This window comes from Oryza brachyantha, chromosome 12 (genome assembly GCF_000231095.2).
Source record: "Oryza brachyantha chromosome 12, ObraRS2, whole genome shotgun sequence".
NCBI lineage: Eukaryota > Viridiplantae > Streptophyta > Magnoliopsida > Poales > Poaceae > Oryza > Oryza brachyantha.
Window position 1 is genome coordinate 15,917,110 of NC_023174.2, and position 141,864 is coordinate 16,058,973.

Below are 141,864 nucleotides of genomic sequence, written 5' to 3' on the forward strand. Positions count from 1 at the left end.
TGCAAACTTTTGTTCAAAATAATACTATCTTCTATTAGATGTTTAGAACATTAAACTTTTGAAATTTTGTTCATCAATAATTTTTCAAAAATTTATTAATTTAAAATGAAAAAATAATTTGCATATAATTGCCTTCGAAAGCTACTATGTTTCACATGCTTGAAAGCAATCGGAGAACATGTGTTATAACTTTCACCATTGCTTGGACGTTGGCTATATCTATATATCAGGCAGGGCTAAATCTAAATTATAAAATCTAATCTTAAAGTTGATTTTGCTTTTGTTCATCCTGATCTGTTTTTCCTGTTTTTAAATCACTAATAATAGATATATGAAAATTGTAACCATAAATTATATTTGGTTGTCATGTTCATTGTTACTACATTCGTTCCATATCGTAAAATTTTCTAGTCTTGCCTAAATTCATTAATTGATGAATTTATATAATTTATATATATGTCAAGGCTAGAAAGTATTATATTATGAAACGGAGGAAGTATATTTCTTATCAGCGTTGCTTATATGTTGGTGTACATATTGCAAATCGGCAGGTTAGTTTTTAAAAGATCTCATGCATGTTTGTTGTTTCATAGATGAAACGAACTAATTTCATGTGCTAGCTTTGAATGTGAGGAGGTCAGAATTGTTAATTTGGATCAGCTGCGACGAGAACAACTGCTAGAGAATGTGTTAGGTGTTCGGCAAGAATGCAACTGTTTAGTCTTCAGTATAGTAAAAAAAAAGGTGACCGGACTGGCGGTTGAACTGGAAAAAAAACTGGAATTAAGGTGGTGTTTAGTTGCCAAAATTTTTTGACAAAAACATCACATCAAACGTTTAATCGGATATCGGAAAGGGTTTTCGGACATGAATGAAAAAACGAATTTCACGGCTAGCCTAGAAACCGCGAGACGAATCTTTTAAGCATAATTAATCCGTCATTAGCACATATTGGTTAATGTAGCACTTATGGCTAATCATGGACAAAGATTCGTCTCAAGATTTTTTCTATAACTGTGCAATTAGTTTTTTGGTTCATCTATATTTAATGTTTTATTTAGGTATCTAAAAATTTCATGTGATGTTTTTGAAAAAAAAAATTTGGGAACTTGTAACATCCTCAACGGACAACGGCTCGGTTCCACACCGTCTAAACCAGTAAAAAATGGTGAAACGGCTGCTTTGATGGTACTGCTGGTTTTTCGGTAAACCAGTCAAATTTTTGAAGAATCGAACAGATAGTCCTATGATAGTAATGCATTATAAATTTATTATATTATCATACTACAATTACTGTTTATATTGTGGCTATGTAATACTCCACCGTTTTATAATGTAAGATGTTTGATTTTTTTTGACCATTTGTCTTATTCAAGAAATTATAGAAATATCATTTATTTTGCTTGTGACTTACTTTTTGATAACTTTAAACACAACTTGTCATTTTTATATTTGTACTAAATTTTTAAATAAGACGAATGATTAAAATTTGTAACCAAAAAAGTTAAACATCTTGTATTATGAACGGAGGCAGTAGTAGATATGTTGGGTTATTTATACATATTTTATCAATTTGTAATGGTTGTATATTAAAAATAATGCAAACCAAATATAATATTAATAAATATAAAACCAGTGGTTCGGCCTATGACCTAGCGGTTCGACCTTATAAACAATTCAATTAGTGTGGTTTCAATACAAATGGTGTGCGATTCATTGGTAGCCTTCGAAACAATTAGTCTATGAACCTTAAAGAATCTCAGCTAACCAGAGTGTGGTTTCAGTTCTTCCTGGCTATTATATATACTCACAAGTTTGGAGCTGAAGCTTTCTTTGTTGTCTCCTTAACGAAGAACATGTATACCAAAGACAAGTTATAAATACTAAAAAAAAATAATGCAGAACTGTAGAGAATTCACAATTAATTCATACATCATAGGATTGTGTTAGAGCTATGCATGGAATAATTGATGGACAACACAACATAGCAAAAGGAAACAATTGATCGACAGTCACCACAGCACAATGCCACACGCGTTGTCTAAAGCCTACCAAATTCAGGTCAAGCCTATATCAGTTCAGTCAAGAGTTGACTTCAACTACATACAAGAAAAGATAACCTTAACATCACCTTTGAAATATCACTCAAGTAAACGTCACCTTTCTTGCTGGCTAAGGTACCAAATGTCTGATTGACTAAGGGGTGTTTTGGATCCCTCATGTTTTTTTTAAGTCCCTGTCACATCGAATGTTTGGACACTAATTAGAAATATTAAATATAGACTATTAATAAAATTCACCTCATACTCTGGACTATTTCGCAAGACGAATCTATTGAGCCTAATTAGTCTATGATTAGTGAATGTGATGCTACAGTAAATATTTGCTAATTGTGGATTAATTAGGCTTAAAAATGTGTCTAATAAAATAGCATTTATTAGTTTTGCTATCAGTCTATATTTAATGCTCATAATTAACGTTGATGTGACAAGAGACTACAAAAAAGTCTCTGGATCCAAACAGCCCACGTTCGGTGGTGGGGTGCGGAGGGTTAGTTATCCGGCACGGAAAACATAGTAATAGATTAGTATATGATTAATTAATTATTAAAAAATATAAAATAGATTAATATGTTTTTTAAAACAACTTTTATATAGAAAATTTTGCAAAAAGTATACCGTTTAGCTTCAGAATGCATGCACGTGGAAAAAGAAGAGGTTTAGATAACTTAGCCGGCCTAACGCGGCCTAAGCGCTCCAACACGAATGGTGTAGTACTTACCAACAGCGCCAGCATATATACATCCAGGTGAACGCTCAAATTTTTCACATTTAGGGGAAATGCAGTGGGGTAACGGTTGCCTACGTAGCTTTTTAAATCCAAAAACACGTATGGAGGTAGTTAGCCTCTGGTTTCTATTGATTAAAATTCAGTTTCAGGATGTGCTTCGTAACTTTTAATGGTAAAGCAACACAGAATGCAAATCAAAAGGTCTCTTGTCAAATGCTGATCTCACCAAAGCTAGTTAAGTGACGGTTGTTGAAATCAAACTCATATGTAACAATATCCAGTTTGTCAGCACTATAAAAACTACATCTGCAATGGAATAACTGAGCTGACCTTACTTCCTTAAAACCCTATTGCCTGTCCCAATCTAGTATAAATAATCACAAAATTACAAGACATGGAAGTTGCATAAGCATGAAGTAGCATTACTTGTCCAAGTGTAGTATAGTTAATCCCATGATAAAGAGACATGGGAGTTGCAGAAGCATAAACTAGTGTTACCTGCCCCAACCTAGTACTCCAGTAATCACATTATAAATAGACATGGAAGATGCAGAAGCATGAACTAGTAGGTTCAGAAATAGTGCCATAGCAACTAGCAAGTGATCACCATACCTCTCAACTCTGCAGCCATGCAAGAAGCATCAGCATCAGTTCTCCTCATCCTCATTGTCTTCCACGCGATGGCGATGCCTACCACCACCTCTGAACCTGCAATATCATTGCCAGGATGCCCTGACAAATGCGGCGATGTATCCATCCCTTACCCTTTTGGCATCGGTGCTGGCTGTGCCCTGAGCAGCTACTTCACCATCACCTGCAACGACACCTTCCAGCCACCACGGCCCATGCTCAGAGACATGACAACAACAATGGAGGTCATCAACATCTCCCTGGAGCGTGGCGAGGTGCGCATTTACGGTCCAGTCAGCTACACATGCTTCACTTCAAACACAACCATACTGGAGAACTATACCACAGGGTTCACCCTGGAAGATACACCGTTCATCCCCTCCACCACCCGCAACCGATTCATGGCCATTGGCAGCCAGACCCTAGGTATCATTGGTGGCTACATGCACATGCACAGCAACGATCTATATGTGGCTGGCTGCTACTCCTACTGCCAGGGCATCAACAGCACGTCCAACGGTGCTCCCTGTACTGGGATGGGCTGCTGTGAGACCACCATCATTCCAGACCTAAAAGACTATGCAGCAATCTTGGTGATGAACCAGAGCGCCGTGTGGAGCTTCACCCGTGCTTCTATGCCATGCTTGTAGAGGCTGGATGGTACAGCTTCAGGCAGCAGGACCTCGTTGGACACCTCAGGTTTGTCAATGAGAGGGCCAACAGAGGTGTTCCTGTCATCCATGACTGAGCCATCAGGAATGGCTCCTGCCCGGAGGGGATGAAGGTGCCCAAAGACTATGCATGTGTCAGTTCAAACAGCAATTGTGTGCAAGCAAGTAATAACCAAGGGTACCTGTGCAAATGCTCTGAAGGATATGAAGGGAATCCTTATCTTCCAAAAGGCTGTCAAGGTAAAGTAAAGGTAAACTTAGCTAAAGATTATGGTTTGGAAATCAAATAAAAACTTCGGAAAAAAAACATAAGTCAAAACATAGTTACAGCTAGCCTGAATGTTGCAGCACAATAGTTATATAATTTTTTTTGTTATTTATTCAGCTCTTCTTCAGTTTCCAACATTCCATAACAAGTAAAAACAGTTTACGTTTTGACTGTTTTATCCAAATACGTGGTTGTATGTTTCAATTTTCTTCAGACATAGACGAGTGCAAGCTGCGTAATGAGGATCCCAAGTATAAAGAGCTATATCCTTGCAAACATGGGACGTGCCAGAACATACCAGGAGGCTATATGTGCAAATGTGGGATAGGTAAACGACTAGATGGAACAAATTATGGATGTCAACCTGTCCTTAGCCATGTTGAACAACTGGTAGCAGGTAAGGAATACTTGTGAGATCCTGAGAGTACACTTTTGGGAGAACATTATGAGTTTTTCCAGGTTTATGATAATTTGATTCATCGCAAAAAAATCATTTTGCAGGTCTCGGTGTTTCTGCAGTTGGGTTGATAGCTTTGGTGTGCTTGTTGGTCATGAAACTACAAAGAAGGAAACATAGGAAGAAAAAAGATGAGTATTTCAAACAAAATGGAGGTCTTAGACTATTTGATGAGATCAAGACAAGTTGATACCATTCTTATACTTACGGAGAAGGAGATAAAGAAAGCCACAGAGAACTACAGTGATGATCGAGTTCTAGGATGTGGTGGTCATGGAATGGTCTACAAAGGAACTTTGGATGATGGCAAAGAGGTTGCCATAAAGAAGTCCAAACTAATTGATGATGACTGCCGGGAAGAATTCGTGAATGAGATAATAATATTGTCACAAATTAATCATAGGAACATTGTGAGGTTACTTGGTTGCTGTTTGGAGGTGGATGTGCCTATGTTGGTGTATGAGTTTGTTTCCAACGGTACTCTCTCTGAGTTCCTTCATGGCAATGATCTCCGAACACCAATCCAACTGGACCTTCGACTCAACATTGCTACACAATCAGCAGAGGCACTTGCTTACATTCATTCATCAGTGTCTCGTACAATTCTTCATGGGGATGTCAAATCACTCAATATACCACTGGATGAATACAATGCAAAAGTTGCAGGCTTTGGAGCATCAGCACTGAAATCCATGGATAGAAATGATTTCATGATGTTCATCCAAGGAACTCTTGGATACCTTGATCCTGAGACTTTTGTCAGTCACCGTCTTACTGACAAAAGCGATACCTTCAGTTTTGGAGTTATTCTAGAGATAATGACCAGAAAGAGGGCTTTATACAGTGATAATTTGAATGAAAATAAGGCATTATCTCATAGTTTTCCCTTGATGTTCCACCAGAAAAGGCACTGCGATATGTTGGACTGTGAAATAGTAGACAGTAAAGTTATGATAGTACTGCAGAAACTTGCTGAACTTGCCATGCATTGCCTGAACCCAAGAGGAGATGACAGACCAACGATGAAAGAAGTCATAGAGCGCCTACAAATGTTGAGGAGACTCCACATGCAGCTAGTATCAAAATCAGGTCCTACCAGAATATGTTACTCTGACAAAGGACCATCAGTGTCTGTTCCTTCAGACACAATAAAGTATCAGAGCATGGAGACAGCCAAACTGGTACTGGACACAGATATTGCAAGATGAGAAATATATATTCAGCAACAACTGAGTTTCTTCTGGTTATAAATTTGCAAGGTCGTTCTTATGTATATTAATTCTTTCTTTCTTATGGCTAAGACATTTGTACTATCTAACATGTAACTGCACTCAGTTATAATGTACCATGCCAAGTGGAATTTTCAGTGAAAATGATGAACTGTTAAAAAGAACATTTTGATTTTCTTTTTTGCTTGCATAATATATTAGGCCGTGCAGAAAGGTGATTGCATTGCATCGGCTTACCTTGGTCCGAACTCCGGTGCATCGGTTGCCAGAAGCTCTGGAGCCACCGATTCCCCTCCGCCGCTGGCTCCGTAGATCCATCCAACCGTGCCCGGCCGTGGCCAAGCCACCGGAGACCACCGCGCTAATCCCGTCGCCATCCCTCCTAGGAAGATCCTGATACCCCGAAGAGAAATGTCGTGATTTGGAGGAGGAGAAGGAGGCAATGGAGCTAGTTCCAGCGAGTGGGAGACAATCTGCGGCGAGCGGCGGAGGAGACGGCGCCGCCGCCGCGACGGTTCCGCAAAACAAAGAGCCCCGTTATTTGGGCCGCACTTGGTCAAAATCCCTTTCAGGACGAATGGGCCGGGCCGCACATTGCGGGGCCCAATAAAAATGGGCCGCACGTAAGTCAGCAGCTGGTTTGCTTCTCCCTCCTCTACCCTGCGTCCATTCGGCTGCGTCCTTAGGGCACACCCAATGCATTACCACAATGTTAGTTACTATCCATATTTATTGCACTGTTATATAAATAAATTATTGGCAGGTCATTTATTGAAGGGAGATAAAAAATAAAGAAACTGGTTTTGATTAAGACCCGGTGTCTTCACGTAAAACAAGAGTGCACGTGAGAGAGACAAGTAGACCATTTAATAAGAAGATACAAAAGTTGCATTGCGTAAGATAGTTTTTTGACACAATATTCTAGAGTATAGAAATCAAGATAGTTTATAGCACTATGAGTGCCCTTAGGAGTGCAACATTTCTTTGCGTGGTTTTCAATAGTGCCAAATCATCAAAAGCATGTTACAAAGTATCACTTAAAATTTGTATCTAAGTGATCAATAAGAGTTGATTAAATGTTTGACGATGAAACAAATTACTCTCAGTGTAAGTTTCAATTCAGTTTTACAATCTAGGTAATTGTGTACGTCAAGTTTAATCCATGACTCTCTTATCATCAATTCTATGTCACTTCACCATGTGTTACCTACGTGACAAATGAGTTTGAAACCCACTTAGACTGACTTTATTAATCTTAGATTTTTTTTCTTGGTTTTTATGTATACGAACTCTAAATCATGAACTCTTTTAGAAAAATATATATATATCAGTTTATCATCTTAGATTTCCAGAGTAGATTCTAAACTTTATAACAATAGTTAATTTTATCGTTTATACTATTAAATATATTTCCATATTTTATTAAATATCTTTCTATATTTTGATCTTTCATCACCAAGAGAACATCATTCCAGACCTTCTCGTCACCATCCATGGACGTACGAAACTGAATTGCATTGCAGTGTACGTCGTTTCTTCAAGAAACAAATCCAGGCAGCCGTCTCCTTTCCTTTCAGAAACGAATGCTGCAGCTCTCTTCTCGTCACAAAGAAAATTCCTGCAGCCCCATTTTACTCTCGGAAGCAAACTGCGATTCTCTTACATTGTTTCCAGTTTTTATCCCCTTTTACCAGCATCGAAACGTGGAGGTATAACCCATATTCTCTTCCCGATTTTCTTCTTGCCACAATGCAGTATATTGCACAGAGTTGATAGATCAATTAGTCAAAACATATGACCATCAGCCTAGTGAAGTCTCACATTGAAGTGTCTGCTCAAGCCAAGGTTTGCTCAGGCATGCGTTCACAATATTCAAATACAGATGATTTCACCACAAGACTACAAGAGAAGCAGATACCAACAAGGTGTTCACTGTTCACGGCATTCAGATCCAGGGACAGGGAGGAAACAAGTTGTGCGCTGTGCTGCTTGGCATAGAATTTTCCTGTTTAATGCAAAACTACAGGCTGCAAAGACTTCGGAATCAGTCCCTTCTTCTATTCACAGACTGCAACGACATTTTTGGGTTAAAAAATGTCCGGCAGTAACACCCTGGTCAAAGTCTCAAGGGTAATGCTGATCTCACCTGCACTCAAGATCAACAACAGCCATTAAAATCATTTTGCAGCTGACAATATCAGCACAGATTCATCATCTGAATAGGAAGTTGGGATATCTACTTATAGCCCATGATGTAACTCAGTTCATGAGATAATCACATAATAATAATGAACAACGAGACACTGCTAGGCTGCTAGCTAAGATAGAAAGAATGTATAGCAAGCGACCACCATAACTCATGCTATGGCTCAGAAAGAATGTATAGCAAGCGACCACCATAACTCAGTCCCCAGCCATGGAAGAAGCATACTTACTGAGGCCAGATGGTTCAGAAATAGCTCATGCTCGAAAGATGGGAAGGCACCCGAAGACTAATGTATTATGCAAAGTGGAGAATGTGTGGACAGTGGGGTCCTAAGAATAAATTTCTTCCCATCAGCTCTAATTTTGCCCACTTGTTCAAAATAAAATATCTGTTTTCATGTGAGATTTACTTGCCCACATTAAAGAGCTATAACTTCTATTTTGTATTCACATCCACATGGACATGATTTCTCCCTAAAAGTCTAAAACCAATACTTCATGCATTTGAATGTGAATTCATAAGAGGACAATATTGTAGTTTTCTGGCAATGCAAATGCATGCGTACAAAGTAGTGAACTCATATAAAAGCTTCTTCTCCAGTAAGTCATTTGATTAATACTATTGGCATATGCAAATATTATCCACTAAGGTTGGGATGGATGCATATTTTAATATAAGTAAAGTACATGGCCGGTCCTTAAACTTATGCCACGGTACCACTTAGACCCATAAACTTAAAAAATACACGTTTAGGTCTATGAACTTGTTTTAATGTCTAAAATTATGAACCTGGATGGTACATTAAAACGAGTTCATGGACCTGGATGGTACATTAAAACAAGTTTATGGACCTGGCCATGTACTTTACTCTTTTAATATTTTTCACAGAGTGGTTTGCAAGGCCCTGATTAATTTAAAACAGAGTTTCAGAACAAAGCTAATTAAGCAGCAGAAAACATGCATATGCAAAACAAAAGAAAAGGCATAATGGGGAAGAGGATTTAAAGTCATGTTCAACCTTGGTATACTGTTGTTTCCAAGACATTAGCAGTAACTAGGGCCGATTAAATTTACTAAGAAGCATACTTGATCCTCCTACCTATTCCAAGAAAATGGAAATTTTCACACAGTATCTTTTACTGTCTTATACATGCATATTAAAGGTCATACATTATTGCTATAGATACGCACGTCATCAAAAACTGCCTCGATGCCAAATAGGCCTAGTACATCCAAATACGATTGTCGCATGCAGCGAGTTATGCACAGGTAAGAAACTTACTCCATGTAAAATATGTTCTTGTTAAAAAGCATACTTTTCTTTGCAGGAAGCCCTACCTTCTGGGAATTTTAGCTGCCCCTCCCTGTTCCATCTCAGCATCTCATATGCTGTTCCAGTGAGCAAATCCTCTCGTGCGGCAAAACTTATAAACAACATCAGTTGTGTTATTAGTGAATAACAGGACAGCAATCATTTGAATTGTCCAATAGCAAACCAATCTGAACAACCACGTCCTCCCCCAACATCCAATAAAAAAGGAAGAGGGTAAGAACTGCACCATGACAACTTTCTTGTTCACATGCTGAGAGCATGATCAAAATATATTGGTGAAAAGAATATTATAAAATTAAACATGGTCAGCAAATCCATTATCCCTATACATTATACAGTTGCCAACAAATTCCACCTAAGTTTCCAAAGAAATCGGCTTTACATGCACATGTTAACATCAATACAAAATGAAATAGATGCAGAACAATAAATGGGAATTCAATTCAGATATCATTTGTTTGTCTACCAATAAGAATACATCGAATGCAGAAATGCCACATGTCCATTCTAGTTATGCTACACGCGACTCAGGACTTCGGACGAGCTTAATCAAGGTATCATAATATTATTGCCTCACAAACAAGAACCACAGTAAAAGAAGTACATAACAACAGGGACAACAAAAAGTAAATACAGAACAGACAGAAAGTGCCTAATATAGAGAAGCCTAATTCAGATATTGGCTATCCTCTCTTGCAGCTCAGTTCACCTTCCTTAGATCGGCATGCCTTTGGGAACAATCTGGTCCTTTATCCACATGTAGATAGGCACCAGAACATAGTATGCAGCGCATATTGTTCCCATGAGGAAGCGGAAGAGGAAGGTGATAGGATTCACAGGTTTGCTGACATCCTCAGCCTTAGGACCAAGCTGCAGGGGAACAATTGAACTCTTCAGTATAATCAGGACACATAAACATGGCAGTGTAACTCTAAATGTCGGCTAAACAAAGACAGGTGTTCACTCTTAAGAGTTGATTTCAGTCAAGGATGGTTTCTCTTTTTTCACTTAATTCTAATAACGAGGGGAAAACGCATGGTAAGATAAAATATGAGACGCAAGAAAAAAGAAGGAAATAAAGAATATTGGTTTCTTCATTGGGGGAGTGTTTCATTTGCTTACTCCCTCACATCATCAAGCACCGTGATGCGTTGTTATAACCTATAACAGCCTTTCACATGAACAAATATTTAAATTGACTCAGACTATACAAGTCATAGTGCAATATGCAATTACGTATGTTAGAAAGTGATCCAAACAAATGTATGAACATTTTATATCCTTTACAAAGTAGCACTACAGATGAGATGAGACATGGCACATGATAGTTAGGCTGACAAGTTGTGTGGGCATAGCATTTAAGCGACTCAGGATGGTATATTGTCGACACTAAAATCTTCAGTTTTCTTTCCATGCCATCAATCAAAGAGAAAAAAAGGAATACCCAATAGATGATGAATGTTCAAGCCTAAGCACAAGTTTGTTTCAATTACTTTATGTTCTTTTCATGTAAGTCAGTAAGTGAGAAAATATTCACAAGTTCACTCTGTAACATTTCTCATACCCAGGTGTTGAGTTATCAATCCATGAGTAACAATCAATATATACAAAAGTAAGAAGTAAAAGTAACGTTCACTGATCCATCTGAACAAAGTGAGACTAGAAAGTTGTGCATTCGCAATGCATGGTCTGAATTAGGAAAAATACCTGCAAAGGTGAGTCTCCATGTTCTCTTTTCACACCCGTCACAGAGCACCCCATTATCAGGCCATGCCTTCGGACACCACGATACCATTTTGGGCCAATTCTTTTCAGTTTGACATCCTTGAACCCTGCCCTTTTGAACCATTCGATATACTCCTCTTCCTTTGGGAAGAGCATCCACATATCAGCGAAAAAGCGAGACAACCAAAAGGTTGGGTACACAGGGCCAATCAAACAAGCCACTCCCCCAATCCTCAGAACCCTGTATGCTTCCTTGATTCCTCGCTGCGGATCAGGCCAGTACTCGATGCTGGAGATTGGAGAACAAACACAACCTCGTCAATCAGAACAGCACAGCTGAATCCACAAAAACATTTCTAATGATGACATGAGTAGTGAAATGCATAGCCGTGGCATGCTGGTATCGATACAGAACCTGCCGGCGGAGACGTATCGGTCGAAGGTGTCGGTGGGGAAGGGGAGGTCCTCGGCGTCGCCCTCCATGATGGTGACGCCCTTGAGGGCGTCCTTCTGCTTGGCCTTCTCGAGCTGGTGCGGGGACTGGTCGAGCAGCGTGACGTTCTCCGGGTCGACGTGCTTGACGATCCCGAGCGTGGTGAAGCCGGTGCCGCCGCCGACGTCGACGACCCTGAGCTTGCGGCTGTAGAGGTCGGCGGGCTGGAGCGCGTCGTCGCGCATGTCCTCCGTCCAGTGGCCCGGGTTGATGACGTGGTCGTAGACGATGGAGAGGAAGCGGTAGAACCAGAAGGCCTCCTTCTTGTGCTGGATGAACCGCGGCTGCGAGATCGGCCGCGCCGCCGCGGGCGCCGACGACGACGACGAAGCCGCGAACCTCAGCCTCGCCCTCGCCCCCGCTCCTCCTCCGGCCGCCTTGGCGAACGCGAGGGGCCGCACGCCCGCTGCCGCCAGCGCCTTGGTGGTGGAGGAGAAGCCGAGCCCCGCGGGGGCCCTGACCCTCCCCGGCCGCGCGTGGGCCCCGACGCCGCCAGCCGGCGCGTAGGCGGAGGAGGCCATCGCCATTGCTTCGCTCCTCTCGTCACGCCGCCGCCGCCGCCTCCCGCCGCGTCGAGGAGGAGAGGAGGAGTGAGAGGTCTCGGATTGGGAGGCGGGGTCACGAGGGGATTAGCGGTGGGTGGTGGATGGGTTATTCGCTTCGTTTGCCTCGTGGCGTCTTGCTCCGGACACATGGCTCCCCCACGTCCACTGCGCACGTGGGGCCGGGCCCACCTGTCAGCCGCGTGTTGAGGGCTTTCGAGGGACGTGGATTCTCTGTGGCTTCAGCTTTTGTGGCTTTCATCCAACTGGGGGACGTGTGATTATTTCAGCTTCAAGAAATCGCGGAACGGTTAAAAGGCTTAAAGCTAGGAGGAATTTTAAATAGGAATAGAAAAGGTGAAGAAATTTAAATACAATGCTCACACTGATATATTGGATTTTCTTTACACACTAATACTGTATATTGGACTTTTAAAGAGGTTCAAGTCCATTGAATTTTTTTCTACATTCTCTTTCTACCACTCCTTATATGAAATACAACTTATATGAAAAGTAATGTTTTTCTATATATCGTTCCTATAAATCGAATAGATTTCATAGTAGTTGATCTTAGAAATTCAACTTTTTTCCTTCCAAACGGAATAGACCGTTAATATTGTTTCATGTAAGAGTATTTTGCAAAAAAAAACATCACCTTAATAAAATTCTTTTACTACGAAACTTCAAATAGGCTTATGCTGAAAACACATTTTATATGATCATTCGAATCAGGGCTCTTCTACAACAGGCAACACGGTCTATAGCAATTTCATTAATGATTTGTACTTCTTATGTTCCATAAAAGATGAATCTAGTACTAAATGTGACACATTCTAATAAAACCAACCTCGACAGAGGTATGTCCAGATTCGTTATATTGGGATGTGTCACATTTAGTACTAGATTCATTTTTTTTGTACGGAAGGAGTATAAATCATTAATAAAAATGCTATAGTTTAGAATACCGTGTGTTTGTTGGAAACGGTATTAACTCAACATCACACTTGCGACAGCGCCCTCCTCTCGATTACAATGCCACCTTCGTGCTGATGAGGCATCTAAATATGCGCTTGCGTAATCATAATTGTGTGCTCTTGTTGCTGCCTCCCACGTCGTGTTTGCACCTTGGATGTTCATGCTAGTGTAAGGTAAGGCTATTTTTTTTGAGAAAGAGGTACATGGTTATGTGTTTTTATTAGAACCTAAAGGTGTATAAGCATGCAGGACTCGTTGTAATATCTTCGAGAGGGTTAAGTCACTAGGAAAAGAACAATGCTCAAATTGATCATATGGTCAAAGCACATGAAAAGAAAAAGGGAAATGCTAGAATATGGTGTCCACCGCACATTTTGTTGGCGATATGACGGTTTTTTCAATACTAGCAACCGCTCAATCTGTTATTTGGGTTATATTTTCTTTAATTTTTAATTTATCTTTTTATTAGATTGAGATATTTTAAGTTATCATTTATATTTTACAAGATTATCATTGTAATAATGAGTATTGCTGATACTATCCTAGTATTAATTGTTACCAATAGGGTTCAACTAATACCAGGGGAGTATCAGTTGGTACCAAACGAGTTTTGGATCTGATACCAATGGGATATCATATTTGCTATATCGCAAGAATCATTCTATTACGGAACCGGATACCATACAATAGTAATTCCTAAACATTAAATAGCTTAAAAGACAATGAAATAGACTATAGATTATATGACTTCATTTTATCTTTTTATATGTTTGCAAGGTAGATTCGAGGTTGTATGAGATAGCCACCGTCTGGGTTGGACACAGGGGCGGCGTGGGGCAGCTTGGGCTAGAGCCCACGCCTGGCATAAAAATAGTATTAGAAAATTACTATTTTTTAGTTAAAGTTTATGCAAAAGATTTGTATTTCATTGTTAAGCCCTAGGCTTAATAAATTTTTTCCGCCCCTGGTTAGACATGCCCTTAGGCTTCTCTGCTCCAATTCAATACTAGGTTAGTAGGGTTTTTTATACGATCACTTGAGTTACTCTAAAATTTCGACGACCTTCGATCCAATCTGACTGTTTTGTTAGATTGTGCATTTTTCTATTAACATGATTTTTAAATAGCTAAATATTTATTTTTGTATATTTTTTTTCCTAATTTCTCTGTATCTCTCTTATACATAAACATCCCCGAAGTTCTTATACTCTATCTGCAGACTTCTGGCTTTAATCCTAAACCACGAAGCGAGAATATATCTCTCGGACGCATACCTAGGTAGTGTTCTTTACTGGGCTAGGTAACGGCGCGAAAAATGTCCATATAATTAAAGATTAGCATCAGACATTGCACATGGTTGTACGAAATTAAACCATTTTTCCGTCTGCCGATCGTGAGACTACCAGAGAATTGTCCATAATCTGAAAACTAATTGCAACAAACTGAAAATGAAATCCTTGCATGGCCAGACTGAGCTTCCATATCAGTCACGTTGTGGCTGTCTTCAGCTCCATTCGCAGGGAGGCACAGCGAAGCAGATCACTCGATGCCGTCGACGATGGGAACCGTGCCATCATCCACGGCGGCTTGCCGCAGTCGCTGAATCGCCTTCGCCACCTGTCAAGAGCAGCATATCACCATGAGCACTGCCACAGTGGATCAAAGAAGCTTCCATGGAAACCACAAGCAGCGAGCTGAAGAGACCACAAGCAGCGACCAGTCCTGGCTGTGATGATGATCAGAGCTACCGTCTGCACAGAGACCCCTATGATCAATCCCCACCAGATCCCCTGATTAACATAAGCAAGATGTCGTTAGTTGAATTTCATGCAGTCTCTCTGTGAAAACTGTAACAAGAGTAAAGTAGCAGTGGTAGTTACAGCTGCTCCCAGACTCGTTTTGTATCCTAGGACACATCCAATTGGCAGACCAATCAGGTAGTAGGCACCAACATTGACATAGGCAACCACCACTTGCCATCCACTGCCGACGGCGACTCCTGCATATATATTTCTCAGAGATATCAGGGCAATTCTTCAGTTACAATTACAATGATATCCTATTTGTCAGCCAATACATGCAAAAGTATGAGGGGTATCTGCAATGTGAAATGCACCTGAGAGGATTGGCTGAATTCCATTCAAGAAGATGCTGATAGCTAGCAATGGTGTCAGAGTAATGACAGCCTCGATCACGGTGGTGCTGCTCGTGTAGAGTGTGCTCAGTGGATACCTCAGAACTATGACTACAACTGTAGCCAGAATGCTGAAGGCGACGCTTGCTGTGATAACCACGATGACTGATAACCGTGCTACATTTGGATGGCCCGCTCCAAGCTCATTGCCAACACGAATACTGCATAATAAGTTCGTGCAAATGTTTGAATAATGAAGGGGGATTTAGAAGTCCTATCTTTTTCATCTGCACTCACCTGGCCGCATAGCTCAGACCAAGCATGATTTGGAAGTCCCAGTTCCAGTAATTGATGCTGACACGAGTCAAAAGACATACTGATGTGAGCTATATATGTGAATGCCACAATAATGTATAAGAACATATTTGAAACTGCAAGACGAATGAGTATATATCATGAGGCAAACTTGTTGGACTACCAGATAGAGAGAGAATCAAGTGCAGTCTCTGCGTCGGGGAGGAAGCCAGTAAGAAGGACAAATCCTTGCACATACCAAATCTCCAACCTGACCAAGAACACAATAACACAAGACATAAACTAGCAAGAAACTATGGCTCATAGCCCAACATAAGACGATCACTCACGCTAGCATGACGGCCGACGCGAAGGCGAGCTTGGCGTATCCCCAGAGCCCCCTGAACGCGAGCACAGACAGTCCAGTCCACGTCTCCTTACACGCTGGAGTCCAGACCATGAACCCCCATGTCAATGCAACGAGCACCCACCAGGAGAAGCTCAGCGTCAGCGCCGCGCCGAGGAGCCCGAACCCGAGCACGAACACGGCCACCCACGAGATGAGGACGTGGAAGATCAGCACGGCCAGCGTGATGTACGCCACGGGGTTGACGATGCTCTGGGCCTGCAAGAACCTCTGCATCGGGCAGAAGAGCGCGAACGCCAGCAGCTGCGGCACCAAGCCGCGGGCATACAGCTGCCCCTCCGCCGCCACGTCCGCGGCCTGCCCGATGAGCAGCAGGAACGGGCCGGCGTACCCAGTAGAGGAAGGCGATGACGACGGCCGTCGTGAACTGGAGCACCAGCGCCCTCTGGCACACGATGCCCATGGCCCTGTACTTCCTGGCGCCGTACGCCTGGCCGCACACCGTCTGCACCGCGCTCGCCATGCCAATCTGCAGCATTGCACGCAAGCAGCATCCGCATCATAACACGCCAAGAAGTAGGTGGAGTACTTAGCATGCCACGGGCGATGACGACGACGAAGCCGCGCACCTCAGCCTCGTCCTCGCGCCTCCTCCTCCTCCTCCGGCCGCCTTGGCGAGCGCGAGGAGCCGCACGCCCGCTGCTGCTGCCGCCGCCGCCGCCTTGGTAGTGGAGGATAGGCCGAGCCCACCGGAGCGTGGGCGTGGGCCACGACGCCGCCCGCTGGCGCGTAGGCGGAGGAGGCCATCGCCATTGCTTTGCACATCTCGTCACGCCGCCGCCGCGTCGAGCCGTCGAGGAGGAGAGGTCTTGGATGGGGGCCTTCGCGTTTGCCTCGTGGCGTCTTGCTCCGGACTCATGGCTCCCTCACGTTCGCTGCGCCCGTGGGGTCGGGCCCACATGTCAGCGGCATTTGAGGGCATCGACAGACGTGGATTCCCTGTGGCTTCAGCTTTTGTGGCTTTCATTCAAGTGACACTGGTCACTGGGGGACGTGTGATTATTTCAGCTTCGAGAAATAGCAGCACGTTTAGCTGGGAGGAATTTTAATAGTCCCTCCCAATTTTTTAAGACGTTGGTTAGTTTCAGATTATAAGATTTTTTTTTAGGTTTGACTAAATTCATATATCTATGTATATTACATATGTTTTAGATATATATCTAGATTTATTAGCATATAAATAAATCTAACAACGTCAAAAAATTTTATAATATGAAATGGAGGGAATAACATGAAAGACGAAGAAATATAAATACAATGCTCACACTAGTATGTTGGAATTTTTTAAGAGATACTACATTCGTTTTGTAAGACTTTTTAGCCTTATCTAAATTTATCAATCGATAAATGTATATAATTTATATATGTCTAGATTTATTAACATCCATATATAAATCTAGACAGTGCTAAAAAGTCTTATAGAACGGAGGAGGAAGTATTAGCGAATGAAAATTTTTGAACGTTCTCTCTACAACTTATATAAAAAAAAATCCTATATACCATTCCTATAAAGCAAATAGCTTTCATAGTAATTAATCCTTAGAAATTCCAATTCTTTGTTTTTTCCTCCAAACCGAATAGGCCATTAATATTCTTTCATGTAGAAGTATTTCGAAGAAGAAAACATCAATTGGACGAAATTCTTTTACTAAAAAACTTCAAATAGGCTTCTGCTAAAACCCATTTTACATGATCATTCGAATCAGGGCTCTTCTCCAACGGGCAACACGGCATCTATCATAGACAAGAAACTTCAACTAGTTCTCTCAAGACAACATATACAAGAACTCGGGTTCTGTGGGAATCAGGCTCTTCTCCAATGGGCAACTGCTTTAACTTTTATTATGACTATTACTATTATATATGGAACCTGGTTCGATGAATTATTCTACTGTATCTACTGGGTTTGGACTAAGAAGATCAGCACGCTATCAAAGCAGCATTTGCCTCTTTTTTTTTCCTTTCCATTTTCTCATCAGGAGCAGAATGGTAACAGCAGCTGGAAACTTGATGGAGGTTTGCTGAAGAAGCAGATGTCCTGATGTACATAAGATAGGAAAGTTTCAGAACAAACATTAGCCAATGGGAATATATAGCACATGCACATTAAGTAGGATTGAAATGAGTCTGACGATCTGGAAGCCAATAAGATACTATTTCTGATCTTATAGTCATCTAAACACCAAATAAAGCATTGGTCCGTACCTTTGTCAAATTTACAGATCAATGTAGACACGCAAGCCATCACGGGCTAACTGCACATCTATCCCCTCCCTGCACTCATAGATGACAGAGCATGAGCACGCTCCAGTAGTCAGGCGACATTGCTTATTATAATGCAGACAAAAATGTGCTGCCCATGCCAAATTATTTGGGGACACTAGCATGTGTGTACGATCATCAAGTCTTCTTTCCGGAAACCCTACCTTCTGGACCACTCTTCTAATGTTTCATTGTCCTTGTGATGGTCCATCTCATGAGTCATCCCAACGAGCAATGCCCTTTTGGGGCAGATCCTCTTAACAGCATCCAGCGTCTGCATGGTATCGTAAGTATTAGCATGTAGCACAAGAGGCAAGTAGCTTTGAGGAGACAATAAAACAAATTGCTCAAGTCATGCAAGAGAAATCCAACCTGATCCCAACAAAGATGCACATTATGAGAACCAGTCTGTTCACAGGAGAGAGAATGTCAGCCCACAGCATGTTCGTATAAACAATGATACAACCTGTTATGGCTAACTAACAATAAATTCAAGCAATCAATGATGATGTTCACATGAATTGCAACAGGTCGGTTTTATACATGTTAAAATTTAGGATGTGCCATCTCCGACCTTCTCTTGATAAAATGAAATTTGCAATCGATTGAATGAGTGTTCAGAAACAAGAATGAAACAAGTAACTGACAACTTAAGGAACTGAAGAAACCAACCCTAGAAAGGCAATCCAAGATGAGCAAATCCAGCTGACCCCCTCCAGACTTTGAAATTGCTGAAAAGTAAGCATATTTACACGATAATGAGGTCCTGATCTCCTGGATAGTGAAAACAGGATTGACAAGAAATAAAATGCAAACAATGAACAAATCTGCCAGCCTGTGCTTGCCTGTATCTCCAAGAGAGAACAGGATTAATGGATAAATACTCATAAATACTAGTCACATCTGCCATGCATTGCGTGATTGTAACAACCTGTTTGAGAACCATTGTTTGGTTGGCCACAAAATGGGTTATTGATATGAAGAGCGTGTGTAACATAGGCTTTATACAGGGTAGAAGCATGTAGAATCTCCAATAAAGCAGTAGTTTGTTCGAGCTTGCTGGACTCATGGCTTCAGCAGACCATCCATGGCAGGAGATGGGTGAGCATCTAATTGTTGTGATTATGATTGACAAATTGTTGTGGCTAAGAAATTGCTTGCTTTTACAGCATAATTTCTATGGCATAGTCAATCATCATGAGGGCTGCAGAAGTGCTAAGGACTAAAGTGTTCAATGAGGGAAGCTGGACTAATCTGCTGACTATGATATATTTTACTTTTTTATTTAGTTACATAGTCATAATTAGGCAAGATTGTTGTGCCCTTGACAGAACAGTACATGTACATATGATCTTATTAGCAGTATAAATATGGCAGTATCCTGAAGAATCTTGATACTTTGATAAACCTTTTACTTAGAGCTTTTCTTAAGATCTGACGGTGGTTATTACATTGCTTGTTGCATCTAACGGCCTATAATTTCCTAATGACATGAAAGCTTAGTTCTTGCACTACTTTACATTTATTTCCCAATCTCCATGTTTAAGAAGTAAGCACATGCCCATCGCTCAATATTGCACTAGTCTCATCTCTGCTAGAGGGGTCACCAATGTATTGAGGTCAGCACCAAGCAGTGAATTACTGAGCACTAGCACTCTAGCAGCGAGCCCGCATGTTGAAATGACGCCAAATAAATATACTATAAGATCTAGAGTTAAAAATGCATAAACTGATTGTCCTCAAATAAAAAACATATATACTACGTGGGATCAAGCATTTTGTTTACTAAATATATCATATTGCATACAACTCATGCATGTCGTCATATATCTAGTCAAAATAGATCATGATGATGACATGGGTGTAGAACACAGTCACACACAATCACCCCTAACTAGGAGTAATAAAGATAAGGAAATGAAACAGGCTGGTACTAGTACAATAAATTATAACAGAAACGTAGAACAAGTGAATGTTGCCCTATTGTCACCTGTCAGGGGACATTTTATTCCAAAAAGGCAACCACAGGTCCAGTGATAAAACATATAACTGTTAGAGTAGCATTAGGAGGCAAAAGTATACCATGTTCTGTGCTTGGAGGAAACCGTGAAACATCTGATATATAAGCAACTTTTGATTTTCTTCCAAAAAGGAAACCCAAGCAAACATAGTCCTCGCCATGGATCACCTAAGGTTTATACGAAACTAAGGCAAATGGAAGAGGCAAAATAAAACACAGTTGATAGAAAAATGCAAACCATTTATTACCGGTAGGGGAACAAATTCTAGCCCTGAGGTCACAAATGGTTTCTCAACATCACTTTCGATTACTCTCCAGTCAAGTTGAGCAACTCGCCGAACCTCCTCCCCTTCCTTTAGTTTCTTTCTGACCAGGTAAGGAAACTTTTGGGCAATGCTGTTCCAAATTAAGCACTCAAGTGTTATAGTACAAATCCTCACTTATGTTCCTACTCAACGACTGTTTAACGGTGCAAAACAATGGTGAAATACAATAAAAGCTAGGGAATTCAAATTATTTGTCATGAATACCTCCACTATCTATCCGTGGAACAGTATTTAATCAAAGTTTTCTTTGCCAGGTTAGGCTAGCTGTTATCCAAGGTTTTGTCTCCGAAGCTTTCCAAACAAGCTAATACTACTATCAAGCCTAGAAAGGGTTTCACTCTAAAAAATTATGACAAGAATCCACACAACCATAAAAACATCCAGCCACATGTTTTAGAACAATGAATACATGAGCTTATCAACTATCGATAATGATTAATGACATATTAAAAACGGTTGTATTTGGTATATTTTGCTTTGACAACAAGATACCCATAATGTTGTAAATTGACAGGTTCTGCATTCACTTATCTAATTTTATGGTTATTATTTGCATACTAAATCCATTGCCAATTAATGTAACTATTCTGATCTCACACAACACAGGAGAAATGATTCATGTGAGTGGCAATTATAGTGCAATACTTTAGTTCAAAAAATAAAACAAAAAAAGGAGTAAACAAAGCTAAAATAAGTAATATGGCACAAAACACAAAGTAATGAAATTCTAGCATGTCAAGACAAAAAAAATGCATGGCCATGGCATGTACACTTGACATTGACAAAAGCTAAATTGTAACTGAACAATATGAAAGCCTCAAAAAGATAAGTGAGAAACTCACATACCTGTCCATAGCAAATTGGGATAGATAAATTGGAGTTGGATCAATATCATTGGTAGGACTAAATGGCTGAACAATCCGAATATCATCAAGACCCAAGATTGCATCAGCATGCTCATGGGTCAGAATAATCTGTAATGAATAACTAACATGCTTCAGTGTATGCATAAACATCAAGGATTTTTTTTAAATTTTATGGTTGATTTGGTTGTCCAATAGAGACTACATCTGAGAAGTAAGAAGCTGAAGCAAAAAGAAGAAACAAGAATAAGAACTCACGGAATCAACACAAGGGATTTTGTGGTGGACAAACCACCGTAGAACTTGTTCTCGGAATGTCTTCCCAACATCAATCAGAATATATTTGTGTGCCTCATCTTGGCAATAATCAATCAGAAGAGAAGTATTGCACCTGAGGAACACAAGTATTAATTTAGTCTCAGAAAAATGACACATAAGTATAATGCAGCCACTGAATACTCCACAATACTTCACAAACAAGCATGGTGAGCAACTAAATATTAAGGCTGACAAATTAACTAGAAAATGAGGGGGGGGGGGGGGTGCTAAAAATCGCTTGGCTAGTTGGCTCCAAATGTACGTATTCCATGAATCCATGGTAGGGCCCCTTTGAATTAGAGGAATGAGAAAATGGAGGAATAAGAAAAACATATGATTCTGACAGGAATGTAAGTGGAAAACAGAGGATTACAAAACACAGGAAAAACGTAGAAATGACCATTTGATTGGACCACATGAAAAACACAGGAATTTGAGGAGAGATAAAGACTCAAAGAATTTTTCCCAAGAGGTTCTACCTCTTGCTAAATTTCCTCTAAAACTTGTATGGGAAGAGACATTCCATAGGAATTTCATAGGATTTCATAGGTTCATTCCTTTGATTCAAAGGGCTTTGTAGGAAAAATTCCTATAGGAATGAAATCCTTTAAAATTCCTATAAATTTCCTTTGAATCAAAGGGGGCCTACCAAGAAGATAAAGTTAGTTGCACCTGCCCAAGAGTATTAAATGCTTATATGAGCACAGACAAATGTCTTTTACTTTCAAATATATGTATGTATATATTTGAAAATAAGACTCGTTAATTGGTACAAGTAACATTCGCGAATATCCAGTACAAAACTCCTAATTTTTACTTTTAAGATAACACAAGACCAGAAAAATAAGGCACTTCCTCTGTTTCCAGGACATTGCATCTAGAACGTGTGTCCCTTGTTTTGGACACTGAAATATAAATATCTCACCACTGAGACTCCATCTTGCTCTAATTCCAACAAACTGTTTACTCTCACACAGGTCGACTGTGACTAATCACTAAGCACATTGATGGAATTGTCAAGTCGAAAATATTACATCAATTCCTTGAACAGCACATATCGAAGGTCCGCCCATTTCTCTAGGTATTTATGACTTCTAAAGTCTAAACAATATCTCAGGATTCACATTGCATATAAAATATTGCTATCATCTGCTGCAGCAAGCAACCAAGTAGATACCAGCGCACATGCTCAGTTCAGAATCAGTGCGTGATTCTACAACACAGGCACATATCTCACCAATATTTCTGAGCTCACAATCGTATCAATCGGCTCGCACGATCCCATTCCAAAACCCATCCACCGCAGCCAATATAGCAGCGGAGGCCATCGTTGCAGATCCAGGCGACTCATAATCAACCGAAGAAAAAAAAAGGTGGGGCACAACGCGCGCGTAGTCTACACAAATGCACCGAACCAAAATCATCCCGATCCATCCCACGCTGCTGATCTCAGAACGCACCCACGCCGCGACGCAGCAAGCAGCAACGTATCTAGATGATAAGAGTGAAGGGGAGTAGAGGATGATCATCAGATGGCGGACGACGCGACATACCTGTAGTTAGGATTTAGCTCGGGGGCCACGGAGAGGGACTGGGAGCAGACGGCGCAGGGCGGGTCGGGGGGCTGGATCAGGCACCGCGCGTTGGGCACCGCGCTGGAGCAGCCCGTCCCCAGGAACAGCAGCGACGACGAGGACGGCACCGCGGGCGTCCCTCCTCCGGCGGCGGGGTGCCCGTTGGGGACGGAGGCGGCCATTGGCGGGACCGACGAGGCCTCCCTCTCGCCGGCGACGGAGGGGGAACGTGAGGGGGAGAAGGGAGGGAAGAGAAGGGCGAGGAACGGAACGGAATCAAGAGGAGACGGTGCGGAAATGGTTTTGGAACGGGAGGCGGTTTTTTTGGGAGACTTTTTTGCGGATGGACACATGTGCTCTCGGTTATTTTCACTTATTTTATAGCCGAAGGTACGTTTGTTTCTATGGTTAAACTTTAGTCTCTAGTCACATTGAATATTTGAATATTTATTTAATAAACACTATTTATAAATAAAACCCATGCATAATTTTAGACTAATTTACGAGACGAATCTAATAAGTCTAATTAATCCACGATTAGCCTATATGATGCTACAGTGAACTTTTACTCACTATGATTAATTAAGCTTAAAAATTCATCTCGCATATTAACTCTCATTTATAAAATTAGTTTTTTGATTAGTCTATATTTAATACTTTAAATTAGTGTCCAAACATCCGATGTGACATAAGTGGTCTGTGTGTTTCATTCAAAGGTACCCATCAGACAGAATTGCAACTTGAATTTCTAGGCGACGGTTTTTGATCATTTAGCTACCTTTGACTGGCTTCTCTGATGAACAAAGGTTGTGTAGATTTATAATAATTTTTATAGTACATGTCTGGTTGTTATTTTATATTTGGATGAGACGTAGGTTTTAAATTTATTACTCTATCTATTACTTTTTGGATTTGTATACATAAATAAATAAATCTAGATAAGCCCAAATTATCTTATAGTGTGAAACAGAGGGAATAATCAAGTTTTATGCATCATTCTCTTTTAAAAAGTAAGGTTAGTGTTCTAATAAAGGCACAATATGATAATGCTTGTGGCGATTTGCTTCAATAGCATGTTGTGCGATTTGCTTCAACAGCATGTTGTGCCTTTTATTTTATTTAAGTCTTCAGTGTGACTTAGACTTTATATTATTATTAAGTAAACAAATATATATGTGCCTATACTTTTAGTTTTATGAGTTTTTTTATATTATTTGAGACTTAAAAGAATATGTCATTTTACATGTTTTTTTCTATTGTTCTTTAAAAAAGTGAATTATAAAGGCTCTCTTCAATAGGCGGTTCTTGCGAAGTTCTATTTTAACATGACCTTTTACAATGTATTTAAATAACTAAAATAATCCATACATCTCTAAGTATTACTATTTTTACTACCGAATTTAGACATGTGATGTGTCCAAATTCTTACTCCGGAAGAAAAGGCTATGTTTTTAATTGATGGATTATGGATTTAGCGGGTGTAGTTACTGTACGGTGTGGCACTCGTATGTACTCATTTTTCACTTTCAAACAGTGTGGCGTTTCGATCTACTAATATTCACAGTTGAAGTATTGACAATAAGCCCCAAGAAATAAAAATGCAAAAGCTAATAGCAAAAACTTTTTATTGTTTATCAGATGCTAACACCATATAATGTCTTATACTTAACCATGCCAAATTATAACACATTCTAACAAAAATATACTATTATCAGGATAGATGGGATGCTATTATACAATATCCTAAGGTAACAAACATGATACTCGCTGGTACTATCCGATACCAGAGCAATACCAGCTGGTACCTTATCGATAATAACTAATATTTAAAATATAAATGATGCATTAAAATATCTCAATTTTGATAAAAAGATAAATTTATAATTTATAAAAATGAAAAAATCTAACAAAGTAACAAATTGAGCGGTTGCTACTAGTGAAAAAAAGTAGTCTTGTCCCCACAACATGTGTTGTATATTATATTTTAGCATTTTTCGTTTTTCTTTTCATGTGTTGGCTTTGCAAGGTATTATGATCATATGATCAATTGAGCGTTGTTCTTTTCATAGTGCCTTAACCTTTTTAAAGACATCACATCATACACGTTTTTAAGTCTCAACTAAAACACATGACCATGACCATGTAGTACACCCTACACTAGGGTGCACATCTAAGGCAAGAAGCATATCATGGCAGGAGCAGCAAGAGCAATTGACTAGGATTATGTGTGTCATATATGGATATTTTAGCATTTTTCGTTTTTCTTTTCATGCAGGTATTATGATCATATGATCAATTAAGCGTTATTCTTTTCCCGGTGCCTTAACCTTCTTGAAGACATCACATCATACACGTCTTTTAGGTCTCAGCTAAAACACATGACCATGTAGTGCACCCTACACTAGGGTACACATCCAAGGCAACAAGCACATCATGGCAGGAGCAGCAAGAGCAATTGACTAGGATTATGTATGTTATATATGGATATCTCGTCAATATAGAGGTGATACTTGGAGCGTGTTAATATTGTTCCCAATAAATACTTGGTATCTCATTATATTTCTTGATCATTAATAAAAAGTTTACCTACCAATAAAATAACCACATATATGATTAGCACAGACTCAATATTTTTCCTTTGAAACATCTATATGTGCACAATACATATTTTATAAATTCGTATTATCTCCATGGCTTACCATAAGATAATATAATCGACTCTAAATTTATACTCCTCCTTTTTTTAATAAGCATCATTAATTTTTGATTAACTTTGGACCATTCGTTTTATTAAAAAATTATATAATTATTAATTGTTTTATAGTTTTATTTATTATTAAAGTAATCTTAATAATAATTTATAATTTTACATATTTAGTATATTTAATTTTTTATAAGACGAACGGTCGTTAAAGGCGTCAATTAAAAAAAATATAAAAAGGCTATGGGGACTGACCTGACGTCTTACCGCACCAGCTTTCGCCGGCTCGCACTGACGCTCCCCTCGCCGCCGCCGACGCCGGCGGCGGCACATTCTCCCGCCATTGCCTGTCACGCTCATAGCCACCAAACACTTGCCTGTCCGGGGAGGACCGTGCGTCATGCCTAGGCACCTAACCAAGAGCCCCTTGCTCCTGTTGCATCGCCCTCTCCTCCTGCAGCCCCGCCGCTTCTGCAGCACAGCCACGTCCTCGCCCGCCGCCGGCGAGCCTATCTCCTCCGTATCCGCTGGACGAGAGGCTTCCCGTGACGATGACCTCGCGGAGGAGTCGAGGAGCCGGCTCGTGCGCGACACCTGCAGGCTGCTCGAGCTCCGCGAGTCGTGGAGCCCGAAGCTGGAGGCCCAGCTCCGCCACCTCCTCCGCGTGATGTCGCCGCCCCAGGTCCGCGCCGTGCTCCGCGCGCAGGCGCGGGAGGACGTCCGCCGCGCGTTCGAGTTCTTCCGCTGGGCCGACCGCCAGTGGCGCTACCGCCACGCCCCGGAGGTGTTCGACGAAATGCTGAGCCTGCTCAGCCACACCAGGCTCCATGACCCCGCCCGCCGCGTCATGCGCCTCATGATACGTCGTGGTGTGCGGCGGGGACCCCAGCAGTTTGCGCAGCTCATGCTCTCGTACAGCCGTGCTGGGAAGCTCCGCTCTGCCATGCGCGTGCTCCAGCTCATGCAGAAGGATGGGTGCGCGCCTGACATATCGATATGCAACATGGCAGTGAATGTCCTTGTGGTGGCTGGGCGTGTGGACAAGGCGCTTGACTTCTCTGAACGGATGTGCCGTGTTGGGGTTGAGCCAGACGTAGTCACATACAATTGCCTTATCAAGGGTTTATGTGGCGCTCGGCGGGTTGTTGATGCACTTGAGATGATCAATGTAATGCTGCAAAATGGGTGCCCTCCTGATAAGATTACCTACTATACAGTGATGAGCTTCTTGTGCAAGGAGAAGAGGGTGGAGGAGATCCGAGGTTTGCTTCAAAGGATGAGGAATGATGCGGGTCTATTTCCTGATCAGGTCACTTATAATATGCTCATCCACGTGCTCGCAAAGCATGGCCATGCAGATGAGGCATTGGAATTCTTGAGGGAATCAGAGGGAAAAAGATTCCGAGTGGACGAGGTTGGATATAGTGCAATTGTGCACTCATTTTGCTTGAATGGGAGGATGTCGGCGGCGAAGGAGATTATAGGTGAGATGATCTCAAAGGGCTGTCGTCCTGATGTTGTGACATACAGTGCTGTTGTTGATGGATTTTGTCGCATCGGTGAACTCGATCAAGCAAGAAAGATGATGAAGCATATGTACAAGAATGATTGCAAGCCAAACACAGTCACACATACTTCTCTGTTAAATGGGCTCTGCAAAGTTGGGAAAACTTCAGAGGCCTGGGAATTGCTAAATAAAAGTGAAGAGGAGTGGTGGACTCCAAGTGATATAACATACAGCGTTGTGATGCATGGATTTAGAAGAGAAGGGAAACTAAAGGAATCATGTGATGTGGTAGTGCAGATGTTGCAGAAGGGTTTCTTCCTTACAACAGTGGAGATTAACTTATTGATCCATGCTCTATGCAAGGAAGGAAAGCCAGCAGAGGCTAAAGACTTCATGGAACAGTGCCAGAGCAAAGGCTGTACAATTAATGTTGTTAATTTCACTACTGTGATTCATGGATTTTCTCGGCAGGGTGATTTGGAATCGGCACTCTCTTTGCTGGATGACATGTATCTGAGCAACAGGCATCCTGATGTTGTAACTTACACTGTTGTTGTTGATGCTTTGGGAAAGGAAGGCAGATTAAAAGAAGCCACAGGGCTTGTAGAGAAAATGCTCAATAGAGGTTTACTCCCTACACCTGTTACATACAGGACAGTGATACATAGGTATTGTGAGAAGGGCAATGTGGAAGACTTGCTCAATCTACTGGATAAAATGTTAGCAAGACAAGAGTTGAAGAGTGCATACAATCAGGTTATTGAGAAGCTATGTGCATTTGGTAAACTTAATGAGGCTTATAGTCTCCTCCACAAGATACTGAGAACCACTTCAGTGAGAGATGCTCAGACATGCCACATTCTGATGGAGAGTTTTCTTAATAGAGGCCTCGCACTTCAGTCATACAATGTGGCTTGTCGTATGTTCCGGAGAAATTTAATTCCTGATGTTAAATTATGCCAAAAAGTTGACAATCAGCTGGCCTCAGAGAAAAACAAACCAGCTCCCAGAAAACTCATGGTTAAGTTTGCTGAAAGAGGTCTTCTGAAACCAGTAAGACAAGATAGCAATTGATTTACAACATATGTAACTAATTGTTTTTCTTGATAAGATGTTTAAGATTATAAAACAAGCAATTGTGATGGTCAGAGCCAGAGGCATCATACTAAATGCTGGAAAGCTCGTTCTTTTGCTTCTGAAATCTGAATGCAATTCAGGCTTTCAATTCACCTCTCCTGAACTGTCAGCTTCCTAGTTATCTATGTTCGGTCATGCCTCAGTACCTGAACGGTGCTCATACACAATCTCTTCAGGTGTTTTTCTATATTATAGCAGCAACTTTCTTGGTTTCCTTTGGCTTGGCATGTTTTTGTGGCTGGAGCCTTGAAATTATAGGTTTCCCTCCTTTTTGCTATTGTCGCATAAGAAGGTACAACTGGCGCAAGAGAGGATGTGGTTGCATTTTGATCTGCTAGACCCTCCACCTCTTCTCCCCCTTCTTCCTCTTCCAAGATTATTGGTCAGCATCTTTTGTTCTTGTTCAACTGATCATGCATTTGTTGCATGAGTGCTTTGGTAGTTTTGCTACAAACTAATATATCTGAATAGCCACCTGCAAGATGTTGCTTCAGCCTTGTAGCCCTACCTTTAATAACCTTTCCACAAAGATTGCATGTCACAAAGTCTCTATTTCCAATAACTGTCCAATAGCCATACTGCCAAACCGGATCCTTTGAATTTCCCGGCCTCCGTTTTGGATCTCATAATTAGCATTAGAGGCTGCAACTGAACTTGTCATCTTGGCTGTTGCGTAAAACAACCCACTGATATAAAATATACAACTGAACTAGCAATTAGTAAACAAAAATAGCAGATCAACGCAGCAAGTACTAACATTTATACCCTAGAGTATTATACTAATCTACCATCAGCACACCACACAATACACATGCGTACTTAAATATATTAATCTGTAACTAAAACACAACTACACATGCATACTTGCATTTTTTTTTTTGAAGGAATACTTGCATATTTGTAATCTGCCACTAGCAAAAGTAAACTTTGCAACAATATTAACACGCAGATCAACAACTAGATATGTATATAATCATTTAACTAGACATTAGTTTAATATTCAGAGGAGAAGAGCATTAAATACAGAGGACAGGGTCATGGAGTAAGGGAGGGGAAAGGAACAGCGGGGAAGGGTTTAGGGATGCAGACGATCAGGAGATGAAGATTGAAGAAACGAACTTTTAGAACAAAGAATCAGAGATAGATGGTCACAGTAAAGCAGAGGAGCAGATGAAGGTGGACACCCTACACAATCTGGCAAGGCGTGGCACCTGACTTCACAGCAACCAAGTCATTCACAGCAGCGAATAGACTGGTAGGTCTGGCACTTGAAGGTTTGTTAGCTGCTATTCAAAACTCAAAAGAGCTATGAATCTTTGCAGGTCTATAAATGCATTGGTCCATTGTGGAGTATATTGAGCAAAGCACTTAAGGAGAGGAGACAATGGAGGAAAGTAGCAGCGCACTGTCGCCATTGCTGGACGTTGATGAATCATCGGCCGCATCAGAGGAGCTGCTGCGCCGGGAACACCTGCCATGGAACGTTCTGTCGCGGCTGGCGGCATGGGAAGCCGGCAACCTGTGGCGCATCTCGTGGGCGTCCATCCTCATCACGCTCTTGAGCTTCACCCTCAGCCTCGTCACCCAGATGTTCGTCGGCCACCTCGGCGAGCTTCAGCTTGCTGGCGCCTCCATCACCAACATTGGCATTCAGGGCCTAGCCTATGGCATCATGGTAATCAACTACCTGAACGTTGATTTCTTGCATTCTGGCTGCTTGGCGTGTAAAAGCATTATGATGTGCATGCTGCTTGCATGCAATGCTGCAGATTGGCATGGCGAGCGCGGTGCAGACGGTGTGCGGCCAGGCGTACGGCGCCAGGAAGTACAGGGCCATGGGCATCGTGTGCCAGAGGGCGCTGGTGCTCCAGTTCGCGACGGCCGTCGTCATCGCCTTCCTCTACTGGTACGCCGGCCCTTTCCTGCTGCTCATCGGGCAGGCCGCGGACGTGGCGGCGGAGGGGCAGCTGTATGCTCGTGGTTTGGTGCCGCAGCTGCTCGCATTCGCGCTCTTCTGCCCGATGCAGAGGTTCTTGCAGGCCCAGAACATCGTCAACCCCGTGGCGTACATCACGCTGGCCGTGCTGATCTTCCACGTCCTCATCTCGTGGGTGGCCGTGTTCGTGCTCGGGTTCGGGCTCCTCGGCGCGGCGTTGACGCTGAGCTTCTCCTGGTGGGTGCTCGTGGCATTGACGTGGGGGTTCATGGTCTGGACTCCAGCATGTAAGGAGACGTGGACTGGACTGTCTGTGCTCGCGTTGAGGGGGCTATGGGGATACGCCAAGCTCGCCTTCGCGTCAGCCGTCATGCTAGCGTGAGTGATCGACTTATGTTGAGCTATGAGCCATAGTTTCTTGCTAGTTTATGCCCTGTCTTATTGTGTTCTCGGTCAGGTTGGAGATTTGGTATGTGCAAGGATTTGTCCTTCTTACTGGCTTCCTCCCCGACCCAGAGACTGCACTTGATTCTCTCTCTATCTGGTAGTCCAACCAGTTTTCCTCGTGATACTCATTCGTCTTGCAGTTTCAAATATTTGCTTATACATTATTGTGGTGTTCACATATATAGCTCACATCAGTATGTCTTTTGACTCATGTCAGCATCAATTACTGGAACTGGGACTTCCAAATCATGCTTGGTCTGAGCTATGCGGCCAGGTGAGTGCAGATGAAAGGGATAAGACTTCTAAATCCCCTTCATTATTCAAACATTTGCATGAACTTATTATGCAGTATTCGTGTTGGCAATGAGCTTGGAGCGGGCCATCCAAATGTAGCACGGTTCTCGGTCATTGTGGTTATCACAGCAAGCGTCGCCTTCAGCATTCTGGCTACAGTTGTAGTCATAGTTCTGAGGTATCCACTGAGCACACTCTACACGAGCAGCACCACCGTGATCGAGGCTGTCATTACTCTGACACCATTGCTAGCTATCAGCATCTTCTTGAATGGAATTCAGCCAATCCTGTCAGGTGCATTTCACATTGCAGATACGCCTCATACTTTTGCATGTGTTGGCTGACAAGTAGGATATCATTTTATAAGTGAAGAATTGCCCTGATATCATTTGCAGGAGTCGCCGTCGGCAGTGGATGGCAAGTGGTGGTTGCCTATGTCAATGTTGGTGCCTACTACCTGATTGGTCTGCCAATTGGATGTGTCCTAGGATACAAAACGAGTCTGGGAGCAGCTGTAACTACCACTGCTACTTTACTCTTGTTACAGTTTTCACAGAGAGACTGCATGAAATTGAACTAACGACATCTTGATTATGTTACTCAGGGGATCTGGTGGGGATTGATCATAGGGGTCTCTGTGCAGACGGTAGCTTTGATCATTATCACAGCCAGGACTAACTGGGACAATGAGGTGGGCTCTTCAGTTCACTCCTTTGTGGTTTCCATGGAAGCTTCTTTGATCCACTGTGGCAGTGCTCATGGTGATGTGCTGCTCTTGACAGGTGGCCAAGGCGATTCGGCGACTGCGGCAAACCGCCGTGGATGATGGCACGGTTCCCATCGTCGACGGCATCGAGTGATCTGCTCTGCTGTGCCTCCCTGCGAATGGAGCTGAAGACGGCCATAACGGGACTGATATGGAAGCTCGGTGTGGCCATGCAAGGATTTCCTGTGTTCTTTAGCTTTTTAATTTTCAGTTTGTTGCAATTAGTTTTCAGATTCTGGACAATTCTCTTGTAGTATCACGATCGGTAGACGGAAAAAATGGTTTAATTTCGTACAACTATAATATGTGCGACGTCATAGGTTCGTTCATTTATTAGAATAAGCGAAACAACTTCTCAGGAATAGAAATTGTGGGTAGTACAATTAGGTATGCATGTCATTACTATGATAAAAAAACCTTACAATTAATTTTAAAATTATGTTTTAAAATTTAAATTTTGTTTGTGCCTATACGCTGAAGGGTACACACGGACTGCACACTGTTATTGCTCCATAAAAATAGGTTTTCATGACTAGCATTCCCAATTCCCAAATCATGTGCGGCGACCGATAGAATTGCATTACACACTTAGATTGAGTCTGCGATCATGCAAAATGGAGCGTCTTATTAGCATATGATTAATAGAGTTTTAATTATTATAAATTTAAAAAATGGATGTAGTTAATATATACCGTTTGTTTATTGGAAAAACATGCTAATCCCTATTTTCTATAAAGTTATTGTCATTCTCTTTTATCTCTTAAAGCCATATCACCTCAATTGTTTTTAGTATTAGGATGATACATCGAGTATGTAAATTAAGTCATATCATCTTAATTATTTTTAGCCTTAGAATGATATATTAAGAGTATAAATTACATCTCTTCACATCACCTCAATTATTTTTAGCCTTTAGATGATTTATCAAAAGTGTAAATTACATCTTTTTCTCCAAAAGGCACATCATACCACCCAACCATTTATAACTTATGGATAATTAATAAAGACAGAAAATATATAAACAAATGAAAAAATCATATGATAGGTAAGAAATTTCTTTAGAATTCATATCTGTTATATTATTCCACAGTTTTTTCACAGCAACGCGTGGCGTATCCATCTAGTAGAAAAGAGGCGCAATGTAATAAAACTACTGATCGAAACGGGTGATCGAAGGTCGTCGAAATTTTAGAGAATGCTAACTTGCATTATGTGCCCGAGAAATATATTCTCACTTCGATGTTCAGGATCAAAGCCAGACATCTGTAAATTGTAGAAGTTTTTAATAAAAGACTCAATGTTTAGCTATTTAGAAAACATGCTAATATAATAAAAAGATGCACAATCTAACAAAAACAGGCAGATAAGCAAATTGGATTGAAGGCCGTGGAAATTTTAGAGTCACTGAAAGTGTTGGAACGAAGGGGTGTTTAGATTGAGAAAATTTTTGGGAGAAGTGTTACGTCAAATATTTGACCGAATGTTAGAAGTGGTATTCGGATACGAATAAAAAAACGAATTTCACTGCTAGCCTGGAAACTGCGAGACGAATTTTTTGAGCTTAATTAATCCGTCATTAGCACATATTGGTTACTGTAGCACTTATGACTAATCATTGACTAATTAGGCTCAAAAGATTCGTCTCAACATTTCTTTCGTAGCTGTGCAATTAGTTTTTTGATTCATCTATATTTAATGCTTTATTCAGGTGTCCAAAAATTCGATGTGATGTTTTTTGAAAAAAAAATTTAACTAAACAAGGCTTGAATTGGAGCCTAAGCTGGGCCCACTTGTCGGTCCATGTTCCTATAGTCAGCCCGGCCCCACATGACAGCCTCCCCCGACACACGAAAGCCCCAAACCCTTCGTCTCCGCTCCTCTTCGCTCCCCCAACCCAACCCAGCAGCCCTTACACCGGCGGCGGCGGCGGCGGCGGCGTGCTCGTTCCAATGGCGCTCGTCGCCGGCTCCTACGAGCGCTTCATCTGGGGCTTCTCCCTCAAAAGCCTAGCATCCTCCGCCTCCGCCTCCGCCTCCGCCTCCGCCTCTGCCTCCTCGTCGGAAACCCTGTCCCTCGCGCCGCTCTTCTCCTACCCGGCCCACGCGGGGCCCATCCGCTGCGTCGCGGCGGCGCCCCGGGCGGGGCTCGCGGCGTCGGGCGGGTCCGACGACACCGTCCGCCTCTACGACCTCCCCGCCGCCGCCGACCTCGGCCCGCTCCTCGACCCCTCGGCGGCCGTCTCCGCGGTCGCCTTCTACTCCCGCGGCCCCGTCCCGCGCAACCTCCTCGCCGCCTCCGACGACGGCCTGCTCCACCTCTACGACGCCGACGGCTTCGCGCTCCTCGCCTCGATCCGCGTCTTCTCGGCGCGCCACGAGCCCGCCGACGGCCTCGCCGTGCACCCCACGGGGCGGGTCGCGCTCGCCGTCGGCCGCTCGGGTGGCCTCGCGATGCTCAACCTCGTCCGTGGGCGCCGCAGCTTCTCGTGCCGCCTCGAGCGGCCGGCCACGGCGGTCGCCTACGCGGAGGATGGCGCCGGTGGTGACCGATTCGTGATGGCCGCCGAGGAGAAGGTGACCGTGCACGACTCTGAGGACGCTAGGATCATCCATGAGATTGATTGCGGCAAAAGGGTGCTCGCCTTCGCGTCCGCTAAGGTATTACACTATTACCACTCACATCCATATAAACCTACTCACATCCATATAAATTAACCCTAAATGTTTAGGGATTTATGCTAGTTTGCGGCGTAGGTGCTGAGCAATTGTTGAAATTCACTTTGCTCGCTTATATTGTTACTCTCAATGTGGTGAATTAGTTATCATGTAGAGCTTCTTGTTATGTTTTTAGCTATCTAGTTAAAATTTGCCTTAATGCATGAGGTAAAAAGAATCTGCAGATGCTTTATATGATAGTACTCAGGCTGTTGAATTTTAATGAATATGAGCGAGTATGTGATGCTGACTTCTGCATACTGAACGTTTGTTCATGATTCATTTGTTAGAAGGGAGTACTTTACACTGGAGGTGAGGAACGCGGTATTGCTGCTTGGGATCTTTCCAGCGGCAAGGTTACATCACGTATTGAGGGTGCTCATTCAACTCGTGTAAAAGGGATTGTTGTCTTTGATGACAAGAATGATGGATCTGAAGTGTGCAACCTAATTGCTTCGGCCTCATCAGATGGTATAATAAGGATCTGGGATGCTCGGATGATGGCAAACCAGAAGCCTACTCCATTAGCAGAGGCTAACACGAAAGCAAGGCTGACTTGTCTTGCTGGATCATCATTGAAGTGTAAGCTCGCGGAACTTTCATCCATCAATAACATATATTCAACTTTCATTAAATAAATAATATCTATTAGTTTCATAGGAAAGAACTATCCATGATGTTATTTCACCTGTTTTTCTTGAGTTGCTGCTTCAGTAAAATGACATTCTTTTCTGTTCATTTACCTTAATCTATTGTTTCATTGGTTCTTTCAGTAAAGAGTACATATGTTAGCCTTATATGTAGTATCTTCATTTATTGAGATAGATAAGCAACCTGGCTTTCTCTGGGATAATTTGTTATTACTATGGTTACTAAATTTTTGTTAATAACAATTTATTTGTCAAGGAACAGTTGTTTGCTAGTACGTACACTTCTCACTAATCCTGCTTAAATAGTTAAATTCATTCCTTTTCCTCAAACACTGGCATTGCGTTCTATTCTCACCTTAAAATGCTCCCTAACTGTCTATCTGATGTATTTTATCTATCTAAAATAATACCCGTGATGTATTTTGTTTAACAAATCCAGCACTTTTATCTTCTGTTCACTTGTTAAATTTGTTTTTGCTTTTCAAAATAACTCTGATCTAATATATAATTTGCTGGCACTTGATGTGTCTCTTGAAATTTGCAGGAGTTACGGATAAAGCAAAAATGAAGCAGATCTGGAGCTAAACTGTTGAAGTGAGGCCGTAGCACCAATTTTGTAATCTTTAGTTTAGTCTAGTCCCTATAACATATTTGTGTTGGAGAAACACACCGAGAAGCTGAATGTATGGGAATTATGGGAAATGCGTGATAGTCATCAGTTATAAAACATCAACATAGCTTGGCTAAACAGCTTAATGCTTAAGGCAATCACGTGGTTCTGTTGTATCACCAGTTTTCATCAATTTTTTTCTTGACCTAATCGTGAATTTCGATTCTTTTTCTTCATTCACATTGGCACATAACATATTTGTCCTCCGTTGTCTATAACACGTGGGTCCTCATGTGTCTATGGGCCCAGTGACAAATATATTAGTGTCATTTTTAAGTGACAAATATATTAGTGTCATTTTTAAGAGTGACAAAATGTTAATTATTCCGTAAACCTGAGGAAACAAACTGGTAAATAGAGATCTGACCGCCAGATCAAACACTCTCCGGCAATCAAGATCTGGCAGTCAGATCAACCAATCCAATCATCAAACTATGAACACACACAAGAAACAAACCGAAGAGTTCTCTCACAAAATACGCGAGAACTCAAGCACACCACAAAGCTATGAACACCTGAACCACTACCAATCTACAAGTCTCAGTGATCTCACATTTTGCCGAGCTGACAATGACAATGGATGCATCGTCAGAAGCTAGAGTTGCCTGAGGCTGGTCCCGTTGTTCCACCCTCTCTCCTTGTCCCTGTTGTGCTGCACTCCTCCCCGGCCGCCGCTCGCCGGCACTCTCCGCGCTCTCGTCATCCCTCCACCACCACCGCCGGTGGCACCCACGCCGGCGCCGGCCTTCCTCCCTGACTGCGCCGCCATTAGCGGCGGCCTGATGATCACTTTCTTCTGCAGGCTACGCCGCAAGATGCTGTTGATGATCCTCTTGCTCCGGCCGCCGCCTCCGCCCCTGCTGTCGTTGCGGGTGATTACCGGGGGAGAGCTCACCGGCGGTGAGGAGCACTGCTCCGTGATCATGTCGAGAGGCAGCCCCGCCACCGCCGCCGCCGCCGCCGCCGCAGCTGCAGGCTTGGCTGCCGTGGGTAGAGGCAGCATCAGCGAGTTGCGCCGCGGCAGCGGGATCAGCGAGCCCCGGCGGGGAGCAGCCGCCGGCTGCTGCTGCTGAGCTCCGCCGCACAGCGAGACCCTTCTTGCCTTGTTAGGCAACGGGTAAGCTGAAGCTCCATCACACAGGGAGATTCTTCTGGCCTGCAGCTGGCCGGCGCCGCCGTCAGGGTTGTTCTCCTTCTCCGATGACATGGACATCAGCTGGTTGATGCTGTAGGTGTCCGTGTTGCTGTCGGAAAACATCTGCCTCGCGATCCCGAGGTCTTTGTGCAACGCCGGTTTCTCTGCTGCGGAGTTGAGGTTCCTCTCTGCCATGGGGCTCCTCGTCAGGTACGGCGAGCTCTCTAGTTTCATGCTTTGCTGATGCTGGTGCAGGTGATCTTGGGCGATCTTGTTGTCGACATGCTGCCTTGCTATCTTCCTTTCAACCAGTAGCTGTGCTTCCAACTCTTTGATCTAGATATAATGAGAATAACTGTAAGCATGCTAATTCTTCATTCATGCAAGTATCAAAGCAACATGTCTTTTAGAAACCAATGGTGATTATGATTTTCATGCAGCAAAAACATGTTCAGGAAGTAAGCTGGCGCAATCAAGATGCTTGAAGTACCTTCTCTTGGAGATTCATAGTGAGTAGGTCTTTAGCCTTGTTCTTTGCTTCAAGGGATTGAATTGTTTCTTCCATGCTCTTAATCTGAGCATCTTTGTTCTTACTATCCTGTTTGGCTCTCCCAGCCTAGCAGAACCAGCAGTACAGTTTACAAAAACGGAAACTTAAATCTTACTAAAAGCATATATTGACATAGCAGTACTGTACCATCAGTTTATATCTTGACAGTTCACCAACATCAACTTGTTTCCTTGCCTGTCCAAGCTCTATTCCCCGCACTCTGCTCGCAAAGTTGAGCGAGCAAAGAGTTTCACCCACATCATTCTCATTTGGGCTGATCTGAACAAACATCAAAGTCTTGGAGTCTCCACCTGTTTTGGTTGCACACATTATTACTCAAAACTAAAGAATAGATCTAAATCCTACCATCGTGAGAAAATTGTGTACATACTTAGCGAATCCTGCAGCAAGTGTGTTAGCTTTGAGTTCCTGTTAATTCAAGACAATAAATGCTGGTGAGCACCGTGCTTTTATGACACAACTAGAGAAAAATCAATACTTAAGAGTTAAGGGGCAGTAATTTGCAACCTGAAAGGTATATGCTGGCTCTTGGTTGCAAGAGCAGATATAACATCTCCAAGCGCAGAAAGGGACTTGTTAATATTCTGAGCTTCTTTCAGCCGTTCTCCTTGGGCATCTGTCTTTGCCACCCGCTCACTCCCGGCAAGGTCAATTAACCACAATTTACTTTTGGTTTGTTCCCCATTCATCAGGTTTTCTCCTCTGACCATCACACAATGCATACTGAAATACAACATTAAAGAGGTTAGGATTTTGAAATTTACAATTTCAACTTAAACGGCAAAAATGTGTCTAGGAATTGAAGGGGCTGACCAGTGTGATCGGCTGCTATGCTCATTAGCATTCGTTGAACCAACAACTCTAGCTTTGCTTCCAGTTTGCAGGACCTCCCAGGCCTCATTCATATTATTCACGCGTGCTTCAACAAGTCCTGGTACATGATGAACTCCTTCTGCAACCTGCCTTACTTCTAGCCTGTGAAGGAAGTACCATGACATATTGATTCTTGAATGTTGATGATATGTTATAATTCACCAGTAACATACCTTTTTGTTGTTGCACCTGGCTGAGTCCCTGTCAGAAGCAAATCGTGAATCTGTTCATTGTACACTTCCAAAACGCTGACAGTAATCTCATATTGGAAAAGGCCTTGTCTTTCTTTGATAATTCGAAAGAGTTCTTCTAAAGTCCTGTAGTTAACACCTCGAGCACCTTCAATTCCTTCCATTGTAAATGTTTTACCCGTCCCTGTTTGTCCATAAGCAAATATGCAGACATTGTACCCATCCAACACTGAAGTTGCAAAAGGCGCAGTTTTCTCAAAAACCTTTTCTGTAGCAATTGGAGAATGTTACATTGTTAAAAACTTGAGCAGGAATACAAGTTTATAAACTGTAGTTATGAAGTGATTTACCTTGATCCTCTTCAGGGCTGAAGACAGAATCAAATTTGAAAACCTTTTTCGAAGATACATGCCCTCTAACAATGATCTCGCCATCTTTCACAGATTCAAAATCAACTGCCATTGAAGCTCCTTCTTCTATTTCTTCACCATTTAATGGCCGACAACGGCAAAACACTCTTATATTACCTGAGCAATACATACGCAAAAGTAAGTTTTTGTTATCACCATTTTTTGCAGTACCAATAAATCACACTAACAACAGAATAAGCAGGAAACCTTTGAGCTCTATAAGCTTGTTGTAAAGATCTTTGCGTTCCTTTGTCTCCTCAGTGAACTTATCTTTGAGGTCCTTAAACTCGCACTCCAAACTTGCATATTGGCTCACTGTTCCATTGAAGGTATTAGTGTTGTCAAGTCTAGGAAGTGGATAAACATATCAAAGCAACAACCTAATAAAGGAGTGTATAACTGGTTCAGGTGCCACATTTATACCATATTGTCGGATTGTCATAGTCATTTGCGTAGCATCTGCCACAAACTTTTTGCACTCTACCGATTCTTGTAGTAAATTCTGGTGCTCTGTCTTCAACGCCTGTAGTTTTTTATGAATAAAATAAAATAAAATAAGATGTGGTGCTTTGACTTCCCACACAATTATACTATTTGTGCATAGGAAACAAAATTTGAATAATGAACCAGTTACCTTAAATTTCTCGCTCAAATCATTCAACAACAGACACCAGCGACTCTTCTCTTTTACTTGTCCCTCCACAGCAAATGCTGCATGAAGAAAATAAAGTTGGCATTCAGCAAGCATGCTGACTTTGTTGGATGGAATATTTAAACAACTAGATAATTTTCGGTTACACAAATAGCAAATTCCTACAGAACGTTGATCTGACATTTTCTTGTTCAACTATTCATTTCTCCAATCACAGAAGAACTTAATTCGTCGCTACTAGCATAGAAATTGGCCACACAAATTCTGAGTTCTTACCCAATGAGCCGACATGCATCGACTTTCGCATCAGTTCCATTCTCAGCTCGTGCAGGGACGCCTGAGCCTCGTGGCATTCCTTGCTCTTGAGCTCGTTCTCCCTCATCAAGTCCTCCAAAACTCTCCTGCACTCTTCCTTCTCCCTCAGAAGCAGAGAGTACTCCTGCTTGAGCTGGCCACAGCAACTACACTTCCCCTGCAACAAAGACAGTATCTTGCATTACGCACCAAGAACAGCACCGACTTGTTTCTTACCAATTTATCTAAGAATTACCTCATTCTCCTCGGCGTGCAGTGTTTCGTGCACGCTTTGAGGACCCATGGCGGTGTCCAGCGCTCCACCTGCGCCTATGACGGGAGAGATGCCTTCCGGACCGACCTCCGACTCGGCCACGCCATCGTTGGAGGCATCTAAGCCGGCATCGCCATTGGCCGGAGGAGGCGGGTCCTGCGGCGACGGGGCCGAGAAGAGCTCGAGCGGCGCGATCCTGTTCCTGGCGGCGCCCCTCCTGATGTAATCGGGCGTGTCGTGCATCCCGCCGTCGCACGGGACGTCCGACGAGCCGGCGCTGTCGGCCGGCGGCAGCGCCGAAGAATCCTCTGATCACCCCCCACCCACGCACGCACAGCAACAGAATTTCAGATAAAATACTACTCCAGTTCCACGCAGAGCAGAATTCAGAGCATGGGCCGATTCGAGATCTGAAACATGGGCGACCGCACCTTCGCTGCCGCCGCCGTCGTCGTCGTCACCGTAGGGGATGAAGTCGCAGGTCTCTGACATCTTCACCGTCTTCCTAACCGACGCCGACGTCGCCGCCGCCTCCGCCCCCGGCGAGGCATCCCCCGCTGCGCGGTGGTCAGGTCAGCAACAAAACCAAACCAAACCAAATCAAAACCCAAACCCAACAAGCTCACGCGCCGACGGGGCGGCGGCGCACGCCAATCCCAGCCACATACCTATCCGGCCACCGGAGCCTTGGGCCGTGCCGGGATCCCCTCTCCCGCTCCCCTCCTCCTCCATCCACACCCTTCCCTAAACCCACCCACCCCCGCCAAATCCAACCTCCACCTCCACCTCCTCCTCCCGCGCCAAACCCCTCCGAAACCAAAGCCCAAAGGAAGGCGAATCTGCGACCCCAGAGATCTCGAATCGCCCGCCCGCGAGTCGAGGCGCGACGAGGAGAAGAACGGCGGCGACGGCGAGGGCGAGGAATCGGAGGAGGGCGATGAGACGAGGAGCCGACCGTTGCAGTTTTTTTTGGGGGGATTTTATTTCGAATTCGAAATGCGTGCGTGCGGTTATCCAAGGAGGGGGATGATTAGATTAGGGTTTACTAGATTATTATTAGACACGTTGGGTTTGGATGGACGGTCCGGATGCGCCGAGCTGGGAATAATTAAGAGGAGAAATAAAAAGTGGATTTTTGTCTCGTCTTGCTCTGTACTGTAGTGTGTAGAGAGACAGACACACAGTGTAAGAGGAGGCACAATAGCAGGCTATAAACCCGCTATAAGTATATTTTAAATAGATAAGAAGGAAGAGAAAAGAGAAATTGACTACTAATTTGTAACTAGCTGTACACGGACACCAATACGCGAGATCATGTACTAATATTTTGTAAATAACTATTGTATGAATTTGAGCTATTAATTGACTATACCATTAAACTTGCTCAAACGTAGGCGATGTATTGTCATGATTTTCATTCATCGCCCATGTCCTTTCTGTTTGAAATCAAATCACTATGGCGGCGGCTTCGGCTGCGTTAGATTCAGCCCAACGGCTCGAGCTTTTTTTTTTCTGCGCACAAAACGAGAAATGTAATTAGGATATATTTAACTTAAATATTAATTATTTAAAGCTTTAAAATAGATTTATGTAATTTGTTAAAGTAACTTACTTTTTCACGAAATAGACCATTTATCGGTCGAAAACCGTGCTAGTCAAAGGTTTCATCTCTCTTCTCCGGTAAACCTGAGTTGTGGATCAAGATTATAATGTCTCTTTGTTACCGTCTCCATCCTAAAATACTTTATTTTTATTTTCTTTTATTTGTTCTAGTCCCAAGAGACTTTGTTTTGTTTTAAAAAATATTACATTTTGAGTTTGGTAAAATAAGAGACTAACACATTGGGATTTGAAAATGCACGAGACAAATTGATTGGGTTTGAAACAAATGAAGTGTATTCTAGTTTTTATAGCCTTGTTAGATGTATGTCAGGTAGGCTAAAAATAATGTCTCGTGGAACATGTGGAATACAAAAAGTTAGTTTCAATACCAAGGCTGCGTTCATTTGAAGGGGGATGTGGGTTAATTATCCGACGCGGAAAACGTAAAACGTAGTAATAGATTATTACATAATTAATTAATTATTAAAAAATATAAAATAGATTAATATGATCTTTTAAAACAACTTTCCTATTAAAAAAATACACTGTTTAACTGTTCAGAAGCGTGCGTGTGGAAAAAAAGAGTTAAATATCTAACTCGGCCGAACACGCCCAAAAGGTCTATCTACTTGTTTCACAGATCTTGGGAATGCTATACTCCTTCCGGATTTAATTCTAGACACCCACCCAAATATCTAGATTGATTTTTGAAAGCTGTTTTTAGAAGCGTCGAGTTTATGGTGGTCATTGTTTCTGTTTTAAGAGAAAAATACGAAATGATATATTTACAAACAAAACAACAATATATAAATAATCCAAAAGCAATGACTAAAAAGTAGAACTACGATGAAAAAAAAACTAAAGTCAAGTTTAAATTTAAGGTTAAAAATTTAAAATTTGATTTATAAGTATAAGAAAAAGATAAACATGTATTTTACGATGAGACCAATCAAGTGTCATATACACACTTGGATATTTCATGAACGTGTTGCCGTGTAAATATGAGTATAAGACGTGGAGACTAAGAAGAAATTTAGTTCTTCTTTGATTTGAAGAGAAAACATAAGGATTTCATAGGATGATAATTCTAGAAGAATTTTTTACCAACTTAAATTTACATGTTTTTCCCACGGTCCAATTAAACGACCATTCGTGCTTTTTCCATGTTTTTCTCTATTTTATGCTTACATATGTATCAATATCTTGTGTTATTTTCAATATTCCGTCGTTTTCTCAGTCCTACATTTCACCATAGAATTCATCCAAACCACGTAGGCCCTAGGAGAGAATTCTACTGTCATCCTAGTTAATTGAACGTGCTCAAAAAAATTCCTTGATGCTACGTTACTAGTACAAAGCAACAACAGCTTTACATATATAGAGATTACCCCCTTCAAAAACATATACAGAGATTACACATTAATAGCAAAATTACACCCATACGGCTGGATTTTGAATTTTTGATCAATCTAATTAAGTTATACTTGCCAGCTTTCTCTAACATATAAAAAAGGAAAACAAAAATACGCATGAAGAAACAAAAAAGAAATCAAAGGCCTGGTAAATTAGTTAATTAATCAACGGTGCTATATATACCATTTATTTGGGTTATTTCTCTTGTTATTTGTTTTTGTTTTATAAATTTAATACTTTTTTTGTGTCTTCCTCTCCTAATATACTTGACAAGGACGGCGAGCGGCGGCGGCGGCGCGGCTAGGCCCAGAAGCCGGCGAGGAACGCGGCGATGCGCCGCGCCGAGCGCGCGATGAAGGCGGCGCAGAGCTCGGCGGGGTCGTCGACGCACCCCTGCCACGAGCACGCCCGCATGAGCACGCGGCCGCGCCCCCGGCCGCCGCCGCCGCCGCGGGCGCTCAGCTGGACGTAGCGCCAGAGGCGGGCGAGGCAGCCCTGGTCCCGCGGCGGCACGACGACGGCCGACTGCAGGTACGCCGACGCGGCGTGCTTCAGCAGCTGGTTCCGGATCCCGATGTTGGACGCGTCGAAGTCGTGGATGTCGTTGCACGAGTACTCGCGCCAGCTCCCTCCTCCCCAGGCGCCGCCTCCGCTGCCAAAGCCGCCGCCGAAGCCGAAGCCTCCGCCGCCGCCGCCCCCGCCGCCTTCCACCAGCACGTCGCGGAGGCTGATGTACTCAATGCTGTTGCTGCCGCTCCCGCCCCCGCCCCCGCTAGTCCCGCTGCCGATGCTGCTGCTCCGGCTCCCGGCCCTCGACCGCCGCCCCGCCCCCCCGCGCGGCGGCGGCGACGACGGCGACACCTCCGTCGACGGCGCGTCTGCCTCCATCGTCGCCAAGGCCCATGCAAGGTTGTCTCTCTCTCATGCAATAGTGATCATATTTTGTCGGGTGCAGTTTGAGTTTGAGTTTGAGATGAGGAGAGAAACAAGGTGAAAGCATTATCGTATATAGGTTCTGCTTAATTATAGGAAGGAATGACTCTGACCCATGACAAAATTGGCAACACCAAATTACAGGTGCTCATCTCTTGGCTTATGGGAGGAATAAACGAAATGATATTTTTGTAAATAAAAAGTAATTTGTAAATAAGTTTTTTTATATACGTGTTTGTAATGATCTAAAATGTAAAAAAAACACTAAATTAACTCTAAATTTAAGGTTGAAAATTTAAATTTTAGCCTACAGGTATAAACAGAAAAAATAAAAAGACCGACACACTCAGGGAAACACCTGCAGTATTATGGTCGTGTGGTGGTGAAGTCGTGAGTGCATAACTTCAAATCATGATACTCACGCTCTCTGCATGCCTCCAACTCTCCAAGTACTCCTTTTCTGCTTGGGAGATTAAAGGTTAAAGCAGAAGCAAAGATAAATATGTGGTGAAATGAAGACTTATGCATGTCTGACCAAGATAAATGGCACTTCCTCTGTTTTACTCTGTTTCAAAATGAAAGACTTTCTAAACTTCTATTAATTCATATGAATAGTAATGAATCTAGACAGCACATATAAACTATATATAAATCAATGAATGATCTAGACAAGACTAGAAATTCTTCCAATATAAAATGAAGGAAATAGGAACATAATACCACACATGAACTGAAACTTTTTAGATCAGAAAAACATATTTCAGGTTTTAACAACAGTACATAAGCAATGCAGGTTCACCATCGGGATGGAACTAAAGCAATAATACCAAGGTCAAATGGTAGTACTACATAATTTGTCAAGGACTGACTACATAGCAATTAGTTCATTTATTTTTCTAGGGTACATTATTGCCAACACAGTTTAAAGGAAAAACCCCATGTTCATTTCATTCTGCAGAACTAACAGGTAGATTGCCAGGTACATGAATATCTGAAAACTATCAAACTATGTGCTCAGCCAACGCCAGGATCTTCAGGTGTTTCTTTTTCCTGAGTTCGTGGGGAACAGGCCCAAAGACACGAGTGCCAATCAGCTCTCCTTTGTTGTTCACAAGGACTATCGCATTGTCATCGAACTGGATCTCACTTCCATCGTTGCGCCCTCGCTTCATAGCAGCACGGACGACCACTCCGTAGACCACATCTCCTTTCTTCACCTTACCACGAGGCTGCGCTTCCTTGACAGATCCAATTATAGTGTCCCCAAGCCTCGCTCCTTTCTTCCCTCTCAAGGACTGGATGCACATAACGCGCTTGGCGCCAGAGTTGTCCACCACCTTGAGGTTGGTTCTCATCTGGATGAATGTTCTGATTTGCTGAAACCAGAACGAGAACACGAGTTGTAACATGTAAAACGGTCATGATGAGAAAACTACAAAGCATTACAAATGCCGGCCCCCCGAAACAATCATGTTATCTTCGCACGAGATAGCAGGGCACAGAAAATTTATTTTAAAACAAATTCCTCCTGAAGAGTGAGTGTGACAAAAAAAAAAAAAAAACGTGTACGATACTAAGATAGAGTCCAAACTGCCAAATAATCTAGTTTGAAGACTGAGCAATGCCCGGACCTAGGTCCTAAAAGAATAAAGAATACACAAGGTATTCAATTATATCAAGCAAAACCATACCATAGTCAAATAACATGCTAATCTACTGGGTCATGGGTTCACTAGTGAACAAAAAGATATTTGTCCATTAATCAATTTTAGAGTTTTCAAGTTGCCATAATTGATGTCAAAATGTATCTGCTAGATAGAAGTGATACCTGATAGATAGGATCACAATGAGATGGTCTTGACACAGTCTCAACAGTTGAGTTAGCAGCTCCAAATAGATTGTTCCCAAGGCCTCCCATCAATGTACGCCCAGCTAAAAAAGGTGAAGAACAACCATGTGCAATATGAGAATTTAGATCAGCATCATACCACGGCACCACAAGAGTGCTTGTACCGTATAAGATACTGTTTTCTTATAGTTAAAGAGCATCAGTTGCATCCACTCAGCGTCACCAATTTTTAATTTGGCATATGTTTAAATGCTAAGAATAGAATCATTTATCACCAGATCGCATCCCAAAAAGTGACAAGAATTGGTTGGTTTAGGCTACAGCAATCTAAATCGGTTAAGGTCCAACAAACACCTATCGCTAGCAGTCGTATTGTCTGTGAACAGAAGCACAATATATAGGGAGTGATTGTTTGGCCTTTTTAGAGAAAAAAACCAAACGATATATTTGCAAATAAAAAATAATTTGTGAATAGAACTTTTATACACGCATTCTTGGCGAACAAAAAGCCAAGACCGAAAATAATTACGATGAAAAACATCAAAATCAACTCCAAATCTAAGGATAAAAATTCAAAATTTGACTTATAAACATAAACAAAAGTGGAAATACGAGGGTGCTAAAAACAGATACATGTACATTATAACTTTGCAGGAATCGGACATGTTCACTGCCTCAAGTGAGATGCTTTAAACTAGGCATTTGCAAAATAGTTGAGAGCTGAGAAACATCTACAAATGGAAGCTCTGATGCACTCGTATCAACAATACCTGAGGAACACCTTGACCTCAGAAACGCTGCCATCTCCTGTCCTGCAGTCCTGCTCTTTGCCTGAGGTCTCCTGCAAGGCGAAAATTGGTGCATAAACCCTCACATCAGGATCGAATGCTAGAAGCAGGTAGAACCGAACCGGGAAGAACCCGATTCCCTGAACCAATCTCGCGACCATGAAGCAGGAAATGAAATCCCACCCGCGAGGATTGGACTCTGCTCCGCCGCATTGCTGCACAGAGCATCGCCCTGGGAATTTGCATCAGCTCGAGCAACACACGGCCCGCACCCCAAATCCAAAAAAAAAGAGCAAGGAGCAGGAAGCAAAGAGCCCTAGAAAGAAGCCACTCGATACGAGAAGGCCCAAAGTAACAGGCTCACCTTGATCTGAGTCGCTGACGCCGGCAAGGTGGCGAGGCGCGGCGAGGCGACCAGCGAGACGGGAAATCACGGCGGCGGCGGGCGGGCGGGCGGCGGAGGCGACGGCAAAAGCGGGGGAGAGAAGAGAGCCCTCCGGCTTGGGCCGGGCCGAAGAGCAGAGCCATCCATGTAGTTGGGCCTGATGGGCCCCGCGCGAGATGGCAAGAGGAGCGACGGCGATGGGCCGCCGGCCCACAGGCTATCGCTTTCTCGCGTAACAGGTGTCCCCACGCGGCGAAACGTGTCCCGGGACGGGGGCCAACGGGAGACTGACACGTGTACCGGCACCCCCCACTTGCAGCCTTGCAAGCAAACAAATGTGAGCCGTGTGCTGGATGGGATCTCTCTTGCCTCTCTTTTGCGTTTCTGTCGACGTTTATAAACTAAAATTTAAATTTAAAATTTAAAATTTATTTTAAAGTTTTTACTCTAGTTTATTTTTAGTATTTGATTTTATATCACTAAAATATATATAAGTTTTATTTATAATTTATTTTTTATTTATAAATATGTCGTTTAGTTTTTTATTAAAGAAAACAAAATGATGATCCCTTTGATTTGTCGCCGTTGGGCTTTCCAATTAATCGATCAGTAGCGATATGATATGAGTAGTGTGTACCAAACTACCAATACATGCAGCTCGTGCTGATCCTAAGATCATTTTTACGGAATACTTTGGATATAGTGCTCTCTCTTAGCTATGATTAGTAGTGTAAAAAATTAATTAACCACTTTGGGAGCTGGAGAGATATGTCACGGCTCTCTCATGATGCCTTGGTTGAAGACATTATTGTTTTGTTAATTAATTAATTAGTATCCATCACAGGTTCATCCGAAGGATTCTACAAACGTAGAAACAAGTCAAAAGAGACAGGATTAAAATGCCATGCTATAGAATATGCCTACATGATTTTAAGAATTAGGAATTTTGAAATTGTTTGTTTTAGAGAGACCGTGAAAGAGAGCGCATATCGTACTTCTCAAAGGAAAATAAATATATATTCCCTTCATTTCACAATATAAGACTTTTTAGTATTGTCTAGATTTATATGTATACTAATAAATCTAAACATATATATAAATTATATACATTCATTAATTGATAAATTTAGACAATACTATAAAGTCTTACAATATAAAACGGAAGTAGTAATATTTAATCTCATGCTTATTTTTCCTATGAAATGAGGCATAGAAACTCATATCAATTTGAACATCCCATTCCTCTGATCCGAAGGGCATTATATATGAAAACTTCTCATAAGGATTTCAATCACCAGCCAAATAATACATCTATATGAAAACTTTATATTAACATCTAATGACAAATAAGGAAATTGGGGCCGGATAGCATCATATCAGTGCATGGATTAGCCAAGATGCAGGTGTGCTCCTATCTTTTAAGTATGCTAAGCTTTTGCAAGAACCGATAAAATTAAAGGCTGATACTATATAATACGAGCTATCATGCACGTAGTGAAGTAGATTAATTATTTTTCTTGCCGATCGAGAGGATGCACGCATGCTACAACTACACTCCACAAAAGCTACAAGCTTTGGGCTCATGAATGCAAGCACGAATGTAAGGACGATTCGTCCAATATAATTAGAATTTTTTTTCAAAAAAAAACATTAGTTCAGTTTTGGTCCCTCTTCAGTGCATTCTACTGTTAATATTATACTAATCTCAGCCATTGATTAAATAGAGTACTGTACTTTGTTAATTAATTGATTAGTGCTCTCTCCGTTTCACAACGTAAGTCTTTCTAGCATTACCTAGATTCATATAGATGCTAATGAATTTAGACACATATATAAAGTATATACATTTATCCATCAATGAATTTAGGCAAAGTTAAAAAGACTTACAATATGAAACGGAGGTAGCAATATTTTGTAATTTTGTTTTATTTGCCATAAAGATCACAGTAAAAAAACGATATTATCCATTTAAATTTATATTGTACCTATTAGTGTTGGTAGTACAATTAATCAGAGTCATTCGATAATATTACCAGTAGAATGCTCCGGAGTCTAACCTGTTCAGTTTTTTGTTTGGCCTTTTCTTTTTTTTGATCGAGATGAACATTGCAACCAATTGGGGATCAACCACATTCCCAAATCAGTATGCTTCGATTCGCAGGAAAGTACACCAAACCAATAATGATTCATCGATCAGGACATTTAATTATTGTACATATTTTTGCATCGATCACATCGTCGTTGATTCGTCGATCTCAGTTCAGTCCTCTGAATGAATTTTACTGTCCAGATTCCTGAGACCAAATTAAAAGCAAGAAGAACACGTACGTGCGCACAATTGAATTGATCGAGAATTTTACAAAGGAGTAAGCAAACGGATCCGCTAAATTTCATGCGACAGAAAATGTGGGAGGACGATATTTGAATTTTTTCCAGCCGTCGAATTTGCTTCAAGATTCGTGCTGATACAGGGAAAAATTATTTTGGTGCACGCATTAGACTGGAGACTCAAACTCGTGACCTGTTATCTGCAATAGCGCTACTTTAGCACCATGCCAGCACCTGTTTTTAATGTAAAATAAAAAATTATATATAATTTACATCATAATATATAATTGTTCCTTATGCTTTCGATAAAAGCAGGGCTCTTTTGAGTCTCTTTATAAAAAAACAATATATTTTAGTTACAAAGTAATTATATTAATTTTAGTGTCAATTTGAATTTTTTAAAAGTTGCATAGGCACCCCCTTAGTAAAATGTCCGTATGTTGTTACGAGAATGAAGGAATCATATATATATATATATATATATATATATATATATATATATATATATATATATATATATATATATATATATATATATATATATATATATTAGCATGTCATTCACGAAAAAATCAAATTTGAATTTTACAATTATTGAGAGGTTTTTTTCGTGTGAAGTTCACTCCCGTGCAAAGATGGTCATGTTCGAGAGCTGTATGAACTTCTACTGTCCTACCGTTTGACTTAAGATGAGTTTAATTGGCAGTGATCCAGCATAATTTTAGGGAGTTGATGATGTGGTTGATGACAGATTCCCAGAATATTGGTGCGCATAATTACAGATCATTTCGACCGAACAGCAGGATCAGAACTCTCTCATTCTATCTAGCTTCTTAATTTAATCTAAAAGAATCTTTTTTTTTTGTTTCATGACCAATTGACCCAGTTGGTTCCATTGCATTCGCAACTGCAACTGAACATGCTCTGATCTGAATTATCTGAACCTGACGAAGACTGAACAATTTGATCACCTGTCTTAATTCCCAAATTGTGCAGAGACTTGCGCCACACGTACGGCACGCACGGAGAAGAGAAGATGAAAGCGCAAGAAAGAGACCAGCCAATTCAAACGTACGGTAATTAAATGGTTTGCTTAATCACTATATCGAATGGAGGGTTTAAATGCAACCCCATCGAACCAATGATATATAATGACTTGGAATTCGTAGTTATCACTCAAATTTTGTCGAAATATGTCGATATGTGCCACTACCGTGCCCCTATATAGCCCTTCACTAACATGTAGTAAAGGTTACCTGAGAGAAAAGAAACAAACATCTCATGGATATGCTTTATCTACTAACTATTTTAAAACAATGTTAACGTCCGTTCCTTAATTTTTCACATCACAGAACCTTCGGCTCCCCCCAACGAATAAATAAAGAGCAAGGGGTTGGTTAACAAAAGAATATGTTGGATTAAGTATTTTATCATCCATCTATACTCTTAGGGTTTGTTTGATAGGGTGAAACCTCGTTTGATTTTTATAAGTACGTTTTCTGAATTACTAGATAATTATCTAAAATTTCTATATAAAATTTGGTTTTAAAAAATCATATTAATTTATTTATCAAATTTTACAATAGCTAATACTTAATTAATTATTCACTAATAAACCTTCTCGTTTTACGGGACCATATTAATTTTCTTGTTCTTCTTCCATCACCTTTAAATTAGGACTTCATCCACCTCTAATCCTACGGTTCTAGTAGAAACTTGCTCTCATCGTCCTAAAAATAATCAACTTTTAAAATAAATCTAGACAAATAAATGTTCAGGTTCATATCTAAAATTGATTTTTTTTCATAGACAGAGAGGGTATCATTCATACATGCCACTGGTTCTTTAGTACACTACTCCGTTAAAAAAAAACATATTCCTGAGTTTTGTCTATAAATCGTTTAACCATCCGTCTTATTTGAAAAATTTATTAAAAAATTAAAAAAATTAGTCACATGCAAAGTACTATTCATATTTTATCATGTAATAATAATAAGAATATTAATTATAAAAAATTTTAAATAAAACGAAAAATCAAAAATTTAATAAAAAAATCAAAAATTGATTTATTTTAAGACGGATGATGTACTTAACACTAGTGTCGCAGTTTCGATGCTAGGGAGACCAATGCTAAGCCTAAGGCAATATAGCACTGTATCAGTCTACTGCTACTAGTACGTACAAATAAATAATCAAGGCACTTTTTAAGTAGATAAAAATGCAGCAGCAGCAGCAGGAGGAGTGTACAGCAGGCACAGCCTGTAAAGGAAAGGCTACTCGATCCTCTTTACACCATTTCAAGAGTGGAAAGCCGTACCCCCAATCCCAACTGTTTCCGGTGTTGACCGTCGGTCTCCGTTTCACACGAATTAATCTCCGTCAATTCACGTACGACCTCGATAGGCCATACTTGAATTGACAAATGGCATGATCCTTAAAAAACAACGTTGTACCATATAAGGTATGATCTTTAAAAAGTACTAAAAGTTCTAATCTATGATTACACATAACAACCAACTGTATCACCAAATAGCCAAGGAGTCCCATAATACTAATTTTAGTTGTTTAATGATACTTCTCTTTTAAATCATCCACAATGATTAACTACTTAGTGCCTAAGGACATTTTCAAATCAAGAAGCCTCAAGTAGTGGTCTCAGCCATGAAACCACTGGTAGACTACATACTTCCTAACCCAGTTTGATCTTAGTTAGACACAAATTCACATGATTATTAAATTTTACACAAAACATGGTTCTCTACGTGAGTCATAGTTGAAGCATTGGAGTTTCACGAAACCATATTTTTCATACTCATGTCAGCTCCGACAAATTATGACGACTAGCCACGTCACAGTGTTGAGCATAGCCAAACTGGCTACCCTGGTTGTGGCAGCCGCATCTATGATAATGCAGCCAATAAGTAATTTCCTACCTTGTAGCAGTCGGTTGTGACGTAACTGTTGTCAATAGAAATGATGTAACAACGGGAAAATAATTCAAACGTCCCAAATAGTCCTCCTAACATAAATGGAGCAGACCATATATGTACCGGGTGACTAGATGGTAGTAGTAAGTACTAAGAGCATCCCCAACAGCTCATCTATCTCATCCTCTATCTTAAAAATAGAGGATGAAGACTACAAATTGAGCTCCAACAGAACGGCTATCCTATCATCTATTTTTAGATGTCATCCATATTTAGAGAGAACCTTCATATTTGGATGATCTCTCTCCATCTTCCAAAGAGATATAGAGCATGCCATATATGGATAATCTAGTGGAGCACAAAGAGATATGAAGGATGAAACTAGTTTAGATGATCATCCAAATAAAGATATGGATGATCAAATTTAGATGAGCTGTTGAGAATGCTCTAAGTAAGTAACAAATCTGCAATGTAAAGCCACAGTTCTTTGCAGTCAAGCCCCTGCATGGTACTGTGCGCCGGGTACAACCAAGATGTATGGAAAATCCGAGGCCTTTTCTGCAAAAACGCACTCCTAGCTCTCTATATATGCTGACCATTGCTGACTCTGCTGAGCTCAGCTTGCTCAGAGGCGATAAGACCAGCTAGCAGCAGCAAGCAGCTTGCAGGTTGCAGCAGTGTGTCCTTTTGCCTGTTGCTCCCTCGAATTTTGGACTTGCTGCGCTCGGGTCCTCGTTCTTGCAGGCAGAGGCGTCTCGGCTCTCGATCGATCCCCTTCTGGTGAGCGGCTTGGTTCCTCTTTGGGACAGATGATTGATTTCTAGCCCAAGATTTGGTAGGAGGTAGAGATTTTGGTTTGGATTTGATCAGGTGTGTGTGTATGTGTGTTTTGAAGGCGAGATTTGATGCATTTTGTTCGAGTGAGTGGGGTCAGAGTTAATTCTTCATGGGTTGGATGATGCAGTTTTGAATTTGTTCCCTTTCCCTTGGAAATTTGGGTGTTGTTTTCTTCCAAGATTTGTTCCCGTTTGGTAATGCAGAATGAAAATGGTGATGGAAGATAGTGAGCTACTTTTCCCCTATTTTTCTTGGAATTATTCGTGCAGAGATTTCTTGGGTTACTTGTGCCAGATTTGACTCTAGCTAGGAAGATGGGAGCTTCAGACACAGGAAGGCCCTCAAAATTACATTTTTTTTTTTGGTAGGCTCGACGTTTTGATTGTTCTTTCTTTTTTCTTATCCCTAGTTGAAGTTCATTATTCTGATACTGAAAAGTTGAGCAAAGTTAGCTCCATAAATTCTCTGCAAAAACAGCTGCAAAAAGTTCAGATTTATGTTGCTTTTAGTAGATGCTTCCGCAAAGCTCCCACCCTTTCATCAATTGCAATGCAGAGTAGTACATTTATGAGAAACAAGATATCAAACGAAGTTCTTCCAGATTTGAAGTTGTGATAAGATTTTGTGTATAATTTGAACTCCTACCCATCGTTCTTGCAATCTTTTTCTGTGAAGATCTTTGCTGTTTGAACTTTCGCTTCAAAGACTGTAGCTTTGCCACCTCTAAAGCTAGCATTTCGTAAATTAAAAAAAGTATCTCCTTTTTTTTTCCTGCGAGATTTGGTGATAATTAAAGCATCCTCCTTTTTTTGTTCTGAATTTTATCCCCAAAAACGAGCAGACGAAACCGCGGCGGATTGGCATGAGCTAGGCGGCGTCGGCCATGGAGGAGGTCGGCAAGGAGCGCAAGCGCCTACGCGGCGCGCTCGTCGCCGTTGGCGGCGGCGGCGGCGGTTCGGGGGCGGCCACCGCGGCGGCGTGGCGGACGAGCCGGGTGGCGCGCGCGGCGGCGGGCGGGAAGGACCGGCACAGCAAGGTGGTGACGTCGCGGGGCCTCCGCGACCGCCGCGTCCGGCTGTCGGTACCGACGGCCATCGCGTTCTACGACATCCAGGACCGCCTCGGCGTCGACCAGCCCAGCAAGGCCATCGAGTGGCTCATCGGCGCCGCCGCCTCCGCCATCGACGCGCTCCCATCGCTCGACTGCTCCTTCGCCCTCCCAACAACCGCCTCCTCCCCGGCGCCAGCCTCCTCGCCGCCCGACGACGCCGAGGTCAGCACCTCCGAGACCAGCAAGAGCTCCGTGCTGTCCCTCGCCAACGCCCCCGGCGACCACGGCAACGGCACCGCCTACAACGGCGGCGGCGCCAATGGCGGCGCGTTCGCCGAGCTCCTGCACTGCTCGGCCAACGGCAACAAGCCATTGCAGCACCAGCACCAGCACCAGCAGCAGCAGGCGACGCTTGCGTACTACGCCGCCCAGAGCGCGCACATGGCGCCCATGCCGTTCGAGATGACGATGCCGCAGCTCGCGTTCACGCAGGAGCAGCAGCAGCACGCCACGGTGGCCTTCGAGCGGGGCACACTTCAGTCCAATGCCGTCGCCGCGTCGCTGTGGCCGCCGTCGACGGCGCAGCACCCCTACCTGCTGCAGAGGTTCGCTGCCGCTCCGCCTGAGGTCGCCGGCCTGCCGTTCTTTCTTGCAGGTGGCGGCGGCGGCGGTGCTACTGCTCCGGCGACAACCAACGCAGGGGAGCGAAGGCTGCAGCTCTGGGACTTCAAGGAGGAGAGAAAGACATGACTAATTCATGGAGGTAAGAAGTATTTTAGTTGCAATTTTTGAATTTTTAGTTTTCGAATAGCCAGTTAATTACCTGTTCCATTGACATTCAGAGATCAAAATCTTGCATTGGCTGCATTGATCGTCAGGGACAGGTGGTAGATTACCATAGCTTCACTTATTTTTAAGCATCTATATGTTCAGATGAAACGAGTAGATAGTTTATATTCTTCTTGATGGCCAAAATGTTTTGTTGCCCTTACTAAGTATGAGTGGAAATGGATTCTACTCCTCAAAGGGATGTTCCCTCCTGTAGCTTTTTCTTCCAAATTCATTACAGATAGTTGTGAAAAATTCTAAAAAAAAAAATTCCACAATGTAGAGTATAGTGGCATCTATCACTTTACCAAAAACCAAGTTCAAAGTCCACCTACACTGCTACACATCGAGAAACCAAAAAAAAATGCAGGCGTGAATAATACCAATACTGCTCATACGCCGCATTTTTCTTTTTGTTATATCTCTATACGTGAGTTGAATCTTTTCATAACTATTCGGATGGTATTTTAGCAAACTGTTCAAGGGATCAAAATGATTTCCCCGGCCCTGAGTATGACAATATCCCATATACTAGTTCACTTTTGATATTTTGCAAGATCATGCTGTTGAAAAATGGTAGCTAGAGATAGTTCTGTGCCATAGCTGCTATTAGTTAATTTGGAGTGATCTATAGAGCAAGCAATGTGGTAGCTAATTTCACCCTTTTCATGAAACTAGCTTATTGAATTGGGAATAGTAAAGTATTGGTCCAGTTAAAATAATGGCATCATTGTCAGGTTTGAAAGAACATAGCTGCAATTGTACCACTGAATCCAGATAAATTGTACCATGCAACAGGGTATCCTGGATTAAAGAACAGAAACTATGGCAGTGTTCAGTCTTACTGAAGTAGTCACTGTTGTTGAGCAAAGATACTCGGAATAATTGTTTGGCAGACTGAACCTACGAGAACTTACAGCCATCCATCTTCTTCTTCTTCTCTCTCTCTCTTTTTTTTTTGTGTGTGTGTGTGTGGGGGGGGGGGGGTTAGATTGGGCTGGGCTTAATCCATTACTGTGTTTAGGCTTGCTCATCATTGTTGTGATATGAGTCCAGGGTCCAGAGTGCTAGTTTTCTTCGGACTAGCTCTGCTTAGTCTAGACCATAATTCATTTTTAGTCCCATTTTTGCTAAATATAAATTGTGATTTCTTTCTCCTATGTCTTCTGAATTTATTCCGAACAATTCTGCCTTTTTCAATCGGTTCAACGGACCTGTTAACTAGGTACTTTGCTAAGTTAATCTTTGATGTAGGTAATTGATTTCAGCTGTAGGGACCATCTAAAAAGTTTGTATAAACAATATTCAAGGGAGACCTACTGACCTAGTATGCTTAGATATATATCAAAGTTTTAATTTCTATAGTTTAATCGTAGTCCAAGGCATCTTCACTATTTAAGATGATCTACTGCTAGTCTGTTACCATTTTACTAAGTACTAGGCTGACAGCACATATCTGATTGCCTGATTGGGCATTAGAGTACATTCTTTCAAGTTTCAGCTGCCCTTTGCATTATATATGCAATCCTCATTTACTACGATAACATTTCTTGTCCTATTTTCATTCAGAATTGCCTGGTATCATGCTGGTGTTTCCCATAAGTCATAGCTTATCAGCATGAAGAACACAAGAACTGAAGATATCAGCATCAGAAAACTGAATGTAATATCAGATCTTTCATTCTTCCTGATCATGATTCCCACTTCTCTATTATCTAACGGTGTATGATTTGTCTGTAACCTCGACAATTATGATCAGAGACCATATAATTTGTTGTTGTAATCTGACAATTTGTCACAAGCTGCTTAGATGCATGCCATTTCCTAGAGATCTTGCACCTCACTCACATTCAGCACTGAACTTTGTGCTTGCATGGAAAACAAGCTGTAATACCAGCAGATGAGAATTATTTAGCTAATTTGGCGTATTGTCTTAGTGACCAAAACTGGAATTAGATGTGTTTCTCACACGAACTGCCTTGTTTATTAATACGATTGTAGCATCTATATGAATACATTTCTGAACCTTTTTGGACCTGATAACTGAACTCTGAATAGTACTTTTGTTGCGAGAGATAGAGATCAGTGAATTGTTGATACCAGGATACTCCAATTCTGAAACAAACAAAGTTAGATGAACCTGCTTTGGAAATTTAAATTTCTTTCGCACTTGCCATTTTATTTCTAATCTGCCAAATGAATTGAACAATTCACGTGAAAATCTTGTAAAATTCATGTGTTTCAAAAGAGCCTATGGAATCGTGTCATTTTCTGAAATAACTGACATTTCCTGGCGTGTGGTTAATGTCAGCCACCAATATTCGAACTGATACATTCAGTGGACATTTAATTTTTGCCATTCTTACGAGTGGTTATAATAGATTTATTCCTAGGCCCACATATTATAGACAACGAGTGACAAATCTATTTTCACCACTCGTAAGAGTGACAAGAAGTTAAATTCCCGGCCATCATTTGTCTTTTTAGGAAAAAAGTTAAATAATATATTTACAAACGAAAAATGATTTGTGAATACTTTTACACGTGTTCGTAGAGATTTAAAAGTAAAGGCTGGAAAATAAACTATAATGAAAAACCTCAAAATCAACTCGAAATTTAATTTTGAAAATTTAAATTTTTGCTTATAAATATAAGTAGAAGCGAAATGATGAGGCCGGCAAACTTCAGAGAGCAGCCAAAGGAATGAAACGAAAGCCAAATGCTGAAACACTCAGAACATGATAACCTTGTTTTCAAAAACTAGTAACAGTGAAATAAGCATAACAAAGTTGAAGTCCAAGTAAGACATGCCTGTAATGTTCAGACATTGATGCCTACATCTGTTGGCATCTGTCTGTTCATAACCTTATCACCTCCATCACTATAACAGCATCTCTAGAAGGCCAGAGGAAATTAGCTAGGGTGTGAGATAGATTAGGAGCTAATCAACCAGAAGCACAGGTCACCATCACTGATTGCGCTTTTCAGATGTCATAACTGACGAAACTGAAAATTTAAGAACCATGGTGAGCTTGTCAGGTTGGTGAGGCACCATTTTGTCTCTAATATTCTTATAGAAAAAAAAACTTCTGAAAAGAAAATTAATGCAAGGAGAATAAAACAAAGTGAAACAACACAACAGCAAAGTGGTTTTCTATGACATCATCAGCAGAACATAGGCTTGACCTCCGAGGGCAAAAGAATAAGGACTACTACTCTGTAAAGATTGTGTGGTTGCCAAACTGTGTAGATCATTGAAAATTAGTACAACTAATCCTTTTAGTTGTTCATTGCCATAAGCAAAGTAATTCATGGTGGATGGACAGATAGATAGTTCACTGGACCAGGAATTCATAGCTTCTCTGCAAGCACATGATCTAACATAATAATAAGATTAAAATGGCCTGAGAAATTCAGAAGTAGACTGTCAGAAAGTCTGCTACTAACTCCAGTTTGATATATTCAAAATTTTAAAACATTAATTAATAATAACTTTCAAAATATTTAACTTAAAAGATACTATAATAACACATATAAATAAGTCTTAAAAATACTCAATAAAGTATATATTTATTTATTTCTTGTATATTTTTTTATAGAAAATCATAGTCAAAGATAAGTTTTAAAGACCGTGTCATTCTCTAAAACGATAAGAATTATCAAACTGAAAGGAGTAATACTTATACATATCACATTAATAAATATATATTATTTTTAGGATAAGACTGTTGCTGCCTCTGGCTCTGTACCAATCTTAACACCACCTGACTAAACATACTAAACATAAGCAGGGTGTGCATATATATGGTCTGTTTGGGGGAGTTTTAGATTTTGAAAAGCAGCTGTTTGGTAGTCAGCTTCTGAGAATCTGTAAAAACTATGAAATCTAGCTTCTCTAACTTCTGGCTTCTTAGTTTATTTAAGCTACGGACTGTTTGGGGGTATTCTGGCAGTTGCGGCTTTTCTCAAAAGCTGTAGCTAGAGAAGCCTCCCCCCCTACTAAGATTGGAAAACAGGAGGTTCATCAGCAGAGATTTTCAGAGAAAACCTTTGAGTAAATTTCAGAAAGCTACAACCTGTCAAAACTATCAATATGCTAATAAAAATTCAGAAGTATAACCGGTGTCAAAAGTAGATAACTGTAAAAATCATATGCTAAAATCATATGGGCAGAAAACCGTTTGGGGCAGCTTTTGACGGAAGCAGCTTCTGGGAAAAGCTGCAGCTGGGAGAAGCTCCCCCAAACAGGCCCTAGAAAAGCAGCCATATGGGCAGAAAGACTTAAGCAGTCGTAGTTATAGTTTTATGATAAAATCATATGCTATTTTTACAGTTATCTCCTTTTGACAGGTTATCTGAAAAGCTGCTTTCTCCTCCCATCTTCAATCCATGTATGTATTGATGTGTAATTTCTACGACCGGTGTCCACAACCAATAGAAGACTATTTAATAAAAAATGATACCTGAATTCAAGAGTCGTGATTAGCACTCATACAAATATTCAAACAACGCAAAAATGGAGAGCTTGATGCGATCTTTTTTAGGACTTTACGATTTTTTGCAGTCTATTTTCCAATTAACACGAATTAGCCACAAGGTATGCAGTAAGAATGCAATAGCATTCTCATCATCTGCAGAGACATGGATTGCATAAGTTTTACATACATTGTCTGACGTCTTTTGAGAGAGGAAGAGAGGCATATATTGTTCTTAGATGATTGGAGAAAATTATAGAAAACATAGTTGAACCTAAGAATGCTTAAGGAGTCACACACTCTTTTTTTCAGAGACTACAACGGGCTTCAATCGGGTTCAGTTCATTACAGTCTTTGGGGCTTTGGGCTGTCAACTGTTTCCATGTAGGTCAAGGGGATAGTTTCAATAAAAAAATAATTTGTGAATATAATTTTTATATATGTGTTCTTAACGATCTAAACCAAGACTAAAAAATAAACTATGATGAAAAACCTATAATCTAATCTAAATTTAAGGTTGAGAATTTAAATTTTAGATTATAAGCATAAACAGAAGCCAAAAGATGAGGCTAGACTCTAGAGGGTTGTATATTCTTTCACACTATCTGCTTCATCCAAAGCATAATTTAGATTTTAGTTGGATTGCTGCTAATTGCGAACAATGTTTGACACTAGTCTGTTCTCCTATATCTTATTCTGAAGGAACCTGCCTTCTTCTAGTGATTCAGATGAACTAATTAAGCAGTTTCTTGATGAATTATTCACCTTTAGGACTGAACAACGTGGTTGCATGGGAATCAAGCTATAAGAACCAGCAAACTAGAATGGGATCTTGTGTTCCTCACATGTATTGAAAAAAAAAACAGTGTCTTTGCTTTCTTAATTTGTTTCAGCACTTCTGAATTTTTGTGCACCTGAGCTCCTTTCTTATCTTTGTGTTTGTCAGAAGAAACTGTGAAACTTTGTTGATAATTTAAATAGTTGAGAAATAAAGATGATTACCACCCTTATCTTTTGGCTTATGCTTATAAACCAAAATTTAAATTTTTAATCTTAAATTTAAGATTAATGTTAGGGTTATTTCATCACAGTTTATTTTTTAGTCTTTTCTTTTAAATCGCTAAGAACACATACATAAAAATTTTATTTATAAATTATTTTTCGTTTGAAACTATGCCTCGTAGTGACCCCACCTGAATCCAAGAGCCAGGATTAGCATCTCATACGAGTATTCAACAAAATATTTCTTCCCTCTTTTTAATATTACATAGAGGTCAACTCTGAAGCTGGCTATGTGCTTGCCAGAAGTCACTGTTACAATTGTCCTAGGAAAAAGACATCGAGAGCTGCAAGAGTTGTCAAGTAAACAACCATATGTAGCATGGCATCTTTCATTTCTTTTTGGACCGAAGAATCTTTCATTTCTTGATGAAATAGCATGCATTCTTATTACAATTGTAAGGATATTAGGGGTTATTTAGATTGAGAAAATTTTTGGGAGAAGTGTCACGTTAAATGTTTGACCGGATGTCGGAAGGGGTTTTTGGACAAGAATGAAAAAACGAATTTCACGGCTAGCTTGAAAACCACGAGACGAATCTTTTGAGCCTAATTAATCCATTATTAGCACGTGTTGGTTACTGTAGCACCTATGGCTAATCATAAACTAATTAGGCTTAACAGATTCGTCTCAGGATTTCTTCCATAACTGTGCAATTAGTTTTTTGATTCATCTATGTTTAATGCTTTATTTATGTGTCAAAAATTCAATGTGATGTTTTTTGAAAAAAATTTGAAATCCTTGATCAGGATACAATTGTAAACAGGCTCACACTGCACGACACAGAGAGGTGATAGTTAATTGTTTGGACAAGTCACAAGTCAGGAGGGAACTAATCTGTCACGTCGTAGCTCTACAGAATGCAGAATCGATTTCATTTTCTGAAGGAGCTGACATTTCTTGCCTTCTTGGCACTGTGCTACCTTCAACCAGCAACAGACAAAAATGGAGATGCATTCATGCACAAGTAGAGGGAAGCAGTCAAAGGAAGTAAAACGAAAGCCTAACTGCTGAAACAAACACAGAACAACAGGATGTGAAACTGAAACTGAAACTGCAAAATATGAACAGCAGAGTTGAAGTCCAAAGCTCTGTTTAATTTCCCAAAAAATTTCTTAAAAACATCACATCGAATCTTTGGATATTTAAATGGAGCATTAAATATACATAAACATTAAAACTAATTACACAGTTATGAAAAAATCGTGAGACGAATCTTTTGAGTCTAATTAGTACATGATTAGCCATAAGTGCTACAGTACCCAGCATGTGCTAATGACGGATTAATTAGACTCAAAAGATTCGTCTCGCGGTTTTCAGACGCAATCTGAAATTCGTTTTTTCATTCGTGTCTGAAAACCCCTCCAACATCCGATCAAACATTCGACGTGACCTTTTGCTAAAAATTTTTGGCGGCTAAACGAGGCCCAAGACCTTTTGCTAAAAATTTTTTGCGGCTAAACGAGGCCCAAGTAACCTGTTTAGTTCCTAAATTTTTTTCCAAAAACATCACATTGAATCTTTGGACACCTAAATAAAGCATTAAACATTGATGAAACAAAAAACTAATTGCACAGTTACGGAAGAAATCTTGAGAGGAATTTTTTGAGCCTAATTAGTACATGATTAGCCATAAGTGCTACAGTAACCAACATGTACTAATGACAGATTAATTAGGCTCAAAAAATTTCATCTCGCGGTTTCTAGACTAGCCGTGAAATTCGTTTTTTCATTCATGTCCAAAAACCGCTTTCGACATCTAGTCAAACATCCGATGTGACATTTGTCCCAAAATTTTTTCCTATCTAAACAGGACCTACTCTAAGATGCGGTTGCCATGTTCAGCCCTTGATGCCTACGTCGGTTGACATGTCTCTGTTCATATCCCATCACCTCTAGCAGAGCAGCATCTCCATAAGTGCAGAGGATTATGAGCTGACCAAAGCAACAGGTCATTACTGAAAACTAATGATCCTTGGAGATTAACTGAAGATTTAAGTTGGTAAGGCCACGTTTCAGGGAAGAAGAAAAACAAAGACAAGAAAATTCATTCATTGATCCTAATCATGACTCAAAGCAAGGAGAAGAAAAACAAACTACTATCACATGGGGGGAAGATCAGTTCAGAGCATAAGTTTTCACCTTTCACGGCAAAAAAACTAAGACCATTGATCTGGAGTCCTAAAACATTCAGAAATCTGACAGAAATTCCCATGTTTTCCATGCCTTCTGTATTGATGATCATTCACAAACAAGGCCCTTAGTACGCCACATATATATTTCCTCACGTGTAAACATTATGTGGTTACCAACAAACTGGTGTAGCAACTAGCAACGTGGAAAAGTCTCCTACTAATCGATTTAATTAGGTTGCATTCTTTCGGGTCAGATTATTCCTTACTTTTTTATGTACGTTTCTCGAACTAGTAAATAATATATATATTTTAAAAAAATTATAGAGAAGTTTATCATCTTATTTTTTGGTAGATTTTTAATTTTATAGTAGTTAATTTTTATTGACTATATTATTAAGCAACTAAAAAATCAGATAATCTTTTATCGAAAAAAACACATGCTTAATATTTGATTTCCATAAGCAAGTAATCCAGGGTGGACAAACAAGTATAATATAGTCAATTGGACCGAAGAGTTCACAGCTTCTCTCTACAAGTACAAACATGGACCAAGAGTAATAGAGTATATTCCACTCGGATATAACCATGGTCTAATGATCAGATTAGGATGAGAAAGTCAGAAGTAGATGTTCAGATTACCGAGAAAAAGTCAAGAAATAAATATAAAAAATAGGATAAGGCTGCTATTCATACTTCTGTCTGCATTTACCACTTGACTATCCAAGTACAACTGAAACTTTTCTTTCAAAAAAAAGTGCAACTGAAACTGAAAGGTAAGCAGAATGTGCATATATTGACACTACCAGTACTGGAGGAAAGCTGGAGGAAAGGACGATGGATTAGTAGTAGATATTATTTATGTATTTTCCCTCTTAATTATTTTTAGTTTTTTCTTGGTATTACATGTACACTTTCCAAACTATTAGATGATGTATTTTTATAAAATTTTAATACAAATATTTATCATCTCGTGTTTTTAAAAATAGATTTTAACTATATTTTAGCTAATTCTATCGTTTACATCATTAAATAGCTATTAAAAATCAAATAACGTGATCTTTCATCTTTAGTCCCAAAAAAACACAACCACTATCTGAGGAGAAACTTTTCCCTCTTTAATATTATACAAAGGAAAATCATTCACCCTTTTTATATTCAAGTTGACGTACTGGATTTATTTTTTTTTCAAATAATGAAACAGACGTCTCAGTTTCTATCATGTCGCAAATGGCCAAGTTATTACATTTGAATTGCGTGGGGCTATCTCTACAACACACGCAGTACTCTCTCTGGTTATAAATATTTAATATTTAGGATAATGTTGATTAAATTCTTGAAACTTTCAACATTGATCAATAATTCCTTGAAAACTTAGCTTAAAAACAAAAGAAATTATATGCTCAAATAATCCTCGATAAGTGGTAGCATCATATCATAATAATTAGATTTTATAAACATATTTTAACATAAAACCAATGGTCCGAATTATAAAAATTTTAGAGAATCTTGTTCTAAGTATCAAATATATTTATGAACCTAAGGAATAATATTTTAAATGGTTCGTAATCTTCCTCCAATTTCTCATTCCTTCTATGCCACATCTTATATATCACCTCATGACGCATGTTCATACACTAATTGACAACAACCCATCAAAAAGTAATTTCAAGCCGCCCACAACCCGTTAATATATAATTTGAATGCAAAAGTAACTATATCTGGTACGGAGATGATAATTCGCTAAATTGTATACGTGGTTAGAAACAGCTATATTTTCTAATGGAGATAACATTTGTATTTAAATTACTTTTTGAATGTTTCTAGGTTCATGGGCGAAAGCAACTGTATGTCACTATTTTGAGATAGAAACGATAGCCACTGAGACGTTGACATTGCACGCTAGCTCTTCGATAAGCAGTCATAGTTATAAAGCTGATTTGAATTAATTTTTGCACTGTAGAGAGGCAATTAAGAAGCTAATTATTGTGCGCAATTTAAAATCTATAAACAAACCAACTCGATTGCAAGGTCAATATATATAATCGATGCCGATAGATACGTCAAACTCGATCGACAAGCTGATCATTAATCAATCATAAATTACACAATCAAATTACCTGGCATTGGCCAATGGAACAAAGTCAATTGCTTCATCCAACCAAGTTAATTAGGACACGTAAATCAAGTTGCTAGATCCATCCATCTCAAAAGTTGATCATAATCAATCCGCCATTATTGGGTCGAGCTGCATGGGTCCTTGAAATGCCAAAGAAAACAAAACATCTAAGATCAGTCTCAATGCATAGTTTCATAGCATAGTTACCAAGACTGTGGCTAGATAACCGAGCCATATGAGTTTTATGAGGATAAAACTCCTCTATCATCTCATAAAACTTCCTCATTTAATGACCCTGCCAAGTCGGTAATTTTACTGATGTGACATCCTATTTAATGTGCATGACATTGCCATAAAACTTGCATTGAGATATGCACTGGCCTAACAGTCCTAGTCATAAATATTCGATATTTAAGTATAAGTTTTGGCAAACTTTAAAATTTCGACAAACATTTTGTACTAAAATATAAAACTACAAAATCTAAAAAAATTATAATAACACGACAATACATTTTCAAGACGGACCTATATATATACATGTATATAGATACATGTATATCTTAAAAAAATCTATCTCCGATGTATTTTAATGATAATATTAAAAATCATACACGGTCGAAGTTTAAAATTTTGATTATTTTAAAGATCAAATATTTATCTCGACAGAAAAGCGAGAGCTGACTTCTCCAACTCGATCCAGCCAATTGATGGATGGATGTCGCCATCAACCCAAAAAAAGTCTAGGCATGCATGCACAAGTTGCTCGCGACTCAATCGTATATTTGCACATGATAAGCTAAGTTTATAAGGTAAAATTAGCTGGTTGCTTGGTTATAAACACTTCAAAAATATGAATTATAATTAAGTAACAAGTGCATCTAGCTCATACATGCATGATCTCATGTTGACACATGGATTCTGGATAAGCAACGGACGATTGCTTGTTGTATATTGCTTCTGTCTCAGAGAAATTAAAAAAACAATTATTTTCTATGAATGAATCTGGACAGTGAATATTTAATTTGTTTGGGTTATTTGATTTTCCTTTTTTTTTTGAAAGCATGGTATAAACTAGTGTGAGATGCATGAATATATTGCATAGTTTCAAACAGTTGATGATGACGTGATCTTGTCAAGGGAAAATGGGGACACACTGCTTATATAAAAAGATGTGATGTGCATATACGATCCAAGGCCTAAAAAGATTAACACAATTGCTTACGTGCCATGGTTAATTAACAAAAGTCAAAGTAGATAATAGCTCACATTGAGGATTAATTAATTATTGAGTACGCTAGTGACATGGTCCCGTACCTAGATGAGTACTAATTAACACCACTGGATCTAGAACAATTAATGGACCCCATTTTTTCTCCGTGGCTGTGGAAATAAAGGATATATTCGCTCCGATTTTTTTTCTTGCCGCCGTTAAGTTTTTATCTACTTTTAATTCTTCGTCTTATTTAAAAATTTATATAATTATTGACTTAATTTATTACTAAACAACTTTATGTATGATTTATAATTTTGTCTATTTGGACAAAAATTTTGAATAAGACGAAAGGTCAAACGTAAATCAAAAAGTCAACGGTGTCAAATAAAAAAACTGGAAAGAGTATTATATTATCGTCATCAACTTTTGATATGCACATATGGCGAATTAGTCATGCACATATGGTTACATATATATGAGAGGAATGAAATTATTATTATATCGAGTTTGTTGATCGAAGTTGAGACGTTACACTTAGATGCATCCGTGGACTAATAAAGGGTGGTATTTTGTACTTATCTATACACATTTACGAAACCAGAGAATCAAACGCCATACCGTACGACTTACTTGTAAGGGTTTACTTAGCATGTATATATATTGTTTATCCGTTCTAAAATATAAGTTATATTATATATAATGAGGTGTAGTGGTTAGAGATCAAATCACAGTATTGATCTGCTGACTTACCTGACATTAATAAGTCGGTCAAAATGATGTGTTCATGTTTCTTGAATCGAGATTCGACAAAGATGAACCTCTGACCTTAATTTAGAAGAAGATAATTGTATGGTGTGTACTTTAGAAGAAGATAATCGTATGGATGTGTAGAACGAGATCCAGCCCTGGCATGGAGTTAAATGTGTTTAGGACTATAGTATATATAGCTAAGCTTCCATGACCTAACCATCTTTTAATACTACATCCGTTTCATATTATAAGACTTTCTAGCCTTGTCTAAATTAATCAATTGATGAACGTATATAATTTATATACATGTCTAGATTTATTAATATCCATATGAATCTAGACAAGACTAAAAGTTTTACATTATGAAACGGATGAAGTATTTCTCTCAAGTAGCTAGTTGCAACGGTTATACCCTCTCTATATTTTAATAAATGATGTTATTAAACTTTCACACATATTTAATTATTTATATTATTCAAAAGACTTATATAATTAATTTATTTTGTTATCATTGGATATATTAATAAATATATTTTAATTATAACTAACATTTTTGTATATTTTTTTCAAAACTTTTTTACAAGACCTATGGTTAAATATGTATCAAAAAATTAACGATGTCATCCATAAAGAAAATACATGAATGGAGTACATATTATTGCTAGCTTGCTTGTCCCCAGTTAAGACGTAAGACTGTACGTTTACGTACAGTCCATAAATTAACGAAAAGAAAAAAAGATGCCCCAGCCGCTTATCTTGTGTTCTTAATAAGTCGGTCAAAATGATGCGTCATGTTTCTTCAATCGAGATTCCACAAGGATGAACCTCTGACCTTTAGAAGAAGATAACTGTATGGATGGATGCGTGCAACGAGATCCAGCCATGGCCTGGAGTTAAATGTGTTTAGGCTATAGTATATATAGCTAAGCTTCAACTAACCATCTTTTAATCTTTCATTGCAGTGGTAGATTTAGCTAATGAGGTTAGAGAGGTCTCAACAAGTTATATAGAGTTTCAGTCCCTCTTTCCAATGATCTTTGACATAAAATTTAAGAAGTCTTTGTGGAGGCTCCAATATCTCTACAAGTAGCTACCTGCAACGGTTATACTCACTCCTTATTTTAATTAAGATGATGTTAATTTTTAACACGTAGTTAATCATTCATTTTATTAAAAACTCATAATCATTTGTTTTATTAAAAAACTCATATAATTGTTATTTATTTTACTGTAATTTGATATATTTATAAATATATTTTTATTATAACTAATATTTTTGCATATTTTTTCTAAACATTTTTATAAGAACCATGGTAAACATGCATAAAAAATCAAATGTTTTATTTATAAAAAATACACGCATGGAATGCGTATTACTGACAAACTGATAAATATCAGTTACAGGTAGTCGGCTGAAGCGAAAATCAAAAAGCAAATGTCAGAGCATGTACGTAGGAAACGCACGTACACCGGATTGCTAGTTTGCTTTTCCCCAATTAAGATTGTACGTTTACGTACAATCTATAAACTAACGGAGAAAAAAACATCCCCCGGCGCTTATCTTGTGTTTTTAACAAAAGATAATTAACTAATATAAAATTAAAAATTCATTATAGAAAAGTAAGATGATATATATGTATATATATAATCACTCCATTTCATAATAGACGCTAACGAATCTAGACATATATATATAAATTATATCCATTCATCGATTTTTTAAACATATTACCACTCAGGACGCACGCACATAAACCATATCCCTATAAGCACCTCCGAAGCCTGGTCGGGATTGACAAACTCACTACAACCTGCCTCGCTGCCGACGAGAATTGTAGAAAATTTGCTCTAACAAGGAGTCAAATCCAGAACCTCATGTGCATCTAAGGCTGTCGTAACCATTAGGCTATCGGCTGCTTCGCTCCATTTATCAGCACTACTTAAAAACAAAACAAAGTCATCCTCCTTCCCACCTTTCTGTTGTACAACTATCTCCGTCTGGAAAATCTACTATGCATTGAAGAAAAGGAAAACAAAAATTCCCTTCAAAATAGCAGGCTAGCAGTAACGTAACTGCCAACAAAAACAAAAAACTCTAGCACACGGAAAAAATAAATCAAAATAAGTACGAATGAAACTAAAATAAGGAAACTGAAGATAAAAAAAAGAGGAACACAACTACCCACAAAAAACTATATATATCATGTCAAATCTTTCGTGCACACGCAAAGAAAAAATTACATATCACACGAGTCTTCTTTATCCCATACATAACTTATCCCATACATAACTTGTGTACATCTAAAATAAACACTCGCCCGACGTAAAAAATAAACAAATAACTAATTTTAGATTATTTCATTGGTATACTGTAAATAAAATTTACGTTTGAAGTTAAAATGCACGAATATAACTAGTATATACGAAACACGCTGTTTAGCAAGTGTACGTGTTTTGGTGTGTATATGTTTGTATCGTGCTTGTGGAAAATTGACTAAAATCTTAATTACAAATTAACACCTCTAATGAACTAGAAAAAACTTGCTACTTAAGTTTGGTTTAAATCAGCCATATCAATATATACTAAAAGTTTCTTTATTTTTATGCATACGAGAGAAAGATAGATTTAATTAGAGTTTGCTGGCAGGGAGAGGGATTATTATATGCTCCCTCGGTAAAACATATAGATAATATAACAACACGTCCTTTTTTATGATGTTGAAAAAATTTAAATTTTAAAACACGTCCTTTTTCTTCAACATATTTTTTCTTTTAGATCACTAAAAATATATATATACGTAAGTTTTATTCATAAAATATTTTTAAATTGTTAATAAGTAATTTTTCTTACACTCATAAAAAACAAACAGATGGTGCTGGCTATATATAAATATGAACAAACCTTCTGTTTAAATTTCCATACCATCAGTAGTGCCGCATCCGGTATTAGGTCATAGGTGACATTTTTAGGACGGACGATGAAGTATGTACCTAGCTGTATTATGCATGTGTGAATGGTTTAAAAAAGGTGGACTATACATCGGATGGGTCCTAACAAACGATTATGATGGGTAACAACTTCTTTGAATCAAATCACCTATGGAGGAATTTTGTATTATAAAAATTTTATAGGCATCTTCCCTATATAACTCTTTGAAACAAAGGATTGGCAGGAGTTTTCACAACCCTAGCTATAAAATTCCTAAGTAATGGCTCAATGAACTTATATTTTGGAGGAAATTTAACAAAAGTTCTAAGTATTCAAATATCATTCCTGTGTCTTTTATTCCTCTATGTTTTAATCCCACATTTCGAGCCCTTAGTGTGTAGATTAGTTTCTAATGATCACTATGTGAACAAACTCAACCAACTAATCTCGTGTCTAAAATAATATGCAGGAAAATATAAGTCATAGTTAAAATACACTTAATTACTAATAAACCCAACAACTAAAGGTTAAATAATAATTACATATTTTTTAAAAAAGACGAATGGTTAAATATGTAAATAAAAATCAACATACGTCATGTGTTAAAATATAGGCAGGAGAATTTTAAATTATCCCTTCTCCCATGTTATAAGATTGTCTGATCTTAGCTAAATTCTTATATGTGCTAATGAATCTAGACATATATTTAAAATATTATACTCTCTTCATATTTTTATATATGACGCCGTTGACTTTTAGATCCACATTTGATCATTCGTCTTATTCAAAATTTATATCCAAATATACAAAATTATAAGACATATTTAAAGTTCTTATAATAATAAACCATATTACAACAAAATAATTAATAATTATAATTTTTTTAATAAGACGAATGGTCTAAAAGTCAGCGGTATCGTATAAAAAAATACGGAGAGAGTAATATGTAACGGAGGAAGTACAAATTTAATTACGGCTGATTATGACAGCTGATGGGAGGGGTGGAATGCAGCAACGTCAACGCTAGCTCGAGATGCATTATTGTCCTAAACTAATCTTAACACCAGCCAGCACTCCAGGTCCAGCAGCTGGTGAATTTTTCTTTTACTAGTTAATTAATTAATTAAAAAATAAATGCCATATCTGTTTCCCTTGTGTCATGTAATTTGTACTCCTAATCCTACTTTTGTGTTGCTAAGATTCCTGCCGTGCTGACGTGGCAGCAGCGCCTCGGCCCGCCTATATATACTCCGCCCCAAGCGCCCGAGACGAGGGGCGCGTGTTATTCCGTCTTCGTCTTCGTCTTCGCGTTCGCATTCGCATTCGTGCGTGATTCCGTCGATCCCTCCTCCGCGTGGTGCGCCGCGGCGAACGGGTTGCCGGCGGCCGCGCGAGCGAGTAGTAGGAGCAGCAGCGGGAGGAGGGGGAGTGGATTTTGGTGGTTGGGGCGAGGGGTATATATAGGGAGGGGGGAGATGGCGGCGGCGGGGAGCGGCGGGATGATGAAGTGCCCGGCGCCGATGAAGGCGACGTCGCAGGGGGCGTTCCAGGGGGAGAACCCGCTGGACTTCGCGCTGCCGCTCGCCATCCTGCAGATCTGCCTCGTCGTCGTCGTCACGCGGGGGCTCGCCTACCTCCTCCGCCCGCTCCGCCAGCCCCGCGTCATCGCCGAGATCATCGTGAGTCCCCCTCTCCCTCTCCCTGCTCCCTCTCCTCCATGGCAACCCCTGGCTTCTCAAATTTTTTTTTGAATCCCGCCGTCCTTCGATTTGAACGGCTCTCAAGTCTGAATCGCTCTCGGAAAGCGGCACGCGCCCGCACGACGACGAATGGGGAGATTGGTGAGAAATTTTGCGTTGAAAAAAAAAATCGGAGAGCAACGGCGATGGGACAAGCAAGTCGTTTTCGCCTCGTCCAGCATCGCTCTGTTTCCGTTCTGATCGTGATGGAGACATCCCCGCGCGTTGACTGAGAATTTGGTTGGGTTTTGTGGGGGGCTATGCATGCGTTCGCTCTTTGCTTAGATAGATAATTAGATACTCCTGTGTTGACTTGAGTTTCGCAGTGATGGTTACCCCCTCCGTTTTCGAAATACAGGTATTTTTAAATACAAATATATTACCACAATATAAGTATGGTATGTTGATTTTGCATGATCTCCATCGTTCCAATGATTTTTAAGTTAACCAGATACTTAGAAAGGAAATATAACCAATTCAAAATTAAAAAAGTTGATCGGATTAGAAGAGAATCCCTTGGTATCTCTTTAGTCCATGTTAAGCAATTTAAAAAGTTTTATATACTCGACAAAATTGTTTAAAATCCGTGGAGTTTGTACTAAATTCAAGTCGTGCTTGGTGTTGTTAAGTAAGTAGATCAATCACATCTAGGAGTTGGTGCTCTCCTTGGGATTCGTTTATTCACTTGTTGGAAATTAAGGATATGAAAATGAGCAGTGGGTGTAAGGACTGAGGTTGGTGAGACCTTGAGAGGGAGAGGATTGTCAGGCAAAAAATTGGTTGGTGAGTCTGTTTTTTCAAGAAAAGAAAATAGCAAAGAGTATACTTCTTTGGGTTATAAATTTTTGGTTTTAGAATAATATTAAATCAAATGTTTAAAATTTTGAAATGTAGAATTACTTTCATATTGTAATATGTGTGCAAAATCTAATAAGTTTATGAACTTAAATAAAAGAATTTTTTGAGGTAAATATAAGTGTACTAATATTTCTTCCATTTTTAAACTAATCATTCAAAAAATTGTTGATGATTGAAATTTTAAAAGTTTAACCCAACATGATCTTAAATGTAAAGCATTTTTCACCGGTGGGAGTAGCCATAACTTTTTCTTAAGACGTAGATCCCTTCCTTAACTTGATTTTTTAACCATTTGGCCATTAGAAGAAAGAAAGGAAGAAAAATCTAAATAATTCATCTACTGTACACCTGAAATTGGTGCAAGACAGTCCCCAAATTAGGTATCGGTTGGCAGCTAATATAATCAATATGCATTAATTTAATTTCCTCAGATCCTATAATAAGGGGGAGATGACTTCAGTGTGTTGCTCACGTGGTAGACAAAATTGCATCAGGCAGGCCGGATACAGACTCACCTAGGGGATACCTGCCTCAGGTAATCGAGGTTTATATACTTTGTTTTTCCTAGAGATCAGAGATATTCGCTGACCTAGAAGGAAGGAGATTCCAGCATCTTCAATATATATATATATATATATATATATATATATATATATATATATATATATATATATATATATATATATATATATATATAACCCCTAAATTTCAATGCTACAGCTCTTTGATGGCACCACGTTTCAGTATCCATCTAGAAAGATGTGATTTGTCTCCGAGACTTGCATTCGACGACCATGATATCCACAAAATCTGGGTTGTGGAACTTAATTTGGGCACTGCTGCCATCTGTTTGCTGAAGAGTGTGACCTGCACCGGGGCCTTAGCCGTATATGCATGTTGCTGAACGTCATTTTGTCTCGTTAAAACGAATTACCTCCACCCTCCCTAAATGCTGTTTGGATTTATCCAAAAATCCTTTTACATTTTTTTTAAAAAAGAGTAACGGTGAGGAGCTGTAAAATCTTTTTTTGGAGAAGAAAAAAAGATGTGTTCATATTTAGCCTTAAGTTCGTAAGCATAAATTTTGAGTTGACTTGAGCATTTTTATTGTAATTTGTATTCTAGTATTTGCTTTTAAACCATTGATAACATGTATTTAAAAGTTTTGGAGTATTCCTTTTAAATTAGATGTTGTCATTGTTGTGCCAAGAAACGAAGATATATGTACAACATCGCATCTTTACATTAAGCCACCACATGTGCTGTCTGCTGACTTATCAACTGCAGTTATCTTACCAGCCAATCTGCAGTTTACTGCACGTTCATTTCGTATGAGATTTTTTACCATCTTTGAAAAAGTATCTCAAGATACATTGTACCTTGAGATACCAAAAATTTATACTAAAATTCTTACCTCGAGATACTTTTCAAAAATGGTAAAAAAGCTCATTTCGTATACATAAAACATATCCCATTAGGCGGGCCTTATCTTATTGTAACCTATAGCTATAGTACAGCACTAATTCTTAAGAAGCTATAAAGAAAATGAATGTGAACCTGTTTCTTCGTGGTTGACTCTGAGTTTTAGAGGCAGTTTGTTAGCACACGGGTGTAGGTACACCCGTTGCTTGTATGTCATCTAAATATTTATTAAAAAATATGAAAAAAATTTAAGAAGATAGTTTAATATGAGTTATTTCACTCTACCAACATGCAAGTTTAAATTCAACTTCTATAAGTTATAGCAAAAATAACAATAACAATTATGACTATTTAGATTCTATGCAAGCACACGGGTGTATATACACCCATATGCTAAAAACTGTTTCCCTCTAAGTTTTGGCTTGAGTTTCTTCTCTCTTGTTTTATTAGTCAAGTCAAACTACATTTAGGATATCTATAGTACAACCGTGGAAAAATCCTGGTGAATTGTTAATAAGTGCATTATTGAAAGAACTATATGCTTCCTGTTCAGTTCGCTTTCTTTGACTTATGCAGAAATTGCTTAAGCATGAAAAAGAGTCCTGGTGACTAATACTAATAGTGCCAACTATTACATTAAACAATGGTTCACTCATAATCAAGCATGTAACATTGTGGACATATACTTGCTTATTCTTTGCCATGCCTTTCAACCCAACTTTGATGTCTATCGATCTATCTGTCTCTTAAAATAGCTTAAGAAGCAACAATCATATTTGATTTGGAGGCATAAAAATTGCTATTAACCGGGGAAAAAAGATTATTTAGATCGCGATAGGTTTAAAATATAAGTTTATACAATATAGATTGATTGATAAGTTGTATACATTCTATAATTATTATATTTATCGAAACAAAATTTAATGATTATATGTTAAATCTAACTCCATTTCTCAAAGGGAGTATATTTTATAAAAGTTACAACTATGTGTTTGGAAAAAAAGAAAGTGAGTTTTGTATTCCAATTCTATTTTTATAGTCATATAAAAAACAACAAATTTTATTTATAAAGAAAGGAGACAGGAGCAGTACTTTTTATCTATCTCCTTGGAAAAATGCGTGCGAAAATCATTGTTATGAACACTGCTTCCTTGTAATTCTGCAAATTAACTGTGGTGGTGGTTGATGATGCAGGGAGGGATTCTGCTTGGTCCGTCGGCGCTAGGGCGGAGCAGCAAGTTCTTGCAGCATGTGTTCCCGCCAAAAAGCATGACGGTTCTGGACACGCTCGCCAACCTTGGCCTGCTCTTCTTCCTCTTCCTCGTCGGCCTCGAGCTCGACATCTCCGCCATCCGCCGCACCGGCAAGAAGGCCCTCGCCATCGCGCTCGCCGGCATCTCCGCCCCGTTCGCGCTCGGCATCGGCACCTCCTTCGCCTTCCGCGCCACCATCGTCAAGGGCGCCCCGCAGGCGCCGTTCCTCGTCTTCATGGGCGTCGCGCTCTCCATCACCGCCTTCCCGGTGCTCGCCCGCATCCTCGCCGAGCTGAAGCTCCTCACCACCGACCTCGGCCGCATGGCCATGTCCGCCGCGGCGGTTAACGACGTCGCCGCTTGGATCCTGCTGGCGCTCGCCATCGCCCTCTCCGGCTCCGGCTCGCCGATCATCTCGCTCTGGGTGCTCCTCACCGCCGCCGGCTTCGTCGTCGCCATCTGGTTGTTCCTCCGCCCGGTGCTGGCGTGGATGGCGCGCCGGTCTCCCGACGGAGAGCCCGTCAAGGAGGTGTACATTTGCGCCACCCTCGCCATCGTCCTCGCCGCCGGCTTCGTCACCGACACCATCGGCATCCATGCGCTGTTCGGTGCTTTCGTGGTCGGCATCGTCGTCCCCAAGGACGGGCCCTTCGCCGGCGTGCTCATCGAGAAGGTGGAGGACCTCATCACCGGGCTGTTCCTTCCGCTCTACTTCGTCTCCAGTGGCCTCAAGACCAATGTCGCCACCATCCGGGGAGCCAAGTCATGGGGTCTGCTCGTGCTCGTCATCGTCAATGCGTGCCTCGGCAAGATCGGCGGCACGGTGATCACCTCCTTGATCGTCAAGATCCCCGTCCGGGAGGCCGTCACGCTGGGATTCCTGATGAACACCAAGGGGCTCGTCGAGCTCATCGTCCTCAACATCGGCAAGGATCGCAAGGTGCTCAACGACGAGTCTTTCGCCATCATGGTGCTTATGGCGCTGTTCACCACTTTCATCACCACGCCCATCGTCATGGCCGTCTACAAGCCGGCGCGGCCGGCGGTGCCGTACAAGCGCCGGACGGTGGACAGCGGCGACGCCGACGGCGAGCTGCGCGTGCTGGCCTGCTTCCACACCAACCGCAACATCCCGACGCTGCTCAACCTCGTCGAGTCGTCGCGGGGCACCGGGCGCGGCCGCCTCGTCATGTACGCCATGCACCTCGTCGAGCTCTCGGAGCGGTCGTCGGCCATCTCCCTCGTGCACCGCGCGCGCCGCAACGGCAGGCCGTTCTTCAACTCCGGCGACAAGCAGACGGAGCAGATGGTGGTGGCGTTCGACGCGTTCCAGCAGCTGAGCTCGGTGCGGGTGCGCCCCATGACGGCCATCTCCGACCTCGACACCATCCACCGCGACATCATCGACAGCGCCGCCGCAAAGCGCGCCGCCATCGTGGTCATGCCGTACCACAAGACGCTCCACCACGACGGCGCCTTCCAGTCCCTCGGCTCGGAGTACCACGCCATCAACAAGCGCGTGCTCCGGGAGGCGCCCTGCTCCGTCGCCGTCCTCGTCGACCGTGGCCTCGGCGGCCATGCCCAGGTGTCCGCCAAGAACGTGGCGTTCTCCGTCGCGGTGCTCTTCTTCGGCGGGCCGGACGACCGCGAGGCGCTGGCCTACGCGACGCGCATGGCGGAGCACCCGGGCGTCGCCGTCACGCTGGAGCGGTTCCGCCCCTCCCGCGCGCACTCCGACGAGGAGAACGCCGCCGACGAGGCGGCGGTGGAGGCGTTCAAGTCCAAGGTCGGCATCGTCAAGGACGGCTCCGTGCGATTCGAGGAGCGCGAGGCGACCACCAGGGAGGAGCTGCTGCAGACCATCAACTCGATGTCCATGTTCAGCGTGTTCGTCGTCGGCCGGATGCCGCCGACGGCGCCGCTGGTGGAGAAGCCCGACGAGCTCGGCCCGGTCGGGAGCTACCTCGCCTCGCCGGAGTTCAAGACGTCGGCGTCGGTGCTGGTCATCAAGAGGTACGACCCGGCGGCGAACCCGGCCAGCAAGAGGTATGACCCCAAGGCGAGGCCACCCGCCGCGACGGAGGAGGACGAGCTCGACGAGGCGACCGCCGGCGCCGGCGCCTCATCCTCCGTGGTGCCGGTGGCGCGTTCACCGACGAGCAACGACGTCGTATGAGGCGGAGCAGAGCTCCTTGTTCATCGCCGGCCGTCAGGCTCCGGCCGACGACGTGCTGGCGTGTCGATCGTAACCATGCAAAGCCGCAACAAGATCGTGTAGTCGTACGTGATGACGATGATGATGATTTTCCCGCTTAATTAGTGTAGCCTGCCATCATTGTAATGCGTGTTCATATAACCGTATGTGTCTTTTTTTAGTAGAGTGCATTTTGTGTACGTGGCGCCGTTCGTACCTGCTTATCGATGAAGTGTATATAACATGGCATATGGGATTATATATGTACGTAATGCAGGCATTAATCTCTGGGTCTTTGCTGCTACTTAAATATCAGTAAGGTTCTGTTTGGTCAGTTGTTCCTAACTAAAATTTCCTATATTTATTTTTTATATGTACGTTTTTCGAATGGTTTAATATTATATATGTTTATAAAATTTTATGTTAGAAAGTTATTTTAAAGAATGGTATATTAATCAATTTTTTAATATAACACTGCGCTACTCCGTTGCTTTAATTTTGCGCACGATGACTTCCATTGTGCATATAATTTTCTTGATAATATTATTTTCATGTTAAAATTCATTATATTTTAGTTATACAAAATAATAATAAATTTAGAGTTGATTATGAAGCTTTTAGATAGCTAAAAACATATATAAAAAGTTTTATTCATAAATTGTTACTCACTCCATTTCACAATATAAGACTTTATAGCCTTATCTAGATTCGCATGGATGTTAATGAATCTAGACATATATATAGATTATATACATTCATCAATTGATAAATTTAGACAAGGCTAGAAAGTGTTATATTATGAAACGGAGTTAGTATTTATTTGCAAATATTTTGTTTGACTTTTTCATTAAAAAGCAAAAAAGATGACCCTCTTAGAATGTTACAATTTTAGAGCAAAAATCAGTCGTAAGTAGTTTTTTCGGATTATTTATTTATATAGGAAAAAAAATGTTACAAGAAAAGTTTTACATCGACAGCTGGTTGGCGAGAAAGTATGTGCACCAGAGCACACGCACCGAATCATGTGCCAACCGTCCAAACATACACCACAGAGAGAAAAACCAAGCACCGAACTAACGACACCACTACGACACAAAGGCTCTAAAACGGCGCCCACACGAGGGTCGCGACGCCGTCGTCGTCCATCTAGACACTGGACAAGGTTTTCACCAAGGGTCGCGACGCCGTCGTCGTCCATCTAGACACTGGACAAGGTTTTCACCAAGAGCTCCTTGCTAGGGAGAAATGATACCTCAACAGTGCTCTCAGGAGGGTTACTACGCCCAAAGGCGAAGTCACTGTTGGCCTAAAGAATCGAGCTAAGCTTTTGCTCGGAACCCCCTACGACCATGGTACGTCACCCACTCCGAAACCACTGTCTGAACATCGACGGCACATGGCTTCCGCCATACCCGACCAACACCCCTCAACCGGTCGGCTTCTTTGAACCATCGTCCCTAAGAGCTGGCCCAGGACCTCTCCGTTTTACCATCCACCGGCTTCCTCGCCAAATTTGACTGAAGGAGAACCCAAAATTGGATATCATTGTTTCAGTAGCCCGAGCTTCCCCCGTTGACAAACCGCCGCCTCAATCTAGCCTAGAAACTCTACACAGAGAAGGGGAGGAGCTTCAGGAAGGACGAGGGTGCTGACCTGCAACGAGGAAGATGACCCACCGCCGCCAGCTCCCTTAGCACAACCATCTGGACCTGCGCGGACATTAGAAACGTTGCCGCTAGCTTTGGCGCCACCCACCGACACTCCCATTGCCCGGCCGTCGCTCCCCACCTGGCCACCACGGTGGCGTCCTAGTTGCCCAGCTGCTTGTGCCCGCACCGACCAGCCACGACCGCTGCGCTCCGAACGCAACCGCTGTGCTTGCCTAGCAGCCTCAACGCTTGGGACGACGGCACTTGGCAGAATGCCAGTCATCACCGCCTCTGACGCGGAAGAGCAAAACGCCCGCCGTCGCCGCCTCACACGGAGGAGGGAGAATGCCAGCCGCCATCACGGCTGGGACGCCGCCGCCGTGCCACTCGGCGGCCATGAGCCGCCACCGCGGCCGCACGCCACCCAGCCGCCTCACGTAGTCACCGCGCCCACTCTAGGCGGGGGATGGCCATATCCGACCTTGGGGGCGCCGGATCCGCTGCCTCTCCAATGCCTCCTCACGCCGCTGCGCGTCGCCGAGCACCGCCAGGAGCCGCCGAGCACCTCTTCGCGCCGCTGCACGCCGCCGTCACGCCAGCTCCAGGTTGGGGATGGCCGGATCCGCCACCTCCTCGCGCCACTGCACGTCGCCGAGTGTCGCCGCAGGGCGCCGCATGCCGCTGTGCGCCTGTCTAGCCCCGGTGAGAGCCCCGCCGCCACCGTCATTGCGGCCGGCCGGCTCCCAAGCAGCGAGGCGGGAGGAGAGGGTGGAGAGGGGCGGCGACGGGGAAAGGTGGTGGTCTCCCCTACCGCCCTAGGTTTGGACGGCAGGGGCGCACGGGGTCTTTTTGGTTTATTTAAAATAGAGATAGAACCCTCGCCATTAAACTTGATGTAAAAGCCACGAGACTATAAATCATATAAGCCGAAATATCCTAACAAATAATGTCCCAAGCTAATGGAAATAAAAATAATGTCCCAAGCTAATGGAAATAAGAACTAGGCCAAACAACTTGCTGAGCCACTGTGCTGAATAAACCAATGCTGGCTCAATGTCGAAGCTATACTTTGAGTATAAACCGTAACAATATAAACCTTTATACATCCTCCTTTGGAAACTACAACTGAAGGAATAATAATTGTATATAACTCTATACATCCTGTGCTAACTAGTATTACGAATCTTAAAATTTTTATAATTGCATATGCTTTGTGCAAAAAAGAAAAGAACGTATTTTTAAATGAACAAATTAATTACCAAAGGCTGGCAATTAGGGGACAGAGCGGTCCACCTCCTCGTCGAGCGCGTCCTCGTCTGTGCCGGCCGGCGGCTTGGCCCTCGGGTTGAAGCTCTTGCTGGCCGGGTTCGTCGCCGGGTCGTACCTCTTGATGACAAGCACCGACGCCGACGTCTTGAACTCCGGCGAAGCAAGGAAGCTCCCAACTGGGCCGAGCTCGTCGGGGTTCTCCACCAGCGGCGCCGTCGGCGGCATCCGCCCCACCACGAACACGCTGAACATGGACAGCGAGTTGATCGTCTCGAGCACCTCCTCGCTGGTGCATGCCTCCTGCTCCTCGAAGCGCACGGAGCCGTCCTTCGCCATGCCGACCTTGGACTTGAACGCCGCCACCGCCGCCTCGTCGGTGGCGCGGTCCTCGTCGGGGACCGGGCGGCTCGGCCGGAACGTCGAGAGCGTCACGGCGACGCCTGGGTGCTCCGCCATGCGCGCCGCGTAGGCCAGCGCCTCGCGGTCGTCCGGCCCGCCGAAGAAGAGCATCGCGACGGAGAACGCCACGTTCTTGGCGGCGACCTGGGCGTGCCCGCCGAGGCCACGGTCGACGAGGACAGCGACGGAGCAGGGCGCCTCGCGGAGCACGCGCTTGTTGATGGCGTGGTACGCCGAGCCGAGTGACTGGAAGGCGCCGTCGTGCTGGAGCACCTTGTGGTACGGCATGACCACGATGGCGGCGCGTTTCGACACGGCGCTGTCGACGACGTCGCGGTGGATGGTGTCGAGGTCGGAGATGGCCGTCATGGGGCGCACCCGCACCGAGCTCAGCTGCTGGAACGCCTCGAACACCACCACCATCTGCTCCGTCTGCTTGTCGCCGGAGTTGAAGAACGGCATGCCGTTGCGGCGCGCGCGGTGCACGAGGGAGATGGCCGACGACCGCTCCGACAGCTCGACGAGGTGCATGGCGTACATGACGAGGCGGCCGCGCCCGGTGCCCCGCGACGACTCGACGAGGTTGAGCAGCGTCGGGATGTTGCGGTTGGTGTGGAAGCAGGCCAGCACGCGCAGCTCGCCGTCGGCGTCCCGGCTGTCCACGGTGCGGCGCTTGTACGGTACCACCGGCCGCGCCGGCTTGTACACCGCCATGACGACGGGCGTGGTGATGAAGGTGGTGACGAGCGCCATGAGCACCATGATGGCGAACGACTCGTCGTTGAGCACCTTGCGGTCCTTGCCGATGTTGAGGACGATGAGCTCGACGAGCCCCTTGGTGTTCATCAGGAACCCCAGCGTGACGGCCTCCCGGACAGGAATCTTGACGAGGAAGGACGTGATCACCGTGCCGCCGATCTTGCCGAGACACGCATTGACGATGACGAGCACGAGCAGACCCCATGACTTGGCTCCTCGGATGGTGGCCACGTTGGTCTTGAGGCCACTGGAGACGAAGTAGAGCGGGAGGAAGAGCGAGGCGACGAGGTCCTCCAACTTCTCGATGAGCACGCCGGCGAAGGGCCCGTCCTTGGGGACGACAATGCCGACCACGAAAGCACCAAACAGCGCATGGATGCCGATGGTGTCGGTGAAGAAGCCGGCGGCGAGGACGATGGCGAGGGTGGCGCAAATGTAGGACTCCTTGATGGGCTCTCCCTCAGGTGATCGCCGCGCCATCCACGCGAGCACCGGGCGGAGCAGCAACACAACGGCGACGACGAAGCCAGCAGCGGTGAGGAGCACCCAGAGCGAAATGATCGGCGAGCCCGAGCCGGAGAGGGCAACGGCGAGCGCCAGCAGGATCCAGGCAGCGACGTCGTTGACCGCCGCGGCGGACATGGCCATGCGGCCGACGTCGGTGGTGAGGAGCTTCAGCTCGGCGAGGATGCGGGCGAGCACCGGGAAGGCGGTGATGGAGAGCGCGACGCCCATGAAGACGAGGAACGGCGCCTGCGGGGCGCCCTTGACGATGGTGGCGCGGAACGCGAACGACGTGCCGATGCCGAGCGCGAACGGGACGGAGATGCCGGCGAGCGCGATGGCGAGCACCTTGGTGCCGGCGCGGCGGATGGCGGAGATGTCGAGCTCGAGGCCGACGAGGAAGAGGTAGAAGAGCAGCCCGATGTTGGCGAGCGTGTCCAGAACCGACATGCTCTTCGGCGGGAAGACGTGCTGCATGAACTGGCTGCTCCGGCCAAGAACCGACGGACCTAGCAGCATCCCTCCCTGTACCAACATGTTAACAAATTATCGTCAGCCAATCAGTTCAAATGCAAGATACTTAATTATTCTCTCTGTGTTTCATCTATATCTGATCATTCATCTGATGTTTTTCTTACAAATATACAAAATTATACTTAAAAGTAACTTTGATGACACTAAATTATAATTAAAAAAGTTAATAGTTATATAATTTTTAATAAGATGAATAGTAAATGTAAATCAAAAATCAATCAGAGGTAGTATATATCTGGAATAATGGTGTGATAGAGATGAGAAGTGGTTATATGTGCAATATATATGCTTAGTAGCAAGGTAAAATATTTGGTATCTAAAGATATTTTTCAAAAATGATATAAACAAAAATTCTCCTCGATTCCCTACTAGTCGTCGTGTTGGTGGTGCGTGCCACTCTCGCGATCGGCGATTCAGAGAGATCGACTTCACATCGCAGGAGAACTAAAATCAGATTGATCTGGGAAAAAACAGAGATGGATCCCGAGGCTTTCGTTGGTCTTCCCCACCAAACCACACCAGACGAAACAGAGGCAAACAAATTAACGAAACAACCAGCAAAAACCCTAGCACGCACCCGGACGAGACGAACCGGGGTCACAAGTTCACGCAGCACAAAACCATGTCGCGCGGGGGGGTGCGAGCGTGCGACTCACGATGATCTCGGCGATGACGCGGGGCTGGCGGAGCGGGCGGAGGAGGTACGCGAGCCCCCGCGTGACGACGACGACGAGGCAGATCTGCAGGATGGCGAGCGGCAGCGCGAAGTCCAGCGGGCTGTCCCCCTGGAACGCCCCCTGCGACGTCGCCTTCATCGCCACCGGGCACTTCACCCCGCCGCTCCCCGCCGCCGCCGCCGCCGCCATCTCCTCCGTCTCAGCCACCACCGAACCCCCGCCACCGCCGCCGCCGTCGTGGTGGAGCCTGGAGGGATCGATTCAAATTTGTGGTGTGATCGGAACCCCCCGGCACGAACGAAATCACACTCGCCTTCCTCGCTCGCTGCCGCAGTGCCGCGTGTTGGTTGGGCGGCGGCTATGTATAGGCGGAGATGGGGCCCACCTCCGGTGCCACGTCAGCTAGGTCACAAGGCCAACCACTCACTATAATTCATCTATAACCAATCTAGCAACCTACAAAACATATATACTATTATGTCTCACCTGTCATACACACCCGGTGTCTTGGAGCCCATGTTATAGCTGACTACAAATAGATAGCACACCCCTTTTCTCTCTCTCATCTTGTCTCTTTAAAATATATTTATAGCTGGCTTATAGCCTGGTGTACCTGCTCTTAAGCCATCTCGCTCCTACCAGGAACTAAAAAATACTCCTAATTCTCTAAAATTTACACCGTTGATTTTTTTATACACATTTTACTATTCATCTTATTTAATTTTTTTATCAAATATGTAAATCTATATATATGCATAAAAGTATATTTAACAATAAATAAAATGATATAAAATTTATGTACATTTTTTGAATAAGACGAATAGTTAAACGTGTATAAAAAAGTTAACGTGTCAAATATACATATATCTAGATTTATTATACTAGAGTATGTCATATTCAGACGGATGGATAAAACAGTTTTTAATATGTTTTAAGTTATAAGTCACTTTTATACCGTAGAACCAATAGGTAGATTCAAGTTTTTTTTAAAAAAAATTATTTAGATTAGAGGTATCACTAACAACTAGTTTTGAAGTTTTAAAGTTTTAAAGTCACCAACTTATAAACCATATAAACAGAAAATCATCTTTGAAGTCACAAATAAAGAGTGCCTAAACAGACGGTAATCCAACAAAGCAATAAAATGAGTCCGAACAAAAGAAACTGCAGCTGCAACGCTCGCCCTTTTCTTTTCAATTTTACAGATACAACTATTTAGCTTGTGGAGATTAGTCAATTGCGCGGCAAAGTTAAATTGGGGTTTTATTTTTTAATTACTATCTATCTTTTTCCCTGACCAACAATTTTTTTATTTGTATCAGCTTACAGCCTTACACCCTTGAATCCGGTGCAATCAAACAGTATACATATTTATTGGTATTTGCTATATTTTTCAAACATTAGTACTAACATAAAGATATGACTTTCTTTTATCATTCTTAAAAATATTAAAAAATATCTAGAGTTATCATATTTTTTATGTAAAAAATTAGTACCTCGAGATACCTTAAGTATTAGAATTTTACACTAATTTTTTATCTACAAATACTTCTTAAGAATAGTAAAACGACTAATTTTTTATCTAAAAATACTTCTTAAGAATAGTAAAACGACCCTAGAGAGAGATATATATCCTCGAGTCATAGGATCTCATAGCTATTAGAGTACTAGTGTTTTATGGAGATATATTTTCAGGGGAACATATACTATACATGTAAGCTTTTCATGCGCATATCATGCACACCAGCTAACAAATATTATAAAAAGATACTTCAACAACTTGTGCATATATTTGTAATAGCATTGCACCTGTATATAAAGGTCACATCTTAATTTTGTTATACAAAGAAATTATTAGAAAAAGGAAAAAATCTTAACATATTTCTACTCTTAAAACTATTAGAATTTTTGTTTTCCATTGAGGCTAAAATATGATGAATTTGAATATAAGACTTTCATCCCTTGATTAGATATCTCCTGTTTTTGCATGTCATTTAAATATTTTTATTTTCTTTTGAAAAAGGTATATTAATATGTGGTACATTAGGTTAGAATATGCATATTTGTAGTTATATTTATTTTTTTGTTACAACTCGTAAGAAGTTTAAGTTGATCAATACACAATGATATGATACACATATTAATTTATCCTGTTATCTTTTTTATTGTTTCCATAACCATTTAAAATGGCATCCAAAATGTGAGTGTCTTCTCGAGGGTTTAAAAAAGTTACACGGCAGCGGATGTGGCCCAAGTGGGTTAACTTATCCAGATTTCCTCTTTTTCTGCACGCACGCTTCTCGAACTACTAAACAGAGTGTTTTCTAAAAAAAGTTCTATTAGAAAATTACATTAAAAAATCATATTAATCCATTTTTCAATTTTTATAATTAATAATTAATTTACTGATCTATTGCTATGTTTTTCGTACCACCCCACGGTATATCGTCTCCCGAAGGCGGCCGTTGTTGTCAGGACGGCTGGGAGTGGGAGGCGGTTGGGAGGGAGTGAACGGCGCCGCATGCCGGCACACATCGCATGAGAGGTTAACTTATTGTAGCCTGGTCAAATAATTGTCGGCATTTTCTTTTGTTTTTTACGGGTATACTTCGTTAAACTGTGTTTTTAAAATATTTTCTATATAAGATGTTTATCTCATATTTATGTATTTGTACTATTAAATAGTTATTATAAAATTAAGAGATTTTTAATTAAAAAATAACACGGTACTCTTTACATGTGGTGTGGTCAATACAACAATACAACCTTAGTACTCTTTGTATGTAGCGTGATCAAACAGCCATAGTGCTCTTTGCATGTGGCGAGGTCCCTACTTCTTAGGACTTAGGATGTTTTTTGTTGACGAAAGATAGACATAAAATATTATCTAATTTTTAGTAGTTATTTAAATGTTAATGATGGAAATAAATATTAGAAATTCGAAAAAATCTATTTTAAAATTTTAATATGATAAACTTTTATATAATTTTTTTAAAAAAACATATATCGTTTAATAATTCAAGAAATATGTACATAAAAGCTAAGGGTAGAGAGAAGGGTTAGGTAGTGTTTGGTGGGTTAGGTCGGCTCAGGAAAGAGGGGAAAATTGGGCTCACCCCAAGGAGGATGTGAGAGGGTTTGGGTTTTTGGTAGAGGTCCATAGGGTTTGAATTCCTGATATGAGATTTGAATTGCTTGGGAAAATTTGGCGAATTTGTTGGGCACTTGATTGATAGATGATTCGGATGAGACTATTTTGGCGGTGGGATCTTTAAGTACTGAGATGATTGTGCTTTTTTGGACCCTATTTTAAAGTATAACTATCAATCTAGCCTTGTTAAATTAATTTTGCTTATCTAACCATGCTTTCCAAAATAAACCACCGTATGGCTCTATTTATGTGAAGCCATGTTAACAGTATTAAAATCAGTACAAAAGTGTCAGTTGTGTCCTTGCATATTTAAACCCTACTTACTTAGATTTTGTTTATTTAACAAATCGGCAACATTTTGATTGAACATTCATAAATTTAGCACAAATCTTGGCACAAACAAAACTATGAGAAAATAGGGTCAAATAAGCACAGTATAGATGATACTTTCGTTTTGAGTTTAACACCGTTAAGTTAACTTTACATAATATAGTCAGATGACAACTTTATTTTTTAAAGAAGCAAGGTTAAATGAGCAAGGTCGAGAAACTGAAGTCAAATTGGTATTTAGACTTAAAAATATGGTCCAAAGCACAATTGTTCGTTAAGTATTTGATGATATATGTGTTAATATGTAGATCTGTCCTCTGGCGGGTGCCACGTACTCCACTGTATAGTGGGTGTAGGACTTAATAAGTTAGACTCACAATTTAATAGACTATGATCTTATTGGATACGGCTGGGTCCAGTGTTTGTAGCATGCAATTTAAATATTACCAAACTCTCTAACCAATATGATACAAATATGATTGTTTTCTATCTGATACCCCCGAGCTATACGTACATATATAGAATACGGATATCTCCAGTATAGGTATCCCATAGCGTACCTTAACTAATTCCATACATAATTGTATATATGTTCGAGAAAATTACTACTTTGTATGATTTAAGTCTTCATTTGCATACCACATCTATTTTAAAATATAAGTAGTTTTAGATTCTTCAGCAAATATATTAAGGATAGTCAAATATATATTTAAAGATCACCGATGTCAAATAGAAAATATATATAAAAAAACTTGGAGTATTTTGGAAAGGATGTACGGAATAGTAGAAACGTAAAAGGCGTCAACACGAAATTCGCTTCGGAAGGGCGAAGGCGTATTTATGTAATACCGCCTTGTCCATCCAAGCACCGGATAGCCCGCGTCGAACACATGGCGGTCCAGCCGCTGCTCCGCCTCCTCCTCCGGCCACCGCCGCCTCCCCACCGCCGGAGCGCGCTGCGACCACCTCCCCCCTCCCCGCCACCCGTCGCCACCACTCGCCGCTGCGCTTCCGCCGCCGCCGCCGCAGCGGCGCTCCTCCTCCTCGCGGCCTCCCCTCCCCCGCCGCGCCTGCGCCCCGCGCGCGCCGACCCCGGCGCCGGAGGCGGCGAGGACATCGACGAGGCCCGCGTCGTGCGCCTCTTCCAGGTGCTCGGTAGAGACGCACTACGTAGGAATGCCTTACATGCTGATCCGTCCCCACTAACGCGGGAGATTTCGCGCCTTTTCTCTCTCTCTCTACCTGCAGGAGGCGTCGCCGTCGGTGGTGTTCATCAAGGACCTCGTCGTCGGGCGGTCGCCGGGAGGGGGAGGCCGGCAAGTGGAAGCGGAGGACGACGAGGAGGCGGGCGCCACGGTGGAGGGGACGGGCTCTGGCTTCGTCTGGGACGCGGCGGGCCACATTGTGAGCACCGATCACCTCCTCCTCCTCCCCAAATGAATCAGCATTTTTTTTGTGAATAAAATTATCAAGTTTTTCGGAGGTGGTACCGTATTTCTCCCCATTGGAGCCTGCTTGCGAATTTGTGATAAAATATGTAGTCCTGATGCATTTGTCCAGGCAATTTTGGTTAAAATATTACACGTATTTCTTCTTTGGCATGTACAGTCACTAACAGAAGCAATGTTGATGGTTTCGTTCAAATTAGTGACAGTCATTCATCAACTCAGAATGTTGGAACCTTAAATCACCATTGTTTATCAGCGTCAATAGTTATATTGTAGTTAGCTTAAAGAGCACACCTTGAAGTATGCCACCAAAATACAGTATTACTGCCTTCTGTGGGACTAGACATGCCCTCTCAAAGGCATTTTTCTCAAATTCGTGTGATTATGGCTATGCTGTTCCATCTCCTTCATTAAATTTGATTACTATTTTGGTGTTTCATTAATTTACCTTGCAAGTGTCTATTGTAAAAATTTCCTTTGGACTAAGTTTGAGGCTGTTTTATTCCATTTGTCTCATGAATAAATAGTTCTTAATATTCTAAAATGATTGTTTACTCTGGTCGACCAGGTAACAAATTACCATGTGGTTGCAAAATTAGCTGGGGATGGATCTGCATTTCATCGCTGCAAGGTTTCCTGTTGCTCTTGTACACTGATGCATTATTTATCAAAGATAGCTCCTTTCCTTGTTTATGCCTTTTTGTGTTCTAACCATTGTTTTTTTAATGATTCCTTTAGGTGTTTTTTGAGGATTCTAGTGGTACTAGTTACTCAAAGGAGGGAAAGCTGGTAGGGTGTGATCCATCGTATGATCTTGCTGTTTTGAAGGTTTGGAAGTGCACCTTTTGTGACTGAAGTTTCAATTATGTGATTTTGGTTCCAATATCAACATTTGAAGTCTATTGATGCCACAGGTTGATGTTGATGATGATAAGTTGAGGCCTGCGCTGATTGGAACATCAAAGGGTTTGCGAGTTGGGCAGAGCTGCTTTGCTATTGGTAACCCTTATGGATATGAACACACCCTAACTACTGGGGTAATGATGCCTTCATAAATTTGCTAAAGTTTTTGTTTGGTACAAAGTTATGAAATTGTCAGACTCCAGCATTCCAACTTCCAAGATGAATCCATTTGTCAAATTATGGGTTCTGTTAGCGCAATATTCATATGTCAAAACTAGAGTGTCTGATAATCTCATTAGATGACCACTAAAGCATCTTATAGGTGGTTAGTGGATTGGGGAGGGAGATACCATCTCCAAATGGGAGGCCGATTCGTGGGGCTATTCAGACAGATGCTGCTATAAATTCTGGTAATCTCTTGCTTCATTCCATGCCATGTAGGGCTTAAATATCACCTTTCAATTATATAGGGTACATCATCTTGTAGGTATAGAGTACTGATTATTTTCTGTCCTTTGTAAGACCTTTGGTTTGTGGGTGTTGGGTTTGTTTAAATCCTACACCCTCAGCCTTTTTCTCTCCTGCGTATTTGATTTTTTTATGTGCCATACTTAAGTACAACTACTTCTGAAATAGTGTAGAGTACTGATTGTTTAATTTGAAATACGGGTGATGGCAAAATTTCATGTGTTGCTTTCACTTTTCTCAATTGTGATGCATTTAATTTGAATGACTAGTTTCATATGGCTGCATCCACCGTCTTTCAGCTTCATGTTTTTGGGGGGCTTGTCCTGTGCTTGAGTGGTTACTTATTTTTTGATACTTGATGAATGGACTGGGTTGTCTGCTCTTTGTGCGAGTAGAGCCCATGGGCATGGCCCTCCAGATGTAATAAAAAGCTCAATTGGATGTACTTTCATGTTATATTATTATTACTGTGCTTTCTTAGAATGTTCAGGTTGACACACTCAGACTTCTGGAATTCAACTGTCTGTACCTATGCAACTTGTTCTGTTTGGATTAGATGCATCAACAGGGCATATTTCAGTGTGGTTGTGTGAATTTTTTAATTGTAAGATTAACATGGGGATTAACACAGGTATCAACTACTATGTGTGCGGTGTGCCATATGATGAACATGATGAAAAGCTGTCTCTCTTATAAGTAATGTTGGAAGATATGTTCACCGTTCTAAAAAAATTATGGATAAAGAACATAACTTTTGGTTCATTGTTTTGTGGCCAAACCTTAAAAGGCATACTTGGGTGAAGTTGATTTGGGCTGGCCCAAACGCCCAGGAGTGCAGGAGTTGAAGCTTATTAAGAGTTGAATTGTACTCAAGATCTCTATTGTGTAGATTCTCAATGGTCTTTGGGGAAAGAGAAAATGAGAGGTCAACTGGTAGCCCAACCATCCCAATAGATATAGTTCCTTTGAAAATAAAATATGTAGATATTACCAAATATGATCTTAACTGCACTGAAATTTTCTTACCGATGTACTACCTCCAGTCAATTTTATTTGTTGCTTCGAACAGATGTTTTGGCATGTTTACTTCATAATTTGGTTGTCCTAAATGACAAATAATTATGTCCGGAGGGAGTATTAGTGTATAATTTAACCTCTAGGTTAGATGACAGTCATAGATTCATCTATGGAGGAGCTTCAAGTGTGCTACTAATTTGTGATGATCTGGATGTAATTCTATTGCTCAATGAAATATCTGCTATCAGAAAAAATCGTGATTATCATCTCACCTGCAAAAAGCTTTGGTGTTATTGATATATCATGAATAATTAGATAAAAATCTGCATCCCATCCTACCTAAAATACTGCCCCAACTATATGTATATATTCTGAAAAAGCTAAGTTGAAATGAAGGCTTCTCTTTGCTTTTCAACTTTGGGGGATCCCGTGGTGCCTTTTGTGTTCCTGTAGTGAACTTGCTACATTTCTATTAATAGAGACAGGAGGGGTCTGATCCCCTTTTCAGAAAATAAAAAGTAGAAATGAAGAGACAATAAGTGGGATGAGCAAGCAAGAACTAAGATCGTTGGCGATAGAACCATATATGCCACTGTTCTGTAAAGTATTTGTATACTGTGCTCCAGATTGATTGTGCTGTTGTTCTGCCCACACCATTCCAGGAGTTAGCAGGGCATCTTTTGATTATTATTCCACAATTCTTCATTTTACATCCATTTACATTTTTGTGTTCCTGAGCTTCGCTGCTTATGGATATGAGTATCACATCAATTGAAGTACAGTTTCTCCTTAATTCACACTATTCGCTAACATTGACAAATGACAGGTAACTCAGGTGGCCCACTAATTGATTCATATGGTCATGTAATTGGAGTAAATACAGCTACCTTCACACGTAAAGGTAATGCTCCTATATTAAGATCAGCGCTGCCTCAATACCAAAATATTTACATTTTACAAGATTTTCCTTTTCCTGCTTTAATCTATCACGAAGATTATAAAATATGCCTCCTTTTCTGCATGTCATGTTTTTCTGTGCATTCAGTAATCCGTACATAGGTTCTAGTCCTCGATAATCCTTTTGTTGAGAAACCAAATATATAATTTTATAAGAGAAGCAACTGTAATGCTAACAGATACCATGCAGCTTCATGCCTTGCTGATTCCTTAAGTCCTCATTCCTGTATGATGAAAGGAATAGTTAAGAGACTGTCAAGATCAAAAATTAATTCTCCTTATGGTATTGCCTAAGCAGAAGGCAAAGTGTTGTTACCATATAGTCAAGTTCTATGGTCGAAGATATTTTCTCATTCTGCCTTGATTTGCTGGGAAGCAAGATTTTCTCTACAGACAGAAGTTGTGGTCTTGCTAAGATAATATCTGGTTCGGTTTCGCTATGTTATTTGGTGATAGTCCATGCAGGTCAGGTTATGCGGCGTGAAACTATCTAATTCAAAAAGCTGTTATCCCCAGCAGTTTCTGTACCTGTGCAAACAATTATTAGTTTGGGACCAGAAGCAGGGTTGCACCCCTTTGTCAAAAAAAAAAAAAAGAGTAAAAACACTGTCTGCTTCAGTTTTCTCCTCTTTTCACCTAATTTAAGGAAACCTGTTGTAGACAAGAAAATGGTTGTTGTAGATCGCTGAGATTGTGTGATCTTCTGTACTAGATGGCCATGATATGGTGCTTCTAGTTTTGTTGCACGTAACACACACTTAATGCAAATCTCACGAATTAAATAGAGACATTTTCTGCAGCCATTAATGGATCATCTCAGTATGGAGGATACTGTGCAGAAGATGTACTGGACGCTGCTGTGCCAATTAATGGATGGATTTTGTCTTGTGTTGCAGGAACTGGGATCTCGTCCGGGGTGAACTTCGCAATCCCCATCGACACCGTTGTACAGTCGGTCCCTAACCTCATTGTGTATGGAACATCAATGAGTAATAGGTTTTGATTCTGCTGTACATTATCCACTGGTAAATGCAAGTTCTCCCTCTGCCACGTTGATTGCTCTGAAAAATATATATACTTCTTCTGCTGCTAATTGGGTCAGTGCATTCAAAAGAACATCTACTTAATGGTGATCGTACTAGGAACTTTATTAGAGAGTAGTGAAAAAAACATCTGCTTAATGGTGATCGGTCTAGGAACTTTGGAGATAAAAAAAAAACTAGACGGAGTTCAGTATATATAAACTAGTAGCAAGGAAGAACCAAACATGGTTTTGAACATTATCTGATAATTCCTGTTACTGAACTCATCTAATATCCATGAACCATTTTCTGCCAATTCTTTGGTCATAAATTCTGATAAAAAATATCTTCTCGTAAAGAGGAATCTGGAGTCTCCACCTATGGCCCAAAATAAATCGAGCCCTCGGCCCTTGCATTTTGAGAAAAAAAAAAACAGTTGTACAAGGGTAGATAAACTGAAGTATCTTCGCTAGTGAAAAAGTAGTGTATAAAGCCGGATAGGTAAACTTACTCGATTTATGGACCGAGAGTATGTAAAAGTACAGAAATTAACATATTTTGGTCTATATATTAACGTATAGAGGGAGCATATGACACTGTGTTGATACGAAATAAACCGAGGGTAAAGGAAAATATGAAATCTGACTGATAGGCGATTTGATAAAGCATCAGTCCCTGTCTGCAAGTCACTAGAAGTTTATCATTACAAACGACGTGGTCAAACACTCAAATAAAATATCAAACTGACCAAGAGAGCAAGAGGTTGAATTCAACATGGAAAATCATTGCCTGAAAAAAGAACCCCATGGATGCACAATCAGCAATGATCACTGTAATTATGCGAAAGAGTAATAATTAATGATGATTCACAATTTATCATCATCTCACTGCTTATATATGGTGCCCAAAAAAAAAATGTAAATACTACTGAACAGCACCAGCTGTTGCTGCTACCAGTGAGCAGTAATCCATGAAGAAATTCTGTGAGATGGGATGAACAATGACTTAAATGAGATTATGATCTTGTTCCAGTGTGCAATCTGCCGTGCCTTTTAGGCTTTAATTTGGGACATAGTTAGAGCTGATGATGTGTTGATGCTAAGCTTGACCTACCCAAATAATAATCAGGCCAAAACATTCTGTCCCCTTCCCTGTCAGAGCGAGCTGTCCTGCTCTGCCGCCCAAGCTTTTTTCCATTGGTAGCTAGTGGCTAGCTAAGCTGGATGCTTCTAGAGCATGTCTGGCCGGACGGCGGCCGGCCGGCTCCGGCCAGCCGCCGGCGGAAGATCGACGACGCCGACCGGCCGTCGCTTTCTTCTAGCTGCTACCAGAAAGTGCGTGATGCATTTTGCATGCAGGGTTCTCCTGAAAATTCACTGACCAGGTTCTCCTTTGTAAGTATACGTATGTGCAGTTACTACGTATGATCGAGCTTCAGACACCGTATCAATACGTAGGTTGCTGCTATGTGCACCATGAACTGCACATACCTCAACACTGTCACAGATTTGAAGTTGGTACTAGTAGTGTCCAGCTCAAAGCCCTAATTAATTTGTAATTCAACTGTGAAAACTAAGTACGATGATTGGTAAACAAATGATGGCTGAATCGATGATCGGTAAACCAACGAATTTGATTGATTGTTTTTTTTTGGCTTGTTATTTCCAGGACCCCTCCTTTTTCATCATTGCCTTCTTATTCTCGTCCTGTCAGAGGACGCCACGTGTCACAAATACATACACAAGCTGTCCTCTGTATTGCTTGCTCAGGTAGTGACAAAATCAGTAGCACAATCATTGAATGATACAACATATATTCTCCATGATTCTTTGATAAGTGCACGTTTTGTTTTGGAGGTATATAGGTATGGGTGTTTGAAGATGTTTATAAGTTTATATAAGTACACAAATTAAGATATAAAAATAGCATTTGTTTGTATTTGATTAATGTGTAAATATGCTATAGATATTCATGTTTAGAAGTATTGGGTTCCTTTGGAATGCAAGATTTTAGAAATGTAGGAACATATAAACAAAGGAATAGGATGCTATACACAATAGAATTCTTCAGAATTTTGAAGCACATAAATATTAGAAGCAGTTCCTTCGGATAGTGTGAACCTACATCGGACTTCTATGAGGAAATAAAAACAATGGCATGGGAAACCAATTCATAGGATCTTGCAGTCCATTCCTTTGTTCTAAAGAACCTCATTGAAAATAATTCCCAAGTATTGAAATTGAAATTAATCCTTCTAATTAATTACCTTTGAAATTCCCTCAATCCAAAGGAGCATTTCATATTTGATTGCATAATTTGCATTGGCTCTAATAGTATGTATGCTTTGAGTTGCTGTGGTCTGTTCACTTGAAGCACTCGTGGCTCATGATCGATGCATGGAAATATTATTAAATGTAAAACGAATTTTCATGTTAATTATGCATTGAAATAACATGCGTTATACAAAAAAATATATCTGTTCATGTATCCGTGATAAGACTTCATGCTTGTATCATTGCCCCATGCATGGCTTTCATCATAATTAATCTGTACTTGCACATGTACGTCAACTATATAATATTTCCAGACTTTTCTGGAGATTCAGAGCATCATGTCATTTGTTGTTTGCTTCATGGTTTCATCTAGCCCGTGTCTTTATTAGGGCATAATTTTCTGAATAATATCATGAAGTTTTCTAAATGTGAATGGCTGCCGATCTATTCGAGCAGATGAAAATAACAGCAACACTGAACAACTGGCCATTCGACTTGTGATTGGAGGAAAACTAGACAACATGATGGTGTTATGATGATGATGATGATTATATATAATTCATTTTAAACACTTTGTTAATTAGTGGCTGGATTGTTTCTTCATCAGCTGGGTGTTCTTCCAGTCCAGTCATTGGTCGCCACAATTAAGATGCTCTGCTCATTATTTGCTTAATTCTGTCAAGTTGATCTTTGTTTTTTTTTCATTTTCTTTTCATGCATCTGAAAACGATGGCGCCATTGTGTATGATGCTTTCAAATTTAGTGGCAAAAAGGCACTACGAGTACGAATCTGTACTACTTCGATGATCATCCCCATTCTAGTGACGCTCCGTGCATATTAATTAAGCATGCAATGTTCTGCATCAAGGATATACTAATTAAATTTAGTGGAGCTAAGCTAAATTAAAGTTCAAACTGGAGAATATGAGCTCATGAATCTAGCAACTTTGGGATTCTTTGGTAAGTGGAAATTTTATAAGAATCTAACACTCCATGCCAGATTTGGAGAAATTTCAAAGGAATTGAACTATTTTTGTTATAAAAATCATGTAAAATTCCTATGTTCCAAAGAAGCACTCACAGTGCATGTGAGCTGTTGATTCTAAGTATATACTTTTGCACTAAGGTAACTAGAAAATTTAGTAATAAAAGTAACACTTTATTCATTTTGAAAAGTCGAAAACGACATCTCTTTCGCCGAATGCTAGAGTACTGTACTTCTCTAGCTAGATGCATGGTAGGAGAATGCCCTCATTGGTAGGCAATGCCTTTTGATATTTTCTTTATTGTGACACACACTGTTCCATTTAGTTGTTTATCTATATGAACTCTAGAAATCCCAGTGGAAGAAAGACAATTGTGCACATGTGCTTTGTTTGAACAATAAAGTATATATGTAGAGTTGCAAGTGCAAGGCATGTTTGTCTCCATCAAGGGAGGCATGGCCAGGGCTCCCTGATTGAGCTTCATCTGTTAGGAAAAGTGTAGCCAACGCCGGCTCATGTATGGTGCCAACTCCTATCACCTCACCCCTAGCTACACACAAGTCAAGTCACAAGGGTGGATGCATTGGCCCCAGCTGCGGCGCAACACGTGTCGCCACCCCATCGGTCGAGGCTAATCGACTCTATTGAATTGAACTCATATAACCTTTATCATGGACTGATTTGGCCCACGATATTTTTTAGGCAAGTGTTTTGGTAAGGTAAAGTTGCAGCTGGGATATGATTAATGAGTTCTTTTAGTTAAGATATATCTAGCTGAAAAACTCAAAAAAAATCTTTTTGCTTAGTTTCAAATCTATACATACTTTGATTCCTACGAGTTCTTAAAGAGTTTTTGTAATTATAGCTTTGAATTGAATCAATAATCAGTCAATTGCATTAACCTCATACATATGCCAAGACGAAAACGACTGGCTGAGAGGTACTTTTCAGCACAAAATACTACCTTATTAGAACGTGTTAGCTACATGCATTTTTTATGGCCCTGATTAATTCCTTGTTACTCATGCCATTGTATATATGCAAGCAATCAAATTTCATGAAAGCTCTGTCCATGGTTGATTTTTGTCAAAGGGGTCACTTTTATTTCAGTGAGATGTGCTGTAATCGGCATGCAAAGTCTTAACATACAAGATCAACAAGTTTATCAACGTGTCATGTTCTAGACTGTTTCGAACCCAAGTTTGAAATCAATCATATAACAAGGAAGGGGTAACTCCTTATTTTTCGCCTGAAAATTCACGCGATCCATTATTTGTCATTTGTTATCTCACTGACATGTCAATCAAAGATTGATTGATTGATTGATTATAATTTAAGTGGAATAGGAGTGAGTTATCCCTAGCAAGGAGACATGGAACCAATGAACCTGGTTTCATGCTAAAAGGTAGATGTTACTTTCTTGAGATAAACCAGATAATGTGTGCTTTTCTTTGATAAAACAGAGAAAAAGTATGAAGTTTGGTAAGTAAAAGCAGGTTCCATTTTAAAGTTTACTGTCATTTCATCTGTGACCAATCATGTATATCACAATCCCAGTGTGCAATCAGGTCAAGCTAGAGATATTTTTTGTGGAAGAAAGTCAAGGGAGATTTGCTGAAACACAAGTGTGTTGTCCTGTTGCCTGTATGCATGCAGCAAAAGTTTCAACAAAATGGAAGCAATGCATGGCCTCTGTGCCTTATCTCCTTGGTAGCTATGGATTTGTTTGCACAGGATGAGGCAAACACTATTTTACTCTTGAGCTTTACAGATGACCAGCCAGCTTTGCTGGCCAACCTGATTTGGCTTGGCTACCTCTCTAGATGATCTTTGTTATGCAAGTTGATGGAAGTAACTACACAAAATCCAATTTGGCCACATGCCTGCAATTATAATCTTATTTGCAAAACATATGTACCTTGTAAAATACGGCGGCGATTGACTACAGTATTGTCCATGCCATACAGTGACAGTTCGCTGATACGTGGGACCAGACCATAAGATCTTGTAAAAGGGGCTTCATCCAAAGAGTTTTTTTTTTGAGTGAATATGGACAAAATATTATGATGCCTATATTTTGGCTTATTCGAGAAATAAGCGAAACGACATATTTACAAAATGAAAAATAATTTATAAATAAAAATCTTATATACTTGTTCTTACTGATTTAAAAACTAAGGCTAAAAAATAATCTACGTTGAAAAACCCCAAAATCAACTCCAAATTCAAAATTCAAAATTTAAATTATGGCTTATAAGAATAACCATAAACGAAAAGGCGAAGGTCTACAATTTGGCCATGTTTTGAACACTTTGTAAGATTCTTATATATTTCACTAATTTTACAAGAATCAACCTGCATGATTTTCTAAGTTGCTGCTGAGATCCTCTGGTTTCAAGCCAAGGCTGAGATCAGTGGGTCACCACGTACGCACCACTATGCATGAACATGTTTAGTCCAACACATGCTATAATCTTTAGCTATAAACATTTACTACTGGAACTTGAATTCTACAAAAATATTTACTACTGGAGCATGCATGATTATGCTTAAGATCAATTAGAGGATGTACAGTAATCATGCATACATATGTGTGTTGTTCTAGTAAGATTCATGCCACACGAATACACACGTGTAGCATGACAGCTAAAGAGTTAAGCAGCATGTCAATGCTTCTCTTCTAGTTTATTACAGCTGGGTGATCATAGATGTTGGGATAAGTACAAAGACTTAATTTGCAGTGATCAATCATAAGCCAACAAATGATAAAATAGAGCTTGATTAACCTTCATGTAAGCCAGCTAGGATAGCATGCAGGGGTAATTAAGTACCATGATTGTGTATATTGATCTGCTCTGATTTCCTTGTATTGACATACTTCTGGATCACACACACATACACACAAAATTCAGATTTTTGAACATGAAAATGATCTTAGCTTGATTTAAATCACAATAAATTAATTACATACTTGACCATCACTGTAATGAACAGTGCAGAAATCAATTAACCACGTTCCTGCCGACAAATATCAAGGAACAGCCCCTGATCCCCATCAGTTAACTGTCGCTCACAGTGTCATATGCAAATGGACCCACTGTCAGAGAGTGAAGCTGTCGCTATGGTTTGAAACTTAATCACCTTACCTATGAATTAATACTGTTAACTACTATTACTACTAGTACCTAGGCCACGTTTGGCTCTACGCCACCTTATCCTGGATTCTCTTGTTTTTTACGCGTATATTTTTCGGACCGCTAAATGGTGTTTTTTTAAAAAAAAATTCATTGAAAATTTGCTTTAAAAATCATATTAATCTATTTATATTTTTTAATAATTAATTAATTATGTACTAATTTATTCTTATATTTTTCACGCCGAATAATAACTCCTCACCCCCCAATGCCGAACATGGCCCTAGTCACAGGCAGGCAATTGTACTGCCCTACATGACAGGGCTATGATACTGTTACCTAACTGAAGTTCATATGCAGCTTGATCCTTCCCATTATCTGGATCCTCATGTCTAAGTCAGGTTAATCAATTAATTCACTGATGCAAATTAGCAGAGTTAGATTATACATATCGTGAAGGAGCCATTGAAGATATATTTTCGTACTTTGTGTAGATCACGAGGACAAGATCTTGTCGCCGTCGTAAGTACTGCAGATCAAATGAGAAGCTGTACTCTTCTGGTGGCAATCGATCGAGCAGGACGCCTTCAGTTTATTAATTAGTCGCCCTAGAGGATGAACAATCTCTGAAATTAATCTCGATTTGAGCTTTAATTTGTCTTACAATAAGAGCCATGCGAAAGTTGTGATTCATGGATGGGACCTTCATTTTTTTTATGTCGAAAGACTGATCGTTCCAACTAAATTAAAACTAATTAATAAGCCGTGAAAAAGATGAATGAAACAGCCAAAAATAATCCATGGTAAAACTTTGTAATTAGATCTTTAGAAGCCAATGCTGAAAAATAGTTTTCTGATAAAAAAATCCAAATTCAACAATATGTAATTAAATTTCTAAATTCAAATTGTTATTGAGACTAATAAACAGATCATGAGAAGTTTCGACTATTTTCAGAGAACAGAACATATAATTGCAACTCAGAATTTTCCCAGAACAGTTGTACATATATCTCAACATGTTTAATCTAAGGACTTAATTTTTTTAATGTATAATCTGTTTCCCCCCTTTGAGGTGGACCCACTCTCAGAACATTTCTACAGTGAAAAATCTTGGTGCAGGAGGTACAGTAGAGAGGACAGAGCAGCCATAATTAGTTAATTAAACATTTAAATACACACATATATACACAAGTAGTACTTCATATCTATTGCTGAATCTGTAACTATTATTCTCATTCATGTAAAATCACCTCCTCATCAGTAACACTATAACTACTACTAGTTACTTCATCTCTTGGATTGTTCTGATCTGTTCTTGATGATGACAAATACAAAATACAAAATGCAAAATACAAATTATATGATTCCCTCATGTGTAGTAGCTCCTCTCACCTCACTCTTCTGCATTCATAAATGGGTTCATGCATGCACATCCATGCATTGCAGAAGACTACCAAGAGGAGCCAAGCAAGAAGAAGAAGATAACTATAGGCCTATAGCTACTGCTACTACTCTGATACTCTCATTCTCACTCACAATACTGCAGCTACAGCTCGAGCTAGCTAGCCTCCATTTCCAAAAGCTCTGAACCTAACACCAACATCTACATGGACATGGACATGGCGATCATGGAGCTAGCTTGAGCTTGGTTTTGTACATGGGCCATGGCGAACTGGTTCTTGCTTGTCAGGCAGCTGCTGCTTGCTCTTCTTCCTTCTCCAGCTGTAGCCTGATCTCCATGTTGAACCTGGCGATGAACTCCTCCACGCGCCGGTTGAGCTCCTCGTCGGAGAGCTGCGAGTACTCGCTTGCCGTGGTCTCCTCCTCCGGTTCAGGCGGGGGAGAGCGCTGTCGCCGCCCCTCCGTCGACGTCCGCCGGAGCGCGAGCTTCTTCTCCTCCCTCACGACCGCGCTCTTCTCCTGCACCGCCGGCGGCGGCACGGTGGTCGTCGCCAGCGCGTGCGAGTGTGACCTGCTCCGCCGCCGACGACGCGTCGCAGTCGCGGGCCTCTCCTCTCTGCTGCTAGCGAGGCTCCTGCTCGCCGTCAACCTCTGTGGCCTTGCTTCTTGCACCACCGCGCCGTCGTCGTCGACGACGACGGCCTCGCCGGCGTCGACGTACGGTACCAGCATCATCGACATCGTCGCCGTCTCCTCCGGCTTGACAACATCGTCGTCGTCTTGCTGTCCTCCCGCGATCACCAATGCATGGCTGATGTCTCCAAGGTCGCTCACAACCATAGCTTGCTGGTTCTTGACGACCATAGGCGGCGGCAGGAGCTCGCCGAAGACGACAAAGCTGGTGCCGTGGTCGACGTCCGAAGAGGACGACGGCCTCCTGGCGAAGAAGAGCATGCCGGAGTCGGCGGCGATGACGATGATGATGGAATTGGACATGAGGAACCAGAAGGTGGTGTCCCTGAAGAGCGTCGCCGGCGGGATGTGCAGGAAGGAGACGTAGAGCACCGGCAGCGCCATCACCAGGATGGAGATGGACACCTTCGCCGCCACCATCATCTGCTGCTTGCTACTCTTCTCTGCATCAGCAGCAGCTCGCATGTTCAGCAGAGGCAGCATGTGTGTTCTGAACTTCTTTTTCTTGCTTGCTGAATTTTTCTTGGCTTGCAACTATGCTTGTGATGATCTTGTAAGTGTAGTAGTAGTAGATAGGTTTGGCTTTGGTTTGGTTTGTGATCTCTATGAGGATTGTGGTGTGAGATATGTGATGTCCCTTTTATAGGAGGAAGAGAGAGATGTGTGTGTATGTGTGGTTGGATACTTGCATGCTACTAAGGCCACTAGTTCGGCAAAAATGAGTAGTTAACCGGCGAAAAAAGTAGTGATAGATTAGTATATCATTAATTAATTATTGGGTATAAAATATTTTAAAAATAGATTAATATGATACTTTAAAGCAACTTTTTTCTATAATTTTTTTTAAAACGCCCACTTTGACAGTTTGGTAAGTGCACGTGCAAAAAAAAGGTAATTTCGCTTACTAAGCCGGAGGGAATTGTGTAGGTGTAGGCTTGTGGTTGCACACAATGTGTGTGTGAGAGAGAATGAATGATTGGTGTGTGTCCAGAGAGTGCAAGTGAATGGAGGGAGTGTGGCATCACAGGTAGCTATCTACCTAATTAATTATTAATGTTTTTAAATGAATGATGATTAATTAATTAATTAATAATAATGTTGTGGCTGTATGAATAGCATGGCATAAATTACCCTTTGCAGCATGCATGCCTGAATGGAGAGGGCATGTATATATGCATGGAATGCAAAAGCAAATTGGGGCTGCTGGATTTGGGGATGTAATGCAGTGCAATTTGCAGAGGCGAGATCAAATTGGGTCTCTGTGTAGTACAAGTTGGCCGGCATGCCAGGACAAGACAAGCAATATGGCATCTCTCTTTAGGATATACATGCATGAGAAAAATTGAAACAACCATGCTCTTGGTTTGAAAAGTAAGTTAGGAGCATACTCTCCATCTCATATCCACATAAACCTAACATGCATGAAAGGATTGATCATGTATACTTTGGCCCTCAACCATTTGTACCAACTAATCTCAAATATATATTTTGGTTGAACATAAGGTTTTTATTTATATGAATTAATTAATCAAATATAACATAGGGCAATCAAATGGTGTAACATGTACATAACATAGATGTCTTAATTATTCTTATATCGATCGATTCTGTGATTTAAATATGTTCTTAATTTCTTATATTGATCGTGTGATTTATATGAACACGGATATATGCTATGACGCGAAAAGTAGATTAGGGTGTATTCTATTTTTTGGAGTGACTTGATAGCTGAATACATGCATGAATAGTTTACAATAATTATTCGAGGGTGTAAATTGAAGGATTAACTATTATAAAATTGAAAAAAAAATTAAAATAAGATTATAACAAAATTGATCATATATTAAAAGTTTAAAAAAGGTAAAAAGTCGCAATGTTTAGCGGTTCAGAAAACATATCGAGTCATTCATTCATCCGTTAAATAGAAAATATTAACTAAATAGAAACTATAGATGATGGATGGGTTCACCTTACACAATTGACATCAACTGGCAGCTGCCAGCAACCCTATGGTCAGAGAATCACAGTGAGTAACTCCAATACATCCCATCTGAATGAGATGGTTCAGAAAGCCATTAACTTGCACACTCCTGGCAAATTAAAACTAGATTAAATTGGCTATCTACCTAGTGCTTAACCACTTCTCTCTGAACACACATATATATATTAGTAAGAATAGATACAATAGTAGACTATAAACGAGTTATAAACATATTTTAAAGAGACAAGAAAGGAGAGATAAGAACAATAGACTACTAATTTGTAACTAGCTATAGCACGAGCTCTAAGACACGGTGTACGTATGATATGTGAGACCATGTATTAATGTTTTATATGTAACTATTATATGAATTAGTTATTAGATTAACTATATATGATTTGGTGCTAGTAGTTGGCTATACTTGAACTTGCTTTAACAGGGAAAAGTGTTGAAATGACAGACTTAGCCGCTGGACGCTTCTGAGTGAATGATTGCAAAGCTGGGTCCAAGACACAGCCGAATCATTAGAGCAGAAAAATTTGGCACAAATTCGATGCAAATATGATATCACATCAAATCGATCGCCCTTTGATTTGTTCTCTTGTGTGCCTGGCCTGATCGATATGATGTAACGTACGTACGCATCATCTCATCATCATATATGCTAGATTGCTAGCTAGCTTTCGATGATCAATAATTGGAGGAAATTTTTCAAAAAATGTATTAAGAACTATAATGTGTTCTTCCTCTCCATGGCCACGTACGTACATGTGCCAATCGTGTCCTCCTAGGTGCTACCAAACCCTATTTGATTTCACATGCAGCTATGGTAACTTTCCCTGAATGTCAGTTCCACAGTTTTGATCAAATTTTGTTTGAATCTTTTTCTTTTATGGAAACAAAAGTAGTTTGCTTACATGCATCCAGCTGAAAACACTCCCTAAATTTTGAGTATGATCCATCATTTGTGTGTCCAGGCATATATGTTGGTGGAAATTAATGTTTAAACTTCGGTTTGTTTTTGCTTCTTCATCCCAATCAACTTCCTCATCGTCCTATAAGAAGCTCACTTGCTGCAGATTAAGAAGAAATATTTTCACAACATTGCTGCAGAAATTGAACTGCACTAATTCATATTTCAGAATAGTATTTGGCAGTAATTACTTTTCTCTCTTCATCCCAATCAATTTCAGCATCACATCAACTTAGGATTCGAGGCTTATTGAGATTCAGAAACACTTTCTGAACATTGCTGCAGAAACTGAACTGCTCATTAATTTGGAACTGCTAAGCACAATTATAGCAAGGAGAAACAAAAGGACTATGACAAAACATGTCCAAGGTAAGCTAATCAATTGCAATGGATCATCAATGAACTTAAAGGTTCATGTTCCATAGAGGCAAAATGGCATCTGATTGCTGGACCAAAAGGACACATTTTTTTTGTTGTTGGAATGTCCAATACATGGAACAAGTCTAAATGATGCAGATGTGAAGTAGCAGCAGCCATCAAGGATGCATTTGGTACTACTAAGAGATATACTAAAAGCTATATATGAAATGAGACTAGGACGTGTCCTGGTACGTACTGCAAGGCCCAGATTAATTGATTTGTTTTTCACTAATCATGGAGTACAGGTGGCACTAAGTTGCTACAGATATTTAGGTCAAATCCAACCCTTGCAAATTAGCCATCAATTGCTACTAAATCTGCAGGGCACTATATGTATGTGACCAACCAACCAGCAGGTTTCTAGAATCTTCTTATCTTCTCTCCTTATCTTGATCACTATATTAATATGCATGGTCATGTTCATGGATTAATCAAACAAGAGGAAAGAGAGAAGAAACTAGATTTTCTGTTTGATGAACTTAGCAATTGCTTGCACTCACCTGTATGTTTATGTGGGAACCAGCCAAGCATAGTTTGTAAAATGCTCACCTAGCTAGATATGTGAAATTATAAAAGATTGGGGTAGATAGGAATCAAGCCTAGCTCAACTGATGAGAGGTAATATAATGTGGATGTATATATACATGACCAATTCCTCTTTACTCAAATTACCATTGGATGACTATTCTGTAAGATCATAGTCATAATCTATATTTTGTGATGAACAATTGGCTTGTAAATTGATAGAATTTGGTTTGGAAACTGATATGTGTTGGCGTGAGTGTGTGTGACTAATGTGGGTCAGGTTGCGATATCTGTGTCCAGATACGGTTTGTTTGTCTCTGTGTGTGCAGGTGACTTAAGGTCAACTGTGGTTAATGGCTGGTGAGGACCATGACTAGGTTCAGGGAAGAACTGAGGTCTGGATGGTCGGGATGCGGACCATGACTAAGTTCAGGGAGGAACCGAGGTCTGGATGGTCGAAATGCCATGTGACATGGTTGGAGTAGAGTCGTGATTCTCGGAGGTCAATATCAGTCAACGGCGGTGGGATCGTGACTAAGCTCAGGGAGAAGCTGAGGTCCGGACGATCAAGGATGCCGGATGACGATGTTGAATACGAGATGACACATGGTAGAGGAACACCGTGTGGGATGGAGTCGTAACGGGCTTCACATGTTGCATGTGTAAGCATCGAGAAAATCGCAAAGTAAATCGGATCAAGATCGGATGAGAAAAAGCGAAAAGGAGTTGGTACAGTAAAGTCGGGTTACTGTAGCCATGCGGGTTACTGTAGCACCTGTGCTGTTCATGTTCGGGTAGTGTAGCACGCGGGTACTGTAGCACTGAGGTTTGGTTTTGGGTTCTAATTGGAGATAATTTTGGAGATGAGTCCTACTAGGATAAGGAGTCTGATTCCTAGTCAGAAATATATTTTGTTGATATAAATAGGTACCGAGGGGTATGCCCTCGGTATGCTTTTGTAGATTTAGAATTAGAAAATTAGAGTTGAATAGTTGTTGATTCTAGATCAACAATTTTGAGAGGAGTGCTGTTGTTGCACTTTGTAAATACTAGTTGAAGCAATAAAGTTGAGAGCATTCAATCTATATATTCTGCTTTCATCTACCGGTATTTCTCTGGATCTCGACGATCTGATTGACGGCATAGGAGCAACGCGATCAAGTTAATCTCAGGAGCGGCGTAACCAGATTAGCGGCATAGGACGACGTTACCAGAGGTAATCGCAGGAGCGGCTAACCAGAGATAATCTTTTATTCCGCGAAAGATTTTTGGGTTTTGGTTTTCTCTACCATTCACCCCCTCTGGTAGGTCTGTTTAACTCTGTTTCGATCCTACATATTCGTCTGTATTAAATAGCTCTAGATGATATTATTTAGAAAAAAATATTATTTTACTCACCCGAACTATTTCACTAGAGCACCTAGGCCCTAAACTATTTGTTGGCTCATTTTACATCCATAACTATTGAAAACGGCTCACTTTACTATCTAACATTATTTCTATTTGCTGTTTTTCTATATTAGTCATAATTCACATTAAAATTTTGTCAGGATGATGATCTTTTAGAATTTTTCAAACTGTTTACATAGATTGAAAGCACTTTATATTGATTTAACCATCAATATTTTAAAGTTCAAGCAAATAGTCATGGAAAAATTGAAAATATTCTTGAACTTTGATAATAGTGTCATCTATGGCTCTAAAAATGTTCATATTAAAATACAACTTGTATTAATAATAGCAACAAAGAGGAATACTATGAAGCAGTGAAGTGAACTAGTTTTAATAGTAAGGGTAAAATAAGTCAAAAATGATTTAAGGGCTTAAGTGGTCCAATCAGTTAGTTTGGGAGAGTAAAATGTACTTTTTGCTATTATTAATAATTGTAACAACTATTTTCATTCGACATTTTGTGTCCATGTATTTATGCCACACTAGTAACACACCTAACATGCCATGCAATTGCAACATTCCAGGTCCATATGATTGGAGATGGGCCAGGAGGTTTAGGCCCATACAATTAGAGAGAGAGAGAAGAAATTCAGAAAGAAAAAGCCCAAGTCCATAGCAAAAGCCCAAAGCCCATACATTTAAGCAAGGCCTTATTAACCAGGCCTATAATGGGCCGACCCACCGAACGGGGCCAGGCCCATCCAAAAGAGCCCGTCGATGCAACCGAGGCTCCAAGCGCCCTACCCCCCTGCACCCGGTCCATGCACCGCTCCTCGTGATCTCCGCCTTCCACGTGCGCCCGCGCATGTCACCGGTGCATAGACCGCGTCCACCACGAGATTCTCCGCGGGATCGCCTCGTGCTCTCCGCCTCCCGCCCCCCCCCCCCTCGCTTCCTCCGCCGAAGTGCTCGCCGCCTTCGTGTATAAAAACACCCCCTCGCGCCGCCGCGCGCCGCCGCCGCCACCGTCGCCGGAATCCCGAGCTCTCTCGCCGTCGCGCGCGCGTGCTATATAGAGAGGTAGAAATGGCCGCCGCTGCCGCCGCCTCCTCGCTGCAGTACGCGCTGCACGGCGTCGGCGCCGCCTCCTCCGGCAAGCCCAGATCCGCGGTGCCAGGTACTGCTGCCCTCCTTGCTTCGTCTCTCTCTCTCTCTCTCTCTCTCTCTCTCTCTCTCTCTCTCTCTCTCTCTCTCTCTCTCTCTCTCTCTCTCTCTCCCCGCCGCTGCTTTGCCGTGCTGTGCGGAGGGAGAAGCGTGCTTACGGTTTTTTGTCCACACCTCGTTTCAGCGGCGAGGAGCGTGCGCGTGGCCGCCGCGGCCAGGAGGAGATCATGGGGCTCGGTGCGGGCGCGCGCCGCCGTTGCAGTTACGTGCCGGGTTCTTCCTCCTCTGCTTGTTCACTGGCGCTCCGTGCGTTGTATCCTTGCTGACTGACATGCTGTTCTCTTTTGTGGGGGAATTGGGGTGTGTGTTTGCAGGCGAATGCGGATGCGGCGGTGGAATCCAAGTCCGGCGGGTAATTTTCATCTCTTTTCCATTTTGTTTTCTCTTTCACGAAGAGGTTGGAAGAATATATGGACTTGCGGATTTATTCAGATTGGGCAAACAATTCAGTTTATTTTGGATGCAATCGTATAAGTGAAGCAGATTTCCCTACCCTAGATAGTGTTGACAGATACTAGTATGTTTCATCTGTGGATTATAGTACTTCACATGAACAGAACTAAGGAATTACTGGTTTTTGTGGCTGTAATGGATGCTGGTACCTGTCTGCAGTACTTCGTCTGAAACTTTATTTCTTTTCTGTGCACCTATGCTTTACCTTTGGTTGTAGTAAAATTTATTACTGATTTAGTTTCTGAGGCATGAACAGAGTTAGAAGCCTGAGAGTTTTTTTCCACTTAGTTAATTTATATACACATGTCTTTTATTATCTCCAAATTTGGAGGATAGCTGAGCAATTCAATGCTTAATATAGGCATGTAGCCAATTAATTGGACATTCTTCAGTAAAAAGAAGAGGCATGTAGCACATTTGCAGAAGAATACAATATTTGAAAAGTGAAATACGGAACTAATCCCTGGAATCCCAATACTAACAGTACAATTATGGCATTACATCATCTATTATTTTACGTTAGTGACCAGTTGCTTTGCCTTAATTTGAATTTGAACATCACACAAGACACATGTTTACACTGTTCTGTGTGGTAGATGAGGTCGTTGATCTTGAACTAGTCAGCACTTGGCAGAGGACATGAATGCTGTAGGTGCAATCCCATGTTTTGTGTTCTTGAATTGAATACATGTCCTGCATCAATATGTTACCTTAGGTATTCCTGTTACACTTAGACTTAGCTTGATTTACAACATATGATTTTTCTTGTATTCAACCTACGGTGCATCTGTGTTAAGAAGTTATAGGTGTGAATGTGGGAATAAATAAGATATCTTGTTAACATGGTAGGTCCATAAGGAATCGCTTCTGTGTAACTCAGCTGAATCCTGCCATCTTAATTTACCAGTTAGCAATCATTTTCACTTTGCCGGTTTCAAACTTCACAGGAAGGTCTCCTTTTGATGGGCTACCTGAAATCCTGGTCCACCCAAGTGGATTTGCTGGGGTTTTAGCCCGTTCGAATAAGCCCTGAAAGGGAAGTGCAAATTTATGGCAGCCAGAACTTGTCCTGAAATGCCTAGTAATGCTAAACAGTTGACTCTTTCCAGCTTGTAAATAGCCAAAAAAAAAAATGGAAATCACACTTTGTTTCTCCATCTACATGTTCTGTTAACTTACAGGTAAAAAGTAACCATTGTGTATGAAAATCATATGGACTCTTGTATGGTCTGTAGTTTCTTTTAAATTTGCTAAACAAAGTCTAATCTTGCCGAGGTAATCCAATCAGTGTACCCCAATTATCAACACTGGCCAACTGTAGTTTGTTTAAGTTTTTGCAAATAATTATAGCTGGTATACTGCTTGAAGAGTTGGTGAACAGGGTAACTTTTCTGCTTTAGATGGTACATTCCTTCTCTTACAACATTCTGCCTTATAAGAATGTAAAAGTTTTTAAGTGGGTTTTTATACAATACCATTTTCCCTATGTGTTCTGAAAGATGCCTGACTGCTTTAAGGTTTTGTTATGTAGGCATGAGGTTTTGTTGTTTGAGGCCCTTCGAGAAGCCTTGATAGAAGAGATGAAAGAAGACCCTACAGTTTGTGTATTTGGTGAAGATGTTGGTCACTATGGAGGTTCATATAAGGTGACGAAAGGCTTGGCTGAGATGTTTGGAGACCTTCGGGTTCTGGACACCCCTATTGCTGAGAATTCTTTCACGGGAATGGGAGTTGGAGCAGCAATGAAGGGGCTGAGGCCAATTGTTGAAGGCATGAACATGGGTTTTCTTCTCCTTGCCTACAATCAGATCTCAAACAATTGTGGTATGCTTCATTACACCTCAGGTGGCCAGTTCAAAATCCCGATTGTGATTCGAGGCCCAGGTGGTGTTGGTCGTCAGCTTGGTGCTGAGCATTCGCAACGTCTTGAATCATACTTCCAGTCTATTCCTGGGCTTCAAATGGTTGCTTGCTCTACTCCTTACAATGCTAAGGGCCTGATGAAAGCTGCCATAAGGAGTGAAAATCCTGTGGTGCTGTTCGAGCATGTCCTTCTGTACAACCTGAAGGAGAAGATTCCCGATGAAGAATACATCTGCTGCTTGGAGGAGGCCGAGATGGTACGCCCAGGTGAGCATGTGACCATCCTCACGTACTCTCGCATGAGGTACCATGTGATGCAGGCAGCAAAAACACTGGTGAACAAAGGGTACGATCCAGAGGTCATTGACATCAGGTCGCTGAAGCCATTCGATCTGCACACGATAGGAAACTCCATTAAGAAGACCCACCGTGTGCTTATTGTAGAAGAGTGCATGCGAACAGGTGGTATTGGCGCAAGCCTGAGGTCGGCCATCATTGACAACTTCTGGGACTACCTTGATGCCCCCATCATGTGCTTGTCATCGCAAGATGTACCAACGCCATATGCTGCAACTCTGGAGGATGCGACTGTTGTGCAGCCTGCCCAAATTGTGGCCGCTGTCGAGCAGATCTGCCAATAATTGAAATCTTAATGACATTGTTGAGCACCATGATTGGTGGATTCAGAAGCACTGTCCTTTATTTGTCTTGTCACGTAGTGACCTTCATTGTGCTGTAAACATTGTATTCTGTTTCTCCAACACTAAAGCTATACCCTTACCCATGCATATTATTGGTTTCTCTGTTCTTCCTGCAACAGTTGATGATCCGTGTTAATTCTTGTACTATATACTAGGGATTGCTTGCTTATTTGTTCTTAATCCAAAGTGTGTGACCACAAGCTGGTTACAAGGACATAGCCCCAGCTTCTCTTGTGCTGGTATCCCTGATGCCTGAGCTGATGCCATTTGCCAGCAGCATCTTGGATGACTATTTCTTGTGTTTATTCAGCTGTAGATGCCTTCTGTTTCATCATCATGGTATGTCTGACCTGTTCTCCCTTTCATGGTGGACGTGGCATTTGTTCCCGGCGTTGGATCGTCAGTCAGACGGCCGTCGTCGAGGCGCATGGCCACATCTGTCCAGAATCCAGCTGTGCTGCTGCTGCTGTTGCATATCCTAGTCCATGATGCTGCATCTACTTTTGCAAGGCCATGATCACAAAGATTCACAAGGCTACAGGAGGAAGAGGGAGCAGCTACCTCTGTTGGAGATGATGGGGATCGGTGCCAGTAGTTCCTGGCGACAGGAGGCAGTGGAGGACAGGCCAAAGATCGCATGCTGAAAACCAGAGATCCCTGCCCAGTTGATGCTGCTGCTAATGGCCATGGCGTCAATAGGACATGAAGGGCTCACTCATGGGGACGAAGGCCAAAATGGAGAAGACTACTACTGGTAAGTGATATGCATCATCCTGTCAACATTTCTATACTAGTACGTGCAGTTTCCTTTTCGGTTTTGATTCTTGGCAAAATCTGTTTGAAGGTACACGATGAGACATCTGACTCAGCTTCTTGGTAGCTTGTTGGGAAAAGGAACAGAAAAGAAAAAAAAGGCACAGTTCTTGCAGCAATAATTTTTCCAACTGGAGATTGTCATGTGCGATCTGATGCTACTGCTATCGCTTTCCGCACATATTGTACCATTGGAGTGTGTTATGCTGTCGTTTTTGGTCAATTATCATCATCATGAAACAAGGTATTACTTTTTCTACTTGTTAATTTTTTTTGTTCTGGTTTAATTTTGGTTTAAAGTTATCAAGCTTTGATCAACAAGGTTAGTCAAAATTACTTATTGACACTATACATTTGGAGTTTATGCTGAAGCTGGAGTATTTATTAAGGACATGCCGGAACCAGTAAAATTAAGAGTCTGATTGAATACAGCTGTTTGAGATATGCACTTGCCAATCGTTTCAATCCCAAGGTCCTGTGTTCAATTATCTGTATATTCACACTTTCTTCTCAATTATTCCGACACAAAGTATATTTTTCACCGATGATGAATTTCTATCCATTACTGAACTCTAGCAAAGTGAAATAAAAGGTTAATTGCATTCATTTCACTATAAATTTACATGTTTTAAAAAACACTATTATATTTGACTAACTGGAAAGATGCCTTTACTTCATGATTATTACGCCAATATGTTTAGAAAATCTTTTGGACCAAATTGCCCAATGTGTTGTCCTCCACTCCCTATTAAACGGTTGTCAAATGGTTCTAAATGCAGAGGTTAATTTGGTCCAAAATATTTCTAAGTGCATTGAAGGAGTATTTAGTGGCATATCTGGAATAATATGTCAATCCTCCAATTAGTTGAACACTAATAGTATTTTTTTTAAATGGATAAATTTATAAGGGCATGTATCTAATTAAAGGAAAACCAAAAATTAAGGAAGTTGGTGCACAAAATATCTGTGTGGAAAGCAGACAACTGCCAACTCAGCTGCCGTACGAAAGTTACTGAAGCAACAGAAATGCTATTTACCATATATAATAGCCGTACGTGAAATTGTGGTTGCAGGTACAATGTCTACGTGGACATATTATTTGCCATATCACACCTAATTTAATATTGCTAATGAAAAACAGATCGCAACAGATACTGTCATTGTGAGGTGGAGCCCTCTACTTATTAATGTGAATGGCACTGCCAAATTCCTGTAAAACTGTGAGGTGGAGCCCTCTACATCTTGCCCTAGAAAACTCCATTTTAGTTGATCATTGCTACAACTTTCTCTTCAAAAAAATAACAGTAATTTAGCCACTACTCCCTTCGTTTTGCAATATAAGACTTTCTAGTATTATTTGCTAATGAATCTAGACACATATATAAATTATATACATTCATCGATGAATGGATTTAAGTAAAACTAAAAAATCTTGCAATATGAAATAGAGACAGTAGTATTGATAGTAAAGTTATAAGTGCTTTTCAATATGACTTTAGTGAGCTAATTATAAAGGAATTAATACTGGTCTCCATTCCTTTAATACGTGTGTGATTCTGGTGTATGTGCATTGTAGCATGTTCGTCTCCTATGTAATCGAAAAAATAGCTGTAAAATTGGCCGACTAAAAAGTTTCTACTACACATGTAATGTACCATGTATACCCCCCCCCCTTAAAATATATATTATTTGATTTTATTTTCATGGCATTAGATATGTGATTTTTATTATAAAACTTTGTATTAGAAAAAAATAAAATATTATGAATGCAGTTTCAAGTTAAATTTACACGAATGTCTATTTAATTTACATGTCATTCTTATGTTTTGAAATTAAGTATTTTAAAAGTTAATAATGCTCAAAGTTTAATTAATCTGATCCTAAAATATTTATTACAAGTAGAGCAATACATTCATTGTTCCTTGGGTAAAAGGAAACAATAATTTGGAGATTGTTATTCTTGGGGAACTTTCTTTTTCTTAGATGAGACTTTTCTTCTCTTTATCACCTCCGTTTATTAAAAATAAGAAATTGCAAGAGTGTTTGTTTGGATTAATCCCAAAATCTCTTATATCTAAGGATAGATAGCACTTCATCCATCCCAAAAATAACCATTTCTAAAATTAGTTGCAGGGTTTAAGAAGGTGCGTAAGAATGATTGGAGGATAAACTATGATTGGTTGAGAAGAAAATATTATGCAAAAAATAAATAAATAGTAACAGTGATTGGTTGAGACGAGAATACATAATACCTTTATTTTAAAACAAAGGATAGGTGCCCTCCCATCCGTATCTTGCCTGTATCTTGTAATGTCTTAATTTTCACAGCAGCAACAGTGACCTGCAGCACACATACACTACTACTATGAGGCAGCAGCAGGAGCCACAGAGAATGGGGCCGTTCCCTGGGAGATAGATGCTGCTGCGTCCATATGTGGATGCCAACTGGAACTGGAGGAGCAGCACAAGGAGACAAATGCCTTTTATTTACTGTATTTTTGGATCACAGAGAGAGAGAGGGCCCAAGACAAAATATTTTTATAAATATTTTTATACAAAAAACAAACGCATCTGTCCACCACTTTCACATTCCTCGATTGGCATGCCGGAGGAAACGACAGTAAATAAAAATCTTTACTTGAGAATTTAATTTAATTACTCTTCGACACAGTTATTTCTTGGGTGGGTGGTGAGGAACACTGTGGCCATACTATTCGGTTGGTTTATTAACCCATACGAAAAATATGTTACAGTGGATTAATATATGATTAATTAATTATTAGTTATTCTAAGAGAGTATGGAGTACGCGTGAAAGACGAGATAGTTTGGATTAGTGGGAAGAGTAGCGAACACCACCAATATCATATATTGTCCTTAGCATATAAGGCAAGTACCGAAAGATAATATATAGCATATAAGAGTAAATACACTAAGATAACACCCTAGCATATAATAGCAAGTACAAAGTGCCCTATAAGATGATAGAAAATAAAAACAGCTATAAATTTGTATCTAGCTACAAGAACAAACTCTACGTGTGAGAGAAAGATGGAGTATAAGAACAGTAACATCATCATATTTGTGTTTATGCAGAGAAAAGAAAATAAAAGCGACTATCTATAGTCGTCAAATGTAACACTGACTCTGACAAACTCTAAGTCAGAGAGAAAAGGTGAACCAAATATTAATGATACAGTATATAACTATGGTTAATTATTGTATTGCATGACTATTAATTGGTTATAAGTTATGTATTATTTTTTTATAGAGCTACTACTAATTAACTGCACTAGCTATTGCCCTTGCTATAAGTGAATGTAGACTACTACTATCTCATTTAACCAGTGCTCTTTATTTTTTTTACCCGCTATTTCCCTTAACCATCTTTTCATACCCCTTATTTAACAAAGGATAATATAATATTTTTCATTCTTTCTTAATCTTTTAAAATAACCTTGAATCCCTTATATTATGAAACAGAAAGAACAGATAGTCCCATGATGGTTCAGTTGGGATACAGACCATTGCAAGTTATAAATCTGATAAGCTTTTAGTAAACTAGATCATGGTGATATATCCACTTTATATGTAATTAGAGTATGTATAAATGGCGAATGAAAATTGCATTAGGACTTTCTTTGAAACAAAGAAATTCTTGCAAAACCCTACTCCTATAAACCTTCCTGTGCTCCCATGGATCAGTTAACTTAATTAATTAGCAGTAACATGGTTTGTATGGCATTTGGTAGCCTCTTTGGAGCATACCCATGAATGCATCGGATTATTGGTTTTGTAATTACCAAATATATCATAGTGCACGTGAACAAAAATTAAATAATGCAACTACAAGACCTCTGGCCAGCCATGTGCCCTGTCACATTCCTCAATTGGCATGTCGGAGGAAATCACAGTAAGAAAACTTTACTTCTCTGATACAGTTATTTCTTGGTGGGTGGCAAACATTATATCAGTGAAGGACACTCGCCAGATACTACTTCCGCCCCCATAACATAATATAAAGATCCACTTACTCAAATTTTATCTAACTCCCAAAGTATCCATACTTTGCAAAAGTACATCAAATGTTTCATATATTCTTTGAGAGAGGTAAATTTATATTTTAGAGATAAAATAAGATATTAATAACATGTAGAAAGACTATTTTTTAACGCTAAAGGACATGGAGTAGTTGATAAATAAAACAAGATTTATGGTGGTGTGGCAGATTCACTTATCACCATCATTGCCTTTAAATTCTTTTTAAAGGAGTATAGAAAATATATGAAATTGTAGAGTACTCCGTTCTAGAAAAATGGATTTCTAATCCTAATGCATCATTAATACGGATAATACAAACAAAATAGCCTTGTTAATTATAAAAGCAATATTGGTTGATGGGTAGATGTTGACGGGATGAAATTACTTGATTTGTGCACCGATGGTAGGTGACATTGTAAGATTGATTTATTTTGGACCAACGTTTAAATTCTAGGAGTTGATTTATTTTAAGATAAGTAGTACTAAATCAGCATTTCCTACTGTTAAAATAAAATAAATTATACTACATTCATCCTAAAACAAGTGCATTAATTTCTGCTTCTCAAACTTTGTCACACAAGTGTATTTGTGAAATACTAGTTGTCCTATCAACATCTCTTATTCAAATATCTTTACCCCCTATCACTCTTTTACTCTCGATCCTTCCTGCTACCGCCGTCCTATAATAACTTTATTTTTCGTTTTTCCGTGTCCAACGTTTGACCATTCGTCTTATTTGAAAATTTTATAAAAAACTTAAAAAAATTAGTCACGTATAAATTAGTATTCATGTTTTATCATCTAGTAAGAATAAAAATATTAATCGCAAAAAATTTTAAATAAGACGAAGAGTCAAAACATTATATAAAAAAATGAAAAATGATCTCATTTCGGGATAGAGGTAGTATTCAATAAGGGACATTTAGGATATTCCTCTTACTACCTTTCAAACCTAAAAATGCATTTAATATGGGGCGAGAAGTGATATTTCTTAAAGTAAATATAAAATTACATTTTTCGTGAAATATATTACCTATCTTTTTTTTCTATGTAATATTTACCTTAGTTTGATCTTATCTGTGGTTAGACATTTAGGTTTGATCGTTCCTTAATACTACTTCTGTCCCCATAATATAGTGTATTCTAACTATTCACTTATAATTTTTGATCATTCGTCTTATTCAAAATTTAGTGCGAATATAAAAATTTATAAGTAATACTTAAACTACTTTTAACAATAAAGAAAATAATAAACAAAATAAGTAATATTTTTAATTTTTTTTAATAAGACGAATAGTCAAATATTGCAAACAGAAAATCAAAATCCCATGTAATATGGGACGAAGGGAGTACTAGAATTCGGAGAGGTAGTTTTTAAGTAAACTATGCGTAAACTAGACCATGTATGAATGGCTAATGAAAGTTATATTAAGGATTCTTTAAAACAGAAATTCTTACAAAATCCTACTCCTATAAAAACTTGCTGTTCTCCGAAGTAGCCTTCGTATTATTGGTTTTGTAATTAGCAAACCTCTCATAGTACACGTGAACTAAATATTAAAAAAAAATGCAACCACATATAATTGGAGCTATGACAACTGCCAAAGTACTGTCTCTTTTTTCAATTCAATATAGCTCCTGTTATCCCCGTTGCTATGTCCAGAAAGTTATCCCCGTTGCTATGTCCAGAAAGATTGATAGGGTTTAGGGTCATTAGGAAAAGGATATAGGGAAGAGTTTTGAAAGAAATGTTAAATAGTGTTAACTGAGCCGGCGCTCGTGTCATAAATATTTCTTCCAAAAACTTTTCTCAAAAATAATATATCAAATCTTTGGACATCTAAATAAAGCATTAAATATATATATGAACATTAAAACTAATTACACAGTTATGGAGAAAATCGTGAGACGAATCTTTTGAGCCTAAGTAGTACATGATTAACCATAAGTGCTACAGTAACCAATATGTGCTAATGACGGATTAATTAGACTCAAAAAATTCGTCCCGTGGTTTTCAGGCGGAATCTAAAATTTGTTTTATAATTAGACCACGTTTAATACTTCAAATTTGTAACCGTACGTGTTGATGTGACATCTCTTCCAAAATTTTTTGCTAACTAAACACAGCCTAAGAAACCTTGTACTCCCTCCGTTGTACGATGATTATAATACAAATATTTTTTCTCTATTCCATAATATAATAATTCCATGCAAACCTGCATTAACTAGTCCATATTTTTCTCTAAATTTGATTTATTTTAAAATTATTCACCATTAACCACATTATATATATATATATATACACGCATACATGTAACTAGGTAATCTAAACGAGGAAGTGATTATAACTCTATACTAGTATTTGTGTTAGTAATAGTTACGCTTTATATTATGGGACGGAGAGAGTAATATGTAATAAGAATTTTGCATATCCCTTTCTTTCGGCAGAGAAGAAACACAAACAAAACCAATGGAATCTATCAATCTGTGTAGGACCATTGTGTCACTAAATAAATGGGGCTTTATGATACCATCTCTTGAATTTCATATAAAACTCAATTTAATTAGGTTTTTTTTACCATCCTTAAGAAGTACCTTAAGATACTAAAAATTTTAGATCAAAATTCTAGTATCTTAATGTACATTTGATACTAATTTTTTTAAAAAAATATGATATCTCGAGATATTTTTTTATAGAGGTAAAAAAGCTCGTTCAATTAAGTTTCCAACACCCAACTGAAAAGCATAAGGTGCATGTGTTCTCGTTCAAGCACACACTTAAATTATTACACTGTTTATGAAAGCAAACAGGACTTGAGAGGAGTGAATGAAGGTATTGAAAGGGATTTGTCACGTCAAAATAATTGATACTGATTTCCAGCTACCAGCAAACACAGGTCGATCTCAGCACAGAACTCAAAAACAAAAAAAAAAAAAAAAAATCGAGCCCTACACATGGATAATATGGAATTCTGGATCTTGTGAGGCAAATGGCAGCAGATGGTAGCAAAAGGCCTTGTACAATCCAGACAAATCTTGCGGTTTGATCAGCAAGTGGAGATAACAACAAAATCCCGGAGTTTTATGCATATATATATTTCTTCAGCGTTTTGGCAGTTAGAGCTAATTCATCCATAGCAATCCTTGCAATTAGTCTAATCAAGTCATCACTGAATTAGCCTTTCATTGTTCATCAGTTCTCACCTGCAAACCTTAATGTTCAGGGATGTAACCCTCTTGCTGATCATCGTCAGATGCATATATTTGAAGATAAAGAAACCGTATCCTATCTTTTCTTTTTTTTCTTCGAACACGTAAAAGATTTATACGTAAATATATGCATATATGATCTAAATCCCAGCTAACATCATCAAATCAGAGGGGTTATAGTTAATTAGGAACACAGCAAAGGCATATATGCATTTGTGCGCAAGGGTGCAACACCTGTGATCGAGGCAACTGATTAATCACTTAATTTACAATAGCCACTGGTTTATTCTTAATTGTACATCTAGTAGAAAAGACATGCGTGGCCGCTCTCGAGAGAGAAGAAGACGACGACGACGAAGAAAGAAAAAGGAAAGAAAGAAAGAAAGTAAAAGAAGGAAGACGACGAGGAGGAAGAAAGAAGAAGAGAAGAATCTCCGAAGCACAAATCAAAGCAGTACCTACCTCGATCATCATCTCAGCTCAGCTCAGTCTCAGCATGAGCAACTACCAACTAGCTAGCTAGAGCTTCAGGTTGAGATCAACCTGCCTCTGCTGGTGGCTGCCAGTCTCTCTTTGCCTTTGCCGCCGCACCACCGAGCTGCCACCGCCATCGACAACGACGAGGACAGCGCTGCCACCGTCCACGGTGTAACGCGGCGCCGGCGCAGCCAAAGTGGCAAGGTCGTCGGCGGCGGCGGTGACATGGGAGCCTGCTTGGTGGTGAGGCCGGCAGGAGTGCATCGCCATGGCGGACATTTGATGGGTCGGCATGCCGGCCATGTCAGGGATGGCCGGCGCCGTTGCCGGTGCGGCGGCGGCGGCGGCGGCGGGGAGGTAGAGGTGGGCGTTCCACCCGACGCTCCTCTCCTTCTTGTGTGCGTTCTGGTGCCCACCTAGCGCCTGGGACTTGAGAAACTTCTTGTTGCAGAAGAGGCAAGGGAAGAGCCTGACACCACCATTGCCACCACCTCTTGCTCTGTTGTCGCCGCCGCCACCGCTGGCCGGAGGAGAGGAAGGCGGCGGCGATCTGGAGCCCAGCGTCAGAGACAGGTCGACGACGAAGCCGTCTTCTTCGACGATGTGAAGAGAAGAGGTGTCCTCCATTAACCAGAGAGGCAAAACAAAGCCCTTGTAGGTAATTTGATCACCTTGTGCTGGCACTTGTCAAATGAGATGGTGGTGGTGCTTCCATGAACTGAGCTGAGCTCAGCTGTGTGTGTGAGCAATGGATGACGATGAGTGAGTGATCAAGTGAGGAAGGAGGCTGTTTATAGGTGGGTGGATGGACAAGGGAGCTTCAGCAGAAATGGGAAGCCACCATCCCTAAATCTGGAGTTGCATAATTGCAAGTGTGTACTAGGTCCAGAGACCCACTGGGGGCCCCGGCCATGGCCATAGCCATAGCAAGGGAGGAAGACGACAGGGAGAGTTTGGTGCTTAGTAGTCTCTCACCAAAAAGGGGCAAGCTATAGCTCTCTCAAGATCATTGGTACAGAGAGTCAGAGATTATAGTTGGTGACCTGATCAATATCATGTGTCATGTTGTACCTAGCTAGGGCATGTGTTGCATCTCTGATGCATTCCATGTCTTTGCAGAAATTCAGTGGTTGTTTAGATACAGGGACTTTTAGTCCATTGTTACATCGGATATTTGGATATTAATTAGGAGTATTATATATAGACCGATAACAAAACTATTTGTACAAATAAAGGCTATTTCATTAAACAATTTTTTAAACCTAATTAATCTACCATTAGCAAATGTTTACTGTAGCATCACATTCGTTAATCATGTACTAATTAGGCCCAATAGATTCGTCTCGCGAAATAGTCCAGAGCATAAGGTGGATTTTATTAATAGTTTATATTTATATTTAATACTTCTAATTAGTGTCCAAACATTTGATATGACAAGGACTTTAAAAAAAAGTTAATGGGAAAGAAACATGCCCTTAATAGCATTGCCTTGACCACACAAGACACTCAAGAGATACACCATTCAAAGTATGTAGAGCTCTCTCTCATGTTGGTCAATTATAGTCGTCTAGTAAATGACATGGACACAATCAAGTCATCTTAATTAGGAAATGGTTAGCAGGTATAATGTTGAGTTTCAGCTAAAGGAATTAATTTAGAATGTTGTCACACCAGCCAATGCCCAATTCTGTGTTTTAAGGAAGCATAGGGTGTACTATTAGTGTTATATGATTATACTATGACGTGAAGGAGGATGGTCCACGTCATTGTAGAATCTATATATAGATCATGCTGTCATTCATGGAAACATCTCACAAGAGTTTGTACAAATAAGTAGATATTTGGCCAGATTAAAAAGGCAGTTCATGCATGGTGTGGATCCCATGCATATGTTTGTGTTGTGAACAACTTGCCCTAAAATTATGTATTAAAGCTAGTACTCGTGCATTAAGTAAGAGTGAACAGTGGCAGTAACAAGACAAAACGGTCGACAGAAGAAGGCAGTACTAGTACTAGTAACCAGAAAGATTGATGGGGAAAATTGAAAGGTGATCGTCGTATGTGAAGAAAGGGAAGAAGCTAGAACACCAATCCCAGCTGCTACTAGCTACTAGTATATACTAATCTTTTTCCTTTCACCTTTCATGTCCATGTCCATGTGGAGCCAAGATAGATAGGAGAGGGTCTCTGAATCTCTGATTGGTCAGGGGGCAAAATACCAAGGAACACGTGCAAGCGTGCAAGACAGGAGTACGTCGGTACATAATAAGTATACAGGAGCAGAAGAGGAGCCTCACTCCCTTCGGGTAAGGGCTCCCATAGTACTTCTACGTGACGAGGAGGTCTAGCTCGCCACGTATGAGCTGGTCTGTCAGGTCGGCGGGGACCGTGCCGAGGCAAGGCCGGCCACCACCCCTAATGCGTTGCTGGCCCCAGATCCGCACGCGGACACAGGCACCGTCGAGCTCCTCCGTCCCTGATGCGTCGCCACACCCAAGATCCACTGGCGACCGCCGCTGGGGTGCTCTGCTACCGCCGAGATCCCCCGCCCACCCGACGCGCCGCCGCTTCCCAGATCCGCCACGTCGCCACGGGGATGCGGCCGCCGCTAGGGTCCACTACCATCCCGCCGCGCCGCCGAGCTCCTCCGTCGACCGCTACCTTCGGGAGAGAGGGGAGGGAGGAAGAGAGCCGGTAGAGGGAGAGAGAGGGGTAAGAAAAGGAATAAAAGATAAAAGGTGGGACCCACTCGTAGCTCCATGTATTATGGAGTGTGTAGCTCCATCCTACATGACACTTATCTTTTTTCTGAGACAGCGGCTTAGATAGCACATGCCCTAAAGGACCAACAAAACCTTGTGAAACCTTACTACTACTACTACCAATAATCAAACTCACTACTGTTGCTGCTATTGCATTTGGTACCCCCTTGGCCACTTGTCTGAGTTGCCTCTGTGACAGGGGCCCTTTGCACATGCTCCTTTCAACATCAGCCATGATATGCTACGGTTTTGAGCTAGTTACACATACCAGATCAAGAATATGGAGACAATGACAGCACAATGTTTTTACCTCCGAAGCTGAGATTGCTTGTTGTTACGCAAGAAAGTCACACTCTCTGTGGATTTCTGTTAGTTATCTCCGTGTTAATGGGGTTTTAATTATGATTGCCGCCTCAATTTTCCCACTGAGTTAAGGTCTGTCAGGCAAGTAGTAGTTCTCTAAAGTATCAAAATTCTGGGGAGGATTTGGAGTGATGGGACTCGCCAAAAAGGATTTCGAGTGATGGAGAAAGAGGGTATGTGGATGGATAAATGCAAGTTGAAGATATAAAGAGGAGGAAATGTTTCGTACACCGATGCATGCCATAGTATGGAAGCCGTTTTTTAGCAAACAGGTACATATTCACTCGTTGCTTGTATGCTATCTAAATAGTCATAAAAAATATAAAAAAATTAATAAGATAGATAAATATGAGTTATATCACTCCACAAACATACAAGTTTAAATTCAATTTCTACATGTTGTAGCAAAAATAACAAAAACAATTATGAATATGTGTATACTTGGTTTAAGTTTGTTTTTTTTCTACAACTTATAAAAAAGTTGAATTTAAATTTGCATGTTTGTGAAGTGATATAACTCATATTAATCTATCTTGTCAAATTTTTTCATATTTTTTATGATTATTTATATAGCATGCAACACATGGGTGGATGTCCACCCTGCGCTAAAAAACTGTTTCGCGCCGCAGTACAACTCTTTGGATGTTCCCTAATTTGTCTACTCGTCCTTTTCTCCAGGGCGTCTACCTATCTATCTTTATTCCTTTAGGCAGTTGTTCATGTGTCAACTACTAGTGGAGTTTGTCATCCTGTAGTTCAGCATCCACATGATATGCAGTGTATGTGCCTAGATGCCCAGGACCTACCAGTTAAAAAGGACTAGTTAGTACAGGGGTGGTAATTGGTCTAACTATTGGCCTAACTATTTTGCCTATAAAATTTAAGGGTTGGGTTTAAAACGGGTTAAAAATAAAATTGTATAGAGTTTTTAGCTAAAATTTTTCTAAAAATTAAATAGGATTGTGAAAGAACCCATGGCTCGTTCCCACGCCTAGTTTGTACTATCAATATTGCTAACCCAGCTTTGGAGGAGAGAATAAAAGCATACAGATCATGTGGCTTGCCTTGTCTCTGCCCCCAAGCAGTACCAAAAAAAAAAAAGAAGGATGGTGATTGATTTCCTTCAAGAGAGAAAAAAGAGAGCTTTCAAGAACTCTTTCTAGTTGGGCATCCCCACATCACCTATCATTTTTTCGTTGGTGCCAACTAACTTTGGGTAGCCTCTGAATTCTGGGATTTTGACCGATCTAATAAATGGTGCAAACAACATATAGTCTAGCTTTTTTTTTTTTTGGCTACAATAGCAACCAATCTTTGTCATGGAACTAATTAACCGATCAAGCTCCTTTTACTGGGTATTTGCAATATAAATTGAAGGAAATAAATGGAGTCAAAATGTTTGTTTACTCATACCTGTTGCCGCAGCCAGGAACAGAACTGAACTGTGGCAGTCCTTCTTGTACCCAACAACTTTGGCAGACATGGACACCAATATGACCTTGAATTGACAATGATAGTTGCCCAACTGGACAAAAGTGGGAGATTAATATATGTGCAATCGGGTGAAAACTCCCCAGAACAATCATGTCGTCGTCTATTCATGCTGATACAGCTGAAGATCCTGTCTGAGCAAGCCAACACCAAGCCAAACGCACACACCTGCTACAGTTCCTTCCTACTGCAAATCTTGGGCTGAGCAATTTCAATTTGCCATCACGTTTTCAGACAGTTGATCAACTGGTGCCTTGCCAGGAACCGTCGCTGTAAAAAGGTCTTGAGCTAGCTGAAAATAGGCAGTAGCATTACCAGGCTTAAAGGAGAGCAACCCTGTCATGAACCCCACCAAAGATGCCCATTAGTGTGTACTGAGATCTCATTAGGGCTGAAGTGATGATTCACAGGCAGCTAGTGTACAGCAACAGTAGTAATTCACCAGGCCATCTACCCAGTAGTAGTCAATTACAAACTCGAGCCCTTGATTTGATGAGCTTTCAATGACCAAAGTGACATAGATCTAACTCAGATGCATAATTTATTTGTAGGGTCCCTTCTTGTGGACTGACAACAAGCTGTTCAAATGACTACTGATGAACATCTCTTGCTCGTGGCAGGAGACTAGCGTTCATGTGCGCATTGGACCAAGGATGACCACACAACTCAAACGATGATGCTGAAAGACGGTACCTGCAGAAAACATATGTGGGCTCAGAAGCCATTAAGTTCTATAGGGGTAGCAAAACAAGAGAAAGGAGAAATAAAAGGCACAACAGTAATGCCATTTTTACCAGCAAGGTACGTTAACAATTAGCAGAGAAAATGCACAGAAAATATTAAATTCAAAAAGACAACAAACCCAGGATTATCTTGCTTGATGAAGTAGAAAGGCTGTGTTAACTGATGTGCCATTTAAATTCATGTCTGGTCACCTCAGTACAGGATAACAAGTCTGTGTACTAATCAACAGTCATATTTAGTATGAATACAAATACTGAAGATAACAAGCGAGCTAGAAATTCTTGGATCTAGCATCTGTGCACATGTGAGACTTTTCCTGCATGGCCCGTCCTATCTACATCCAAAACTGCATTCCTTGTTGGCTGGTTGTTTGCTCTCACCTAAATAATAAAGAATTTGAATTGTCAGTGCAAGTGAAAGGTGAACATACAAAACTACAACAGAACTAAAATACATAAAAGCATTATTAGATGACATGAGGCAAATCGTGGTTAACATACGCATAGGCTCTTTTATCACATTTATCATGTTTTTTCTGGTCTGACTAGATTTTGGGATCTTCTGAACTCCTCTGCATTAGACCTTTGAGTTTGCATAACATAGTTTACTTCATGTAGGATCCTCAGGTATCAATCTACTAAAAAAAACTCCACCCCTAAGGTTTGTCAAACTAGAGAAGATTGATTTACATAACAAAGAGAATAACGACAGATTGTTTGAAACAGGGATATATACTTAATGTAGAAGGGTGGAATCATCAGCACATTCTGTGTACTTAGCAATGGTGATTGAAAATTTTTATTTGCATTACTTCGACTTAATTAAGGAACTACTGAACTACATGAGATAACCCACACCTTTCAAGGATGAGAAAAATAAATTAAACAAACATATTTCAGTATTTTTTAGAAATAGACAAACACATGTCCACAATATGCCAAAGCAGCAAAACATATTGAAATTATCATACCTTAGATTAAAACATCAAAAAAAAATCATCGTGGAAAATATCCTTCATTCTATATCCATATGTGCTCCTGGCGGTACTCTCTCACAATGACTGGCACACTAGTAGGTGGGAGCTGCGACAGCAGGACAAATCATCAATTCAATGGACCAAATGAGACAGACCATCTTAAATGATAAACAAAACAGTACGGATGTGCTAGAGAAATATCACTCACAAAAAGCAGAAATGTGAGTATAGGGCTATAGGCTATTAGCGTGTATTAATTTCAGATTGGTTATGCAGTCAAAAACACACACAGTATCCACAAGAACTATAATGGAGAGTAACTACAAGCAAAACTGTTTGTTTTATCCATGAGACCATGACTATCAACGGGAGTTGCCAACTGGTAAAAAAGACTAGCTGAAACCTCAAGACAGTAATTTGTGTGAAGGATCAAGTTATGCAGCCACTGCATGAGTATTCTCACTATTAAAGGTATGAAAGGTGAAGGTCACATCCTCGTATTAATAAATAAAACTAGCACGGTCATCTTTTGGCATTTTCTTTGAAAAAGCCAAACAACATATTTGCAAACAAAAAATAATTTGTGAATAAAAATTTTATATACGTGTTTTTAGCGATCTAAAAGCAAAGGCAGAAAATTAAACTGCAACGAAAGAACCCCCAAAATCAACTCCAAATTTAAGATTAAATATCCAAATTTTGGCTTATAAGCATAAGTAGAAGCGAAAAGATGAGGCCCTAGGACTTTTGAAGACACCTAACTACTATCAAACAAAAACAATATATATCAATTAGTGTGCAGACTAGAAAGGCTAGATGGAATAGAGAAACATTCTGAACTAGATAAATACAGTTCAAATTAAACAGTCAGCGACTATTGAATAATTGACCTGTTGAAGGTCCATGTTCTTTGTCTCTTTTCATTTCTGTATACCATTTTTATATCAGGTATGTGGCTTATACAGTTTACATCACATGTGTAAAATAATGCATCAGTTTGAAGACAGCTCGCATCTTTGTCGCGGCATATGGTATGGCTATCTAAATCCAAGGCTAGTTGGGAGAAGACAGATCTGACCATTAGACCAAATAAGGCAAATTTCTGAAAGATAATTTTGTTAGGGCATATGCAAAAACAATAATATTGTGCCAATACTGGTCCTACTACCTTTAAGATGACAGCGACTACTCGTATATGTGGTTAAGACATGTTTTTAGAAAAAAAAATGTTGTGTATATAAAGTATAAACATAGTTGAACATGTGTACGAGAGAGATGTACTGCATAATTGTAATTGATGTATTAAGCCTTAAGGATCGGTATATGCAGAGTACATGGTTTGGATCTTAAGAAATCCCTGAGATAAGATGAAAACTCATCTTATCATACCATAACAACCAGATTGTCCGGGTATGAATTCCTCGAGCGGGAGATCATGGGACCCTCCTTTTTGTGTTTGGCCCAAGGAGCGCGGGAAGAAATCACTAGCTCAAATATGGTGAAGTACGTAGAAGAAAACGCATGGACAACAAGTATACAGGTTCGGGCCACATGGAGTAGTAATACCCTACTCCTAGGGATGTTTTTATGATTGATTGTATGTATGTAACAGAAGCGATGAGAATGAGAGCTCTCTAGCAATGAATGGGAGTTTGGTTCCCTAGCTCTTGAACACTTCATGATGAGGTGTTTGCTACTTGCTACCTTCTCTGCTAAGTGTTTCACTTGTCTCTGGTTGGCTTGTCCTTGTTTGATAGGCTTGGCTCTCCTTTTATAGTGCCAAGGGGATACCACAACGGTCCGGTTCTAGCTAAGGAACATGCTGCTACAGGGACTTATCCTATATGTCTTGCACTTTCTAGGGTAGCCATTTAACTTGCGTGCTTCATCCCTGTTTATGGGACTTGTGATGGGACTAGCGGCGCCAAAGGCCGGTGGTAGACTTCGTGGACCTATCGGTCCTTGTGTACCACACCTCTAATGCATAGACGAGGCCAGTAGCCCCCCTCCCCCCACGCGCACGTGCACATGAGCCCCGGCACACGCCATCAAATATTTGGTTGGTGGTCACTTCCTAGCGGTGAGGATGAATGGAAGGTGGCCAATAAGTCTGAATGAAATCTTCCGTCAACCGTTGTAACTTGAATGATGATGATGACAAGATTAAGGGGATCCGACAAAGGGGGGCACTCCTATTTTCCACGCCTACCCAATGAGCGGCATGCGCTTTCACGTGGGGAAGAGGGTGTCAAACACCACATGGGTTTGGCACTATGCAAGCCCGGCAATGGGGTAGGTGGAGGCTCCCTCCGCCTCAAAGCATTCCCTTAGTGGGCCCCTCCACTAGCCCTCAACAATATTGCCACGCTAGCGGGCTTTGGGAGTCAGGCTGCCCCAACACCCATGCCCCGATCAGGGCAGCCCAACCCCTCTTGACTAGGAAGCAGACAAATCTTAGACATTGCGAACCAACTAGTGGGGGATCCCCGGTTCCCGTATCACTGACACGGATCCTACAATTCTAACCATATATACTCTAACAATAATCAAATGAAAGAATATCTTTCTATCAGATTGTCTGATGCTCACCGGTCGAGTATACCTAGCACACTCCTTCTTACAACAAAGATTAAAAAAATAAATATTAGCGAACATATTTAACTCAGTGTTCCCTGGCATAGATAACCTCAACCTTTATACTGCTAAATCCCTTTGTATTTTCTAGGTAAGCATTGCCTTTGTTTGAGAACAACAATTAGCAAAAACTGCATAGAAAAGACATCTCATTGCAAACTTAGCTGAGTAATTATGGGGTGTGATTGCTCGTTGGCAATGCAGGGGCACAAATTTGCAGCTCAAGGTCGATGGATCCATATGGCACTATGTTAACAATTTTAAAGTTTGGTCAGCATGTGATATAACATTTTATGAACTATTACAAGCACAAAAAATAGTGGCAAAAAGAAACAAAATTAACAGGGGTAGAATATGATTTGTATATAAACATGAGGAATTGTTTTAGAAGTAGAAGGTTACAAATCTTACCATTCCATAATCTGTTATGATCATAGAAACATAGTCAGAAGGTGTAGTGTCATACCTATCAGGTGAGCGAAATTCATTTCATTAAATCCAACATGGGAAACATAATTACCAGGTATAGCATCTATGTGAATTCAGTCACGTACTTAAGATTCAGATGTTGTAGATTTTCATTATGAGTACAGTTTTTAAGGTGCCACAAATCTTCCCTCTCAGGAACTCTTGAAATAACATCTGGGTTACCTGAGTAAATAGCATGCCACGCGTTAAGTTTCTTAGCAGTAAGCTAAATCAGCAACTAACAATTGAAGTAAGAAGGATATTGTACCAAGTTCATTAGAGCATATAGAATCAAGTTGAACCCTCTCAGGAAATTTATATGCCTCGCAGAACACTAGAACAGGCACTCCAAAGGCATGTGCAACCATTGATACAACTGCTGTCCCGACTCTGGAGTAAACTGCTCCATTTGACAGTATCGAAGAGGCACCCAAAAGAACCCTTGTGACCTCATGCATGATGTATGAGATGGCATTAATGTATGTATACGTGCAACTGATTCCTTTTGCAACTAATCTGTTCAATAGTGCTTGTCCCTCATAATTCAGACAAGAATCTACCAAAATAATGTGGAACTTCTTTCCAAGCTTGTGAGCATGATCAAAAATCATTTCAACAACTGAGGATGACACGTCAGTAAAACATCATCATCTCTCACTTTAGTGATTGCATGCCCAATCATCACCTGGTCTGCAACTATTATCTTCTCTTGATAAACCGATCAATGTCGGACTGGAGATTAGCTTTAGCTTCTGACTCAGACAATGTAAGTGGTAGCTTGGCAATCCTGTTCTTCAGAAACCTAATAGCATTGCCTATGCTGATTGAAAGAGGCCTGCAATCAATGAGAAATGACACATAGCTACTGATTTTAGCAGTAAGATCTCTGTTGAGAGTTTTGGTGGAAGGTGTAGAGTAATCTTTTATGGCCTCTCTGAAAGCAAGAAGCATTGCTACACAATGAGCATTGCCACCTGATATAACACCAGACAAATATTGAAGTCCAACCTGAAACATAGCACAGTCACATGAGATATTTGGTCAACACAGAGGTGAAGTAAGAAAATTATTATTTCACCTAATTTAGCAGTAACCAATCCTATGAAGAAACAATAAAAATAAAAAGCTTTTTCAGTCTGTCTGTTTTATGTTTACTATAACCCCAGAGAAGCAGTAACGCAAGATAGAACAAGTCACAGTTGCCACGCTGCACAACATACTCACTAAAAATACATAATATAGTTACCAAAATCCCCAAAGAGAAAACGTTGGCCTGCGTATGCATATTTGCATTGCAGTATTTGATAATTACCTTGTAGACAGAAGGATGCATTGGACCCAGATGAAAATTTTTTGACTCGAGGTCAGGAAGCTGAGTGCCATGCACATACTGAGGGAGATGTCTGAACAATTCGACTCTGTTTTGTGCTTCTGCTTGGATGACAAGTGAGCGCCTCGTTGCTTTCTCCACCCGATGTACATCATCAAACTGCATACGAGGAGGAGGAATATCTTTCTTCCTATCTCTGTCAGGAGGGCGCTCACTAGTCTTCTTATCAGAAGCAACTGGGGGTGTAACTTGGGGCGGATCTTTCCTGAAAGGTGTCTTTACAGTTTTGGGTTGTTTTGACAGGGCGGGACTAAGAGTAGAAAGCATGGCTATAGATTTTTTTGATAAACCTGAAATTTGAATAAGATAAACGGAGCATGTCAGTGAAAGGTGTGGCAGAAGACTTCATCTACCCCCACCCAACCAAAAACAAAAAATCATCCATCATTCCTTCCTGTAAGACTCTCTTAGTTTAACTGCAACCCAACACACAAGCTAAGTTTCTGTTTTTATTGAACTGGGGCTCGAGCACCTTCATTCCGTGTATCAGCAAGATCTTAATTTGATTCTAAAATAAACAACGTAAGAAAAAATATGGTCATTCTTTAAATACATTTTAGAGTAATACTGATCAGTAATTTCCCATCATTTGCATCTAATACATTTTCACTGCCGTGTTAACTGTATTGACGATAGCAAATCAATATACTAAGCAAACTAATGCCACAACTCACAAATTTCACTTGATGTTATGCAGCCTCACTTCTAAAATCAGAGCTAGAGCTATCCATATCCAACTAATGCAAAAAAAAAAATCATATGTATTCTTTGCTACAGAAGGGTAAACATGCTACTCATCGGAAGAGGAGGTAGAGTCAATATGGAGGCCGCGAATCGCATACCGGGAAGGGCGGGGGGGGGGGGGGGGGGGGGGGGGGGGGGGGGGGCGCCCACGGCACGTCGACGTCGTCGAGGTCAGAAGCGGCGTCGAGGCGGGACGACGAAGGCGGCGGCGGGGAGGTCGGCAGGAGCGAGTCGGCCGCGTCGGAGGCGAGGGGAGGATGAAGGGTGAGGTGGTGGTCGGGGGCGGGATCATAACGGGGGAGAGCGATCCCAGGTATACGTCGGAGCCCCGCGGGGGGGAGGGAGGAAGACGGCGGCGGCGGCGGCGGGGCGACACCCGGTGGCGCGGGCGCGGCCAGCGCCGCCGCGGAGGGCTCGGCGGAGGCAGACGATGTTACGAAGCCGACCTGGAGGAACCTCGGGTCCACTCCCCCGTGGAGGAGCGCGGCGGCCGCCGCAGATCCATCCCCGGCACAGCAATTGACGGCGACGGCGGCGGTGGCGGTGGCGGTGGCGGTGGCACGAGGAATTGGTCTCCTCCTCGCCGAAGCGGAAGAAGAAGAAGAAGCAGACACTGGGCCGCGAGTGGAACATGGGCTGTCGTTCCGGCCCAACACAAAATGGGCCTCACGTAAACTGCCATCCCTTTCCATCGCAAAGTAAATGGGCCGCGCGCGAGTGGCATTCCCGTTCCGGGCCAACTCACATGGGCCTCTCAATGTAGCGAAACTTTCTTCTAGACCGGTACTACATGGGCCTTACTATATGTCGATTGCCGTTTGGGAGGGGAAATTCCTGACTTGTCAAGATTTCGTGAGAAGTTTTAGCTGCCAGAATCTCTCCGAATAGGATCACAGTGTCAACATGAAGACGTCATATCATCAAATTTTACGTGCATATATAAATATCACAATGTCACACAAACACGACATATAATTGGTGCACCTGTATGCTGTCAACATAATATTGATAATCGATATGCATGCATGCATGCATGGATCATGCATATATAAGATATATATACACACACACTACATCTGCTAGCTGCAAGCTCAAATTATTGGTGAGAGTTGTAGCTACACCCAAGCTGATATCTATCTACATATCTCTAGCCATTTGTCAAGGACTTTCTACTACCACTTGCATATATTGGTCCTCTTGTCACTACATCCAGGCTAGCAAGTACCAAGATAGGTCCTGAAGGACGGTCATCTGTGTCAGCTAGTAGCTTTTTTGCATATGCATGCGCGATCGAATGCCGACCGATCATATAGAGCACTGATGGTCGAAAGTTTTATGAACATATTATAAAATAAAGTCCCTAGTTGTAGCTTTGTAGACTTTGGCTGTGTTCGTTTGGACGGCCGTAAGTTAACTTAGCCTGCCCGTAATTAATCAGTACATGATTAATTATTTATTAATTATTAAAAAATATAAAATAAATTAATATGATTTCTTTAAAACAACTTTTCTATAAAAATCTTTTGTAAAAAATACACCGTTTAATAGTTCAGAAAACGTGCGCGTGAAAAACGAGACGGATAAATTAACTTATCGAAGGAGCCGGACACGGCCTATGTAGTAGTACACATGTTACTGGAGTTACATGGACGTACAAGTTGTTGCTGGACACACATAATTGCAACCTGCACTGTCAACTGCACTATCAGTCGTTGAGACACGAAATTTTTTATTTTTTAAATATTTTTAAAAATAATTTTATTACTAAACCTTCGAGAAAAAAATATTTCCACCGCATGAACCTTTGGCCACGCCACCAATACTGGCGTGGCCACACAGGTTGTCACGCCATTGTCGGTGGCGTGGTAACATTGTCTTGCCACGACACTGACAGTGGCAGCGTTGTCTTATCACGCCAATGTTGGTACCAGCATGAACCTTTGGCACACCACGCCACGTCGAAAAAGCTTTGTGGCAACGTTGTCTTGTCACGCCAATGTTGGTAGCGTGGCCAAAAGGTTCATATTTCAAAATATTTTTTCCGGAGGTTTAGTAATAAATTTATTTCTTAAAAAGATTTAAAAAAAATTTCTTGAGACACCGCCGATATTACGTAGGGATGCTAAACGGTCGTATTTTTTCTTAAAAAAGTGTTTATATAGTAACTGATCATCTCATAATTATAAAATAGATTTTTAACTAGTTAATTCTATCATTTATACTATAATAATATAACTAACAAAAATATATAATTAACAGGTTTGCTATTTACCAATTGCTTGAAAACTTTTAGTCTATCAATCAATTTTTTAATCCCTTAGATTTGCTTCAAGATTTATGCTTGTCCACATGCTACTTTGTCCGCTTTAAATTCTTTGTTACTATTTGATTTCAATCCAACCTCTAACAAAATTGATTGATGAATTTAGATTTTTTTTAAGCATTTGACTAATAGTTGTCTCTAAAATATAATCTTTCATCTACATCTAACAAAAGAACGCAGCAATGTTATATTCGTGGAACGAGTATGCAGGGACGGGTCCAGTGTGGGGGCTCCAACCCCTCTTACAGACCCCATAGAAAATAAGGAAGAGGAGAGTGGAAGAAGAGAGAGAGGAAGAAGAAGAAGGAGGGCTGAAGGAAGAAGAAGAAGGTAATCAATTTCCCAAATTTTAAATCTTGGATCTGCCTGCGAGTATGTACATAACAATGTGCTAACAGGCATGCGTTCATGCATGCACGATGCACTATCGCCATTGAGAAGGAGCTGTGTGTGTGTGGATCAGCCAATACAATGTAGTAAGAGTTATCTGATCTAGTTGTACTTGGTACTTGCCTGCAGTACTGGCCGGCCAACAAGAGGACACACCAATACAATGCCATACCTAAGCTAACAAGTACTAGTAGTGAGTGGATATATGGCTGGATATATAGATCGATCGATATATGTACTATATATGACACGATATGATATGATGCAACAAGCTACCTATATATCTAGCAAAATGGATGCATGATCGCACGTGCAACAGGAGTGAGGAGTATGTACACTACTCCTAAGTTCTTATCTATCCATGGAACTAAGGGGTGTTTAGATGATAAAAATTTTTGCCAGAAATGTCACATCGAATGTTTGACCGGATGTCGGAAGGAGTTTTCGGACATGAATTAAAAAACGAAATTCACAACTCGTCTGGAAACCGCGAGACGAATCTTTTGAGCCTAATTATGCCGTCATTAGCACATATTGATTACTGTAGCATTTATGGCTAATCATAGACTAATTAGTCTAAAAAAAATTCGTCTCACGATTTCTCACATAACTGTACAATTAGTTTTTTGGTTCATCTATGTTTAATGTTTCATTTAGATGTCCAAATATTCGACGTGATGTTTTTGGGAAATTTTTTTGGAACTAAACAAGGCCTAAAATGGCCTTGCTAGCTAGAGAAGAAAAAAACATCAGGATAATATTGCTTAAAATTAACACGATCATGTTTTCCACAATATGCCTTATTCACATTTTCGCTAGAGGAAATTAATACTCACCCTATAATTTTATTGTGTCCATATGCCTCTTTTTTTCTATAGTATTAATATTCAAGAACAGATATGTAAAAGCTATAATAGAAATGGACATAGTGGCAAATTAGCTAGGGTCTGATTGGTTGACAACTATTTGTTACACCTAATATTATGTAGCCATTTTTTTTTGTGGACACTGTTTATCCAACTTACTTAACTCTTAACCACTTGACATGCATGTCATTTACTCTATTATCTTGTCTAACTTTGTCTAAGTTTAGTTTATTAGCTCCCAACCAAACATGCCCTAATTGTCGTCATCGCTGCTCCATTCATTCAAAGGAGTATATAGGTCTGTTTGAAGAGTTTTAGATTCTGAGAAGCAGCTGCTTGGTAGTTAGTTTTTAAGAATCTGGAAAAGCTTCTAAACCCAGCTTTTTCAGTTTCTGGATTCTTAGTTCATTTTCCAGAATCTGTAGCTACAGATCCTTTAAAGTTATGCTGTTTGAGACAGCTTCTGGCAGAAACAGCTTTTGGGAAAAGCTATAACTGGAAGAAGCTCCCCAAATTGAACGATACAATTACAATTATTTGGAGCACCTAAGTTACCGGTACCAAGCATGTACATATGCACTGTATATATGCGCTCCGATCCGGAAGTACACAAATTAACATCTAGTTAATTAAAAAATAATGTAAATATCTAACCCAAGTGTCCAAACATTCCTAATGTTTGTTTATGAAAATCGATTTTCGAACAAACATATATAACCAGATTAATGTATTGGCCTCATCAGTGACCACTTAACACTCTGACCAAGCCAGCGTCCGTCACCAAAAGGCATTGGGGCCCGTCGCAGATTCCAGGTTCCCGTGTAATGTTAATTGGCCCAGTATTAATTAATTAGCCGCTATCAAGCAAGGAATATATGCATATCCATCCAAATATATATATATATATATATATATATATATATATATATATATATATATATATATATATATATATATATATATATATATATATATATATATAGGTCGATTCACCAACGACTAACACGATGTATGCATGCTTAATGCGATTAATTATGCTGTCGTGAAGCGTAATGGCTTGCATCATCTAGATAGAATTCTACCTAGATCAACCTCTCTTCTTCTTCTTCTTACGCGGCAACACTATCCGTTTATTCAACCCTAATTAACAATTAATGGAATGCTTGCTTCGACTTTGTATTAATTATACATGTTCTTTTCCGTTTTAATATGGGAAAAGGCGAAAAGCTAGCGATATATATAATCGACGATATGTAAATACGGAGTATATAATTATACATGCAACGTACGCATGCAGCATAATTTATCAGCTTTAGTTAGGCGAACATCGACTATACTGGCTATATATATAGTCCACTTGATAAATTTGGATTGCAAAAACTAATTAATGACCTTTGCTAAGAAAGTTAATCATAATTAATCAAGTTTCAATAGACCAATTCTCGCTCAATTCACACTAAGATTCGATTCAAACATTCATATGTACACTAGAAGATCTGCACGACGACCAAATAGACTACCAATTCATGACGACTGATCATTATCAATAGCTAAATAATTTATGACGACGGATCGTTGTTTGGCTTTTTCAGGATAATGAAAAAAAAACCAAACAACATATTTACAAACACAAAATAATTTATAAATAAAACTTTTATATACATATTTTTATCGATCTAAAAACCAATGATCAAAAATAAATTACACTATAATAAAAATACCCCAATCTACTTTAAATTTAAGCCTGAAAATTCAAATTTTGATTTTAAGTATAAGTAGAAGCGAAAAGATAGGGTGTAATTAATCAACTACTAGAATTTTATAAATCCAATATCCATGCAATGGGAATGGTGTGAAAGCTGGTCATGACTCATGCATGGACCGAAAGTGTGAGGCAAAATTAAATTGAAACATTTATATGAACACCAAAGCAGTAGCTAGCTACTATATACCAACTTGCTGTAAAATATTAATTATAACTTAAGTTAATTCCTTGTGCAAATTTGCGTGTGCTCTGACGACATCAAAGTATAACATGCCGTACGGATCATGTATGCATCTATCCATCGTGTGGAATTTTCCTATACAATTAGGTTGTAAAGCCATGCATGCTTAAGTCATGCTCTCTTTTATAAAGCTGCATGCTTTTTTGACTAAGCAGTCAAACATATCGATCCCGTAAAGATGCCCTTGCGGATGCCCCTTCCATTAATCATCTTTAACTCATCATTAAGTATATTTACCAACATGGCATCTAATGCAAATGTTTCTTTTGCCATTACTACTTATAGACTTCTACCCACATGCATATATATTCATAACAACCAATTCAAAAATATATATATATATATTCATAACAAAACAATTAAAATGTAACTTTGTATGAATGTATTTTATAAGAAATTTTCTAAAGTAAAGTTCTGCGTAGATGAGAGCAAGTGATGATCTTGAGGTTTGATTCATTGATTTCACTTATTTTAAAGATCATTTTTTCCACCCTTAGGAGGTACCCTGAGATATCACTGTTTTCTATATAAGATACCTCCTGGTATAAAATTGCTCTATTTTAAAAGGTTGCCTATGTATCTATTTTAAGTAGTAATTAATAACTAATCCACATCATGAGTTACTTGGTGTGCAAGAACGCAAAACACACCCAGCTACTAACTAACTCGAGATTATCGTCTATGTGTGAAGACCGAGTCACTAGCTTAGACAATTATACTTAAACACGAGGGATTATGCATAGACTCAATCTAGTGGCTAGTTTGAAAAGGCAAAATTGCATGCATATGTGGATTAAATAAATGCTAAAAGTGACAATTCTCACATGAAAGAAATGCATATATATATATATATATTGTGTATATTTGTCATCATCGAACAAAACATATATAGTACAAGTCATTCATCAAAAAGGGTGTTCGGCAAGAGTCAATTATTTATACAGAAGAGCTAGTGTACTGGTCTATTTGACCAAAAGCCCAGGATTAATGCACATCATTGGTCTTCTTCGTCGTCGTCGATGCAAAAAGCAAAATAGATAGATAGATTAGGAAGCAAGCATATGTTATAGGTTAGGGCTCTATGTGGTTCGTTCTTCTTCATGGCCCAATTAGGCCACCTCTAATAGAGATAGCATGCTGTCTTTAAGCATTCTAAAAAATAACTTCTTCAATGGTCTAGCTCTTAGCAAGTAGCTCATAATACAAATAACCCTACGAGTTATTCTCACTTGACATTAAAATATATGCAAGAGACTATCTCTTAATTAAGAGATAGCTTTTATCTCTCTTCTATTAAAAAATTATACAATATATCTTATAAATAGCTTATAGATATCCATTGGAGGTGGCCTTAACGTGACTTCATCTTTAATCATCGGCGATCATTTATCCAGGAGAAACCATCAGCTTGAAATTAAGCTTAAATTTGTTTGACCAATCCAATATAACTAAAGCCTAAAAAAAACATGCACTTCGTGGTAATTAATAGTCGAAAAATATTATTTCCCTTTCTGATGTAAACTGTACCAAATACATCCATGCTGCCTCCATTTGTACTAGATATATATAATATACTCCTTTGTTTTGTTATTTAACGATGTTGACTTTTGGACTTATATTTGACCATTCGTTTATTTAAAAAATTTAAATATATAAAACTATAAGTTTTGCTTAAGTTTTTTATAGTAAATAAATCAAATCATAACAAAATATTTAATAATTATATAACTTTTTTGAAAAAGACGATGGTCAAACATATATCTATGTAAAAAACAGATAGAGTATTCACCATGGAGCCGTGGAAAATACGCTATGTATACACGCTGAATCCTCATAAAAATTGAGAAGGGAGAAGAGGAGGGGAGGCCGAAACAAGGAGGTAGACTAGACCCTAGTCGGAAAAAAAACATTTAAGTCTAGGGCTGAGCAAGCATGATCTTAGTCATTTTTAAAGTTTATATGATAATTTTATATAAATTGAACGATATTTTGGAGCTAGGCCTAAGGCTCAAGCCCCACTTATCTTTGGCCTGGTTTCGCCAACTACCAATCTATCATCATTTAGTTTCTGACCATCGTCACTGTTTTATAAAATATGTGAAAATATTAGGTAATTAAAATATATTTAGTAATAAATTTAATTATCAAAATAAATAATAGTTAGCTAAGTATTTTCCTAATAAAATGTAAGATATAATTAATATATCGTCGTGGGCCGGCGCCGCGCGCTGCATGAATGGGTCGCCGCCGGCCGGCCGACCCGCCGCTCGTGCACGTACGGCCGGATGCATGCATGCATGCAGACAGGCCGGTCTCTGGTTTCCGGCGGCGACCATGCGCCGCCGGCCGGATCGGAGAAAGGATAAGTTAATTAGGGAGGCGGCCGGCCGGCGGCGGCGACCGGCGACCGACCGACCCGACAGCGCGCCGCCTGGCCGGCCGGCCGGATGATTCATGTGTGCATTACGTGTGGGGCTCCTGCGGCTGAAAGCCACGTGTGTCCTAACGTACACGATAGAGATAGCTAGCTGTGACCACACCTCGTATGCACGCACAATTTTAGGACGTGTTTCGTTACGGGGTTAAGATTGGTTGGAAAAAAGTCAATCTATTTCTGATAAATATATCTATATGTTCAGTTTTAAAGCAAAATGATCAAAAGTCGGGATCTACGTATTTTTATGAATAAAATTTAATTTTATAGGTTAATTTTTAATATTTGACTGTTTAATTTAAACTAAGATTAATGGTCAAACTCTGTGTTGAAAGCTGGCTTGCACACGCTTAAATACTGCGAGTTTGTGCCTGACACGTCAGCAGCCAGGGATCCGACATGGCGATATCGTATATACGAACGCTTTTCCTGCCCGCGTTTGCGTACGTACGTGGCTAGATTGGTACCACTTTAGATGTACTCCCTATTTTACTCTGATTTTTTATTGGACCACTTTGATTTTTAATTTATATTTGATCATTTTTCTTGTCTAAAAATTGTATAATTATTACTACGTACTTATTTTATTATAATTCGATTGATTACTTAAAAGAATTTCATGTATGAATTATAATTTTATATATTTACAAAAGAATAGAACTAACGGTCGGTTCAAAATTATCGCTTTTAAATAAAAAGAACAAATAAAAGAGTACGTGTGACCTGACGTATTCACGTTGACGCAAATACAGCCGTTTGGTCTGGTGTCACTGTCGTGTGGGCCCTCCAGAGCAGAACTGCATTTTAATTGCCTGCAGGGAGGAGAGGACACGATTTGTCGATCGTCTGTACTAGGAAGATTTTCTGGCTAAATAACATATTCGTCCCAAAATAAATTAATTTTTCAGCTTTTAAATACAATATTTAACTCTTCGTCTTATTAAAAAAATTTACGATTAATAATTTTATTTCTATTAGATGATAAAACATAAATAGTACTTTATGTGTGACTAATTTTTTTAAATTCCTTAAAATTTTTTCAAATAAGACGGATGGTCAAATGCTCGACATAAGAACCGAAAGTTTATTTTAGGAAGGAGAGAGTACTCCGTAATTAATAAGGTCCGGCGTATGTACATTGCGACGGTCATTATCTGTGTCTTGCCAGAGGATCAGCATCTGTGCATACATTGCCCTTTGGTGCTGTCAGGTGGCCGGCATCATCAATTTTTATCTGTTTTAACTGCGTAAGAGCCCGTAGCCTAGTGATTACAAGGGTCTTAATAGTACTTGAGGTCCTAGATTTGACTCCTTGTTGGAGCGAATAATCCAAGATTCTAACGATTTTGTGCTTTCAGTGGTAGGCGACGAACGATAGCGATGCACATGTAGTGACTTTATCAATCTCTGTAAGATGTGTCAATCAGGCTTTAGAGATACTCACAGGGGTAGGATTTATATGCGTGCGTTGTAAGCGTCTGTGTTTGTGTTGTGTTCTTTAAAAAATTATTTGTTTATCTGAACAAACGGGCACATAGGACCCAAACCAGTCCAGATTGACTCGATGGCTAATTCACCCGGTTTCAAAATGTCTGAGGTGTCAAACGTCTAGTTGATAAGGGTAGACCAAACTACCATAACAACTCCAAGGAGTAATTCAGACTCCCACACCCTCCTTCTATCTCTTCTATCTCGTATTGTAATATGTGTTGATTATACTTAGATTCATCAGTCGATCATATATTGCTCATATATCAGATACATTAATATACGTATAAATGTAACAACTATTACAAAGTCTTACACAGGAAACAGAGGTAATACTTGTTAATTAAGCTAGTTGCAAACCTGCAATTGTTTTTATATATTCGGATCATCGATCAACACTAGTTGACCGATCGACGTGACAAAGTCTTAATGCTTGATCGACACATTAATTAATTAATTAATTAATTGTATATAAACAAAGAATATATATAGCTCTGTGGTCTGCTTGCTTCGAATATATACGGCAACTTGGCTGATCGTCGGTTGGCCCGTATCATGCCGGGGCGGCGCCGGCCGGCCGCCCGCTCGCACAATAAAACTACTACTTGCATGCATGCATACATGTCTAGTTTTCCTCGTCAATTTTTTTTAAAAAATACTCAATCCGGCCGTTGAAAATTACAAAATGTGAATGTATTTGGAAAAAAAATAATAGGATTTTTTAACATACCTCAAATAATTGTGAACCGTTCGTTGCTTTAGATTCAAGTGCTCTGATTATATGAGAGCTAGTTAGGATGGTTCAAAGTACCATAAATATACCTACCTAGGCTCCGTTCGGCACACCAGCTTAGTTAACTACGCTACTCTCATTTTCCGCGTGCACGTTTACCGAACTGCTAAATGGTGTATTTTTTGTAAAAAAATTTCTATAGAAAATTTGTTTTAAAAATCATATTAATCTATTTCATTTTTTTAATAATGAATAATTAATTAATCATGTACTAATCTATAACTACGTTTTTCGTGCCAGGCATAAGTTAACTGCCGAACACGGCCCTACTCGAAGGTGAAAACACCAACCGAATCGTGATCAAAACTGAAACTTATCCATCAAGCATGAATGAATGAACATGCCAAATCAATGGCTAGCTGAAGCTGATGATGAGTGCGCCATTGCCATTGCCAGTGGCAGCTTGTTTAGTGGCAGTCAATAATCAATCAAGCACATCAACGAACAGTATGTGGGCCGGTGGCATGTTACTGCAATCCAAGGCATAAACTAATGCAGCAGTCG

At 40.6% G+C, this 141,864-nt stretch overlaps 14 protein-coding genes, 1 long non-coding RNA gene and 3 pseudogenes across 22 annotated transcripts; 8 read left to right on the forward strand and 10 right to left on the reverse strand.

Moving 5' to 3' along the window:
* Positions 1–3,011: 3,011 nt before the first annotated feature.
* Positions 3,012–6,547, reverse strand: LOC107305412. The gene is made up of 3 exons (XR_001551568.2): positions 6,283–6,547; positions 4,274–4,323; positions 3,012–3,680 (listed from the first exon to the last, which is right to left on the reverse strand). It is a non-coding gene; the product is annotated as an uncharacterized LOC107305412 (long non-coding RNA).
* On the forward strand, positions 3,338–6,024 carry LOC102701597 (annotated as a pseudogene).
* Positions 6,548–10,005: 3,458 nt separating the features above from the next.
* On the reverse strand, positions 10,006–12,422 carry LOC102717119 (2-methyl-6-phytyl-1,4-hydroquinone methyltransferase 2, chloroplastic). The gene is made up of 3 exons (XM_040529338.1): positions 11,725–12,422; positions 11,292–11,598; positions 10,006–10,454 (listed from the first exon to the last, which is right to left on the reverse strand). Exons 1-3 carry the CDS (start codon positions 12,327–12,329, stop codon positions 10,299–10,301), a joined length of 1,068 nt encoding a protein of 355 aa, XP_040385272.1. The 5' UTR covers positions 12,330–12,422; the 3' UTR covers positions 10,006–10,298.
* Positions 12,423–14,662: 2,240 nt separating this feature from the next.
* LOC102717398 lies at positions 14,663–16,651 on the reverse strand (annotated as a pseudogene).
* Positions 16,652–17,705: 1,054 nt separating this feature from the next.
* Positions 17,706–23,839, reverse strand: LOC102701876 (putative hydrolase C777.06c). The gene is made up of 10 exons (XM_006664141.3): positions 23,516–23,839; positions 21,903–22,035; positions 21,628–21,755; positions 20,704–20,851; positions 20,518–20,623; positions 19,108–19,166; positions 18,808–18,843; positions 18,600–18,709; positions 18,379–18,447; positions 17,706–18,211 (listed from the first exon to the last, which is right to left on the reverse strand). Exons 1-9 carry the CDS (start codon positions 23,716–23,718, stop codon positions 18,390–18,392), a joined length of 981 nt encoding a protein of 326 aa, XP_006664204.1. The 5' UTR covers positions 23,719–23,839; the 3' UTR covers positions 17,706–18,211; positions 18,379–18,389.
* A 2,774-nt stretch (positions 23,840–26,613) lies between these two features.
* On the forward strand, positions 26,614–29,070 carry LOC102702148 (pentatricopeptide repeat-containing protein At1g09900). The gene has a single exon (XM_006664142.3). The coding sequence runs from the start codon at positions 26,638–26,640 to the stop codon at positions 28,816–28,818; it is 2,181 nt and encodes a 726-aa protein (XP_006664205.1). The 5' UTR covers positions 26,614–26,637; the 3' UTR covers positions 28,819–29,070.
* An 837-nt stretch (positions 29,071–29,907) lies between these two features.
* LOC102702428 (protein DETOXIFICATION 41) lies at positions 29,908–32,699 on the forward strand. The gene is made up of 9 exons (XM_006664143.2): positions 29,908–30,136; positions 30,204–30,556; positions 30,651–31,195; positions 31,275–31,361; positions 31,482–31,538; positions 31,614–31,852; positions 31,954–32,072; positions 32,163–32,249; positions 32,341–32,699. The coding sequence occupies exons 2-9, from the start codon at positions 30,266–30,268 to the stop codon at positions 32,416–32,418; spliced, it is 1,503 nt and encodes a 500-aa protein (XP_006664206.1). The 5' UTR covers positions 29,908–30,136; positions 30,204–30,265; the 3' UTR covers positions 32,419–32,699.
* Positions 32,700–34,200: 1,501 nt separating this feature from the next.
* On the forward strand, positions 34,201–36,247 carry LOC102717672 (p21-activated protein kinase-interacting protein 1-like). Of its 2 annotated transcripts, none has more exons than XM_040529327.1 (3): positions 34,201–34,981; positions 35,332–35,620; positions 36,233–36,247. In XM_040529327.1, coding segments are annotated over exons 1-3 (999 nt in total). In that variant the 5' UTR covers positions 34,201–34,273; the 3' UTR covers positions 36,235–36,247. The 2 variants fall into 2 exon arrangements, with proteins under 2 accessions (XP_040385261.1, XP_015698370.2); XM_015842884.2 differs by having other exon boundaries at positions 34,202–34,981; positions 35,329–35,620.
* A 414-nt stretch (positions 36,248–36,661) lies between these two features.
* On the reverse strand, positions 36,662–41,465 carry LOC102717952 (kinesin-like protein KIN-14R). 2 transcript variants are annotated; one of them, XM_040529326.1, is made up of 15 exons: positions 41,427–41,465; positions 41,190–41,315; positions 40,741–41,066; positions 40,467–40,662; positions 40,173–40,249; positions 39,962–40,061; positions 39,746–39,853; positions 39,479–39,655; positions 39,111–39,396; positions 38,878–39,039; positions 38,572–38,787; positions 38,435–38,472; positions 38,191–38,354; positions 37,984–38,109; positions 36,662–37,829 (listed from the first exon to the last, which is right to left on the reverse strand). In XM_040529326.1, the coding sequence occupies exons 2-15, from the start codon at positions 41,248–41,250 to the stop codon at positions 36,954–36,956; spliced, it is 2,913 nt and encodes a 970-aa protein (XP_040385260.1). In that variant the 5' UTR covers positions 41,251–41,315; positions 41,427–41,465; the 3' UTR covers positions 36,662–36,953. The 2 variants fall into 2 exon arrangements, with proteins under 2 accessions (XP_040385260.1, XP_040385259.1); XM_040529325.1 differs by having other exon boundaries at positions 39,962–40,249.
* A 4,048-nt stretch (positions 41,466–45,513) lies between these two features.
* LOC102702708 (50S ribosomal protein HLP, mitochondrial-like) lies at positions 45,514–47,805 on the reverse strand. Its single transcript, XM_006664144.3, has 4 exons — positions 47,708–47,805; positions 47,326–47,396; positions 46,535–46,638; positions 45,514–46,082 (listed from the first exon to the last, which is right to left on the reverse strand). The coding sequence occupies exons 2-4, from the start codon at positions 47,357–47,359 to the stop codon at positions 45,708–45,710; spliced, it is 513 nt and encodes a 170-aa protein (XP_006664207.1). The 5' UTR covers positions 47,360–47,396; positions 47,708–47,805; the 3' UTR covers positions 45,514–45,707.
* A 5,814-nt stretch (positions 47,806–53,619) lies between these two features.
* LOC102718234 (transcription factor PCF8) lies at positions 53,620–57,732 on the forward strand. Its single transcript, XM_040529251.1, has 3 exons — positions 53,620–53,763; positions 54,662–55,634; positions 57,269–57,732. Exon 2 carries the CDS (start codon positions 54,704–54,706, stop codon positions 55,619–55,621), a length of 918 nt encoding a protein of 305 aa, XP_040385185.1. The 5' UTR covers positions 53,620–53,763; positions 54,662–54,703; the 3' UTR covers positions 55,622–55,634; positions 57,269–57,732.
* Positions 57,733–71,866: 14,134 nt separating this feature from the next.
* On the forward strand, positions 71,867–78,171 carry LOC102702990 (cation/H(+) antiporter 19-like). Its single transcript, XM_006664145.3, has 2 exons — positions 71,867–72,056; positions 75,591–78,171. Exons 1-2 carry the CDS (start codon positions 71,877–71,879, stop codon positions 77,823–77,825), a joined length of 2,415 nt encoding a protein of 804 aa, XP_006664208.3. The 5' UTR covers positions 71,867–71,876; the 3' UTR covers positions 77,826–78,171.
* Positions 78,172–80,438: 2,267 nt separating this feature from the next.
* On the reverse strand, positions 80,439–83,956 carry LOC102718513 (cation/H(+) antiporter 19-like). The gene is made up of 2 exons (XM_040529607.1): positions 83,614–83,956; positions 80,439–82,948 (listed from the first exon to the last, which is right to left on the reverse strand). Exons 1-2 carry the CDS (start codon positions 83,821–83,823, stop codon positions 80,765–80,767), a joined length of 2,394 nt encoding a protein of 797 aa, XP_040385541.1. The 5' UTR covers positions 83,824–83,956; the 3' UTR covers positions 80,439–80,764.
* Positions 83,957–87,970: 4,014 nt separating this feature from the next.
* On the forward strand, positions 87,971–100,011 carry LOC102718796 (protease Do-like 5, chloroplastic). Of its 5 annotated transcripts, XR_005812968.1 has the most exons (10): positions 87,971–88,263; positions 88,364–88,519; positions 89,132–89,194; positions 89,302–89,391; positions 89,478–89,600; positions 89,789–89,876; positions 91,778–91,852; positions 92,805–92,933; positions 94,599–94,699; positions 95,660–96,028. XR_005812968.1 is itself a non-coding variant. In XM_040529784.1 (9 exons), the coding sequence occupies exons 1-8, from the start codon at positions 88,006–88,008 to the stop codon at positions 92,909–92,911; spliced, it is 960 nt and encodes a 319-aa protein (XP_040385718.1). In that variant the 5' UTR covers positions 87,971–88,005; the 3' UTR covers positions 92,912–92,933; positions 99,818–100,011. The 5 variants fall into 5 exon arrangements, 4 of the variants coding, with proteins under 4 accessions (XP_040385718.1, XP_040385717.1, XP_040385716.1 ...); XM_040529784.1 differs by lacking the exons at positions 94,599–94,699; positions 95,660–96,028 and adding an exon at positions 99,818–100,011; XM_040529783.1 differs by lacking the exon at positions 94,599–94,699 and having other exon boundaries at positions 95,660–96,027.
* A 462-nt stretch (positions 100,012–100,473) lies between these two features.
* LOC102703263 lies at positions 100,474–102,011 on the reverse strand. Its single transcript, XM_015843092.2, has one exon. The coding sequence runs from the start codon at positions 101,898–101,900 to the stop codon at positions 101,010–101,012; it is 891 nt and encodes a 296-aa protein (XP_015698578.2). The 5' UTR covers positions 101,901–102,011; the 3' UTR covers positions 100,474–101,009.
* Positions 102,012–107,718: 5,707 nt separating this feature from the next.
* On the forward strand, positions 107,719–111,063 carry LOC102703538 (pyruvate dehydrogenase E1 component subunit beta-3, chloroplastic). The gene is made up of 4 exons (XM_040529334.1): positions 107,719–107,885; positions 108,057–108,133; positions 108,247–108,284; positions 109,917–111,063. The coding sequence occupies exons 1-4, from the start codon at positions 107,795–107,797 to the stop codon at positions 110,887–110,889; spliced, it is 1,179 nt and encodes a 392-aa protein (XP_040385268.1). The 5' UTR covers positions 107,719–107,794; the 3' UTR covers positions 110,890–111,063.
* An 8,190-nt stretch (positions 111,064–119,253) lies between these two features.
* LOC121055952 (zinc finger protein 1-like) lies at positions 119,254–120,686 on the reverse strand. Its single transcript, XM_040529229.1, has one exon. The coding sequence runs from the start codon at positions 120,113–120,115 to the stop codon at positions 119,531–119,533; it is 585 nt and encodes a 194-aa protein (XP_040385163.1). The 5' UTR covers positions 120,116–120,686; the 3' UTR covers positions 119,254–119,530.
* Positions 120,687–124,985: 4,299 nt separating this feature from the next.
* On the reverse strand, positions 124,986–131,565 carry LOC102719071 (annotated as a pseudogene). Its single transcript, XR_005812901.1, has 9 exons — positions 131,452–131,565; positions 131,185–131,405; positions 130,740–130,830; positions 130,239–130,659; positions 129,195–129,934; positions 129,013–129,109; positions 128,870–128,924; positions 125,819–125,930; positions 124,986–125,228 (listed from the first exon to the last, which is right to left on the reverse strand). The product of XR_005812901.1 is annotated as a translation initiation factor eIF-2B subunit delta-like (transcript).
* Between the last annotated feature and the right edge of the window lie 10,299 nt (positions 131,566–141,864).

Coding starts and splice junctions, on each gene's coding strand:
- LOC102702148 (XM_006664142.3), top strand. CDS start 26,638: ATGCCTAGGCACCTAACCAAGAGCCCCTTGCTCCTGTTGCATCGCCCT.
- LOC102717119 (XM_040529338.1), bottom strand. CDS start 12,329: ATGGCGATGGCCTCCTCCGCCTACGCGCCGGCTGGCGGCGTCGGGGCC. Junction 11,599..11,724: donor CGATACGTCTCCGCCGGCAG/GTTCTGTATCGA, acceptor TCCAATCTCCAG/CATCGAGTACTGGCCTGATC. Junction 10,455..11,291: donor ATGGAGACTCACCTTTGCAG/GTATTTTTCCTA, acceptor GTTCCCCTGCAG/CTTGGTCCTAAGGCTGAGGA.
- LOC102702708 (XM_006664144.3), bottom strand. CDS start 47,359: ATGGCAGCGTTTCTGAGGTCAAGGTGTTCCTCAG. Junction 46,639..47,325: donor GAGGTCAAGGTGTTCCTCAG/GTATTGTTGATA, acceptor CACCTTTTTTAG/CTGGGCGTACATTGATGGGA. Junction 46,083..46,534: donor ATTGTGATCCTATCTATCAG/GTATCACTTCTA, acceptor TTCTGGTTTCAG/CAAATCAGAACATTCATCCA.
- LOC102718234 (XM_040529251.1), top strand. CDS start 54,704: ATGGAGGAGGTCGGCAAGGAGCGCAAGCGCCTACGCGGCGCGCTCGTC.
- LOC102717952 (XM_040529325.1), bottom strand. CDS start 41,250: ATGTCAGAGACCTGCGACTTCATCCCCTACGGTGACGACGACGACGGC. Junction 41,067..41,189: donor CGACGGCGGCGGCAGCGAAG/GTGCGGTCGCCC, acceptor GGGGGTGATCAG/AGGATTCTTCGGCGCTGCCG. Junction 38,355..38,434: donor CTTGCTGCAGGATTCGCTAA/GTATGTACACAA, acceptor CAACCAAAACAG/GTGGAGACTCCAAGACTTTG.
- LOC102718796 (XM_040529784.1), top strand. CDS start 88,006: ATGGCGGTCCAGCCGCTGCTCCGCCTCCTCCTCCGGCCACCGCCGCCT. Junction 88,264..88,363: donor GCGTCGTGCGCCTCTTCCAG/GTGCTCGGTAGA, acceptor CTCTACCTGCAG/GAGGCGTCGCCGTCGGTGGT. Junction 89,877..91,777: donor AGATGCTGCTATAAATTCTG/GTAATCTCTTGC, acceptor GACAAATGACAG/GTAACTCAGGTGGCCCACTA.
- LOC121055952 (XM_040529229.1), bottom strand. CDS start 120,115: ATGGAGGACACCTCTTCTCTTCACATCGTCGAAGAAGACGGCTTCGTC.
- LOC102718513 (XM_040529607.1), bottom strand. CDS start 83,823: ATGGCGGCGGCGGCGGCGGCGGGGAGCGGCGGGGTGAAGTGCCCGGTG. Junction 82,949..83,613: donor GCGTCATCGCCGAGATCATC/GTGAGTCGCACG, acceptor ATGTTGGTACAG/GGAGGGATGCTGCTAGGTCC.
- LOC102701876 (XM_006664141.3), bottom strand. CDS start 23,718: ATGGCCGCCTCCGTCCCCAACGGGCACCCCGCCGCCGGAGGAGGGACG. Junction 20,852..21,627: donor TCCCAATTTGCTATGGACAG/GTATGTGAGTTT, acceptor AATTTGGAACAG/CATTGCCCAAAAGTTTCCTT. Junction 20,624..20,703: donor TAGAATTTGTTCCCCTACCG/GTAATAAATGGT, acceptor TATAAACCTTAG/GTGATCCATGGCGAGGACTA.
- LOC102702990 (XM_006664145.3), top strand. CDS start 71,877: ATGATGAAGTGCCCGGCGCCGATGAAGGCGACGTCGCAGGGGGCGTTC. Junction 72,057..75,590: donor GCGTCATCGCCGAGATCATC/GTGAGTCCCCCT, acceptor TTGATGATGCAG/GGAGGGATTCTGCTTGGTCC.
- LOC102717672 (XM_015842884.2), top strand. CDS start 34,274: ATGGCGCTCGTCGCCGGCTCCTACGAGCGCTTCATCTGGGGCTTCTCC. Junction 34,982..35,328: donor TCGCCTTCGCGTCCGCTAAG/GTATTACACTAT, acceptor TTCATTTGTTAG/AAGGGAGTACTTTACACTGG.
- LOC102703538 (XM_040529334.1), top strand. CDS start 107,795: ATGGCCGCCGCTGCCGCCGCCTCCTCGCTGCAGTACGCGCTGCACGGC. Junction 107,886..108,056: donor GCCCAGATCCGCGGTGCCAG/GTACTGCTGCCC, acceptor ACCTCGTTTCAG/CGGCGAGGAGCGTGCGCGTG. Junction 108,134..108,246: donor GGGCGCGCGCCGCCGTTGCA/GTTACGTGCCGG, acceptor GTGTGTTTGCAG/GCGAATGCGGATGCGGCGGT.
- LOC102703263 (XM_015843092.2), bottom strand. CDS start 101,900: ATGCTGCCTCTGCTGAACATGCGAGCTGCTGCTGATGCAGAGAAGAGT.
- LOC102702428 (XM_006664143.2), top strand. CDS start 30,266: ATGGAGGAAAGTAGCAGCGCACTGTCGCCATTGCTGGACGTTGATGAA. Junction 31,362..31,481: donor CTTGATTCTCTCTCTATCTG/GTAGTCCAACCA, acceptor GACTCATGTCAG/CATCAATTACTGGAACTGGG. Junction 31,539..31,613: donor GGTCTGAGCTATGCGGCCAG/GTGAGTGCAGAT, acceptor CTTATTATGCAG/TATTCGTGTTGGCAATGAGC.